The sequence below is a fragment of the Synchiropus splendidus genome, chromosome 6 (assembly GCF_027744825.2).
Source record: "Synchiropus splendidus isolate RoL2022-P1 chromosome 6, RoL_Sspl_1.0, whole genome shotgun sequence".
In the NCBI taxonomy this organism is placed as follows: Eukaryota; Metazoa; Chordata; class Actinopteri; order Syngnathiformes; family Callionymidae; genus Synchiropus; species Synchiropus splendidus.
Window position 1 is genome coordinate 17,439,129 of NC_071339.1, and position 140,626 is coordinate 17,579,754.

Genomic DNA, 140,626 nt, shown 5'->3' on the forward strand with positions numbered 1-140,626 from the left:
GACACATGGATGACCACAGAAAGAGAAACATTAAACAAGTCAATGGCTGCTAACAGTTGAAGCAAAGATATTTGAAGATGATCTCGTTCTGATGAATACGGTGGATGGTGGACAGTGTGCCCTCTCATTCTCTCGCTCGCTCGTGGTTCACAGAGTGTGATGGTGGTGAAGCTCATGTTCAAGCTCGTCCTCCACAAGGCTTGACTATAAGATGAAGGTTTGAACAGACTAGAATCACAATTTCATTTAGATCAGCGATGATGCATAATCATTGCTTTGCCTACTGAGGTGGGTTTTTTTTTTATGGGGCGAACGCAGTTATATGGGTTCAACAAGTTAGAATGACTTGCTTGATACTGATATTATTTGAGACTTTTTGGGGATGTATTTTTATTCTGTCGTTTGGACATCCATACACAACTTAAAAAAGTAGCAGCATCCTCATGAATAAGAATCTGATCTGATATTTACTATGCCAAAGCTTGATACAAAGTTTCCCAGGCAGTGAGTTTAACACAAAACTATTTTGTGAAGATTGTTTATGTCATGTCCCCTCCTGTTGTGCTTTTATTTTGTATGGACACTTCCCCGTTTCCTGTGTGTGCTTTGTCTTGACAGGTCGGGCACGAGTGGCAGCTGCACCTCATTTCCCCTAATTTTCCACAGCTTCTTAAGGAGTAGCTGGATGACAGTGCAGCGCCAGGTCGTGAAAGTTTTTCATGTGTGGTATGCTGGACTTTTCATTTTTCGGATCGCTACTTTTCCTCCTAGTATTTTTGTAAGTTTTATCCTGACTTTGACTTCTCATTTTTTAGTTCGTGTTCCTCCTCGTGCCCGATCCTCCTTGTGAACTCTTTGTTTGGACTTTGGACAATTCCTTACCTCAATCGTCATTTATTCTCCGTTGGAGACTCCTTTAGTTGTCGTTATGGACTTTGGGCTGCGTCCAGTTTGTGTTGGCTGACATTTTTGTTTATTAAATGCTGTGTTCTGTTAACTGCCTCGCCTCTCTTACTTCCTGCAATTGAGTCTCCTCTCATTTCTGGGCCTTGTGATAGTTTATGTATTTATGCAAATGATTCCAGGTATAAAATGACAGCTGATCACTCCGACAGTAAATTGTCACTCAGCACTCGACATTTTCTTTCGCTTTAACGGTTTCATGTTCAATATTGAGCTGTTAATGAGACCCATCCACTCCCTTCCTTTGCCTCACGCTGTCTCCTGTGAAATTCTTGTTTTGTAGTTTTTGGTAGCGTCTCCAAGTGTTTCAATTTAGCTGGCTGTTACGTCATTTCCCTCCGCCTGCAGTTCGTGGAGGCCGAAACCGAGGTGGCCTCTGGCTTATAAGACGTCACAGACTGGCTTTATGAAAAGGTCATTTGTAAAATATTATAAAAATATATTTACAAAAAATATTTACAATAAGTAGCTGAAGTGCGCACTTCGGTTGATCATATTTCTTTATGTCATGATCTTACATGTGTGTTTGAGGTTCTCTGCTTGCTTGAGAGATGAGGAAGAGTGTCGTTATTGGTCAGATAAAAAAATCAGTAAAAGTTTCATTGTGGCTGGTGCCTGGTGATGTCATGTTTAAACAATTGGATGACTGAATTTACTCCCATTCTAAACCTGGGTCACACTGAAGATTCTTCTGTTTCACAGTATGTCTTCATCTCTGTTACTGAACTATAGCCTTTTGAAATGGCAACATTGGTAGTGACACATGTATTTCATTAAAAGAAAACAAAAACTCTTCAGGGTTAAAAAGACGTTGTACCAGACTTCTCATCTACCATTTTGTTTTCAAAACATGAATATTCATTTATTCATGGAATAAGAGAAAAGTCAACCACGGAGTAGCCTCAAGTTTCTTTTGGGTAACAGAGAAAACGTATAGTAGCCCTTTGTGGGTGGATGGGTCAAGACTTTTTTCAATGAAATATTCCACTTAAATATCACTGTTTCAGACAGCTGTAGCTTGAAAACCTAGAGAGATGAAGACATACTGTAAAAGAAAAGAATATTCCGTATGACCCTAAGTTTGGGATGGAAGTAGATTCTAATTGGCGTGTCAGGATGCTACGTGGCCATAGCACATCTGTTTACAGATGTTTTGTCTGATCCCCTGAGACATTCTTCCACATCTCTGAAGCAACAATAACGGTGACGATGATGATGGCTGGGCATCATCACTGTGGTTAACAGCAGGACTGTGCACGACTATATTGAAAGTATTTTCTCCTGCGCTTTCTCCTGTGTCCACGGTTATATCCCAATTATTTTCTTTTTTCTCTCATTTATTTTACACTAGTGGACATGTGATGTGTAGCAGATGACGACAAATTCAATTGTTAAGTGTTTCATTTTTTGTTGCATGAAAGAAATGTGGTGAAAATTAAGGCAAGAAAAGTTTGTCTGGATGTGTAATTTAAACAACAATGTATTATTGAGTCAAAATTGAATATTAACCATAACGTCTGTGTCAGAAAGGTTATGGGGTTAATTGGGTGAGTGACATAGCTCTGTAGCATCAGTTAGCGACTGGGCTCCACTCAGCACGCAGCAGAGCAAAGGAAGACAGTGATGCTGGATCGAATGTACATTATACTACTAGTGTCACTGTAGTTCTACTGAGTGTGAGACACAGCTTGACCCTGTGCTCATTCGGTCTGTTCTCCACCAACGTTCAACAGATTTTCCCCCAAGAACCGAGTCAAATGGCAGCAGAGATGGATGGCACACACTTCAAGCTTTGTGTGGAGAGGAATACAAAGGTAAAACCGTCCCGTCTGAGCAGGTTTTGTGTTTATTCACTGACGCTACAGTGTGCTAGTTTTCTATGACCATTACATAATTTCTCAACAAATGTGTCAGACAAAAGATAGTGAAAGCCAATAACTTTGGTTCAATGAATTAAGAGCTAAAAGTTAATGTTTAGAGTCCATGTAACCTTTCATGTGACATGACCCATGCCAACTCTTTGCTGCTGCGCCTTTCTGTCTGTTAGGTAAAGTTTGCATCCCGCAGCTCATGCATGGGAAAATTCTCATAGTGAAACACATCAAAAGGCATCAACACTACACCATTAAAACACCCGTGCTTGGCGGAACATGGAGAGTTTCTCATAAAAGTAAGACCTCTGGTTAGCACTAAGTGACACTCACAGGTCCGAGCATGACATTCGCAACGCTGTGCAAATTGCCCTTGAAATAATGATCAATTTCAGAGACCTAGATGACCAGCCTTTCTCAAGTGCCATTTTAAAACAGAATCGACTGAATCCGCTGCTGTTTTGTGTCGGATGACGCGTTCTTTAGCCACCCGAATCTGAAACATTTCACGTCTGGAGTGGGAACATCATGAACGTGGAAGGGTGGAAGGTGGAAGACCTCTGCTACTGCTGAGTCATCTCCATCTCTCTCTGAACCCTGTAAGCAGCCTCACCCAACTGCGACGTCTCACATAGAATAAAGTTGTATTCCGCTGTCCGGACAGAAGAGTTGCTTCACTCTGCAGGGTTTTTCTATTTTTTACTTCCTTGAAGAGGTGTATAAAACATGTCTCAATGAAATGAACTCATGGTTCATTTTTTTCATGTCACGATCACAGAAGGTCTCAGCATTTTCTTTACAAACTCATTGTCAATACTATGTGATTGGTATCAGTGGTGATCGGCACTCTGGCCGATCGGTATTGGTGATTGTCAGCAAAAAGCCTGAGCATCCCTAAACTCAACACATACACATCCACAGTGCACGATGGAAAAAGTATGTGAACCCCAAGTCTAATGAGCTAAATGGAGCCAGGAGCCAACCAGTACATCCAGTCCAAACAGTGGGACTGGATGTACTGGTTACAGCTGCCCTGCCTCATATAAACCACACACCAGTTTTGGTGTTTCTTGCATGAAGGTGGAAAGGGTTACACAAGTATCTCTGAAAGCCCTCAGGGGTCCACGGTAAGACAGATTGTCTGCAAATGGAGGAAGTTCAGCACTGTTGCTACTCTGCTCCTCCGATAAAGATGACTGTGAGCACAGCGCAGAATGCTGAAAATGATTCCTTGAGTGCCAGCTTAAGACTAACAGAAATGTCAGGCACATGCCAGCACTATTGTTGACAAATGTACAAACAGGAAAACAACAAACAAGAATGGAGTTCGTGGTAGTACACCACAGAGGAAGCCGTTACAGTCCACAAAAAACATTGCTGCACATTTGAAGTTCGTGAAAGCGCATCTGGATGTTTCGCAGCACTACTGGCGCGTTGAGAAAAAAAGGCACAGCACACCAACCACAAAACCTCATCTCAACTGTGAAATGTTGTGGAGGGACCATCACGGCTTGGAGCTGCTTTGCTGCCTCACGGCATGGATGGCCTCAGGACCTGGGATCAGCAGTGTGAGTTCAATACAAAAAGGAAAACTTAAATGTTTTTTGTGTGGTACTAGTTGAAGCAGACTGTGTTTGTATAGTGATGTGAGTTAGATGATCAGAGCGTATTTTATAACAAACACTTTATTGCAACTGTAAATATCAGTAGTATGTGAAATTAGTTCTGCCGAAGAGATTTGATATTATATTGTGTCTTGCTAGCAATGTGAAAAAAAAAATATATATATATATATATATATATATATATATATATAGTATTTGTCAGTATAACACAAATAAATATTTGTAAATATTTGTGCATTCATAGATTTTATCAGTTACTTGTTCACCTTGGTTGTCTGCATCCCCTAATTAAAGTGGATACTTCACGGTAAACTTTCCTCACTGTGGGATTAGTAAATGACATCTAATCTAACCTAATCTCTCTTTTTGTATTATTTCCGACCGCTGTGGTCAGCACTTATGGCGCCCTAGGTTGAACTGCCCATTGGGACACAAGCTAGCTTGAAGATGAAGTGATTACTGGTGAAGTAATCGCCACTCAGTTGAACAGCCACCAAGTACCGATGTGGCCACCATCATGGATCCCTGGGGTCCATAGGCCACAATCTGACCGGCATGGCACCTTATTGTCTGTAGGATCTCATTCTCACCATAACTGTTAAAAGGTGAGCATCCTCCAACGCTCATAGAGGGTGTCAAACTGACCCGCAAAAGGGCCGCAGTGGGTGCAGGTTTTTGTTGGTTTTTGGTGAACCAATCAGGTATCAGCTGGAACAAACAGCACCAGACAACAATCAATCAACTGATGACAGTCTTCAGACACCTGATTGGTTGACACCTGTGTCATAGACCTTGTGTTTGATCATGGATTCCTGAAGCCTTTCAGATAATATCTTCAGTCTGGGACCAGGAGGGTCTGTGAACCATAAGTTTGAACTGAGACAGAATTGCACCATCAAGGTTTGCGTAATGGCTCCTGTGAAATTGAATGGGACAATAATGTTGAGCACATGAAGATGGAGGTGGAGAAGCAGCACCAATGTCCTCCACAGAGCACCCTCAGCTATATGGTGCTCTGACTGGAATTCGGTGAGCTCTTGCTGTGATTGACCACAAACTCCTAAACTGCATTTGTCTGTGTGACTCTCCCGCTGACATGGTGAGACTTGACCAGTTGTCGTAACTGTCTTGACCGATCCACAATCTGGCCGTTTGTGTTGGAGCAGAAAGCCACCTTTTTGTACCGGCTGTGGCCAGTGGCACGTGTCCACGGCTGTCCACAGGAGCTGCAGTTAAATACCTGCCTGGCCTTATTAGGGGTGGCAGAACTGACCTCCTGGGCTTTCTCCTGTAGAACTTTCCACCTCCACGTGATGTACGGGAGACTGCTTTGAACAGGTCTGGTGCTAGTGGACCCCTGCAGTCACAGCCAGGCCAGACTCATCCGTTGGCAGGTTGTGCTGCATAGGCTGGTCGGGCTGGATGGACTTTGGCAGCAGACATCGCCGTCTGGACCAGAAGGCGTCCAGCATCTCCTGGATGAGCCGCCGCGCCTCCCGCCGCGCCCCTCGTGTGACGCTGGCACTGACGAGCCAGCTCCTTGGCCGTGAGAGTCACGTGTCTTACCCCCTCCTGTGACTGCTTGGCCTGCTGCAGGCAAGCCACATCTTCACTGTTCCACGCAAAGAAACCGTACGACATGAACAGGCCGTAGAGCTGGTGGGCCTTTGTGATTACACCTCTGATGAAGACTCCTCAATAAATGCTCATCAAAGATTAAAGATAAAGATAAAAGGTCATTCTCTCTTTATTATAGGCAGAAAATTCTCCAATATACCCCAAGTAATCAGGACACGCCGGGCACTGGGTGCATTTGAGGGAATGGCTGCGACTGCTTAACCCCCATCTTACACAGAACACCCAGAATATTTGTTGGATTTCTCAATCCAAGCTGTGGTTTGCTCCTCCACCAGGGTGATGTGGAGGCGAGTCGCACTGTTGCCCAGTGTGCGCTCCTTTAAAGTGCCGATCAGTGTCTTGTCGCAGGCCAGTCGGAGGGGATAGCGTCAAGTGAAATTAAACGCTATACCAAAATCTCTTGACACGACTGAGCACTCACCTGGAGTGCAGGGGGCCTATTTGGCTCAGCAGCTGGGACTCACTCCAACTATCATCCAGTCACTGTAATTCTCACTTAGGTGTAATGTTTCTGCAAACCTGTTTGACTATAAAAGGCATCCATGTAGGTGCATCGTTGCGATGAAATAACAAAATCTTAAAAGTAAATACAAATTTAAAATTACACGAAGAATATAAATAAGAATATACACGAGAATATAAAACAGAGTTTTAGCACATGGGTGGGTGTTATTCACCTCAGTGAAATGTGTAACACACACCAATGGAAAGAAAAAAGTTTATTTCATTTATCAAAACACCACAATTACACCTATCCTAGCTGTAACGACAAAAACATTCGGCACCCCACTGCGTGTCCTTCCTCACGGTATCTTCTGTCGCTTTTCGGCCAGCCACAGCCTGGCGGATTTGCAGCCATGAAGCGCACAATAATGCTGTCCTCCATACTGACAGTGGCCATAATCTTTCTGCTTTGGCTGGCCGCATTGTTGGCAGATCCTCAGCTTATATGGTTTGCTCTTTTTACGCCGTGGAGCCTCTTTCTCATCACCATCACGCTCCTCCTCGGCTTCTTCCCTCTTGAGGCGCTGTGCAAGGTTCCACTCTGTAGTCCGAGGGGTGGTGTCCTCCGCTTGGCTCCCACGCTGCTTGCACAGCCACTGATCTATCGACTGTCCTTCATGCCCTTGCTTGACGGAGCAGAAGAACTCATCCTTGTACATTGCGTGCCCAGTGGAGACGTGTCTGGCTTGATGACACCATGGGCAGGGGTCCCCGGGTCGGCCAGTCTCGCTCCCCTGCGGCTCTTTAAGCACAGCCAAGTCCTTTCTGGAGGCCGAGCGCCTCCGGGACAAGGTGACCCTGGTGGGACCCTCCTTGGCGGTCCCATAGACGACTCTCTCGATGACCTCTGGTGAAACAGACACAAACAGTGAAATGTACGCTGGATTAGTTTTGTGATTCCGAACCTTCGATGGTGGAGTCCACATCCTCCACATCTTGACCGACAGCAGGAGTCCAGGAGGCCGCTCGAGCGACGACCTCTGTTGGTGTCAATAGAAGAGAGAAATGAAACAGTACATTAAATACAAACATGAATGGTGAATAAATTTGGTGCGTCCAAACCTTGAGTGGTGTTGTCCAAATCCTCCAGTTCCTGGTTGACAGCACGCTCCATGTCTCTCAGTTGAATGACTGGCTTCACAGCATGTATGTATAGTATAATGTGTATAGTGAGGTCGTCATACATGCCTTTTATCTCCATAACAAAGGAGAGGGTTCCTGTTGTGATGTGGCGAACGACTTCACAACTTAGTTGTAAAGTGAAGGAGGATGCTCAGAGCCATGTGCTCTATGGTGTAAGAGACGTACAGCAATATAGCAAACACTTTTATTTTCACACTTCAACTTTATAAACAAACAAGCTGTGATACGTATCACTTACAATAAAGTGACACTTGCAAACAAGTAAGACCATCCTACACAAACTACTAACATGTAGCCCTACGTTGACCACATCAACAGTTGAACACAAACTTCAACAGCTATTTACAAGCACCCAGGTGTGTTGTGAGTGCCCCTTGCACATGTTTAGGTGCCACTTGATGAAGGACGGTTCCGGGCAGAGGCCTCCTCCTCCTCACGCACCATGTCAGCGTGCCACTGTTCCACTGTTCGGCCATCAGACTGGGAGCAGAAAGACACCTTCTTGTGTCTGCTGTGGCCAGTAATACGTGTCCTTGGCTGGCCACAGTGGCTACAGTTGAACACACGCCTGACCTTCTCGGGGGTGGCAAAACTGTCCTTTTCCTGGGCCACTCGGGCTCTCTCCTGTTGCACTTTCCACCTCCACAGCGTCGTACGGGAGACTGTTCTGGCGGGGTGTGAGCTGGAGGAGGTGGAGGGGCCGGCGGCGGAGGACGAGGGGCTGGTGGTGGCGGGGGCGGCTGAGAGGGTGTCAACTGAGGAAGACGACGTCCCGACATGCTCAACGGAGGTCACTGCCAAACCAGATTCATCAGCAGACAGGTTGTGTTGCGTGGGCCGGTCCGGCTGTACGGCCTCAGGCAGCAGACTCTGGGCAGTGGGAAGGGACTTGGACATCTGTGGGGCACTGGGGGATATTACACTTGATTGCAGCGTCTCCCTCGCTGTGGCCTTGGAGCGTTCATTGTACCTGAGAGAAAGAGTCAAACAAACATGTCAACATTGGCTATGCTGATTCTAAAGCAGACTAACACGACAGCACTCACCAGGATGACACGGTCCGCTGGTTCACCTCATACAGGGCGATACGAGTGTTTGCCATCAAAGTGTGGCAGCTCACTACATTATCACAGATCAGTTTGTAATCTTTGACGACGGTGTGCCAACGATGAGTGCGGACCCCAGCAGTCATGGTGCTCTTGTCTTCTTGGGCCCGGCACAGCTCCAGCATGAGGGCCTCCATAAGCCTGCTGAGCTTGGGAGAGTGTGCCGATCTCGCATCCTGACCAGGGACGGTACTGCAGGCAGAAGCGCACACACAAGTGCAACAGTAGTTTACAAGACGTCGAGTCTGACGCTGACTTACCGCTTCATGCTCTCCATACTTGGAGCCGTGTCAGCGCGCCTGTGGCTTGTCCGCAAATGGCCCCGGACGAACCTGTCCTGATGACGCGGCGGGAAGGACACTGGCTGCTTGTCCCTTTCAGGCAAGCGCTGCCACAGGGCAATGATGTCGTTGGCCTGCCTCTGGGACACAAAGGGCCGGTGCCTGAGCTCAGCGAGGGCAAGAGCCAGTGCCACGACATGCTGGTAACCTGGGTGGCCGTCCGGACCGACTACGATCTGGTCAGTGGGAAAGAGAGGTGGGTCAGTGCACCAGGCGGATCGTGCCTCACATGGATGAGGACTCACCTCCTCCTCCTCCTGCTCTTCCTCCCCCTCCTCCTGCAGCTGCTGCTCCATCTCAGTGTTGGCCTTCTCACGCTCTTGGAGGAGGAGCGCGTGGTGGTATTTTAACAGGTGGACCTCCTCCAGCTGCTCCTCCTCATCGTCGTCATCCAGTCCCTCCTCACCGTCCTGCTCAAAACACTCAGAGGACTCCTCTTCGTCAGGGTCTCCTAGATCTTGCTGCAGCACGGCCCCTGTTTGTGAGTACAGGTACTCCACCCCGATGAGCTCTCCTGCAAGACAGGTACACTAATGATGAGGCGCTGCGCTGTAGTAGCTCCCCTCGACAACAAAGGACCTAGGTCTTACCTGTGTACTCCCTGGGCACGGTGTAGGTCTCGACCAGAGTCTTGCCCAAGAACATCTGGGTATCGTGGCTGAAACTGTCCACCAGCTCGGTGTTGTAGCACCGCAGAGCTGACTTGTTGGTTTTCTTGACAGAGGCTCTGCCCCTGTCCTCGTTCCATCGCGCCAGGCCCTCCAGAAGGTACACTTGGAAGTGCACGTCGCTGGCAGAGGTGCCTGTGGACACAAACGAGACAATGAGCTCGATGTGCCTCAGAGGCCTGCGAGATTCGTACTTACCTGGGATGAAGCGCCACAGGTGCAGATGAAACGATTCCAGGGATGTGGACCCCCTGGCGCACCTGTAGACAGGGAGCTTTACCCCACCTTTGGTGATCTCGCTCGTCTGAGTGTAGAGCGCTACTCCTGCGGGGTCCTGGATGCAGTCCAGGTGTCGGCGCTGCGTCCTCCAGATCTCCTCCATCCTGGCACGATCAATCAGGGCGACGCCCTGTGTGTCGGTCTTGGTCCAGAAGGTGTCCAGCACCTCCTGGATGAGCCGGCACGTCTCCATCACACCCCTTGTGTGACGCCGGCAGTGACGGGCCAGCTCCTTGGCCGTGAGCGTCACGCTGACATCCGCTCCCTCCTGGGACTGCTTGGCCTGCTCCAGGCGAGCCACATCTGTGGCATCCCACTCGAAGATGGCATACAACAGCCGTGCCATGAATAGGCCGTACAGCTGGTGAGTATTGGTGGTTACACCTCTGGTGAACCGCCGCATGAAGTGCCACACATCCAGCCGGACCGCCAGCTCAGACCACTCGTGGAACAGTTGCCCCACCCGTGACTGTCCCACACTAGTGCAGCAGTCCCGGTCCACGTACAGGACCTTAGGAGGGGCCTGCCCCGCGTCACGGTACCGCCGCACCAGTCCCGACGCCATGTCTGCCAGTCCATCCCCCTCTGCTGCAGTGAGGACGGACATGAGCACCTGCCCGTGCTCGTTGCCGACGTTCGTTGACCAGGCAGCGGACCCGGCAGCGGCACCTGCGAGCTTCTTGGTGACCTGAAAAATAGATAGATTATGAGCTCCAACGTGCCTAACAGTGGACTTCTTCACAACAACGATGCTCACCTTTTTGGTTGATACCATCTTCAAGATGGTGCCAAACACAGAGGTGATTCTGGCTTTGGTCTCTGGCAACCTGGAGATGGCGTCACGGACGTACACCCCAATTAGCCATGACACGCCGGGCACTGGGTGCATTTCGGGGAATGGCTGCGACTGCCGAACCTCCAGCTTTTGGAGCATGGACAGATACTTCTTTGTTCGATGTATCCAGGCCGTGGTGTGCTCCTCCACCAGGGTAGCATGGAGGCGCGTCGCGCTGTTGCCCAGCGTGCGCTCCTTTAATGCATTGATCAGTGTTTTGTCGCAGGCCAACCTAAGAGGGGACAACAGTAGTGACAGTGTCAAGCGTAATGAAACACTACACATAAATCACTTAACATAGCAGAGCACTCACCTGTATGTGAGGACAGCAGGGAAATCCATACGGTGCGACAGGTCTAGCTGCTCCAAGATGGCCTGTGACCAGCCCGCCACCTTCTTTCGACAGGTATAGCACTCCAGGTACTCTGTCCCCATGAAGTACCAGCTGTGCCTGTCTAACACCCTCCGCACCGTCTTGTACAGTCCGGCGGCCCGGAGGGAGGCCTTGCAGGTGGGGCACTTCAGGGGGTAGGCCCACATCTTGTAGGGCATCCACAAGAAGAACGGCTGCTGGAAGAAGGGGTGGGATGTTGTGGGAGGCTGTGAGTAGATGGGCCGGGGCCCAGGCGGATACCACCACAAGCGGAGGTCCTTCTTCAATACGGACTTCCCACTGTCCATCTGGCAGAACAGAGCCCGGCCCACCCAGTCTTGCTGCTCTTCGGGGAGCGTCGCCCTCCAGCCTCTGGGCAGCAGCTGAAACACAAGAGCATGAAGTGAGATGGAAAGTTATCCTGTTGACCTCCCACACTCTTAAGAGCTCACCTGTGCACCAGAGCCGGTCTGTGCTGACACCGTCCCGGCAGGTGCTCTGGCTGCTTGGGGACCAACAAGGGAGGTGGAGGACTGGACTGGCGCCGCCGGGTTGTCCCTGATGGTGGCTGAGATGATGAGTCACGAGAGAAACAATTAAAATGATGAGACCAAGTGGCAGCAGCTCTGTAAACATCACAGCATTTACACTCACAGTCTTGAGAGTCAACCTCAGCAGCTACTTCCATGGGCTCCGCATCAGACTCTGTCTTGGGGTCCACACTCGCATGAACTGTGATGCACACACGCGTAAACAAACACAATATCAATACTCAAGTTTAACTGAACATCATCTCAATAATGCTTTTTGTCTGTGTGGAATATTGACCTGATGGCTCCTTGTCACGTGCCAAGATGTACTGCTGAAGTCGATAGATTTGGCTTCCCTCCGGTATCTTTAATTTACGTACGTACTGCACGTAGCTGGAAACACAATGCCAGTATCAGTGAGCGTCCATGGACGCAACGGAAACAGAATCACAAACTTACTGTCGGGTCCTGACGTCCCTGGCACCATACAAGGACCTGAATGTTCGGTCGCCGTGCTCACCAAAACCCAGCGTCATGTTATGGATCCCGTCCGAGGGACGCCTGGCCTCCAATAATCTGCGCCGGTCGATGGCGGCGACCATCGGTGGAAAAAGCTTGGCGTAGGAGGCGAGGGCATGTTTGTTCTTCGTATCTGCCGACGGCCACACCTTTTCCGTTGCAGACAACTTCTCGTGGAACACTAAGACTCTACACGCATAGTGCACATCATTTTCGAGCAGCCAGCGGAAGGTCTGGCCCGCGTATGGTCCGAACTGAAGCTCGCTCTCAGCTAGTAGAAGGTCCTTGTCTGCAGGGTCCCCACCCTGCTCCAGCACACGAGCCTTCGCCTCCTGCCTCACCGTGTCCACGTTCTTGGCGTCCCAGCTGCTGACCTGCTGTTTGTACAGGTGGGTCAGCCTGACCGCATCCTCGGTGGGTCTTAGGGTGAGCTCGGAGGACGAGCCCTCAAAACGGAACTCTGGCGAGGCCATGTCACTGTAAGATACGAGCAGAAAACACCAGGGGATTAAAACGCACTCATTGTATAGCTTTTGAAAAGAAGTGAGGCCACAGCAAGATTGTATTTTGACAACCTATTTGAGAGCACTGTTATAATCCCCACTTCATGTTAATGTTAGGACCTCTACTGAGTATGAGTATGTATTTCAATACATTTGTGCACCACGTTAAAGTTTAGCTGTATATTTGGGGGCACTATGATGATCTCTATGGACCACCTTTTCATTCAGAACGACGGACGTCATTGCAGAAATTAGCGGTTTGCGTCGGGGGAAATGGGGTCACATCGCACTCAATGTGGAAAATTAAATACAGGAACCACCACAAAAGCATCCCAGAAGTCTGTTACTCATTGATAGAATCTCGTTGTTGTACTTGAAGCAACATTTCGGGTGAGCTAACGGTTAACATCGGGCTAAAAATGGTCAAAACAAACACATTCATGCGAGTCAAATACGGGCACCAACACGAAATGTCCGCCATGGACCAAAGATACTTTTTTGGGACGTCTCAAGGGGAAATAACCAAACATTTCGGCTCATCTCACAGCTTTAACCAATGCGAATAAAAAAAAAAAAAAAAGCTCAGAAAGGACGTTAAACTTACCGAATCTGCCTAATTGAATTCTCTGGTGTCAAAGGCGAAAAGTCCGATCAATTCAGTAGCCCACAGCAGTTCCCAAAGGCGATTGGCTGGGGGGCAGGACTCGGCAGGCGAATAGGTATGAGCAGCCACCAACCACAGAGAGAAACTACCCGAGGTTAGGGTTGAGGAAATGTGAAATTGTGAACCAAAGATCCATCTGCAGTAGCCGCACGGATGACACACAATTTCGTAAAGCGTTCCTTATTTTCATGAAGAAAAAGAAGAAGCCATTCCAATACATCTGGACTGAAAAGTGAAGTGACAAAGTGAGAATTCTGACTTTTATATCAGAATGATGCCTTTAAAGCGACTTTAAAGTGAGAATTCTGACTTTTATATCAGAATGATGCCTTTAAAGCGACTTTAAAGTGAGAATACTGTCTTTAATCTCAGACTTCTGACCATTTTTGAAATGGTTTCCTGCTTGGAGAGGTCGCAGGACATGGCCACTGTCATGACTCACGGGTGTGATGGCAATCACAGCTCTTATTTTGCTCCATTTGCCCTCCCAATTCCAAGTGTAACAGTTTGCTGTTTCGTCAACTGAAACTGGAAGGATACTGTATAAAAGGCTCCCACCATGAGTCTGTCACTTTAAGAGCCTTTGGCTTATTTGCATTTACGTCCCGTTCCTTTCCCATCGTTCCTTTTCCCTATGTGTGGAGTTAGTGTTCGGTCGTGGTTGCGTCGGGTCCTGGTTCAGCAGCACTCAAGCGTTCGAGTGACTGAGCGGAAGTAAGTTGAGCTTCACTCATGTTAAGCAGGGTGTTGTACGGATGCACATGTTTGGTCGTAGTTTATGTGTGTCCGGAACGTTCAACACAGAGTCCGAGTTGCGTGTAGTTCCTTGTTGGTCGCTAGGTGTCGCCGTTGGGCCGTTTATGGATCTGTGTTGCTTGTGTTGTGTGTGGACTTAGAGATGCCTGCATCTTTGTTCAATAGTGTTAGTAACCTGACGTGAGTTGTGATTTCCTTTATTACAGATTAATATTGATGCTGTACTGAGTGCTGCAAATAAATACCTCTGAATCAGGACCATCCTCCTCCTCTCTTCGACCTCCTCCGGTCTTCTAATCGATACCCCATCTTGAACTGCTGTAGCACCTAATTGAACCCGTGCAACCACTCCTGTTTATTTGGTCCTTCGAGCCGGATACAGCGTCCAAGATGGACTCAGATGGAGAGATCCACCCTGTCGTCAGACCTCGGCAACGAACACGTCCTCCTGTCAGACTTCTAGACTTTGAAGTGGAGTATGCAGGCACTTCATGCAGGTCAAGCTGTTAGCCGAGCTCCATCACGCATATGTCGGGAGCCAAGACCTGTCGTCGGTAGTTGTCAAACCTATAGTGCTATGGATGAAGACGAGGAAGAGAACTGGCCTGATCCTCCACCCTGGCCCTCAGCTGAGACAGACCTCTATGACAGTATTCACAACCTTCAGATTGATCATCGACAACATGCTGGTTCAATCTACTACGCTGACAACGCCGCTGCCTACCCTCCTCCCCCTCCATCGCTGCTGAAACCAGGCCAACCAGATCACTCCCAGGCTTCGGGACCCTTTCCCCGAAGACAACCAAGTTTCTCACAGCAACGGCTTATTCCCTCCTACCCAGGCCGCACACACCCCACGTCTACATCAGCCTATCAGCCTCCAGTAGTCTATGCAACGTCACCCAACCCGGGTCGTCATGTGCCATCCCAAAGTTCCTGCACCCTGACCCAAGTGAGTTTGCGAGGCTTCGCATAGCTTTGGAAAACCTCCTGCCAGTCGATGCTACTGAACTCTTTAAGTACCAAGTACTGGTTGATCATTTAAAGTTTGATGAAGCCAAGCTCATAGCGGATGCTTATTTAAACTCGCCAACCCCCTACACTCACACAATGATGGCCCTACATGACAAGTTTGGCCAACCTCATCACCTGGCTCTACGAAAAATAGCTCGCGTATTAGAGGCCCCTGAAGTTAGGCGTGGAGATGTCGCAGCATTCCAAAGGTTTTCACTTCAAATCCAGTCATTGGTAGGCCTGTTGCAGACCCTGGGACCTGAAAGTGAAATTGAACTGAACTGTGGCTCACATGTGGCTCGATTGCTGAGCAAACTACCTCCAGAACAGCGGGCTGACTTTCGTAGACACCAGGGCAAGCAACCAAGAGCTGGACATACATTGTATGAGCTAGCCGAGTGGCTCCGTTATGAGTCATGGTGTCAAGGATTCGATAATCAGCTCGGGGGGAGAGGAAGCCGAGATCGAAGCTATGCTAAGAGTGAGAGCTTCCCATTCCAGCTTTGAAGGGAGCCCAGCCCTCCCTTCTCATTGGCTCAGATCAGCCTCATCTTATCACCCCAGTGGAGCCTGTCCGGCTTGGACTGCCTGGGGGTCCAGCAGCTATCCACACAAGACTCGGGTGGACCCTCCAGGGTCCTGTGAGAAGCACAGGGCGGCTCACCGATGAAACCCAGTGTCTCTTCATATCTTCACCTGTCGATGAATTGTTCAAGCACATCAAAAGGCTTTGGGAGATAGATACAATCCCCTACCGAAACGAGAAAGAGGCTACTCGTTCAAAGCAAGATAAGCTGGCTGTTGCGGTGCTTGAGACCAAGACTGTCCGGACCAAGGTGGATGGAATTTCGAGGTATGCCACCCCATTGTTGCGCCATCCCAACATGCCACAGCTTAGCGCTCCAACTGATTCAGTCATGCCGCTGTTGCGTAGCACCGAGAGACGTCTCTGTAAGAACCCTATTCAAGCTAAAGCCTATAAGGTGGAGATGCAAAGGCTCATCGACTCTGGCACTGTGCAAGAAGTGGCTCCTGAAACCATTCCACCAAAAGAATGTTGGTATATTCCTCATCACCTTGTCAGCCATAATGGGAAAAATCACCTTGTGTTTAACTGTTCACACCAATACTTGGGACAGACCCTTAACCAGTACCTTCTTCCTGGACCTACTCTTGGCGCTTCCCTGCTCGGAATCCTGCTAAGGTTCCGTGAATATCCTCTGGCGGTTAGTGGAGACATCAAAGGAATGTTCCACCGGGTTCGACTCCTACCTGAAGATCGACCACTGTTGCGGTTCCTGTGGCGTGACCTAAAAGGGGATGAAGCTCCCAAGGTATATGAGTGGCAAGTCCTTCCATTTGGCACCACATGTAGCCCATGCTGTGCCACTTACACCCTGCAGAGTCACGTTGCAGCCAACAGCCAGCCAGGTGATAAGCTGAGACTTTCAGTTGAAAAGTTTCTATGTGGACAACTGCCTACCGAGTGTGCGCACTCCTGATGAAGCAAAACTTTTGATCAGCTCAGACAACTTCTGGCCCCCGCTGGTTTTGATCTGCGACAATGGGCCTGCAACAATTCAGATGTCCTGAGTCACCTACCTCATGAAGCCAGGTCAGAGAGCCTCGGCCTGTGGCTTGCGCAGGACAAGTCAAACCCCCACGAGTCAACGCTTGGCCTCAGTTGGAACTGGAGTACGGACACCCTGAGTTATAAACACCGGCCAGTGACCTATGAGATACCTACCTTAAGGAACATCTATCGAGTTTGTGCCTCTCAATATGACCTTTTAGGCCTCCTACTGCCCTTCTCTACTCGGGCCAAGCTGCAGCTGTGGGACAACCAGCGCAGCTGGGAAGATCCCAATTTACCCCCTGAGCTCCTACAGGCCTGGTCAAACTGGGAGCACGAACTGCAGTCCCTACCTCACCTATCCTTCCCACAACCATATATGCCCAAGGACGTCCAGCTAGAGGGTGCTACTCACGAGGTCCACATTTTTGCAGATGCCTCTGAGCAGGTCTACGGAGCAGTTGCCTACCTCAGGACACAAAGCACCTCTGTAGGGACCTGCTTATCATTCATCATGGCTCGATCAAGAGTGGCCCCCAAGCATATCCAATCCATTCCACACCTAGAACTCTGTGCAGCACTGCCGGGTGCCAAATTAGCCTACCTCATTGAGAAAGAACTCACCCTGAATCTGGACCGCATTGTATTGTGGTCAGACTCCACAACTGTTTTGACCTGCTTACAATCTCAGTCCTGCCGATACAAGGTCTTTGTAGGAGTGAGAGTAGCAGAGATACAGGAGTTAACTGAGAAGTGCACTTGGCACTATGTTGAGTCCGAGAATAACCCAGCCGATGACCTGACTAGGGGGAAGACCCTAGCATCTCTGGCAGAGCCAAATAGATGGGTTTGTGGACCTACCTTCCTCCTCCAAAGCCCTGACCATTGGCCTGAGCAACCCTCCCTGGCATCAGCTGAAGAGGAAACCGAGCTCCGAAAGGTCACTCACTGTGGACTAACAGCTACTTCACCACCTGTTACAGGTGACAAGGTGCACAACACATGGCAGGAGCTCATAGATGCCACTGTACAAGACATGTACCAGTCAGAGACATGTAGTCCTTCCCTGATCGCAGAGCATTACCACCAAGCGGAGAATCAGATCCTTAGACTAGCCCAGCAACAGTCCTTTCCTGAAGACTACAAGCTCCTATCAGCAGGCAAGCCCGTCTCAGCGGGGAGTCGCTTGCTCACAGTCTCCCCAGACATGGACATGTCATCAAACCTTATCAGGGTCGGTGGTCGGTTCAGACGTTTGGCCAGTCAAGACCACCCATCATTGCACCTTGTAGTCCTGGATGCCTCTCACCCAACAAAACACCTGCTTATCCAGAAGTGCGATAATGACCTACACCACCCTGGCTCAGAACGGGTCCTTGCAGAGCTGCGAAGATCATACTGGATCCTTCGAGGGCGGGAACTGATTTGAAGATACCAGCGTACGTGTCCTGACTGTCAACGCTGGCGAGCGCAGCCTTCTGTTCCTAGGATGGCAGATCTCCCTGTTGCCCGCCTCAGACTGCACAAACCAGTATTCTACTCCACAGGCGTGGATTGTTTCGGGCCTATGGTGGTGAAAGTTGGAAGACGACATGAGAAACGCTGGGGGCTCATATTTAAATGTATGACCACCAGAGCTGTGCACCTGGATCTCCTCAATAGCCTGGATGCTGATGCTTACCTGATGGCCTTGCGGAGATTCATTGCAAGAAGAGGGACCCCTGCAGAGGTGTGGTCAGACAGAGGGACCAACTTTAAAGCTGGAGAAAGAGAACTCCAGGAGGCCTATTGCAGCATGGTCCAAAGCTTGCAAAACCAACTAGCACAGCAACAGATCAAGTTCTCTTTCAATCCTCCAGCGGCCCCACACTTCGGAGGAGTGTGGGAAAGGGAAATTCGGTCGGTCAAAGCTGCCCTCTATGCCTGCCTAGGCTCCCAACCGGTCCAAGAAGAGGTCCTACTTACCGTTCTGTTGGAAGTCGAAGCCATCCTCAACTCAAAGCCATTAGGCTATGTGTCCGCGGATATTGCAGATCTCGACCCCATCACTCCAAACAGCCTACTCATGGGGCGGCCTGACGGATCCCTCCGCCAAGTAGTCTACCCAGAAACGGAGATTCTGAGCCGTAAACGATGGAGGTACTCCCAGGTTCTTGCGGATCAGTTTTGGTCCAGGTTCATCAGGGAATATCTACCCAGTCTGCAGGTCCGCCAGACATGTAATTCCTCCCCTCCTCAACTCCTGAACGAAGCAGTCGTCATGGTGGTGGAGCCTCAATTGCCACGCGCCCAATGGTCTGTAGGACGTATGGTGAAAGTTCATCGCAGTTCTGAGGGTGTATCCGGTCAGCTGATGTGAACATCAAGGGACATGTCTACACTCGACCAGTCGCCCGGCTCGTGGTGCTACCTGTTATTCCATCTGGAGGAGGAAGAACCTCCACCGTGTTCAGGGTCAATGGTCAGAAACAGTTAAGATTTATTGTTGCAAATGTGCCTTACACATTTGGGGGCGGCTGTACAAGAGGCTCCCGCCATGAGTCTGTCACTTTAAGAGCCTTTTGCTTATTTGCATTTACGTCACGTTCCTTTCCCATCGTTCCTTTTCCCTATGTGTGGAGTTAGTGTTCGGTCGTGGTTGCGTCGGGTCCTGGTTCAGCAGCACTCAAGCGTTCGAGTGACTGAGCGGAAGTAAGTTGAGCTTCACTCATGTTAAGCAGGGTGTTGTACGGATGCACATGTTTGGTCGTAGTTTATGTGTGTCCGGAACGTTCGTCACAGAGTCCGAGTTGGTGTAGTTCCATGTCGGTCGCTAGGTGTCGCCGTTGGGCCGTTTATGGATCTGTGTTGCTTGTGTTGTGTGTGGACTTAGAGATGCCTGCATCTTTGTTCAATAGTGTTAGTAACCTGACGTGAGTTGTGATTTCCTTTATTACAGATTAATATTGATGCTGTACTGAGTGCTGCAAATAAATACCTCTGAATCAGGACCATCCTCCTCCTCTCTTCGACCTTCTCCGGTATTCTAATCGATACCCCATCTTGAACTGCTGTAGCACCTAATTGAACCTGTGCAACCACTCCTGTTTAGGTACAGAGATGATACAGATGCCAGATGATAATTTTTGTCATGATTCTGCTTTTATTTTGTCACGTGAGTCCTGTTTTGGTTTCTTCCTGTTCCTGTGGCACACGGCTGGAGCCAATGAACGCCAGATCACCTGAGTACAAGAGCACCTGGACTCCAGCAATGTGGGCCAGATCGACTCCTCTAGTTCCTGCGATTTGAGTTGTCCTTCGTTTGTTCTCCCGTCATTTTGATTACTTTGTCTTAAACCCTGGTGTCTGAGTTAGTGTTTTGTTTCTTCCTGTTTCCGCATGTTTCCTGGTTTCTTTTGTCTGTGTTCATTGTGCTTTTGTCAATCTGTTTCCAGATTTGAGTTTGTTTGTTTCTCCCGGTTCGGTGATGCTTTCTGTTGTGATTTTCTTGTTAATGATTAAAATATTGATTTTGACTCGGTCTAGCCTCCTGTGACTTCCTCACCACTGCACTTGGGTCCCACTCCACGTCTTGACCCGTGACATTTCGTTCTAGCTTTCTCTGTTGTTCCTCAAACGTCGGAGCAAACTATTTCTGTTCCCGTCCAAGCCTCACAACCTGAGCTTCCCGTCCAAGCCCCAGAACCCGAGCTCACCATCCAAGCCTCTTCCCCCGAGTTTCCCGTCCAAGCTCCAGAACCCCAGCTTGCCATCCAAGCCTCTTCCCCCAAGATTCCAGTGCAAGCCTCAGAACCCGAAGACACCGGCACCGAGGAAAGGTCCTGGATCTCCAGCTCCCTCTTGGACCAGAGGCTCCTCAGTGACTTCCACTGTCTGAGTCCCAGCAGACCGGGTATGACACCTGGAGGTGTTCTTTAAGGGGGGGAGGTACTGTCATGATTCTGCTTTTATTTTGTCGCGTGAGTCCTGTTTTTGTTTCTTCCTGTTCCTGTGGCACACGGCTGGAGCCAATGAAAATTGGCTCTCCTCGTTTGTTCTCCCATTCTGTGCGCTAGCTAGCTCATTTTGATTACTTTGTCTTAAACCCTGGTGCCTGAGTTAGTGTTTTGTTTCTTCCTGTTTCCTGGATTCTTTTGTCACTATCTCTGTTCATTGTGCTTTTGTCAATCTGTTTCCAGATTTGAGTTTGTTTGTTTCTCCCGGTTCGGTGATGCTTTCTGTTGTGATTTTCTTGTTAATGATTAAAATATTGTTTTAGACTCAGTCCTGCCACCTGTGATTTTCACCACTGCCTTTGGGTCCCGCTCCACGTCTTGACTCGTAACAATTTTGTCTTCAATGGTAAAGTTGGAACTCTCTGTTTTGTATCTCTGTTCTCCACATACTTTCCCTTGTTCTCTCGCCCCTCGACTCAAAGTGTCCTGTAGCAGTTGCAGATCATTTCGGCCACCTTCGAGCGATTTTCGACTCCATCTGCTGGAGCTGACTCTGCTGTGTCTGCTCCAGGTACGGCTTCTGCAACTGCCTCAGTCCATCCTGTTCCCAGTGTCTGTGAACCGATCATCCCCGCGCCGGAGGTTTATACAGGTAAAGCTGGCTTGATTTCTGTCTTCAATGTTCACTCGTTTTTGATTCCCAGGCGGACCGAGCCAAGATCGCCTATTGTATAAACCTCCTTGGCGACAAGGCCAGTCAGTGGGCGGTCTCTCCTAGGGAATCAGACTCATCTATTTTGCACAGTTTCCTGATGTTCTGTGCTGAGATGTGTGTTTGACGCCTGACGGCCTGAGCGCTTCCAAGCGCTTCATATCTTAGTATCACTCAAGACTCTCCTAAGGAGTCAGTGTCTTGAGTTTTCTATTGGTTTCCGTACTCTAGCTGCTGAAGCTGGATGGAATTAACCTGCATTAATGCTGGCTATAAGAAAAGATAATAGTATAAGTGTTGTCTTAAACCCTGGAAAGACGGTCCACTCGTCATGTGGTGTCACCAGTCTCCTCACCAGCAGTTAGTTCCCAGTTAGAAGCTCCTACTTCCACTGACACTTTGGAGCCCATGCAGGTGGGGAGGACAAGACTGACTCCGGAGCAACGCCAGCTCTGTACATCGCGAGGACTGTGTCCGAACTGTGGCTAACCTGGTCACATCATTCGCTCCTGTCCGGCTCGTCCCAGAGGCCCTCGTCTTCCACTAGAGTGGGTAAAATTATTTTTTTCCGCTTTATTACATGAAGGGGAGACCAACGCTCCTGTCGAGGTCTTTACTGACTCCGGTGCTGATGATAATTTCATTGACGCCACTTTCGCTAAGTCTTTGTCCCTTCCTCTCATCAGGTTGGATTCTCCACGCGCGCTATCTGAAATTGATGGCAGTCCACTCCCTCAAGTCACCCACCGCACCTCCCTCCTGACTCTCACACTCTCTGGGAGTCACACTGAAGTGATTTCTTTTCTGGTTCTCCTGGCATCTTTTTCTCCTCTGCTCCTGGTTCTCCACCCATAACCCCTGGATTGATTGGACACACTCCAAAATTTCGTGTTGGAGCACCCTTTGCAATGCCCACTGCCTAAGATATGCCTTCAGTTGCTCTCGTAGCCCCGCACCCTGCTCCCCCTGACCTCTCACAGGTTCCTACCAGTTACCACGATTTGGGGGAGGTGTTCAACAAGGATCAGGTCCTCTCTCTTCCTCCTCACCGCCCTTAAGACTGTGCTATTGACTTGGTTCCCGGGGCTCCCTTCCCCACGTGCAGGCTTTATAATATTTCTCGGCCCGGGAGAGAAGCCATGGAAAAGTATATAAGTGACTCATTAGCTGCCAGTCTGAGTTGCCCCTCCTCCTCTCCCTAGGGTGCCTTTGTTGTTAATAAAAAGGTTAATTCCTCACACTCCTGCATCGATTATCGCAGTCTTGAGGTAAGTTCACACCGAACGCGACTTCCGCGAGTGAATTTTTGTATTTTTGACGAAGGATGTCAAGGGTTTCTGCAACCTACAACAGATCAAAAACATCTCATCGTCCTCGTGAAGGTCTCCCGCAGCCGTTGCGCAGCCGGCCTTGGTCCCACATGTCAACTTTGTCACCGGCCTACCTTCATCGGCAAGTATGACAATCGTTATGACTGTTGTGGACAGGTTTTCGAAAATGGCGCATTTCATTACCCTTAGCTTCCCTTCGCCCTGTAGACTGCTGACCTCCTGGTCCTCCACATGTTTCGCCTCCATAGCATCCCTATTGACGTGGTCTCAGACAGAGGACCCAAGTTCATCTCACAAGTCTGGCAAGCCTTCCTGAAAGCCCTGGGAGCCACCCCCAGTATGACATCAGATTATCACCCACAATCAAACGGGCAAACGGAGAGGGCCAACCCGAACCTGGAGTCCGCCCTCAGATGTGTTTCCACTAAGGATCCTTCCTCCTGGTCGTCTCATCTCCCGTGGGTGGAACACGCTCACAACACCCTCATCTCCTCCTCCACTGGTATGTCCCTGTGTATGGTTGCTTATGGTTATCAGCCTCCCTTGTTCCCCTCACAGGAAGCAGAAATAGCTGTCCCTTCTGTGAACCACCACTTACAACGGACATCTGGTCTCGAACCCGACCGCACTCTCCTGTAGCGCAGAGGAGATCAAGACATTCACCAATCGGAGCAGGATTTCTGCCCCTTTATAGCAGCCAGGTGATATGGTCTGGCTTTCTACACATGATCTTCAGCTTCCTGGTGAGTCCAGAAAACTCTACCCTACCTTCATTGGTCCATTCAAGGTGGACAGAGGCATCAACAACTCTGCTGACTCTCTAGGAATCCATTCCACATATCCCTACTCAAGCCTGTCACTACTTCTCCTCTCAGTCCAGCCTCTGAAGAACGTCCTCCCCCAATCCTCATTGACAGTCATCCTCCATATACAGTCAACAAAATAATTGACAGTAGACGACAAGGTTGAGGTTTACAATACCTTATAGATTGGGAGGGATACGATCCTGAGGAGCGGTCATGGGTTTCCCGTTCCCTCATCCTCGACCGTGCCAAGAGGCCCTCCTTGTAGGGGTGGGTGCTGTTAGGTTTTGCGTTTGTCTGCTTTCATTTCGTTACTTTCTCTGTTCCCGGTTCCTTGTTTCCTGTTTGCCTTCTCATTCCCTCCAGCTTAATGGCAGCACAGCTGGATCACACTCCACTGATCACACCGACCGAGATTTCTACCCAGGAGTCCACTCTGCGCTGCCATATGATCATTTTGTGGTTAATGGTAAAGTTCACTTTCGACATTCCGTTGACTCTGTTCTCTGCATACTATTCTTTGTTCGCTTGCCTGTCAACTTACTCTTCTAGCCGATTGTGTCTCAGTGACTTGTGTGTGAGTGTTTACTTGCCTTTTTTGTTATGCTGTGTGGTATGTATTTCCTCGGGTGTGCGTGTGTTTAACCGCTACCGAGCGTTTGCTGTTTATTCATAGCCTTGTGTTGTCTCTGTTCTCAGGCTTTGGATTCATTCGCCTGCTTTTCTGTTTCAAGTTTATCCCCTCCCTCTATGTTCGTCTTCCTCGCTCCACTTCCGCTGTCGACGCTTTGAGTTTCCAGGTTTGTTCATGCAGTATTTGTGTTATTTGTATTAAATTTCTTGTTAACTGCCAACGTTATTGTTTGAGTCTCCTGTTTATTGACAACCATCCTGCATTTAGACTGGCTCCTTCAGCAAACACGACAAAATGTTTATCTGGTTTATGTTCATCATGTTTATCATGGTATGACCTCCAGGCTCTGCTCGACCACTGGGCCAAAGCAATGTACGCACCACCCAGCAGGGGGAAGTGTACCTGTGACACATCCTCTGATTCCTCTCAGCTATGATGATGGCAGTCAGCAAGAAGGTACTGTTAGTTTTTTTCCTCTGCAAAGTAGGACGTATGCATTTTGTCCACCCGGACTTGATCGGCTGGGCTACATGCACGCTATTCAGAAGTGGTTTGGCGGCCTGCCGATTCATCTGACTCGAGACCAGAAGGCATTTGTGTGCCCACCCTGCTGGGGTGCGACACGTCTTGGGTGCAAGTCTTCACGGACGCCTCACTCACCAGCTGGGGTGGGCTGCAGAGCTTCAGGGAGGAGGCCACTCCCCTTCACATCATTCTATTAGCGCTTACGGCAATCTACAGAACTGTGCTCCACTTCACGCCCTCACTACGTCTAACCCATGTTCTCGTAAGACCCGCTGGCACCACACCTGTGGCCTACATCAACCGCCGGGGCACCGTCAGATCCACTCAGTTGTATGCCCTGACTGGGGAACCTTTCGAGCCACTGAGCCAGGCCTCCTTGCACGCTCTGTCATTTAAAACATCACTGCTAATGTCAGTAACTACGGTTAAGAGGGTCAGCGACCTATGTGTCCAATCTGTTATGATGATGTCAGTCACCCTCCATCACAATTCAGCCTTCCTACCCAAAGTTAGCTCTTCCTTATACATAGCCAGATGCATCACTAGGAGAGCCTTCATGCCACCTCCACATGAGAAAGCGTCACAGGCTCACCCGCACACTGTGTGTCCAGTGAGAGCGCTGGATTACCACTTAAAGGGTAAGAGATTCTATACGTTCAGAGAGTCTCCTAATCTGCTATGGTGGCTGCCAGCAGGGGGCAGCACTCTCTACCCAGCATCTGTCTTCCTTGCAAAGTCAGTCATCTGCCTGGCCTTCCAGGCAGCGGGACAGCCCACCCTGGCGGGCATTCAGGCACACTCTACCCGTAGTGTAGCTTCCTCCACAGCCCTGCCGCGAGGAGTGACCATGGAAGAAATCTGTTCCACAGCCTCATGATCTTCTGCCTCCACCTTTGCCAGAGCACATGTCGTGGATACATCAGCGAGCTCCATTGCCCATTCCATCCTCAGAGGTGTCCTGTCCAGGCACCTTGAGGACTGATCAGGTGCATACTCCTCAGGGAATGCGAGCTCCGAGGGAGGTGAATGCTGAAATCACAGATCCAATCTTACTCTAGCATCATATCCATCTTCCCCTTACTTCATGTTTTCTCGACAGCAAATGTTTTACAACACCTGGTCTGGGAAGATAAGACCAGAATTCCTCCTTTTGGACACCTACTTCCACTTATGCCATGAACACCTCTATTACAGTGTTGTGTGGGTAACAGGTTAATGGCTCAGCGACACCATGCCCGCCCTACTTGCAGGTGAACCAGGTTCACTGCCTGTCTGCCACCTTCTTTGTGGGACTCATGATGGACAGGACATGGTTAATTAATTATGCTTATTGGGGTTTGTCTCTTACAGGCCAAGGACACTGTTGAAGAATGAGATTTTGATGTTAACTTGAGCCTGCATTCGTTTCCAAGCTTTGGTTCACTGTCCTCTCCATTTCAAGCATCATTTGACCATAGAATTTGTTCCTCTGAATATTTTTTATTTTAATTTGTCATAAAGGGGGGAATTGTGATGGAAAAAGTAGCGTTACTGTTTGCATGAATGGAAAATTACTTGTGAAGGCTGCCTCATTGTTTTATGTTAAACCATTCTCTGAAGTGCAGACTGAGCGTCTCACAGATGCTGAAGGTGTTTGCTACATGCTTGCTTGTCATCTCCAACGTTACGGTTTGCCCCTTTTGTCCAGTGGTTAATGATGGGTAGTTCTTTTAACACTTCGTTCATTAGAACGAGTCTTCAAAATGAACTGAGAACTATGAGTCAACTCACAGAATGATTAGTTAACTTTTACGCATGCGCAGAGACCGTTCATGTTACCGTCATTTTTTAGTTTATTTTGTAAGGCACTACCGGTGGTCTTGCCATGACTCATAAACAGCACTTAATCGTCTACTGTAGCTCCAACAGAAGTGCTGGATCCCTCCACTTTGTTGTTGGATTAATAGTTCCCCAAGTATGAGCCCATGAATCATGATCAAGAGGATATTCCAGGTAACAGGCATTGTATTGTTTGCTTCTCCTACCTTTTCCGGTGTAGAGTTCCGTTCAGTTTTATCTCCCATTCCAAGAACTGCAAACTGCTCACAACTAGTTCTTTGAACAGGAAACAGTATTGAACGAAACAGGGAGCGAGTAATTCTTCGCTCAGATGTATTTGTGTCGCACCCAATTCACTGCACTCAATCCTACGTCTTTATTGTAAACATCATTAAAGCAGCTAGATTCAGGCAACTTGCTCGGTGGCTGAGTTTCAGCTCATTTAGTGAGCGATGTCACTGAAGTGGTCTGCCTGTAAGTGGCCCAGTGCTTCTCCAGTTTACAGCATGCTCAGTCGGTGTGAGCCACCTGTGGATGATGCACTTTCTGCAGGGAGACGTGTCGAGCAACTCCGGGTGTTGAGCTGTGGTTCTCCAACAATTGTGGTGGCTGAAGACTGTGACACATGGAACACTAAGTGTGTGTGTGTATATATATATATATATATATATATATATATATATATATATATATATATCAGCCTGTTCTTTCAGTCAGAGATGATCTGCCCAGTCTTGGAAAAGATTCTCACTGATGGTACAGATGTAGCCACGATGCACAACCTGGCCTTCATCACCTCAGGAAGCTGTTTATAAACTGGGGAACATCTCTTCCACCATGACAGTGGGTCCAACGTGCGAGGTAGATGACCCCTCATCTCCATTATGAGGTCTGATGTAGTTGATGTTGTTCCAGGCCTCCTGCATTCTCATTCTCTCATCAAAGTCCTTCCAAAACATTGCACTTGTGCTGACTGCAGCACCTGATGCCAACTCTATCTCTGCATCACTTTCTGTGGCAGCCATCGCTGCTGCAGCTGTTATAACCGTCTTTGCCGTCTCCTCTGCTGGTTGACAAAAGCTTGCTCTAGCATCCAGGAGAATTGCATCAGCAAGCTTGTCGGATGGATTCCATTCTGCCAAATCGTCAGGGAGTTGACCAGACTCTCTACACGTATGGTATCGGTTAGAGAGCTTTGTTTTCCTCTCATTAAAATTACCTCACTAGTGAACTCATTCAAAATTTTGAACTACTAACCTTTCAGCACCTGGATGCTCTCTTCCCCCTTCCAACCCTTTCATCTCACCAGTCCTCACACAAAAATACATGTGGGCAATACAGGGTGTATAATCCCATTGCAGACAGTTTTTCTACGCTGAAGCCATGTTGCTGGTACAGTGTGTGTGTGAGACCACTAACATTCTTGTCTCTCAGAGCCTGTTCCTGTGGGGTGCCAAGGAGGATGCTGCAGAACCTGTTCCATGTGCTAGAGAGAGTCATTTGTTTTACATTAATCTTATGTTGTTTAAAAAAAAATAAACTTTTTATAATCTTCCTCTGTTATATTATTTATCTTCTAACATTAGCCGGACTAGAGTGCCTGCATTCTTCCCTCAGTGGCGATAGTTTGCTGACATTTTTCTTGTTCATGTGGTGTCAGACACCAGGCCAACTTTTCAAGATGGTTTAGACAATGCCTCATGATTAATATTGTAGTTATGCATACATCTAACTAACTCAGGCATCAGAGCCTCTGAGGTTGGACATTTATACCATGCTATGGTAAAAACAGAAATTGCAAAATTTGGTCAAAATTGTTTAACAGCATCCCATGTTTGATACTTTGTTCTATATGTAATATGTTGGTAAAGTCCATTAAAATGACGCTTACATCCAACTGCAAAACCAATTCAATCGCAGTCTTGCATGTCACCACTAGGTGGCGAAACAAAGATCTGTAGAACTAAAAAAGATTAGATCTTTTTCCTGAACAAGAGATAATGAACTGAGTCACTAAAATGAACTGTTTTGCCCATCAGTAATATTTACATTGATCATATGGTGTCACAACATTTCACAAAGTTTTGGTGTATTTATGTGTAAGTAAGTACACTAAATATGGTTATTGTTTACACATTAGATCAAGAGTAATGACTCAGTTCTATTACTTCATGGGCCCCAGGTCCATTTGTTCAGGGAAAGGAGGGCTCCCAGATCATAGGTTAATAACTCCTGACTCCTCCTTTTAGAAAACTCAGTCACCCCAACGACAGCACTGTCTCAAAATGCCCAACAATGACGTGTTTTTCTAAACTAAAAAAAACAGCATAAAGTAACTTGTCTGGCGTCCTTGGACCATGTGAACGTCAAGACAAACAGCAAAATTGGCTTAAGTGCATTAGACAAATTTTTGTGAATTCTTGTAAAATTGGTCAAGATTCGACAAAACACCACTCAAAAAAAAAAGACTTGTAAACAAGTTGTCTGTCATACTTGGGCCATGTGAACAACAGGAGAAGTGACGACATGGTCTACAGTGCAAAAGTTGAATTTGAGTGACTATTTGAAATATTAGACGTGAACAACAACGACAACGTGTCAGCACCAATTATTTTAAAAAAGGATCACGGAAATGAATGTTTTATTCAAATATGTTTTTAAATTCCTTTACTTTGGTTGCTATTCTGATGGTCCAGGAATGCCAGAAAACTTGTTCTAAAATCTTTTATGGAGCTTTTCTGGCACCATCTTATGGCAGAATGTTGCAATGGCACACCCAGTGTCAGCGCCTGTTTCCAGAGCACTTTGATAATGTAAATGTAAACATGGAATTTTAGTTTTACATGTATTTTACAACATACAGCTGACCCCCACCAGAAAAAATGCAGCAACTTCAACACTAAAATGATTCTCTAATCACAAATAATTCTATCACTCATTTGTTTTCCTGATACACTGCTGTTATATTTCACTGTAGGAAGCAGCCAATCCTGGCCGGTTCCCATTCTTTGTTTGGTTGAGTCAAATGTGGAGCTCCGCCCCATCTCCAGGCTGCAGCCGGAGTAAACGGGGGAGGGGTGGCTTTGAACCAATCACGTGCACCAAGCTCTATGTGTATTTGCATATATCCCCCATGAACCTTTGCTCCGCGTTTTTAAAGTCACTGAAACTCTTTTGTTAAAAGCTAGATTGTACTTTTCATATAACTAACTACTATTCCCTGGTGGCTTTGGAGAGGTCACATAATCTGACCACTAGCAGCAAAATAGGGCGCACCATGACTCAGATGGGTGATGACAACCAGACCTACATAAGATCCTGGGAGCACATGCTCCGAGTGTAACAGTTCGCTGTTACATCAATTAAAATTGGAACGATACAGAGAAGATTAGCATGGCCCCTGCGCAAGGATGACACGCAAATTCGTGAAGCGTTCCTTATTTTAGTTACAAACCAGGACACGTCAACACAGCTTGGCTGAAATTTGCAGTGACAAAAGTGAGACTTTGTGAAGAATTCTGACTTTAATCTAGTATGACCAACTGCCTTTGATGTCATTTCTGATAAAATATCTTTACTCTCAGAAATCTTTTACTTTGAAGTAAGAATTCTAGCTCTGATCTCAAATCATTATTGTGAGAATTGGGACAAGTGAGAATTCTAATTCTTCATGAAAGTTCAGCCTAAATCAGAATTCAAACTTGCAAGGGAGAATTCTGCAGTGGCCCTAATTCCAAATGACCATACTCCTAGAATAGTCTCACCTTCTCAGTATGAGCACTGTGAACTGAATGATAGTTGTCTGAGCGCAGCAAACCCTGTTGATATTTTGGGGGAGGGGCCTATTTGTCTCAGCAGCTGGGTTTCACTCCAACAATCATCCAGCCTCTGTAATTTCACTTAACTTCATATTTCTACTAAGCTGTTCAACGAAATGACATCCATGTAGGTGCTCAATGTGTCAAAACCAATTGACAAATGGTTTCCTGCTTGGAGAGGCGGCAGAACATGGCCACTGGACCTCAAATTAGCAGCGAGTGCTGCACCATGACTCAAGGGGATGACTCCAACCACACCTATATTAAGCCTTCAGAGAGCATCTGCAAAATGTAACAGTTCGCTGTTACGTCAACTAAAATTGGAACGATACAGAGAAGATTAGCATGGCCCCTGCGCAAGGATGACACGCAAATTCGTGAAGCGTTCCTTATTTTGGTTACAAACCAGGACACCTCAACACAGCTTGGCTGAAATTTGCAGTGACAAAAGTGAGACTTTGTGAAGAATTCTGACTTTAATCTAGTATGTCCGACTGCCTTAGATGTCATTTCTGATAAATCAACTTTACTCTCAGAAATCTTTTACTTTGAAGTGAGAATTCTGCCTTTGATCTTAAATCATTATTGTGAGAATTGAGACTTACAAGTGAGAATTCTAATTCTTCATGAAAATTCAGCCTAAATCAGAATTCAGACTTGCAAGGGAGAATTCTGCAGTGGCCCTAATTCCAAATGACCATGCTCCTAGAATAGTCTCACCTTCTCAGTATGAGCACTGTGAACTGAATGATAGTTGTCTGAGCACAGCAAACCCTGTTGATAATTTCGAGGGAGGGGCCTATTTGTCTCAGCAGCTGGGTTTCACTCCAACAATCATCCAGCCTCTGTAATTTCACTTAACTTCATATTTCTACTAAGCTGTTCAACGAAATGACATCCATGTAGGTGCTCAATGTGTCAAAACCAATTAGGAAATGGTTTCCTGCTTGGAGAAGTGGCAGAACATGGCCACTGGACCTCAAATCAGCAGTGAGTGCTGCACCATGACTCAAGGGGATGACTCCAACCACACCTATATTAAGCCTTCAAAGAGCATCTGGTAAATGTAACAGTTCGCTGTTACATCAACTAAAATTGGAACGATACAGAGAAGATTAGCATGGCCCCTGCGCAAGGATGACACGCAAATTCGTGAAGCGTTCCTTATTTTGGTTACAAACCAGGACACGTCAACACAGCTTGGCTGAAATTTGCAGTGACAAAAGTGAGAATTTGTGAAGAATTCTGACTTTAATCTAGTATGTCCGACTGCCTTTGATGTCATTTCTGATAAATCAACTTTACTCTCAGAAATCTTTTACTTTGAAGTGAGAATTCTGCCTTTGATCTTAAATCCTTATTGTGAGAATTGAGACAAGTGAGAATTCAAATTCTCCATGAAAGTTCAGCCTAAATCAGAATTCAGACTTCAATTCCTTTACTATTGTTGCTATACTGATGGTCCAGGAATGCCAGAAAACTTGTTTTAAAATCTTTTATGGAGCTTTTCTGGCACCATCTTATGGCAGAATGTTGCAATGGCACACCCAGTGTCAGCGCCTGTTTCCAGAGCAATTTGATAATGTAAATGTAAACATGGATTTTTAGTTTTACATGTATTTTACAACATACAGCTGACCCCCACCAGAAAAAATGCAGCAACTTCAACACTAAAATGATTCTCTAATCACAAATAATTCTATCACTCATTTGTTTTCCTGATACACTGCTGTTATATTTCACTGTAGGAAGTCGCCAATCCTGGCCAGTTCCCATTCTTTGTTTGGTTGAGTCAAATGTGGAGCTCCGCCCCATCTCCAGGCTGCAGCCGGAGTAAACGGGGGAGGGGTGGCTTTTAACCAATCACGTGCACCAAGATCTATGTGTATTTGCATATATCCCCCATGAACCTTTGCTCCGCGTTTTTAAAGTCACTGAAACTCTTTTGTTAAAAGCTAGATTGTACTTTTCATATAACTAACTACTATTCCCTGGTGGCTTTGGAGAGGTCACATAATCTGACCACTAGCAGCAAAATAGGGCGCACCATGACTCAGATGGATGATGACAACCAGACCTACATAAGATCCTGGGAGCACATGCTCTGAGTGTAACAGTTCGCTGTTACATCAATTAAAATTGGAACGATACAGAGAAGATTAGCATGGCCCCTGCGCAAGGATGACACGCAAATTCGTGAAGCGTTCCTTATTTTAGTTACAAACCAAGACACGTCAACACAGCTTGGCTGAAATTTGCAGTGACAAAAGTGAGAATTTGTGAAGAATTCTGACTTTAATCTAGTATGTCCGACTGCCTTTGATGTCATTTCTGATAAATCAACTTTACTCTCAGAAATCTTTTACTTTGAAGTGAGAATTCTGCCTTTGATCTTAAATCCTTATTGTGAGAATTGAGACAAGTGAGAATTCAAATTCTCCATGAAAGTTCAGCCTAAATCAGAATTCAGACTTCAATTCCTTTACTATTGTTGCTATACTGATGGTCCAGGAATGCCAGAAAACTTGTTTTAAAATCTTTTATGGAGCTTTTCTGGCACCATCTTATGGCAGAATGTTGCAATGGCACACCCAGTGTCAGCGCCTGTTTCCAGAGCAATTTGATAATGTAAATGTAAACATGGATTTTTAGTTTTACATGTATTTTACAACATACAGCTGACCCCCACCAGAAAAAATGCAGCAACTTCAACACTAAAATGATTCTCTAATCACAAATAATTCTATCACTCATTTGTTTTCCTGATACACTGCTGTTATATTTCACTGTAGGAAGTCGCCAATCCTGGCCAGTTCCCATTCTTTGTTTGGTTGAGTCAAATGTGGAGCTCCGCCCCATCTCCAGGCTGCAGCCGGAGTAAACGGGGGAGGGGTGGCTTTTAACCAATCACGTGCACCAAGATCTATGTGTATTTGCATATATCCCCCATGAACCTTTGCTCCGCGTTTTTAAAGTCACTGAAACTCTTTTGTTAAAAGCTAGATTGTACTTTTCATATAACTAACTACTATTCCCTGGTGGCTTTGGAGAGGTCACATAATCTGACCACTAGCAGCAAAATAGGGCGCACCATGACTCAGATGGATGATGACAACCAGACCTACATAAGATCCTGGGAGCACATGCTCTGAGTGTAACAGTTCGCTGTTACATCAATTAAAATTGGAACGATACAGAGAAGATTAGCATGGCCCCTGCGCAAGGATGACACGCAAATTCGTGAAGCGTTCCTTATTTTGGTTACAAACCAAGACACGTCAACACAGCTTGGCTGAAATTTGCAGTGACAAAAGTGAGACTTTGTGAAGAATTCTGACTTTAATCTAGTATGACCAACTGCCTTTGATGTCATTTCAGATAAAATATCTTTACTCTCAGAAATCTTTTACTTTGAAGTGAGAATTCTGGCTCTGATCTCAAATCATTATTGTGAAAATTAAGACTTACAAGTGAGAATTCTAATTCTTCATGAGAATTCAGCCTAAATCAGAATTCAGACTTGCAAGGGAGAATTCTGCAGTGGCCTTCACCTTCACCTTCACCTTCTTCTGCCGCTTATCCGGGGTCGGGTCGCGGAGGCAGCATTCGGAGCAAGGAAGCCCAAACTTCCCGGTCCGCACAAACCTCCTCCAGCTCCTCCCGGGGGATCCCGAGGCGTTCCCAGGCCAGACCGGAGACATAATCTCTCCAGCGAGTCCTGGGTCTTCCCCGGGGTCTCCTCCCGGTAGGACATGCCCGGAACACCTCCCCAGGGAGGCGTCCAGGGGGCATCCGGATCAGATGCCCGAGCCACCTCAGCTGGTTCCTCTCGATGTGGAGGAGCAGCGGCTCCACCCCGAGCTCCTCCCGGATGACCGAGCTCCTCACCCTATCTCTAAGGGTGCGCCCAGCCACCCTGCGGAGGAAACTCATCTCAGCCGCTTGTATCCGCGATCTCATCCTTTCGGTCACTACCCAAAGCTCGTGACCATAGGTGAGGGTGGGAACGTAGATCGATCGGTAAATCGAGAGCTTCGTCTTGTGACTCAGCTCTCTCTTCACCACGACGGTCCGATACAGCGACCGCATCACTGCCGCCGCTGCACCAACCCGTCTATCAATCTCACGCTCCCTTTTTCCCTCACTCGAGAACAAGACCCCGAGATACTTAAACTCCGCCACTTGAGGCAAGACCTCTCCACCAACCTGGAGAGAGCAAACCACCGTGTTCCGGTCGAGAACCATGGCCTCAGACTTGGAGGTGCTGATCCTCATCCCGGCCGCTTCACACTCGGCTGCAAACCGACCCAGCGCATGCTGAAGGTCCCGGTCCGATGAGGCCAGCAGAACAACATCGTCCGCAAATAGCAGAGATGAAATTCTGTGGTTCCCGAACCGGATCCCCTCCGCCCCCTGGCTACGCCTAGAAATTCTGTCCATAAAAGTGATGAACAGAACCGGTGACAAAGGGCAGCCCTGGCGGAGACCAACATGCACCGGGAACAGGTCTGATTTCCTGCCGGCAATGCGAACCATGCTCCTGCTCCGGTCATACAAGGAGCGGACAGCCCCTAGCAGAGGGTCCCGCACCCCATATTCCCGGAGCACCCCCCACAGGACATCGCGAGGGACACGGTCGAACGCCTTCTCCAAATCCACAAAGCACATGTGGACTGGTTGGGCGAACTCCCATGAACCCTCGAGCACCCGGTGGAGGGTATAGAGCTGGTCCAGTGTTCCACGACCGGGACGAAAACCACACTGTTCCTCCTGGATCAGAGGTTCGACTATTGGCCGAAGTCTCCTCTCTAGTACCCTGGAATAGACTTTTCCAGGGAGGCTGAGGAGTGTGATCCCCCTATAGTTGGAACACACCCTCCGGTCCCCTTTCTTAAACAGGGGGACCACCACCCCGGTCTGCCAATCCAGAGGCACTGTCCTCGACTGCCACGCGATGTTGCAGAGACGTGTCAGCCACGACAGCCCTACAACATCCAGGGATTTCAGATACTCCGGACGGATCTCATCCACTCCCGGGGCCCTACCACCGAGGAGCTTACGAACAACCTCGGTGACTTCGGCCCGGGTGATGAGAGAGCCATCCGAGTCCTCAGTCCCCGCTTCCTGAGTGGAAGACGTGACGACGGGATTGAGGAGACCCTCGAAGTATTCTTTCCACCGCCCGACAACATCACCAGTCGAGGTCAGCAGTCTCCCACCCTCGCTGTAAACAGCACTGGTGAGGCACTGCTTCCCCCTTCTGAGTCGACGGACGGTTTGCCAGAACTTCTTCGAGGCCGACCAATAGTCCTCCTCCATGGCCTCTCCGAACTCCTCCCAGACCCGAGTTTTTGCCTCCAAGACTGCACGGGAAGCGGCACGCCTGGCCTGCCGGTACACGTCAGCTGCCTCAGGAGTCCCACAGGCCATCAAGACCCGATAGGACTCCTTCTTCAGCCTGACGGCATCCCTTACTTTCGGTGTCCACCACCGGGTTCGGGGATTGCCGCCGCGACAGGCACCGGAGACCTTGCGACCACAACTGCGTGCAGCCGCACTGACAATGGAGGAGGAGAACATGGACCACTCAGACTCCATGTCACCTACCTCCCTCGGGATCTGGGAGAAACTCTCCCGAAGGTGGGAGTTAAAGACCCCACTGACAGTGGGTTCCGCCAGGCGTTCCCAGCAGACCCTCACAATACGTTTGGGCCTGCCCGGTCTGACCGGCTTCCTCCCCTGCCAGCGGATCGCACTCACCACCAGGTGGTGATCGGTTGACAGCTCTGCCCCTCTCTTCACCCGAGTGTCCGAGACACGTGGCCGAAGGTCAGATGACACGATCACAAAGTCTATCATAGACCTCCGGCCAAGGGTGTCCTGGTGCCATGAGCACTTATGGACACCCTTGTGCTCAAACATGGTGTTCGTTATGGACAAACTGTGGGTGGCACAGAAGTCCAGTAATAGAACACCGCTCGGGTTCAGATCGGGTAGGCCGTTCTTCCCAATCACGCCCCTCCAGGTCTTGCTGTCATTGCCCACGTGGGCGTTGAAGTCTCCCAGTAGAACAATGGAGTCCCCGGTTGGGGCACTGTCGAGTACCCCTCCCAGTGACTCCAAGAAAGCCGGGTAGTCTACACTGCTGTTCGGCCCGTAAGCCGCAACCGCTGTGAGACACCTGTCCCCAACCCGTAGGCGTAGGGACGCGACCCTCTCGTTCACCGGGGTAAACCCCAACACGAAGCTGCAGAGCTGCGGGGCTATGAGCAAGCCTACGCCAGCCCGCCGCCTCTCCCCGCGGACAACTCCAGAAAAGTAGAGGGTCCAGCCTTTCTCAAGGAGTTGGGTTCCAGAGCCCAGGCTGTGCGTGGAGGAGAGCCCGACTATATCTAGCCGGTACCTCTCAACCTCCTGCACAAGCTCAGGCTCTTTCCCCCCCAGCGAAGTGACATTCCATGTCCCAAGAGCCAGAGAATGTCCACACGAACCAGGTCGTCGGGCCCCCCGGCCCCGACTGCCACCTAGTTCTCTATGCACCCGACCCCTATGACTCCCTCTGTGGGTGGTGGGTCCGCAGGAGGGACGGCCCATGTCGTTCGTTCGGGCTTGGCCCGGCCGGGCCCCATGGGCAGAGGCCCGGCCACCAGGCGCTCGCATTCGAGCCCCAACCCCAGGCCTGGCTCCAGGGTGGGGCCCCGGCTGCGCCATGCCGGGCGACGTCACGGTCCTTGATGTTTTTGGTTTTGTCATCGGGGCTTCTGAACTGCTCTTAGTCTGACCCGTCACCTAGGACCTGTTTGCCATGGGAGACCCTACCAGGAGCATAACGCCCCCGACAACATAGCTCCTAGGATCATTCAAGGTACACAAACTCCCCCACCACGATAAGGTTGCAGTTCCAGGAGTGGCCCTAATTCCAAATGACCATGCTCCTAGAATAGTCTCACCTTCTCAGTATGAGCACTGTGAACTGAATGATAGTTGTCTGAGCGCAGCAAACCCTGTTGATATTTTGGGGGAGGGGCCTATTTGTCTCAGCAGCTGGGTTACACTCCAGTAATCATCCAGCCTCTGTAGTTTCCACTTAACTTCATATTTCCACTGAGCTGTTCAACAAAATGACAACCATGTAGGTGCTCAATGTGTCAAAACCAATTGAGAAATGATTTCCTGCTTGGAGAGGCGGCAGAACATGGCCACTGGACCTCAAATCAGCAGTGAGTGCTGCACCATGACTCAAGGGGATGACTCCAGCCACACCTATATTAAGCCTTCAGAGAGCATCTGCTAAATGTAACAGTTCGCTGTTACATCAACTAAAATTGGAACGATACAGAGAAGATTAGCATGGCCCCTGCGCAAGGATGACACGCAAATTCGTGAAGCGTTCCTTATTTTGGTTACAAACCAGGACACGTCAACACAGCTTGGCTGAAATTTGCAGTGACAAAAGTGAGAATTTGTGAAGAATTCTGACTTTAATCTAGTATGACCGACTGCCTTTGATGTCATTTCTGATAAAATATCTTTACTCTCAGAAATCTTTTACTTTGAAGCAAGAATTCTGGCTCTGATCTCAAATCATTATTGTGAGAATTGGGACAAGTGAGAATTCTAATTCTTCATGAAAATTCAGCCTAAATCAGAATTCAGACTTGCAAGGGAGAATTCTGCAGTGGCCCTAATTCCAAATGACCATGCTCCTAGAATAGTCTCACCTTCTCGGTGTGAGCACTGTGAACTGAATGATAGTTGTCTGAGCACAGCAAACCCTGTTGATAATTTCGAGGGAGGGGCCTATTTGTCTCAGCAGCTGGGTTTTACTCCAACAATCATCCAGCCTCTGTAATTTCACTTAACTTCATATTTCTACTAAGCTGTTCAACGAAATGACATCCATGTAGGTGCTCAATGTGTCAAAACCAATTAGGAAATGGTTTCCTGCTTGGAGAGGCGGCAGAACATGGCCACTGGACCTCAAATCAGCAGTGAGTGCTGCACCATGACTCAAGGGGATGACTCCAACCACACCTATATTAAGCCTTCAGAGAGCATATTCTGAACGTAACAGTTCGCTGTTACGTCAACTAAAATTGGAACGATACAGAGAAGATTAGCATGGCCCCTGCGCAAGGATGACACGCAAATTCGTGAAGCGTTCCTTATTTTGGTTACAAACCAGGACACGTCAACACAGCTTGGCTGAAATTTGCAGTGACAAAAGTGAGAATTTGTGAAGAATTCTGACTTTAATCTAGTATGTCCGACTGCCTTTGATGTCATTTCTGATAAATCAACTTTACTCTCAGAAATCTTTTACTTTGAAGTGAGAATTCTGCCTTTGATCTTAAATCCTTATTGTGAGAATTGAGACAAGTGAGAATTCAAATTCTCCATGAAAGTTCAGCCTAAATCAGAATTCAGACTTCAATTCCTTTACTATTGTTGCTATACTGATGGTCCAGGAATGCCAGAAAACTTGTTTTAAAATCTTTTATGGAGCTTTTCTGGCACCATCTTATGGCAGAATGTTGCAATGGCACACCCAGTGTCAGCGCCTGTTTCCAGAGCAATTTGATAATGTAAATGTAAACATGGATTTTTAGTTTTACATGTATTTTACAACATACAGCTGACCCCCACCAGAAAAAATGCAGCAACTTCAACACTAAAATGATTCTCTAATCACAAATAATTCTATCACTCATTTGTTTTCCTGATACACTGCTGTTATATTTCACTGTAGGAAGTCGCCAATCCTGGCCAGTTCCCATTCTTTGTTTGGTTGAGTCAAATGTGGAGCTCCGCCCCATCTCCAGGCTGCAGCCGGAGTAAACGGGGGAGGGGTGGCTTTTAACCAATCACGTGCACCAAGATCTATGTGTATTTGCATATATCCCCCATGAACCTTTGCTCCGCGTTTTTAAAGTCACTGAAACTCTTTTGTTAAAAGCTAGATTGTACTTTTCATATAACTAACTACTATTCCCTGGTGGCTTTGGAGAGGTCACATAATCTGACCACTAGCAGCAAAATAGGGCGCACCATGACTCAGATGGATGATGACAACCAGACCTACATAAGATCCTGGGAGCACATGCTCTGAGTGTAACAGTTCGCTGTTACATCAATTAAAATTGGAACGATACAGAGAAGATTAGCATGGCCCCTGCGCAAGGATGACACGCAAATTCGTGAAGCGTTCCTTATTTTAGTTACAAACCAAGACACGTCAACACAGCTTGGCTGAAATTTGCAGTGACAAAAGTGAGAATTTGTGAAGAATTCTGACTTTAATCTAGTATGTCCGACTGCCTTTGATGTCATTTCTGATAAATCAACTTTACTCTCAGAAATCTTTTACTTTGAAGTGAGAATTCTGCCTTTGATCTTAAATCCTTATTGTGAGAATTGAGACAAGTGAGAATTCAAATTCTCCATGAAAGTTCAGCCTAAATCAGAATTCAGACTTCAATTCCTTTACTATTGTTGCTATACTGATGGTCCAGGAATGCCAGAAAACTTGTTTTAAAATCTTTTATGGAGCTTTTCTGGCACCATCTTATGGCAGAATGTTGCAATGGCACACCCAGTGTCAGCGCCTGTTTCCAGAGCAATTTGATAATGTAAATGTAAACATGGATTTTTAGTTTTACATGTATTTTACAACATACAGCTGACCCCCACCAGAAAAAATGCAGCAACTTCAACACTAAAATGATTCTCTAATCACAAATAATTCTATCACTCATTTGTTTTCCTGATACACTGCTGTTATATTTCACTGTAGGAAGTCGCCAATCCTGGCCAGTTCCCATTCTTTGTTTGGTTGAGTCAAATGTGGAGCTCCGCCCCATCTCCAGGCTGCAGCCGGAGTAAACGGGGGAGGGGTGGCTTTTAACCAATCACGTGCACCAAGATCTATGTGTATTTGCATATATCCCCCATGAACCTTTGCTCCGCGTTTTTAAAGTCACTGAAACTCTTTTGTTAAAAGCTAGATTGTACTTTTCATATAACTAACTACTATTCCCTGGTGGCTTTGGAGAGGTCACATAATCTGACCACTAGCAGCAAAATAGGGCGCACCATGACTCAGATGGATGATGACAACCAGACCTACATAAGATCCTGGGAGCACATGCTCTGAGTGTAACAGTTCGCTGTTACATCAATTAAAATTGGAACGATACAGAGAAGATTAGCATGGCCCCTGCGCAAGGATGACACGCAAATTCGTGAAGCGTTCCTTATTTTGGTTACAAACCAAGACACGTCAACACAGCTTGGCTGAAATTTGCAGTGACAAAAGTGAGACTTTGTGAAGAATTCTGACTTTAATCTAGTATGACCAACTGCCTTTGATGTCATTTCAGATAAAATATCTTTACTCTCAGAAATCTTTTACTTTGAAGTGAGAATTCTGGCTCTGATCTCAAATCATTATTGTGAAAATTAAGACTTACAAGTGAGAATTCTAATTCTTCATGAGAATTCAGCCTAAATCAGAATTCAGACTTGCAAGGGAGAATTCTGCAGTGGCCTTCACCTTCACCTTCACCTTCTTCTGCCGCTTATCCGGGGTCGGGTCGCGGAGGCAGCATTCGGAGCAAGGAAGCCCAAACTTCCCGGTCCGCACAAACCTCCTCCAGCTCCTCCCGGGGGATCCCGAGGCGTTCCCAGGCCAGACCGGAGACATAATCTCTCCAGCGAGTCCTGGGTCTTCCCCGGGGTCTCCTCCCGGTAGGACATGCCCGGAACACCTCCCCAGGGAGGCGTCCAGGGGGCATCCGGATCAGATGCCCGAGCCACCTCAGCTGGTTCCTCTCGATGTGGAGGAGCAGCGGCTCCACCCCGAGCTCCTCCCGGATGACCGAGCTCCTCACCCTATCTCTAAGGGTGCGCCCAGCCACCCTGCGGAGGAAACTCATCTCAGCCGCTTGTATCCGCGATCTCATCCTTTCGGTCACTACCCAAAGCTCGTGACCATAGGTGAGGGTGGGAACGTAGATCGATCGGTAAATCGAGAGCTTCGTCTTGTGACTCAGCTCTCTCTTCACCACGACGGTCCGATACAGCGACCGCATCACTGCCGCCGCTGCACCAACCCGTCTATCAATCTCACGCTCCCTTTTTCCCTCACTCGAGAACAAGACCCCGAGATACTTAAACTCCGCCACTTGAGGCAAGACCTCTCCACCAACCTGGAGAGAGCAAACCACCGTGTTCCGGTCGAGAACCATGGCCTCAGACTTGGAGGTGCTGATCCTCATCCCGGCCGCTTCACACTCGGCTGCAAACCGACCCAGCGCATGCTGAAGGTCCCGGTCCGATGAGGCCAGCAGAACAACATCGTCCGCAAATAGCAGAGATGAAATTCTGTGGTTCCCGAACCGGATCCCCTCCGCCCCCTGGCTACGCCTAGAAATTCTGTCCATAAAAGTGATGAACAGAACCGGTGACAAAGGGCAGCCCTGGCGGAGACCAACATGCACCGGGAACAGGTCTGATTTCCTGCCGGCAATGCGAACCATGCTCCTGCTCCGGTCATACAAGGAGCGGACAGCCCCTAGCAGAGGGTCCCGCACCCCATATTCCCGGAGCACCCCCCACAGGACATCGCGAGGGACACGGTCGAACGCCTTCTCCAAATCCACAAAGCACATGTGGACTGGTTGGGCGAACTCCCATGAACCCTCGAGCACCCGGTGGAGGGTATAGAGCTGGTCCAGTGTTCCACGACCGGGACGAAAACCACACTGTTCCTCCTGGATCAGAGGTTCGACTATTGGCCGAAGTCTCCTCTCTAGTACCCTGGAATAGACTTTTCCAGGGAGGCTGAGGAGTGTGATCCCCCTATAGTTGGAACACACCCTCCGGTCCCCTTTCTTAAACAGGGGGACCACCACCCCGGTCTGCCAATCCAGAGGCACTGTCCTCGACTGCCACGCGATGTTGCAGAGACGTGTCAGCCACGACAGCCCTACAACATCCAGGGATTTCAGATACTCCGGACGGATCTCATCCACTCCCGGGGCCCTACCACCGAGGAGCTTACGAACAACCTCGGTGACTTCGGCCCGGGTGATGAGAGAGCCATCCGAGTCCTCAGTCCCCGCTTCCTGAGTGGAAGACGTGACGACGGGATTGAGGAGACCCTCGAAGTATTCTTTCCACCGCCCGACAACATCACCAGTCGAGGTCAGCAGTCTCCCACCCTCGCTGTAAACAGCACTGGTGAGGCACTGCTTCCCCCTTCTGAGTCGACGGACGGTTTGCCAGAACTTCTTCGAGGCCGACCAATAGTCCTCCTCCATGGCCTCTCCGAACTCCTCCCAGACCCGAGTTTTTGCCTCCAAGACTGCACGGGAAGCGGCACGCCTGGCCTGCCGGTACACGTCAGCTGCCTCAGGAGTCCCACAGGCCATCAAGACCCGATAGGACTCCTTCTTCAGCCTGACGGCATCCCTTACTTTCGGTGTCCACCACCGGGTTCGGGGATTGCCGCCGCGACAGGCACCGGAGACCTTGCGACCACAACTGCGTGCAGCCGCACTGACAATGGAGGAGGAGAACATGGACCACTCAGACTCCATGTCACCTACCTCCCTCGGGATCTGGGAGAAACTCTCCCGAAGGTGGGAGTTAAAGACCCCCCTGACAGTGGGTTCCGCCAGGCGTTCCCAGCAGACCCTCACAATACGTTTGGGCCTGCCCGGTCTGACCGGCTTCCTCCCCTGCCAGCGGATCGCACTCACCACCAGGTGGTGATCGGTTGACAGCTCTGCCCCTCTCTTCACCCGAGTGTCCGAGACACGTGGCCGAAGGTCAGATGACACGATCACAAAGTCTATCATAGACCTCCGGCCAAGGGTGTCCTGGTGCCATGAGCACTTATGGACACCCTTGTGCTCAAACATGGTGTTCGTTATGGACAAACTGTGGGTGGCACAGAAGTCCAGTAATAGAACACCGCTCGGGTTCAGATCGGGTAGGCCGTTCTTCCCAATCACGCCCCTCCAGGTCTTGCTGTCATTGCCCACGTGGGCGTTGAAGTCTCCCAGTAGAACAATGGAGTCCCCGGTTGGGGCACTGTCGAGTACCCCTCCCAGTGACTCCAAGAAAGCCGGGTAGTCTACACTGCTGTTCGGCCCGTAAGCCGCAACCGCTGTGAGACACCTGTCCCCAACCCGTAGGCGTAGGGACGCGACCCTCTCGTTCACCGGGGTAAACCCCAACACGAAGCTGCAGAGCTGCGGGGCTATGAGCAAGCCTACGCCAGCCCGCCGCCTCTCCCCGCGGACAACTCCAGAAAAGTAGAGGGTCCAGCCTTTCTCAAGGAGTTGGGTTCCAGAGCCCAGGCTGTGCGTGGAGGAGAGCCCGACTATATCTAGCCGGTACCTCTCAACCTCCTGCACAAGCTCAGGCTCTTTCCCCCCCAGCGAAGTGACATTCCATGTCCCAAGAGCCAGAGAATGTCCACACGAACCAGGTCGTCGGGCCCCCCGGCCCCGACTGCCACCTAGTTCTCTATGCACCCGACCCCTATGACTCCCTCTGTGGGTGGTGGGTCCGCAGGAGGGACGGCCCATGTCGTTCGTTCGGGCTTGGCCCGGCCGGGCCCCATGGGCAGAGGCCCGGCCACCAGGCGCTCGCATTCGAGCCCCAACCCCAGGCCTGGCTCCAGGGTGGGGCCCCGGCTGCGCCATGCCGGGCGACGTCACGGTCCTTGATGTTTTTGGTTTTGTCATCGGGGCTTCTGAACTGCTCTTAGTCTGACCCGTCACCTAGGACCTGTTTGCCATGGGAGACCCTACCAGGAGCATAACGCCCCCGACAACATAGCTCCTAGGATCATTCAAGGTACACAAACTCCCCCACCACGATAAGGTTGCAGTTCCAGGAGTGGCCCTAATTCCAAATGACCATGCTCCTAGAATAGTCTCACCTTCTCAGTATGAGCACTGTGAACTGAATGATAGTTGTCTGAGCGCAGCAAACCCTGTTGATATTTTGGGGGAGGGGCCTATTTGTCTCAGCAGCTGGGTTACACTCCAGTAATCATCCAGCCTCTGTAGTTTCCACTTAACTTCATATTTCCACTGAGCTGTTCAACAAAATGACAACCATGTAGGTGCTCAATGTGTCAAAACCAATTGAGAAATGATTTCCTGCTTGGAGAGGCGGCAGAACATGGCCACTGGACCTCAAATCAGCAGTGAGTGCTGCACCATGACTCAAGGGGATGACTCCAGCCACACCTATATTAAGCCTTCAGAGAGCATCTGCTAAATGTAACAGTTCGCTGTTACATCAACTAAAATTGGAACGATACAGAGAAGATTAGCATGGCCCCTGCGCAAGGATGACACGCAAATTCGTGAAGCGTTCCTTATTTTGGTTACAAACCAGGACACGTCAACACAGCTTGGCTGAAATTTGCAGTGACAAAAGTGAGAATTTGTGAAGAATTCTGACTTTAATCTAGTATGACCGACTGCCTTTGATGTCATTTCTGATAAAATATCTTTACTCTCAGAAATCTTTTACTTTGAAGCAAGAATTCTGGCTCTGATCTCAAATCATTATTGTGAGAATTGGGACAAGTGAGAATTCTAATTCTTCATGAAAATTCAGCCTAAATCAGAATTCAGACTTGCAAGGGAGAATTCTGCAGTGGCCCTAATTCCAAATGACCATGCTCCTAGAATAGTCTCACCTTCTCGGTGTGAGCACTGTGAACTGAATGATAGTTGTCTGAGCACAGCAAACCCTGTTGATAATTTCGAGGGAGGGGCCTATTTGTCTCAGCAGCTGGGTTTTACTCCAACAATCATCCAGCCTCTGTAATTTCACTTAACTTCATATTTCTACTAAGCTGTTCAACGAAATGACATCCATGTAGGTGCTCAATGTGTCAAAACCAATTAGGAAATGGTTTCCTGCTTGGAGAGGCGGCAGAACATGGCCACTGGACCTCAAATCAGCAGTGAGTGCTGCACCATGACTCAAGGGGATGACTCCAACCACACCTATATTAAGCCTTCAGAGAGCATCTGCAAAATGTAACAGTTCGCTGTTACGTCAACTAAAATTGGAACGATACAGAGAAGATTAGCATGGCCCCTGCGCAAGGATGACACGCAAATTCGTGAAGCGTTCCTTATTTTGGTTACAAACCAGGACACGTCAACACAGCTTGGCTGAAATTTGCAGTGACAAAAGTGAGAATTTGTGAAGAATTCTGACTTTAATCTAGTATGACCAACTGCCTTTGATGTCATTTCAGATAAAATATCTTTACTCTCAGAAATCTTTTACTTTGAAGTGAGAATTCTGGCTCTGATCTCAAATCATTATTGTGAGAATTAAGACTTACAAGTGAGAATTCTAATTCTTCATGAAAATTCAGCCTAAATCAGAATTCAGACTTTCAAGGGAGAATTCTGCAGTGGCCCTAATTCCAAATGACCATGCTCCTAGAATAGTCTCACCTTCTCAGTATGAGCACTGTGACCTGAATGATAGTTGTCTGAGCACAGCAAACCCTGTTGATATTTTGGGGGAGGGGCCTATTTGTCTCAGCAGCTGGGTTTCACTCCAACAATCATCCAACCTCTGTAATTTCACTTACCTTCATATTTCTACTAAGCTGTTCAACAAAATGACATCCATGTAGGTGCTCAATGTGTCATAACCAATTGAGAAATGGTTTCCTGCTTGGAGAAGTGGCAGAACATGGCCACTGGACCTCAAATTAGCAGCGAGTGCTGCACCATGACTCAAGGGGATGACTCCAACCACACCTATATTAAGCCTTCAGAGAGCATATTCTGAACGTAACAGTTCGCTGTTACGTCAACTAAAATTGGAACGATACAGAGAAGATTAGCATGGCCCCTGCGCAAGGATGACACGCAAATTCGTGAAGCGTTCCTTATTTTGGTTAACAACCCGGACACGTCAACACATCTTGACTGAAATTTGCTGTGACAAAAGTGACTTTGTGAAGAATGCTGCCTTTAATCTGCTAGGTTGCCATGCTAATCTTTCCTGTATCATTCGAATTTTGGTATATGAAATTTAATGAAAAGCACAGTGGCTGGATGATCGTTGGAGTGAGTCCCAGCTGCTCAGCCAAATAAATCGCAAATTTGCATTCCTCATTTACATAAGAAATCTGGACACTGCATCATGACTGAAAATTGAAATGAGACAGTGCGTAATCTGATATCTTATATCAGATTAATTCTCAGATTTCAGTGTCAGAATTCTGACTCATTTCAACATCCAAACTGCCATCTTTTTCTGCAATGGCCTCATCCTCTTCCATATGAACACGCTCCTAGAATAGTGAGTTCATCATTTGGGCCAGTGTGTTATGAACTCCATTGAACTCCATTAAATGAATAATGGTATTTATCAGCTGAAACTCACTCTGTCATCCAGCCATTGCAGTCAGAATCAGAATCACTATTTATCCAGATGGACATTACTTTCCATTACAACCACAACTCAAACAAAAATTGCATAGCAGGGAATGGTACTCAACAAACATGATAAACAAAAATGAGTCATGCAGTTTGATGGCCACAGGTAAGTATTTCCTGTGGCGCCAAGTTGTGCATCGTGGTGTCATCAGTCTGGTGCTGCAAGAACACTGCTGCTTGATCATGATATTGCGGAGTGAGTTAGACACGGTCCAGAATGTCCTTCACTTTACAAAACATTCTCCTTGACACCTCAGACACTGAGGCTAGTAGTCCATTGAGCCATTGGGCCGCAGGCTTTTCAGTACAAGCATGAGGCAAGTTGTCCTCCACAACACAGGACCCGTCTGCAAGCTCAAACTTGCTGTGTAGACATACTGGAGGAACTCCATACAGATGGGTGGCAGAGACTTTTAACACCCTTGAGCTGACATGAAGTTTCCCAGATTTTCTTCTGACCGCCTTGGCTTTGAGGTGTTTCAGAGGAATGGACCCTAGTGCAGGAAGTGCTGGCCAACAGAGGGCATGGGAGACAAGATTATCTTAATAACATTCATTCAAAGAACAACAATAAGTAGAGAGACATAACTATCGCTTAAGGCGCCAGAACCACTACGCAGACCGGGAACAACGCGTAGGGACTGAGGAAGAATCTGAAAACACAGAGGCTAAATAAAATTCAAAACCTATGACTGAGAGAACACAGAACACGTGGTGGCAATAAACAAAAAACACTTGGTGGAGGGGTAATACATACACGAGGAATATGCTACGTCGGAGATAAAAGGTGACTATAGAACAGCTCACACACGGACTGAATGGCGCTAAGGAGAAACGAAAGCGGAGCAAGAAAGAACAAGGAACTCAGGATACGGCTGAATAGGGATTTAAGCGTGCAGAAAAGTCTAGATAGGTAGGGAGGAAAATAAGAGCAGGACATCTTGTAGGAGTTCACCGTAACGGAACAAAAAGCAACCATCTGGCAACTGGAGCTGGTAGATATCCATGGGAGGATTGACGATGGACTGAATGCCAGCTGCCCGTGAAGCCGGCGAGAGAGCAGGAACAGGAAATGAAGACAACTAGGAATGACAAAATAAAAGCACAAGACAGAAACACAGGGAAAATACAAAAATGAACAGAAAATTTCTGTGCGGACGTGACAATAACCCCCCTGAAGAAGGGCCTCTTGGCACTTTGCTGGGTTGATTGAGGCATTTAACATCGAAGTCAGAGATCAAGGAGGAATCTAAAATGAGCGACCGGGGGATCCATGAACATTCCTCCAGACCGTAGCCTTCCCAGTTGACGAGGTATTGGACCCCTAGGCCACATTGTCTGCTGATTAGGATCTTGTTCACCATGTAAGCTGGATGTTCATCAACGGTGATGGTGGGTGGAGAAGCTTCAGAGGCTGCATGGAGTGTGGATGAGGCGATATGCTTGAGGAGAGACACATGGAAAGTAGGATGAACGTGTAGGGAATCCAGGAGTTTCAGTCAGACAACCAAGTTATTGATGATCGTCTGGACTTTATAAGGACCAATGTCTCTTGGTGAGAGCTCGCGGGACTCACCCAGTCGTTGTAGGTCGGGGTTGAAAGCCACACCTTGTCGTAGGGACTGGTAGGTTGGGGCAGGAATTCGACTGCAGTCAGCAAGTCTCTTTACTATACTCGACAGTGTAGAAGAGAGCCATCCAAGCACGGGACCACGTCCCTCAGTGCTCGACAGAGTAGAAGAGAGCTGTCCAAGCACAGGACCATGTCTCTCAGCAGCGGGACAGTGTAGAAGAGAGCCATCCAAGCACGGGACCACGTCCCTCAGTGCTCGACAAATAGAAGAGAGCCGTCCAAGCACAGGACCATGTCTCTCAGCAGCGGGCGGAGGTGCTGGATGACTCAAGGGGCTGCAGTTTCAGCCTCCTGGGATGGAAACAGGGGAGGTTGTACCCATATGCCATCATGTATGGAGACATACACGTAGCGGGGGAGGTCAAGCTGTTGTGGGCGTACTCCACCCATGGAAGATGAGATGACCAAGCGGAGGGACCTTGATTGGAGACACATCAGAGGGCAGACTCAAGATCCTGATTAGCTCTTACGGTTTGACCAGTTGTCTGTGGATGGTATCCAGAGGACAGAATCGGAGATGCGCCCAGTGCCCTAAGGAAGGCACGCCAGACTTGAGAAGAAAACTATGGGCCCCTGTCGGAGACCACATCACATGGAAATCTGTGGAGACAGAAGATGTGGAGCACCAGTTCAGCGGTTTCAAGGGTAGAAGGAAGTTTCAACAAAGGAATGAAGTGAGCCATTTTCGAAAAATGGTCCACCACCATCATGATTATAGTTTTCCCAGCGGACGGAGAAAGACCTGTGACAAAGTCCATAGCGATGTGTGACCGGGGAGCCGGTGTGTGACCGGGGAGCCGGGAAGTGGTAGAAGTTGCAGGAGCCTGGCAGGACGGTGGGATGACTTGGTTTGGTTGCAGGTGTTGCCAGTCTTACATAGAGTCTTGACATCACGCGTCAAACCTGATCACTGCAACGCCTGTTTACTAAGAGAGAGGGTGCGGAGCATACCAGGGTAACAGGCGAGCTTGGATGAGTGACCACACTGGTGAACCTGTGGTCTTGTTGTTCCTGGGACGAATAGGCGATTTAGAGGACCAGGACTGGGAGCTGGGTGGAGCTTTCAGTCCTCAGGACACTCTTCTCGATGTCCCAGCTGGCGGCACGGATGACACAGGAAGCGGGGATGATGGTCTCGAACGTCGAAGGAGGTGGCACGTTTGTGGAGTCGAGCGAGGACATCAGGCTTAACATTGAGACTTCCTGGGCGATATGTGATGGAGAAGTTAAATCAGCCGAGAAACAGGGCCCAGTGAGCTTCACAGGAATTGAGGCGTCTGACGGTCTGCAAATATGTCAGGTTCTTCTAGGCATTTAGCTCCATGAAGGGTGTTTCAGTGCCCTCCAGCTAATGCCGCCATTCCCGCAGCGCAGCCACCACTGCCAACAGCTCCCAGCTTCCAACATCATAGATAAATTCCACTGGAGCCAGCCTACAGGAAAAGTAGGCACATAGGTCTACCTTTTGATCATCAGCGTCTCTCTGGGAAAGGACTGCTCCCAATCCAGAGTCGGAGGCAACCACCTCGACGACGATTAGTGTTGTGGGTCGGGGTGTTGTAAGACCGGAGCAGAGGAGAACAGAGTCCGGACCATGAAGAAAGCTTGTTCGGCTGAACTGTTTCTTTGAAGGAAGTGAAAGCAGTTAGAGGAGCGGCAACATTACTTTAGTTGCGAATGAAGCGTCTGAAGAAACCAAGAAATTGTTGGAGCTGTTTGCAGCTGGTGGGAGTCTTCCAGTTCACGACCAGCTCTATTTTGACAGGATCAGGGATGAGACGTCCCTCAGCCAGGATGAAACCCTGGAAGCTAACCTATTTCATGTGAAGCTCGCATTTCTCAGCCTTATAGAGCAGTTTGATCTCCAGCAGCCTCAGAATAACTTAACAGAGGTGTTCTTGATGTTCCTCCTGCCCCTTTGGAAAGATTAACATATCATCAAGATAGATATAAACATAGTGAGTGATCATGTCACTAAACACATCGTAGACCAGGGCTTGGAAAATCACTGGAGCGTTGGTTACCCCAATGGCATGACCCGGTACTCAAAGTGTCCCAGGGGTGTTTTACCACAGTCTTTAAGGCCTACATAGACACACTATTGTTTTCACACAATGAAGCTGAAAAGCTGTTACAACCAATTCTGTAGGAATTAGACTGCAAACCTTTTGGTGGAGACGGGTGGAGGTCACAGAGGAGGTTTCGGCAATAAGCCACCTTGGATCCGCCCGTTGTAAATGAAGACGGCTGAAAATCAAGAACTGGGAAAAAAAAAGGTGATTACAGAACCCTGTTTTGCCAGCATGAACCTCCAGGGGGTTGGAGGTTGTTGTGGGGATGGTCGGATCACGTCTGCTGATAACAGGGTGTGCTGGTTTGACTGCAGAGTTAGCTGCTGAGACTGACGTGGGAGTACCGGAATCAGCGGACAGATAGTTTACTCTGCATTTGATCCATAACGCTCTGACCAGCTCTTTCAGGAGTTCCGATTCTCGAGCCCTGGACGCCTAATGTCTTCCGCATACCAGCAACAACTGCTGGGTCCAAAACATGGCCAGATGGTGCTGGCATTATTTCAGAGGAATGGACCAAAGTGCACGAAGTGCTGGCCAATAAAAGGCACGGGGGACGAGAGTAAATTAAAAAGATCTAATCAATGACTAGACAATAAGTAGACAGACAAATGACGACAACTTAAGGCGCCGGAACCAGAACACGGACTGGGAACAAGAATCTGAAAACATAAGAAAAGCAAATAAGAATTCAAAGCCTAAACCTGGAAGAACACAAACCACAGTCGAAGTCAAGCTCACAAGGTGGCAATTAACAGTGAGCGCTCAGTGGTGGAGAAACACACAAACACAGGGAATAACCCACATGTTATTAATGAAAGAGATATAAATGAAAAGTAAGACTGTAAACAGCTCACACGCGGACTGAATGGCGTAAAGGAGAAACGAAAGCGGAGCGAGACAGAACGAGGAACTCAGGATACGGCTGAATAGAAATTCAAGCGCACAGAAAAATCTAGAAAAGGTCAGAGAGGAAATCTAGCGCATGAAAGTCTTGTACTTTACCATAGCGGTGCGAGAGGCAACCATCAGGCAACTGGAGCTGCCGTTGATGGGTAGATATCCATGTAAGGACTGTTGAGGGAATGAATGCCAGCTGTATTGCCCTTGAAACTAGAGAGAGAGTAGGAACAGGAAACGAGAACAACCGCAGATAACAAACTAAAAGCACAAGACAGACACATGGAGGAAAATACAAAAAGGAATGGACAATTCATGTACGGACATGACATGATGTTCATTGTAGAACTGGGGTGGAGGTGATGGCAGGGTTGGTGGTTACTGAATAGCCAATGCCATGAGGAGTAGGTGTAAGGAGATGAAAGGATGTGAGGAGTGGGAGGGGATGGACGAGGTGGCGATAGATAACAGGTAACGGAAGTGTTATTGAAGATGTTAGCAGGCTGTGGTAAAGTTTGAATCAGTTAAAGAACTAACCTAGTATGTTTGCCTGCGCCACACTGCCCCCAGCTCCTCTGCCGTCGGATGGCCCAAGACCAGTGATGGTCCTCGTCCCTCTCCAAACTTCTTCGATGTTGTTTTGTCCCCTTCCTGCTTTTCCTTGTACTCTTCCTTGACCTCTCTAATTTTCGGCATCAGGTGATGTTGGATCCTTCTCATTGCCTCTTTGTAGACATCCCTAAAAGTCGCTGTGTTCACATTCTGTATAGACTTTATGTCTTATGTTCCCCACAGCTTATTGCTTGGGTAGCATTGGCCGGTCGCAGCTGGGACAATGGAGTCCACACAAAAGTTCAAGTAACCAGTGATGCAGTCTGCGAGTCCTTCCAGGAGACGACTCATATGCATCTTTCACATTAATGTACAATAGATCCAGAATCCTCTCCTCTCTGATCACATATTGCATGAAGTTTAATAAAATCTTGTCCATGGTGGTGTGACTGAAGTCACCCCAGATAGCAATAAGAGCATTCAGATTTCTAGTCTGTAGTTGGGCTATCACAGTGAGAAGGGCTTCACTCACTGTGGTCAGATTGGTCGGGTTGGCAGAGAGAGAAATATAAACAGTGACAATGGCCACATTGTCATCAGTAATATCCTGGTGCAGCCATGTTGCAGTTATACACATTAAACTACACTCCCAGTACTCCACCTGATTCCTGACTAATGTTGTCAACTCCATTTTGCCAGCAAACAACCTCACATTGCCCATGGTAACTGAGGGGAGAAACAGCTTGAACCTCTACTTTGTAAGCCTCTGTTGTCTCATCCACGTTTCCCATCTCTGCTGGTTCTGTTGGCTCTTCTTTCCTCAGCAACCTTGATGTGTCCTTCTCCAAATCTCCTCCAGAATATAAAAATGTCTGGTCATTATAGAAGTGTTCGTCCACAGTTCAATCAGCTGAGCCAGAGTGTAAACAACGCAGCCATGGGTCCGCTGTCCCTGACACAGGAGAACAGTGATTTTCTCCACCAGCATGTTGGACAGGCCACAACTTCACGAACATCCCACCCCCTCTTCCAGCCACATTTCTTCCTGTGGATGGCTTACAGGCCATGGGACTACCCCCATAAGAGCCACCTCTGGGCTGCCAGATAGTACAAGACAGTGCGGAGGCTGTTCATCAGGAACAGCTGATACTTCAAGGGAACAAAGTACCTGAAGTGCCATAGTTGTAAGAAGCTGGTTGCAGGCCATGTTGGATAAGCTGGATGTATCACATAGACATAGAAGTTTCTTTCTGTCCCCACTTACAAGTAAGAGAGTGCTCAACCATATTAACTGTTTACTAGATAACATTTCATTTCATTGTCGCTATCGCTACCACCTCTCCGGTCAGTCTACGACTGCCTGTTGATCGAGTAGTTTAAGGAGCGAACGCTTAGAAACAGCAACACTGGCTTCCATGCTACCCTGGTGCAGCTGCACACTGCAGCATGGATTACTAAATCTGACAAATGTCTTAGTGTGTTGGGTTAGCTGGGGAACTCTCCTGAGGTCCTCACTACTCTCCTTTATTTTCTCTATATTTGGGTGGATATAGTAGTCCTTGCACCTTGTGCCAGTTACACAGGGAGGTGTTGCAGATGGGTTGCTGGGGATAATTGAGCAACATTCTGACGTATGCATTCCCGGTCTCCGGATGGGAGTGAGCTGAGTGGATGGCGTCATCAGTGGAGCAGTTGAGCCGATATATGAACTGGAAGGGATCCAGGGCAGACTTGATGTGCTGCACAAGCAGTCGCTCAAAGCACTTCGTGAGAATGGGGTGAGTGCCGCCAGGTGTTAATCATAGCTGCAGGATGTTGACAACTTTGAGACAGGAATGATGGTTGTGGCTTTGAAGCACGTTGGCACAACTACCTGGCTCAGTTAAGTGTTTGAGATGTCTGTGACGACATCTCTGAGATCTGCAGCACAATCTCTTAGGACAAGGCCAGGAATGTTGTCTGGTCCAGCGGCTTTCCGTGCGTTTGTCCTGCTGCACACTATCCAGGGATAATATTGAGACTGGATCACCAGGAGGAGGCGGGATCTTCTGGACCAGGGTGTTATCAGCTTCAAGGCAGGCGAAGAAGTCATTCAGCTTGTTCAACTAAGGGGTCACAAGTCTGAGTAGGAAGCTTGTAGTCTGTGATCGTATGAATCCCCCATCACAGGTTCCCCGTGGACCGTCACCTTATCGTGGTGGAGGGGTTTGAGTACCTCAATGATTCAGGGAGCTGTGTTGTTGGGAGCCTTGTGCTCCTGGTACGATCATCCTTCGATCATCCTTGACAAACAGGTCCCTGATAAGAGGTCAGACTAAGTGCAGTCCATACGACGTTATGGAGAAGGAAAAATGGAAAAGGAGTACCCGGCCCGGAGGGATACCGGGGCCCACACCTGGAGCCCGGCCTGGGTGTTGGGCCTGTCGGTGAGCGCCTGGTGGCCGGGCTACCCACGTAACCGGGCCGGGCACAGCCTGAAAGAGCTTCAGTTGCGAGTTGTGGCCTGAAGGCCATCGGTGCCTCAAGGGGCGGCAACCCAAGGACATCTTGGTGGATACCAGAGATCAGGGAAGCCATCCGACTGAAGAAGGAGTCATATCGGGACCTATTGTCTTGTGCGACTCCTGCGGCAGTTGCAAGGTACCGTCTGGCTCGAAGAGCTGCGGCTTCGGCTGTTGCTGAGGCCAAGCAGCGGGTGTGGGAGAAGTTTGGAGAGTCCATGGAGGAAGGCTTTCGATCAACAGCAAGGCGCTTCTGGAAAACCGTCAAGCACCTCAGGAGGGGGAGGCCGCGGAACATTCAAGCTGTTTACAGCAAGGACGGTTTACTGCTGACTTCAAGAGAGGATGTAATTGGACGTTGGAAAGAGTACTTTGAGGAAGTCCTGAATACGGACATTCCACCCTCTGTAAGGGAGACAGAGCTGGAGGCTGATGGGCAGTCTACGTCAATTTCTCGAGCTGAAGTTACTGTGGTAGTCAAAAAACTGCACGGTGGCAAGGCTGCTGGAGTTGACGAGGTTCGTCCTGAAATGCTGAAAGCTCTGGGTGTTGATGGGTTGTCTTGGCTGACACGCCTCTTCAACATTGCGTGGAGATCTGGGTCGGTACCGGATGAGTGGCAGACGGGGGTGGTGGTCCCTCTATTTAAAAAGGGGGACCAGAGGGTGTGTGCAAATTACAGAGGCATCACACTCCTCAGCCTCCCTGGTATGGTCTACTCTAAGGTGCTGGAAAGGAGGGTCCGATCGATAATTGAACCTCGGATTCAGGAGGAATAATGCGGAGTCTGTCCTGGCCGTGGAACGACGAACCAACTCTTTACTCTTGCGACTGTTCTCGAGGGTTCCTGGGAGTATGGCCAACGCGTCCATGTGCTTTGTAGACTTGGAGAAGGGGTATGACCGGGTGCCCAGAGATCGGTTGTGGGAGGTGCTTCGGGAGCATGGGGTGAGTGGTTCTCTACGGAGGGCTGTTCAGTCTCTGTATTCCCAGGGCGGGTGTTGTGTGCGTATACTTGGATGCAAGTCCGATGTATTCCAATGTAGTCCGATGTATTCAGGGTTGTGCTTTGTCTCCAGTCCTGTTCTTGGTCTACATGGACAGGATTTCGAGGCGCAGCTCTGGTGAGGAGGGTTTGCGGTTTGGTGGCCCAATGATCCTGGTGGATGTCGCTCAGGAGAAGGGCGTTTGGCGTGACCTCTTGAAGCTGCTGCCCCCGCGACCCGGCAACAGATAAGCAGATGACTATGGATGGATGGAGGTTCCTACATTCTCTGCTGTCAGAGAATCTGTCAGTGGTTCCCTTGATGTGCTGTCTCTTGGCCAGTCTAATGCCACGTGACAGATTGTCTCTGATGGCAGTGTTACCGGCCTGCAGGAGCCTGTACACCTCCCCTGTGAGCCACTGTTTCCGATCTTCCCAGATGCAGATGGTTCTGGTGACCAACATCATTCATGCACTCTCATGTACGCAGTGACAGTCTCTTAGTACTCCTGAAAATCTGTAGTGCTGTTGAAGATGGCTGCTTGTCTGAGTACATTCCAATCGGTGGTGGCAAAAAGTCTTAGAATACTTCAGAGGACCCTTTAGGCTACGCTCAAACTTGCTTCTCTGGCTGGTTTGATGGCTTAAACCAGAGACCTGTATGTTTGCATTAGCATAACAGTAGTGTGATATACAAGACTGTCACAGAAAATTAGAATATTGTGATAAAGTTCATTATTTGCTTTAATGCAATTTAATTGGCCAGTGCAGGTTGAAGTACCTTTACTGGTCACGCAGTGAGGATATTTAACTATCAACAATCATCTTTAAATGGGGGATGTGGAAAACTAAGGAGAATAAAGGCGTGATAGAACTGAAAAAATCGGCGTGTGTACAAAAATTTACAACACATGAAAAAATGGACAGAACTATGAGACCTACATAAAACGGCGATGGCAGGGAAATTTGGCACCTTTCAACACATAAGACAGGGGCATTATGACACTTATCCACAAGTCTGTCCTCATCGACATTACGTAAGTGATTTCAGATAAGGCACAAAAACAAAATTAACCACAACCGGTCACCAACTAAATTCACTGCATACTTGAGTAACTTGCCTCCTTAGAGATAACAAAGTTGTGGTCCACTGGTCAACATTATACATCATCATCATATATATTTCATTTTGGGAGTAAGATAGACTATAATTGAGAATGTCATACATAGGCCAGACTTCACATAGTGCTGATATTTACAGTTGTAATAAAAGGCATGTGAGCCCTTTGGGATTACTTGGTTTTCTGCATACTGGTCATAAAATATGTTCAGATCATCTAAACCGCACCACTATACAGTCTGCTTAAACTAATACCACATAATAATGTAGACGTTTTCATGTGCTTATTGAACGCATGTGCACATTCACAATGCAGAGTGGATGAAGTATGTAAAACCATTTGATTTAATAACTGGTTGACCCTCCTCCTTTGGCATCAATAACCACAACCAAACAATCCCTGTAGTTGCAGATCAGACCTGCACAAGTGAATTTCAGATCATTCCTATGCACAAAACTTGAGTTCAGCAATGTTCTTGGGATGTCTAGTCCGACTTGCCCTCTTGAGGTCATGCCACAGCATCTCAATCAGGTTGAGGTCAGGACTCAAGACTGGGCTATTCCAGAAGGCACATTTACTTCAGTTGAAACCACTAAGTTGTTGACTTTATTTATGCTCCAGATCATTGTCCTGTTGCATCAGCCATCCTCTGTTGAGCTTCAGTTGGTTGACAGATGGTCTTACTTTTCCTGCACAATGTCCTGATGAACTTGGGAATTCGTTTTCCGTTGATGATCACAGGCCCTGAGGCCATCCAGGCCCAAACCATGGTCCCTCCACCATATTTCACAGTTGAGATGAGGTTCTAAGGTCAGGGTGCTATGCTTGTTTTTCTCCACACTCAGCGGTGTGTGTTCTTTCCAAACAACTCTGTTTTGATTTAATCTGTCCACAGAATATTTACCAGTACAGAGCTGTGGAACATTCAGATGCTTCAAACTTCAAATGTGTAGCAATGTTTTTCTTTTTTGGACTGCAACTGCGTCCTCTGAGATGTCAACTCATGAACTCCATTCTTGTTTAGAAACAACCAAGACGCTTCCCGGCATGTGTCCTCCATGGCCACTTCTTTAAACAGTGCAGTCAATGAGGAAACTGCTCTTGTTGAGTGGGCCACGAGGCCTGAAGGAGGTTCTGTTCCCTTTTCACAATATGCTTTGATAATGGCCTCACAAAGCCTGTGAGCGAGCCCATGACTAACGAATAAAACTGTCCCAACAACAGCTCTACATAACAAGCCAGCGCCCGAATGGCGCACAGCCTGTGTGACTGAACAGCCTCGTAGTCTTTGTGCTGGGGTGGGAAAAAGGACAGAAGGGACAGCACCTGAGACCTGAAGGAGGAGGTGATCACCTAGGGACAAAGCGCCAGGTTCGGCTGTAGAGTGACTGAGTCCCTGACTAGGGCAAACTTGTGGTTCACAGGTGCCATTCCTCACGCCACTTCACAAATGCAGCCCATCTTGACGTATAACCCTTATTAGTGGAATGTGCCCTGGAACTCTGGATGATACCCTCAGTCTCACCCTTTCAATCACCAAAACTAGGGAGGACGGCCCAGCACAGGGTAGGAGTCTGGGATCGGCCACAGGGTCCCTAGCGACAGTGTCGCCAGATTCGGAAACCATCTGGTGCCTGGACTCTCTGGCAGCACCACCAACACAGAGAGACCCTGCATCCTCACGCGATCCAGCAGTAGCATCAACAGCAGCGGCGGAAATGCGTACAACAGCACCCACTCTGCACTGGTCCATGGCCCCCACCAACCTATCAGAGCCGCGCCTATGAACACGTGTACATTGCGCGGGATGCATCCAAGAGTCACTCCCGTCAGACGGTCCGCCGAGTCTCAGATCCTGGCTGACTTGTGCAGACAGTTACTGTTAGTAACCTGCGCTTGGCCCGCACAGAATGCAGTCGTAGCTGGCAAAACCATCTCTGCGAACGTCTCATATCCAGGAGCCCCAGTCGCACAACCGGATACGCTACCGCCATCAGACCCGGCAGCGACATTACATCATGCGCTCGCACCTCAAGACTGCTTTTTACCTTGCAAAGCTAGGTGAGAAATGATATGGTCATCACATATGAGAGTCGAGCTGTCATCGTCAACGAGTCTAGCCAGATTCCCAAGTATTGCAGTTGGGTGCAGGTTGTCTGCGCTCTTCTGCATATTCACCGCAAACTCCAGACACTTGATGTGGCAGAACAGCAGTGGTGTGGGCTTCCACTTCCTCCCTGGATGAGGCTGGAATCAGTCCTGACATGTGAGAATCCTGATCCCGCGGCTCCAGCGCCACCTCCATGACCCGAGTTAAGGTTTGAGGCGTCAATGAGTATCCAAAGGGGGCATGTCTCCCCCATTGCGGAAATGTTGCCTGTGACGGGGTGGAATGGGAACGTGGAAATAAGCATCCGTCAGATCGAACAACGTCATCCAGTCTCCGTGCTTGATGCACTCCAGCAGCTGGCCTGCCAACAGCATCCTGAACGTTCGTCTGGCAATGTACTGGTTCAGACCCCACAGGTCTAGAATTGGTTTCAGACCACGGACTTCTTCAGAATGAGGAAGCACAAACCCGATTCCCGATCTTCATGATGGCCCGTGACATCCACAGGAGGTCTGCCACCGACGCCGCCTGAACTTCATGTACGTCTTCGGCATGGAAAGCGTCCTTGAACAAGGCCAAACGGTCCCGCCAGTATAGCCATGATGTTAGCGAGAGCTCTGACCTGGATGCTGCAGGTGAAGGCCCAGTCCAACCGAACAACTGTCAGTCGGAAGAGTCCAAACAGGCCCACCAAGACTCGCCAAGGTTGAGGACCCCGGCTCTTCAGTCAACCCAGTCAACTTCCCAATACGCTGCAAAGGCTGCAGCTAGAGTCTTAAATTTGAGGGAGCTTTTCATGTCCAAGTCAGTCATAGATGGAGCAGGAAGAATCAGCCAATTTCTCGTCGTCCGAGGAAGGCGGCATAACTACTCTTGAGCCTCACGACAGCCTTCTTCGATAGCCCGCGCATGTCGTCCAGGGGAAACATACGGTCGACAGGGCTGGCCGGACCCCGGATCCTCTTGTTCAAACTCTCTCCTCTCATCCGACTCCTTGTACTCATCCCAAGGTTTGGAGGACTTCTTGGATCTCTTGGTTTAGTTGTCAGACATCTTGGATCGCTTAGCCGTCGAGAGAGACAACGCTGAGGCCTCCGCGGGGGGAGGGGAACTGGACTGGGCTACCTCCAGAATGGCCGCTCACTTCTCTCGCTCGTCAGCTGGCAGAGCCACACGAGCCAGACAACAGGTCAAATAACGCAGATGAATATGCCAACGCACTTGACACACGCGGCGTGGTCGTCGAATTCAGGCATCCATGCCTTACGCACATTGCAGTGAGTCAAAGACTCCATACTTCCAAGCATCCAATGATGATGACAACACACTCTCAGGCTGTGTGAGAAAGAAGCATAAAGGCGAACAGGGGGTGTTATAAGGAGATGTGGAGCCTTCCTGGGTGGAAAGCCAATCAATCGCTCTCAGGCGCAAGGCGGGGCCTCGGGGTGGAGGTAACCAATAGCTAAGTCCATTAGAGGGCAGAGCACGTGTGACACAGAACCAGCGGTCTTCCACCTTTTGACGTTCCCACTCCAGACGGTTAAAGTTTCAGATTCAGGAGGCTAAAGAACACTACATCCAACACAAAACAGTAGCGTAATTCATCAATTCTATTTCAAAAAGACCCAAGAAAAGCTGGTCATCTAGCTCAGTGAAATTAATGATTATTTCTTGGCAATGAGCTTAGCATTGTGAATATCATTCTTGGACCTGCAAATGTTGGTAAGTGTTCAATGCGCAAACAGCGTGCTGCAAACGAACCAGCGCTGCCTGGAAATGCCTCGGCATTTCAAAATAGGTTTGAATAATGTGCAGCTCACTCACTGCAATGGACCAGCACACATGAACATGACAAAACAGCGAAGGTGCACTGTGCTCTCTGGCTCCGCTGCGATAGTTGTGGAGAGTGTGGTGGACTTTGGTACATGATTGTACTTTAAACTTATTTTTAATACAAAGAAACTTTGATGATGACACTGAAGACAAGAAGTTAGGAGACAAGTTGAGAGCCATTCAGAAGCAAGGATGATGCTCGTCATGTACAAGGATGAAACATCTGGACTTCTAGTTTGTGGTGGAAGAATTCAATCCTACAGTGAGGAGCATAATTCAGTATCAGTCTTGCCGTATAATTCCAGGATTTCCACACTGATAACTCAGGAGGCGCATGGAGTCAATCATGAGGAAGTTGCAAGGACACTTCAACGAACGAGGAAGAAAGCCTGGATCATTAAAGGCTGAAGTTGTGTGACCTGCAGAAAAATAAGGGCCAAAAGATGCCAACAAATCATGAGCGACCTCCCCATAGAACGTACAAACGCTGCTGGACCCTTTGAATTTACCACACTTGATTTGTTTGGCCCATATCAGGTGATGGATGAAGTAAAGGAAAGAGTAAAACTCAAAAGTGTGGGGAATAGTCTTCTGCTGCATGGCATCAAGAGCTGTACATACAGATATTGTCAGTGACCAGTCATCTAAAGGGTTCCTTTTGGCCTATCATCGTTTCACTGCATTGAGAGGGCAGACTTTATTGGCGCTAAACCTGCACTGAAGGATCTTCATCAGTTTATCAACAACATGGCCAGAGCAAATCTGGAGGCAGAATCAACAAAGCATGGAACCAAATGGTGTTGGAAAATTCATCCAGCAGACGCCCCCCCATCGAAACGGTGCTGCAGAATCAGCGGTAGTAGAAAGGGCTCTGCATAATATTGGAGGGGATGGAGTTTTCACTTGGGGAGAATTCCCAAACATTCCTTTACATGGCTGCCAACTTAGTCAATGAAAGACCAATAGATGCCAGAATCCAGAGCCGAGAAGACTGCATTGACTATGTCACCCCGAACTCCCTCCTTCTAGGTCGCACCGGTTAAAGTGGCGATCCTGCTACCTTTGAGTTCGACGAATATCCTTACAGAAGGTTGTAGCGTACCCAGACTGAAGTGAACAAATTTTGGCTGAAGTGGAGCCAACTGGCCGGGCCCAACTTGTTTGTCAAAAGTAAATGGCACACGAGGGAAAGGTATGTGTCTGTTGGAGACGTTGTGTGGCTTGCAGATCAAAATGCCCTAAGAGGCCAGTACATGCTTGCTAGAGTGGTTGTCAAAATGGATGAAAGGGGCATCATCCGAGACGTGATTGTTCAGACCTGTCTTGGCCAACCAGCAACAATCATGAAACAGACATTCAGCGTAGATGGAATACCCGGCGCAAAGTTATCCAACCCCACAACAACCCTTCACAGAGATGTTCGGCATTTAGTGGTCCTTCTACCCATGGAAGAGCAACATATCCCAGAGACCAGACCAATACCACCAACATGAGTCTGATGACCTCCTTAGGCTCAAGGACCAGTTGGTCAAGTGGTAGGTGTTGAGTCCATTAGAAAAAAAAAAAGTAAGTGAGGAAACAGTAAATGACTCACAAGACTCACTGTGGCAGGCTGCAGCAATCAGCTGCAGCACAAGGAGCACATATTCGCGCAACACTGTGTGAAAGAACTTCAGTTTGTGCTTGGCCTGAAGACACCACCGGTATGAAACTATAAGAATTTTGAAGAAGAGTTTTATTTAGAATTTAATGTTTATTTGTTAACAAAATTGATTTGTTTATTTGGTTTGTTTATTCTGGATGGTTTTCAACCTCTTCACTCAAAAATGATAAATAATAAAAGTCAAGACAAGCCGTGTCAAGCAAGCCTTTTCAAGTTAGGGCAAAAACTGGAGTTTGCTAAAATAACTTGACAACTACTATATTTAAACTTAAACAATAATGATGTTGGAGACGAAGTCCACAAATTAATTTCATCATTGAACAGTTTCAAGAGAGACTGTAGAGTCCAACACATGAAATAGAATGAAAATGGATTTGTCATAATAATTATCATTATCGTATTAACTGTTTTTGTCCATATGGCCATTCCCTAATCGGCAATGACAGGCAGTTATCAGCATTCACTGATCACGGTGAGGTCGCGCGATATGATTGGTGGCCGATCGATCGGAGCACCCTACTTGTGTTGTAATTAAAACATGAAAACTTTTTTTTATGCAGAATTAGTTTAAGCAGACTGTTATCAGAACACACTTTATGAGTAATTTATGCAGAAATCCAAGTAATTCTAAAAAGTTGACATACTTTCACTTGCAGCTGTAAGTCATGTCACATGATAGGTACACATTTGGACGCAATCACCGGGATGAACGAAAGCTGGTCTCCTAAGCTTCCGTTCTGAACGTAACCTTTTAGATCTTATTCATTGAACCAAAGTTATTGGCTCTCACTATCTTTTGTCTGACACATTTGTTGAGAAATCATGTAATGGTCATAGAAAACTAGCACACTGTAGCGTCAGTGAATAAACACAAAACCTGCTCAGACGGGACGGTTTTACCTTTGTATTCCTCTCCACACAAGGCTTGAAGTGTGTGCCATCCATCTCTGCTGCCATTTGACACGGTTCTTGGGGGAAAATCTGTTGAACATTGGTGGAGAACAGACCGAATGAGCACAGGGTCAAGCTGTGTCTCACACTCAGTAGAACTGCAGTGACACTAGTAGTATAATGTACAATCGATCCAGCATCACTGTCTTCCTTTGCTCTGCTGCGTGCTGAGTGGAGCCCAGTCGCTAACTGATGCTACAGAGCTATGTTACTCACCCAATTAACCCCATAACCTTTCTGACACAAAGGTTATGGTTAATATTCAATTTTGACTCAATAATACATTGTTGTTTAAATTACACATCCAAGTTTGAGTAGGAGAAACTTATCTTGCCTTGATCTTCACCACATTTCATGCCACTAAAAATGAAACATTTAACAATTATCACTATCTGCTACACATCGCATGCCCACTAGTCGACTAGTCATAGAGGAAGTTGGTGACTACTCAACTGTCAAAACAGTTGCTAATTTCAGCCCTAGTGCAGTGACAGCGTGTCCGTATGCTGAGAGTCCAATGCGCATAATGGAGCTTAACAGTGTAAAATTAATGAGAGAAATAAGAAAATAATTGGGATATAACAGTGGACACAGGAGAAAACGCAGGAGAAAATACTTTGAGAATAGTCGTGGAGGCTGCACAGTCCTGCTGTTAACGACGGTGATGATGCCCAGCCATCATCATTCAGAGATGTGGAAGAATGTCTCAGTGGATCAGACAAAACATCTGTAGAAGATATGTGCTACAGCCACCGCCAGGCAGAATTTTAATATGCCAATTAGAATCCACTTCCATCTCAAACTTAGGGTCATACTGAATATTCTTTTCTTTTACAGTATGTCTTCATCTCTCTAGGTTTTCAAGCTACAGCCGTCTAAAACAGTGATATTTAAGTGGAATATTTCATTGAAAAAAGTCTTGACCCATCCACCCACAAAGGGCTTTTACCCAACTGAAACTTTAGGCTACTTTGAGGTTGACCACCAGATGGCGCCACATCCCTGCTAAAATCAGACCGTTTCCTCCAGAGTAACAAGCTTCAAAGATACCAGTTGATTTTGAGAAATGTAACTGTACGTACAGACCAAACGCGACTTCCGCGAGCGACACGACTGATTTGCATAGAAAGTCAATGGGGTTGGGCGACTGACGGCGACCAGCGGTGACCAACATGGCAGCGACACGACTGGGGTGTGCAACGCTACAAGATTTGAGCTACATACGGCGACTCCGGCTACTCAAGACGACACAACTGCGGTACAGCGACAGTCACAGAAGTTCACCACCTGCGGAGCGTTGACCAATCAGAGACCAGATCCGCAAGTGACGTGTCCCGGCGGAGGAGAAGCAAATCGCTGCGGTTGTTTACAAGCAGACTTTCCGCCGTCCTGAGAGTGGCTCAAATTGTGCATTTTTTAATTTCCACCGGAACATAAATAGGAAGAATCTTGTCCGGAGGGAAAGTTCGCCACAACGGTGGCGTTCCTGGTGAGTTGAGACCTTTATTTACGCAAGTTTACTAAAGTTATGTTCGCCTAAACGCAATGTCCACAGAGTTTACGAGGCGAATGCACCGCTGCAACGGTAGAAACTACGTATGTATGGTGACGAGATAAATAAGTACTGTTTCTGATTTAACTAAATTCAGATGAGACGTCCTGAAGGGTCCGTTTATATGAGGGGAGGACGGTGACCGAGGAGCGGAGTGGTCAGCAGCATCTACTGTAGTGCCGTGAAGTGTGCGTTCTTCTCCGTCCTCTCTCTTCTGGAGCCCTTCATCTCCAAGAGAGACCTCGGCCAACATGACTGGAGATGCAGCAGCAGCAAGGTAGTAGGTAGGTTTGCACGATCATTTAGTGGGGACATTCTGAATACTAGATTAATATATAAATATAAAAATGTATGTAGCTTTCTGTATAGCTTTTTTCTGTATAGCTTGTACAATAATGTAATCACGCTATGCTGTCATTAAGGAGAGGAGGAGGATGGATCCACTCATGATGTTGGTGATGATGAGGAGGAGGAGGATGGACCTTCCTCCTGCCTGTATGTATGTATGTAGAAATAGCATTTTCTAGCATTATTCTATTTTTTTAATTAAATGTTATTGTTCTACATCATTCAAGCACTGTCATAGTGACATGACTTGCTTTAGGTTAACTATTGCTGTCCTATACAGATTTTATTTATTCGTACTCATCACTATGGCATGTAATTGGACTCAACTTTCATTATGTGCAGGACACCGATGGAAGAGACCTACAGAGGAAGGGGTCCCCCGATGCTGAAGCTCAGCTCAAACATCTACTCATGTACTCCCTCCACAAACCCAGCTCAGAAGAAGGGACAGTTTTCAAGGTCCTCGTTCCTTCCAGGTTCCACATAAATTTAAAATGTACATGTTACTTTACCAAGCAAAACAACAGCTGACTGAAACCATTTGGACCCTTCATTTATTTTCTTTGTAGCCACAGTTTCATTAAAGAACCGGATGCTGCCCCACTTCCTCCGCCTCTCTTGACCCTCGTCCCTCTGAGGAAGATCCTTCAAAACACACCTACGTAGTTCACTTCAAGTTTGACTGTGATTCTGTGTGTATTGAATGAGTATAAATGAATGGGGTTACTTTATTTTTGCAAATTAAGTGTTTGACAATGAACATTTCTTTTTGTGAAAAATGGATTCACAGAAAAAAATAAAATCAAAAGCACTTTGCAAAATATCAACAAATTGAGTTGAACACAGCTTTGTTTTATTGCAGAGATGAAATATATATGCAAGAACCTATGCTTTGTTAAAATAGGTGGCTGACTCTTGAATGAGCAATTGTGTTGCACTGATAACTGTTTTTTTCCAAAAAGGAGAAGCCTCATCTTCAACAAAAACATATGTGGTCGGTGGCCGTGGTCCTCTGGTCAGCTCCTGGAAGTAGACCGTCACACCAACACAGAAGCAGTTGGTGATGAGTCTCCTGTTACCGAAGATCTGCAAAATATAAACCATACATGGATATGTAAACATATATATGTTGGTGATAATTTAACAAAGTATATATCAACCATACAACAGTGCATCTAGGATAAATTGTTTCATCACAATGCATTTAACTGTTGCATTCATTGATTACCACAAAGTGGCGCTCACTGAAAAGACTTTAGTGTACAAATTATTGACGATGACAGATTATATATCTCCGAAAATTACTTCAAGCATACAGCAGATACGACCGCGGAGTTCATGAACTGATGACAGTTCAGAAAGACTTGGACACAAGTCGCCGTACATAACTACACATCGAGTTGCTTACCGAAGTCAGACGTTCGCCAGAGGACAGACCGCGGCACTTGGTGTCCTGTATTCGGCCACTGATCCGGACCAACAGGTCGTCCAACTCGCGGCGGTTCCGCCTGAAGTACCGCACGAAGCGGCCGTATCCCGGTGACGCTGCTGGAGCAGGAAGTTAAATTCACCAGTGTGAGCGGCTCTGGCGAATGCTACGAAACGAGAGACGTCTCTTTTTCCATGTTTTCAATTAATAAGTAGCGATAGTTTGAGCACCGGCTCCGCCATCTTCAATCCACCGTCCACAACAACTTGAGACCACGCCCTCCGGCGACTGACCTACTTTCGATCCGGACAGGTGGCGACTAATGACGACTTGAGCAAGCTACCTGCTGCTGACGACTGGCGCTACAGCGACAGAAATGTCGCGTTCGGTGTGTACATACCTTAAGTCGTCCGTCGTTATTTTGTCAGAAGAATACTCTCCTTCTATGATTTTCTCTTAAATAAATCCATGAATAAATGAATATTCATGTTTTGAAAACAAAATGGTTAATGAGAACTTGGGTACAAGCTTCTTTTTAACCCTGAAGAGTTTTTATTTATTTATTTTATGAAATACACGTGTCACTACCAATGTTGCCATTTCAAAAGGCCATAGTTCAAATAACAGAGATGAAGGCATGCAGTGAAACGGAAGACTCTTCAGTGTGACCCCAGGTTTAGAATGGGAGTTGTAAGCGTGATTCCGTCGAGTTCTTTCTCTGGATGAGCGTGTAGCTGACGCATGTCTTCCGAGATGCGAAAATATCCACAGTCACTACCCTTGATACGATTTATTAAATCCCTCACTTGGTGACAACAAAAACAACTGCAGTATTCCAAACAAAAATAACAGTAGCAAGGACAAAAACTAGTATGCTCCTCACGCTTCCGTTGCACTTTCCAACGTCCGCACGCACACACGTCACGTCACGTCGTATACGAGAAGTCACACCACTCATCCACCGTGCACACACACACACACGTCACGTCACGTCGCATACGAGAAGTCACACCACTCATCCACCATGCACACACACACAGAATGACTCTAACAGGAGTAATTGCAGTCATCTAATTATTTAAACATGACATCACCAGGCACCAGCCACAATGAAACTTTTACAGATTTTTACCTGACCAATAGTGACACTCTTCCTCATCTCTCAAGCAAGCAGAGAACCTCGAACTTACGATCATAAGATCATGACATAAAGAAATATATTTTTTTTTACATTTACTGAATAGATCCATGACTGTGGTGTGCTGACTTGGGTGGTACGACATTGGGATTATGAACTTGTTAGGGATGGGCAATAACTTATCGTGCACGATATCTCGCCAAACACAATCTGCACGATGACAATTCTGCAACTCACGATAAACTTGCTTAACACGCGGCTCACTGGCTGCATTGGACCAGCATACATGAACAGCTCCGCGGCGTGTGACAGTTGTCCACCTGAGAGTGTGGTGGACTTTGGTTGACCATCGTAGTTTGAAACAGATTTTTAATCCTGGGAACCTTTGATAATGACACTGGTCGACTCTGTTTAGGACCATCAACAGTTAGGGACCATCAACAAATTCTAAGGCGTCAAAAGTATTAGTGAAATATTCAATAAGGAAAATGAAAACAAACATTTTAGGAGAGAGAATTGTGAAAAGGTTTTTTATCACACAAAACAAAGGACTGAGACAGTTTGTATCATGATTTGGAGAATATGACTAAATAAATGATCATTGTAAATGATCATGCTATTAAATTTGTTATCTCTACACATAACTATTAAATTGAAACAAACAAATAACGATGTGTGAGACAAGCTCCACTAATAAGTTTCATCATAAAACAGTTTCAAGAGCGACTGTAGTGTCCAACACATGGAAGAGAATTAAACTGCATTATTATAATGATGCAATTACAACATTTATCGTCATAATTTCTTTTGGCCATATCGCCCATCCCTAGAATGTGTTGACAATCTTCCAAGTGAGGAGATTATACAGACAATCTCTGTCACATTCTACAAATTAGGACTCGGTAACTCACAGAAGAGCAGTCACGGCCAGTCAAAAGCCCAACTTTGAGTTGTTATCAGTTGACAATGATCCTCACTTCCAAGGAATGAGGAATGACTCAAATCAGACACACTTTCAAGGTCTCCGTACTCTGATATGACACTAACCCGCTGCAACCCAGGTTATATAGTAACGATACAGTTGATACAAGTTGATCAAGTAAATAAAAACAAAGTTTATAAGTGGAAACATAAAACCTAAAAGCACAGACTTACCTGGTGGGGAGTACAGGGCGAGTGCTCCTTGTTTCTGGCCTTCAGTGAACAACACTCTTTTATCTGTTGGGTCAAGTAAGTGACTCATCAGTGACTTTGTTCATCTTTGGTGTGCTGAGTCGGTCACTTCTAGCTGTGTCACTAAGACACTCCACAGACTAGCAGTGGATTCTCACAGACTGCAGCAATTCACGACATCATCACATTCAATAAATCAATCATGAGAAACAAATTCTGCTGCAAGACGTCCTGAGATGTAGAGAAAAGTTCCAAGAACAACCGCAACATCCGAAGTGCGCACTTCAGCTACTGAATGTAAACAAATTACCTTTTACATAAAGCCAGTCTGTGACGTCTTAAAAGCCAGAAGCCACCGCTGTTTCGGTCTCCACGAACTGCAGGCGGAGGGAAATGACGTAACAGCCAGCTAAATTGAAACACTTGTAGACACCACCTAAAACTGTAAAGAATTACAGGAGACAGCGTGAGGCAAAGGATGGGAGTGGATGGGTCTCATTAACAGCTCAATATTGAACATTAAACCGTTAAAGCGAAAGAAAATGTCGAGTGCCGAAATGCACTGCTGCGAACTTCCACTGCGCTCGTTACACACGGTATTACTACATTATTATGCTACTACTACTGAGTTTACACGTATGATATACTATACAGACAATATATTATCCACGTTTATCAAAGAACATGGTAAAACAATTCACCTCAAACTCCGGACTGACGCAGCGATTTCCCTCGCCTCACGGACGGACGGTGCAACTGAGCCTCGGAACGGATCATGGAGAGGAGAGAGAGAGAGAGAGAGAGAGAGAGAGAGAGAAGAGGAACGTGATTGGTCGAAAGTAAGTCACGCGAAAGGAGCGTGATCTGCTCGTGTTCACGAAGTGATCGGGCTCGTGAAGCATCGCTAGTTTTCGGACGTTGTTCGTGTCGGTGTTTTTTTAATTTGTTAAACGAAACTTCAAGACGGACATTTTGAAAACAATATTTGTCACCCACACTGTTCTCTCTTATATGATAACAAATGTGAAATACCTTTTCCACCATAGGTTTATTCACATGTAATTCTGTTTCTACACCAGAATAAAATGACTAGTATAACGTTTTATCGTGAAATAAAGTAACATTAAGTGTATTGGTCCTATATTCGATTTAAAAAGTTATACATTGAATGTACAACATTGAGTGACAATTTACTGTCGGAGTGTGATCAGCTGTCATTTTATACTTGGGAGTCATTTGCATATATGTATATCTTCACAAAACAGTTTTGTGTTTGTGAAACTTAGTATCAAGCTTTGGCATAGTAAATATCAGATCTACCACAAAAATGCTGACAGAAACAGCACAAATTCTAATATGATTTCCTGTAAAAAAGAAAAGAAAAGAAAAGAAGAAACCCGTACCCCGGGCTTAGTAAAGAGTACGTAAACAAGTCCAATTCAAACTCTCACAAAATAAAATGAAGTACTTGTACTAGAGAAAATGAATCTACAATTCACAACATTTTTAAACCATTAAAGTTGACGTTAATATCCATGTAATTCAAGTGCAGAAAGTTTAGTTCCCTCAGTCTGTGTGAAAAGAAAAGTAGCAAATCAAAGCGAGCTTCATGAAGAAACCTCACCTCATTTGATGGACTGCATTTGGTGTGTCAAAATGGAGAATCTTGCCTTCATGGAAACACCTCAGTTTGGCAGCGTCGGCAAAGCCACGGTGCATGTTGCAGCTGGCCATCACTTTTCCCACGGCATCCAACTCGGAGTGGTTTGATTTTGAATTACTTCGGGAGGACTACATGGTGTCACTTATAGTTGAGCTCTGAACTGTTGTGCATTGTCATGAGTCCTGGAGTGTTTTGCAGACTACAGATTTTGAATGACGTTTGGCTCAATAAGTGAGGATTTGAAAGACCTAATTCCACAAGTGGGCGCGCGCACACACACACACACACACACACACACACACACACAAGTTCTCATATTTCTTCAGTTTGAGACAGACAGCTTGAAGTTTAAGAAATCACGTCATTTCACACTCGAGCAGCCACAGATTTGTCAGATGTACAAATGAATACAAGTGGCTCAAAAGTGTCGACCACACCAGGATGACACCAAAAGATCTTCACAACACACCCATTAGTGGTACATTTTACCTACACCTGAGTTCATTCATTGAGACTTTAAAACTCTTGACTTCAGTGGTTCTCTATCAGGATGAGCCATTAGTTTGTTAGCCTTGGTCGATGGTTCATTCATGCAACAACCAACACTTGTCTGACTCTCCTTCAACTTGTTGCCTCGTCCCCTGTTCCTCCCACATTTCATGCTGTGATTGGCTATAATAATCATTCCAAACCTTTTTAATTTTAAAAGGATGCAACAGCGACGACAAAAAAAAATTCAATACAACAACGCAAATAACAACGCAAATGAACCTGAAATTGACCAGTCGCTCACAGGTCGGTTAAAATGATGACGATATAATACACACAAGAAAATAGAACACAAATCAGTTTTCATCTTTCACTTTTTATTTTTGCAAGTAAAAAAATAACTTTCTGGATGTTAAAAAGCATTTCTATGTAAAGTGAAGGTTTCCACTTCCGCTCATCCTCTGTGACATGGGTTGTCGATCAGAGGAAGATGATCAACAACCACAACGATCAACGACAAGCATAAGATGATAAAGAATGAGGGAACATTACAAGTGAAAGCACATCTCAAGGTTCCTGACTGAGGTCTTAAAACCAGACAGCCAGTTTACCATGAGCACTGTGAAGAAGTTCAGAGTTCATGTTCAGGTGGGTCAGTGGCAGTAATGTGGTCCGTGGTGGCCGGGTTCTAACTACATGGGGCAGTGGGGAAACAATGCTGGGGACCATGCACCAAGTGAGTGACACAAAACACAGTCAGGTCTCGTGGAGGATTTTGGGGTGATTTTTTTCAGGACTACATCACATGACTCGTGTGTTTATGACTGTGGATTTATGACAGTGAGCAGAAGAGAGGCAGCTCAAGACCAATGACAGGATTTCATCAGAGAAAGTGACACCACCAACTTGGATGACATCAGATTTACCTGAGAGTAAGACTTTTCAGAGGTGGTCTTCTGAACACTCACCAAGTCCTGGTCTGACGTGAATTTGAGGTGTCACGGCGTAGTGAAGACGTAGTTGTGATCTCCACCTGAGCTGTGATGTCTGGACTCCTGTCCGACTGGACATCTGTGGGTGAAGGTGATGTGAAGTGGTTGGTCCAGGATGGCGTCTGACAAATTAGCTGTGTCCCATTCCTCCCCCTAACACTAGCATTTAACACAAGTACTTGGTTCTGAGTGCCCTCCACTACGAAGCGACCTCCGACCATGAAGTGAAGTGACTGACTTCCCTAAGAATTAGGACAACACTTCAGGATGTCACGCGTAAAGATCATGCCATTAGCTGCCGTGCTGTGTTTTGTTTCCTAGATGTCCAGTGTTGGAGACGTTTTGGAAATGACAGCTCAAATGTTTTTGTAACCTCTTGCATCGGTGCAGATCACCTCACTTGGTTTGGTGAACCAATGGAGAAGAAATGGGCGGAGCCTATGCTGGGGTGATAGATCTGTTAGAGGTGTGAGGATGCTAACGTTAGCCTGGATGCTAGTCCACTGCTGTTCAGAAGAAATAAAAACATACTGTTGTACATACATGTTGTATTGTTCATGTTGTGGGACACGGTCGAGCATTTAGCTCACTAATGTGTGATACCAAAGAAAGTCAACAAACGGAAGAGTAGTCCTGGCTACTAAAATGTCCCTGTTGTCCTGTCCAACATTGTTTTGAAATAAAGTACTTTTGACTGAGCAGGCTATGGCGTGAGTCGTGTTTTTCCTCGGCTCCTCCACTTTGCATATTTAGATAAAATACATATCTCCAACATTTAATACAATACAAAAAAGAGGCAGACAAGATGGTCAAAGGCAAGAAAAAGTTGCCCGCTGAGTCGGACGTGCACTTGAGAGATGAAGAGGAGCGCCACTCTGACGAGCTAGCCAGCGTTAGCTCACAGGGCTCGCCGGCTCATGAGGCCACGTCGCAAAATACTTCGTCATCTATACTGGAAGCAATTAGACAGATGGACAAGAAGATGGACAACAGATTCGATGGATTGATGTTGTCACTCAATGCCGTAAAAGCAGCATTATCTGAAAACTCAGCCCGAATAACTGGACTGGAGGGCGCTCGGGACGACCACGAGACACGCATTGCTGACTTGGAGGGAACTTGTGAACGGCTGACATCGCTTAACCGGAGCTTGAACACGAAACTCTGTGATTTAGAGGCGCGATCGAGGAGACAGAACATAAAAATAATGGGAATCCCGGAAAAGGCAGAAAACGGCTCCCCGACGGCGTTTGTCACAGAACTATTACTGAAGATCCTGGGAACGGACAACTTTCCTCACGGGATTAAGATTGACCGAGCGCATCGCGTGGGCCGACTGTCCAGCAAACCTCGCATCATTATCGCGAAACTACACCACGACCCAGTGAAAGAGCGAGTGCTGCAAATGGCTCGGTCCAAAACGCCGCTGAGTTACGAGGGACATCGGATCAGCATCTTCCCGGACCTGCCTGCAGAAGTGATCAAAGACCGAAAGGAATTCGATGGAATCCGACGAGTCTTGAGACAAGCTGGACTAAGACACGGATTTCTTTTTCCGGCTCGTTTAATTCTCACGCACCACGGTGACACCAAGATATTTAACTCCAGCACTGAGGCCGAGGAGTATGTCGATAAGCACATTCAGCCACGACAGACATCGACGGAGAACACTTCTGCGACATGTCAGCAATGAAGAGCGGTAGAATATAAAGTGGACAGTTTAAGTTGGTAATACTGGCGTGAGTATCTCTTCGCATACGTGTGTGTCACGAAATTACTATTTGACGAGTTATAATAATCGTGATATTGCCTGTTCTGAGTTTTATAATGCTGTTTCGTTGGGTCGGTTCCAGATACATTGTTCTATCCTTGTTTATAACCAGTAATGCCACGTTGCTGCATTTATGCTGCCTTTTCTTTATTTTATTTTTTTTTTTTTCTTTGGCCTCTCGTTCTTTATTTATTAATTTTTTTTAACTTCATGTACCATCTAAAGAACTTGATAATTCATGAAAATAATATGAATATTGGAGACTATGCTAATAGATATTTAATAGAAGTGGAGAGGCTTGAGTTCTGTATTTGTTAGTTGTTACTCTTGACTTTAGAGAGCTGCAGTCAGGCTGAATCCAATGTGTCTTCTAAAATGGGTGTTTGATATGTTCTGGGGAGGGAGAAGTTGGGGAATTCTGTGTGTTTTTTTCTTTTTTTTTTTCATTGAGATGTTGCACTAATAGGATGTCTTTATTGATCAAGATCAACATTTTGACACGGAAACTTTTGTGTTGACATGACGAGACCAGATGTAGTTTCAGCCACAAAGAACAATATAAATATATGCTCCTGGAATGTCAAAGGTTTAAACAACCCAACAAAAAGAGCCAAAGTATTTTCCCACATACAATCCTTACGCAGTGACATCGTTTTTCTCCAAATAACCCATATAGTACACAAAGATTTCTTGAAGTTACAACATAGATGGAACGGTCATATTTTCCAATCCACATTCTCGGCCAAATCCCGCGGTGTAGCAATACTAATTGGTAAGGATATTCCCTTTCAGCATATTTCAACACAAAATGACCCAAATGGCCGCTACCTAATCATAACCGGAAGGATTCTAGCATTACATGTAACTCTACTCAACATTTATGCCCCAAATTTTGATAATCCAGGATTTTTCCGAGGTGTGTTCAATAATATTTTAGATATATCATCAACTAATCTGATAGTTGGTGGGGATTTCAACTGTGTACTTGACACTAACATGGACAGATCCTCAACTCGTCAGAGCAAACCATCGGACTCCACCATTGTATTAAATAATATAATGAAAACATATAACCTAGCTGATATATGGAGGGCACATCACCCGGATGGGTGAGACTACTCATTCTTCTCTCCTGTCCATAAAACATATACAAGAATTGACTTCTTCCTCATTGATGGCAAATTGATGACTGAAGTTGCCTCATCCAAATATGGAAACATATTAATCTCAGACCATAGTCCAGTAATCATCAATATAGATGTGGGCTGGAAACGGGCACCTTACACTTGGCGCTTTAACCCCAATCTGCTTAATGATGAAACATTTGTGGAGAGATGTTCAGGCAGTATTCGTGATTATTTAGAATTTAATAACACAGGCAGCGTCTCAGACTCAGTAATATGGGAGGCCTTCAAGGCAGTGACGAGAGGTGTCATAATAGCATACGAAGCCATGCAAAAGAAAGTGAAAACAGCTCGACTCACGGAAATAGACCGGGAACTAAAACAAGCTGAAAAGCAGTACAGAGAGACAGTATCATGTGAAAATTTAAAAAGGGTTGCTAGATTAAAACAAGAATATAACAGTATTCTTTCCAAACACGTTAGCACTCTCTTGCTGAAAATAAAACACAAGCAATTTGAACTAGGCGACAAGCCTAGCTCACTACTGGCTCGACAGCTTAGAGGTGCACAGGCCAGCCGAGCAATCCATAAAATCAAATGTTCTGCAGGATACCTGATCACTGATCATCATAAGATTAATGAATGTTTTAAAAAGTATTATGCACAGTTATATTCCTCCCAACATGATAGGACTGATCAAGACATTCTTAGTTTTTTGCAGTCCCAATTTCTTCCAAAATTAGATGCTCACAGACAATGTCAACTAAATGCTGAACTAACCCTACAAGAGGTTCTTACAGCTATAAAGCAATTCCCAAATGGTAAGGCAGCAGGTCCAGATGGCTTTGGTATAGAATTTTATAAAACATTTGCAGATGATTTAGCACCCCTTCTTCTTAGAATGTACAAGGAGTCAATTAAGAATAAAAAACTACCAGAATCACTCTATAGGGCCAATATTTCACTCGTACTAAAAAAAGATAAAGACAACACTGACATGTCATCGCATCGACCAATATCATTGCTGAACTGCGACTTCAAAATATTCACAAAGATATTAGCCAATAGATTAAATGAGCACATCTCCACGCTTATACATCCAGATCAAGTGGGGTTTATCCCTGGACGGTTCTCATTTTTTAATCTGCGCAGACTGATGAATATAGTATATCACAAATGGGATAAGCAGTCAAAAGCTGCAGTTCTTGCTCTCGATGCCCAAAAAGCGTTCGACCAGATAGAGTGGAGGTTTATGCGGATGGTGATCAAGGAGTTTGGCCTGGGTAGCAACTTTGCCTCATGGGTAGAAATGCTCTATCTTTGCCCGGTAGCATCAATCATCACTAACTCACAGAAATCTCCCCCTTTTATCCTTGAGCGTGGAGTAAGACAAGGGTGCCCCCTCAGCCCTCTTCTGTTCGCTTTATGTATAGAACCTTTAGCTGCCAGCATCAGAAACACACCGGAAATTGTTCCGATACACCTCGGCAATATAAATCATAATATCTCCCTGTATGCTGATGATGTTGTTTTGTTCCTTTCTCGGGCAGAGCAAGCAATGCCAGTCCTGTTAAATCTCATAAAAAACTTTGGGAAGTTTTCAGGATATACCATCAACTGGCAGAAATCTGAATTTATGCCTTTGGGAAGTGGATTAAACAAAGAGTTTATAAAAAATCTTCCATTTAAAATATCAACGCAAATACAATATCTTGGCACCTCAATTACCAAAGATCCAAATCTTTTATTCAATAATAATTATGTTAATTTAGTGGATAAACTGAAAAATGATATTGAATACTGGCGGACACTTCCAGTATCAATGATCGGAAGAATTGCAGCAATAAAAATGATTTCACTGCCAAGATTTCTATACATATTTCAAAATATACCTATATTTTTACCTAAAACATTCTTTAAAAAAATTGACTCAATAATTCTTCCCTTCATTTGGGGCTATAAAACCCACAGAATTGGGAAAAAACATCTATGCAAAGCAAGGCATTTGGGAGGCCTCGCACTCCCAATATTTCAGCATTACTACTGGGCCGCAATATGTCGTGCGCTGACTTACTGGCAGAAAGCATTTCCTGAAGCTCCAACGCATTTAACCCCATCGTGGCTGGCCATTGAACAAAACATTAAAGGAACTTCCCTCCCAGCTTTACTGTATGCTCCAAAGGGGAATACAGGCTGTTCCAAAAAATATGGTTTCATTATCGAAAACTCTTTGAAGGTATGGCAGCAAATAAAGAAAACCCTGGATGTAAAGCAATTCAACCGAGCCGCCCCCATTTGTTATAATCATGCATTCCCTTCCTCACTCTCAGATCCTGTGTTTCTGATTTGGAAAAGTAAAGGACTGGTTAACATTCGGGACTTATATGTTGATAATATATTCTCATCATTCACCCAGCTCCAAGATAGATTCTCACTTCCGGCATCGCACTTCTTCAGATATTTACAAATTAGAAATTATGTTAAAACTCACAATTTTGAAACCGATGATCCCCCTCACTGCATAGAGTCACTGATGATGAGCAAGCCGGATGCAAAACGCCTGGTCTCTCGCTTCGTCAATGCATTTTCAGAACAGCCAGATACGTCGACACAACATCAAAGAACATCATGGGCAACTGAAATAGGCGTAGAGATATCAGATGAGACCTGGCTGAAGTGTCTGCAGGCTATACACACATGCTCAATAAATTCCAGACATCAATTAATCCAATTTAAAGTTATTCATAGATTGCATTACTCTCGGGTTAGATTACATTCGTTTTACCCAGATTCCTCCCCAAGATGTATTAAGTGTCATCAGAGTGATGGTACACTGACCCACATGTTTTGGTCCTGCACAAAACTGAGGAATTTTTGGACCCGTATTTTTCAAATTCATTCTGAGATTTTCAGATGCAATATAGAACCTGATCCCAAAGCTGCAATCTTAGGCTGGTCAGAACAACTTGCAGACCTAGGCCGTCTTAAGACCCGTGCATTTTGGTACGGAAGTATTATTGCGAAGAAAAATATATTGATGATGTGGAACAAGGAAGCAGCACCATCAGTTGACTTATGGCTAATTGACATGGCTAATCTGTTGCATATAGAAGAAATAAGATTTGAAAGACTTGGGAAAATTAGGACGTTTAAGAAAGTGTGGCAACCTTTTTTTGATTACCTTTCATCCCAGTAAAAACATCTGTGTAACTCGTCTAGATGTCTGTCATGGATGATCGTCAAAGAATAAATAGATCACTTAATCTAAAGTGCAGCAACTTTTTTTATTTTTTATTTTTTTTTGGGTGGTTGTTTTTGTCTTTGTTTTTTGTTTTTCATGTTTTCATTGTTGTCCTGTGGTATATATATACAGATGTGTATTATAATTTGTGGTTTGTCAGTTATATAAACGTATACTAGAGACCACACTCGAGTGAATTATATACTGCAATGTGATTTGTGTTTTCTATTATGTAAAATGTAAAATAAAATATTACAAAAAAAAAAAAAAAAGAAATAAAGTACTTTGGTATCCTGGAACTCTATCCACATTTCATATTCCCACTTGCTTTCAAGTCAGCTCCGGAGCTCGGTTTGAAGAGATCATTTCAAGTGGTGAACGGCGAGTGCTCTCGCTCTGAGGATTGGGTCACACTACAATGACACGTGATGCGAAGAGCCCAGGGTTAGGCAGAGAAATGGGACACAGCCTAAGTTCACCTTGATGACACACCAGCGCGTGAGAGTCCTGCAGGTCTGGTCACCTCTTCTGAGATGGCACAATTGTACCACAAGTCGTTCAGGAGGGACGAGTATAGATGTCTCCAGCTGATCCCCTTTCTGGTTAAATAGGATTTGTCCTTCATGATGTCGGTCCCTGAAGACACACAAGGACAAAACGTCAGCCTCTGCTTTAGCTAAGCTTGACCACATGGGTCACAGTTTTCTGCTCATCCGTCCCACTTTGTCTATGCCGCCAGACAACTGAGTCAGAACTGAACAATCCTTTGGGATTGCAGGGGAAACATTTTAAGAAGTAGTTTTAGATAGATTAAGATGTAAACTAGTGAGGTGCTTGCTGCGTTTACCCTTTGGTGCATGTACCGAGTAATATGTATATGAAGTATATGAACAACATCTCTCTAGGCAGCAAACTCTGGGAAGGATTTGATCCAAATGCCAATCAAACATGCTCCAGCTGCACGGCAGACTCCATTGTGGAGGTGAAAATGTACCTCATTCATTGTCATGATGATCCCGTCCTCTATTGGGGGAAAAACAAAACATGTACTTGTACATCTTAGCAAAAAGGCACCTCTGTACACCCACCTCATCTGTCCCATGTGAGACGGTTTTCTCAAAGGCGGGGTAAATTCTGTTGAAGAAAAAAAACAGCCTCAGTCCAAAAAAGTTGAAAAAATCTGTTTTTTAAATTTGTTGTCTTATCCATGTCTCCCAAACACCATTACAGCATTTACGGCCATCTATGTCTTATACTGTTGACGACATAAGTGCAATCCGACTGAAAGCTTTGGGCAACATAACATCACGCATGCAGGACTTTATATTTATTGTCCACCTGGTGGTGCCAGAGCGCAAAGAACCTTCTTGGAGCGTCAAACCAATTCCTCTTAATTCCTCAAATTCAAGCATCTTCACATCATTCCTTGCCATCCACAGATAACCAGGGGAGAGCGAGTACGCAGCATTTACCGCGATCTATGTCATATATTGACGTCATCGCGCAAGCCTGCTGCAAGCTATTCGCCTGGCAACAAAACTTCATGCTTGCTTTTTATTTAATGTCCACTAGGTGGGGCCAAATGGAACCTTGTAAAAGGGAGCCATTTCCTCATAATGTCTGTTTTCAAAGCAGCAGCTCATCATCATTACTATTCACAAAGAATGAGGGGAGAGCGCGTACGCAGTCCCCCACTACCAGAAATTATGCAGTCGAGATTCCCGCATTTGGGGAATTCGCAGGAGTACAGCAAGCCGGAGTGCAATGGCAAAGCCTCATCCTGGGCAAACCACCTTTCTGATCATGGTGTCACCCCTGCCAGGTAAGTATGACTTGGACAAGGACCCGCTGCTGACCACTGCCACACACACATCAGACAAACTAATGGGGATTACATCATTAAAAATAAAACCAACTATAACACTTGATCTGGATGGTTGAGCGGGAAACGTTCCCTCCAATGCTGAGTTTGACTGAAGTCTGACACACTGAATCAGACTAAACTACGAATGTGCGCTCTACCCAGAATGCACTGCTGTGCACTCATTGGCGTTTGACTGAAACTGTGCAATTCAAAGATTAAGGGCACTGGTTAAACTATTAACTATTATATCAACACATTGTTTTTACACTGCGGGTCAAATGTTGTCTGCATTAAAACGTTCAACGTTAAAACCAAAGAAAATTACCCCCTCACCCGGAAGTCCTCCCCCCCTTTAAAAGAATTGCAGTGTCAGGCGTGTGTTCACAGAAACACCAACAATGCCGCCTGCTGGTGGAATGACCGAACTGCAAATGAAAGTACACAATCAAGTCTGAGCCCAAAGCATTTCAAATAATGAATAATGGACTGGCTTATTCTAGAAAACACCGTGAAGCCCATCAGTTATGACAGCACTTTAATGCACCAGCTTGTTTGCTCTCTGAAAGTGAAGGGCAAAAGATGCAAAGATATAATCATTATATTTATTGTAATAATAATCATAACTCCTGTTACAAGCAACAATCCTGTTACAACAGCCTTTCCCCCTCAGTAGTTAGACTGATCAATTTGTGAACAGTCATAGTTGTTCGTTGTGTATTTATTCATTCATTATTGTTTATTTTTTATTCATTTTTCAAATGTGTATTTTGTCCATAATTGTACCACGTACTGAATCACTCCTAGTTGGTGGGATTCTCACTGACGTTCACATTTAAGATGGTTCTGATATAAAGAGTCGCCTGAATATAACACCTGACCTCGCATCAGAATATTGAGCACAAGACATTGTGCCATGGTTCGTGGTTATTTTAAACACTAGAGGGGGGTGCACCGTTCCTGGAGGTACTGCAATACCAGGTCGATGCGCGGAGTGGACGGAGCAAGCCCCTATTCCATCTCCCTGTTCCAAAAATCAATTTAATATATGGTCCCCGGATAGGGGACGTATCAGATATTAAACTGATAAGAACAGATACTACACTTGATCTTAGCCAAAAGGCCGAGAAGCGATACCCACAATGGGTTCGGAGCAGGGGAGCCATTCTACTGAGCCACAAACATAGTGACGGTTACGAAAAACTCCACTGTAAACGTTGGACCCAAAAACACGCACGTCATTCGAGAATGTTTGCTCGAGATGTGAACGTGGATCAATGGGCTACACTGAATTTACACGCGGAAAATTAAGAATGTAACGTCCGCCAACTCCCGTCACGTGACGTCAGCTTGACCAATGGCGGCTCGTATGCACGTCGAATAAAATAAGGAATCTAAACTACCGAATAAAAACAGCTGCCGGGGGTAAACACTAAAGATACGATGAACCACAACAACGCGATGGATTTCTAAGTAAACAAAACCAGTCTTCAGTTCCAATGATGTCCCGTGCTTCGGTATCGTCAATGGAGCAATGCTTCCATCTGCTCGAGAAACCGGGAATGACTAGCGAACCTGGTAATGTTACGTACTTCACTGCTTTATTAATATCATGCAAATACCTTCACATTGTTGGAAGGCACATAAAAAGCAAAAAAAAAAGCCCTTGAAACAAAATGGCAGTGGATAAAATGATTGTCTGTTACTTCGAGATTCTCAACTACGGTGCACTTTCAACTTTCCAACAGCTAAAACCCAAAAATATAACTCGGTAAGCGTGTTATTCCATTAGTTATTGACACATAAACAAATATTTTTACGTCAATGATCCGGAATTAAAAGCGCAACGTTTTCACGGAGGTACTATTTGGCTAGCCGCTAGCTTACTGACAAACGCAACACTCTGAATTCTACAGTCAAAAACAGAGAAATAAGACGGAGGTTGTGAAAAAGCGACTTACAAGGGATTGTGTCATTCAGGAGCGACGGCTAGTTCCTGAAGTTTGCTGTCACTTCCATGACCCACCTCCGAGGCAGAGCTGGCTCCTCACCTCAAGCCCACACAGACGGAACTGAGGCGGGAGAGTCCTGCGAAGTGAATCTAACACGGCGCTGGGCGCGAGACCTCTGTATGTACAGTATAGACGCGACATCTATACTGAACATACAGAATACTAACAATAAATGAGAAATGAGAAATGAAACGGCTCCATCCTAATCTCCAAAAAGAAAAAAAATGTTTGAATTATGCTGAATAAAACAAAATGTTCCCACTATTCAATGTTTGTAATCTCAGAAAACTTTAACACGTGTTTTTCAAAAAGTAAACTTTTTTTTTAGCGGGACAGAGGTTCAGTTTGGAAATTTGGTTAGCCAGGTCCTTCAGAAGTAAACATTGAAACACAACAACTCTCTGTGCCAGTACTGTACTGCCACATATTCAACTTGCTTTAGGTATTTTGGTCAAACACAGCTTCTACTGAAGCCTCATTGTGTTAGAGGCTACAATTTTTACTGATGAAGCTACAACAGTGGCAGCTTCTACAGCTGGTGGCCTGTGACACTGAGCTTAAGACACAGATTGTCAATATTTCCATCAGAACAAACAACAACATTGTGAAGAACACAATTATATACTGAACAGTACCTGCTTGGAATTCATGCCACTCTGAAGATTCCACAGGAAACTCTGGGAGCGATTTGATCAAAATGCCAGTCAAACACGCTTCAGCTGCACGGCAGACTCCATTGTGGAGGTGGAAATGTACCTTGCCGAGCCAAATATTCACCATCATGATGATTCCCTTCGCTTTTGGGGGGAAAAAATGGAACATGTACTTGTACATCTTAGCAAAAACTTGAACAGTCCACTCATGAGTCGAACCAATTCCTCAAAATGCCTCAGACTGTTGAATTCATGATCAGCCTTTGTTATTTTATTTTATTATTACTATTATTATGTTTTTGACTGCACATTTTCCAAAGCACTTTCCTCGTTGGTGGGATCCCCACTGACCACGGCAATAAATCTGATGGCTGCTCGAAGCGAAGAAGAGGTTGTTCAGGGAGGGGGGGTGAGTTTTGCTGAGTACCAAGGTTCGTCATTTGCGTGACTCACCTTGGTGCATGTTGAAACTATGCACTCTTCACAGTAGCTGATCCATGAAGTCTGAAGTCAGTGTCTATATACTCGTCCAGAACACTGGTAGCAGCCCTGAACACCTTCCAGTCTACAGCACCACTCGTCCAGAGCTTCATGCTCCTCACAACAGGCTTTGCCGGCTTCGGTTTCTGCTTGTGTGTGGGAACCAGATGAACCATCAAGTGGTCAGAGAGTCCCAGTGCAGGTCGAGGGAGGGTGGTATAAGTGTTGTGCAGCGATGAGTGATCCAGCACGCTCTGCTCTCTGGTGGGGCATTTTACCACCTGCTTGTACCTAGGAAGATCCTCGCTCACGTTCGCTTTGTTGAAGTCACCAAGCACAATAACAGGAGAGTCCGGGAAAGTTCGCTCCACTTGCAGGACCTGGCCTGCGAGCACACGCTGAGCTCATGAACGTCAACCTAACGGCTTCTCCAAAATATCATTATAAATATGTACACATACATTTTCAAGATGCATCATTTTCAAAGCGCCTTTATTTTGAAATGACACATGAGATTGACTTCAAACTTCCATGGTGACTTTTAAAGATGCTCTAGTTCATGTCTAGACTGGTGGCATAGTGGTCAACCTAAGGGATTTTTCACAACATTGTTATAAATGTATAGACATCCACATTCAATGTGCATCATTTTCAAAGGGCCTTTACTTTGAAATGACACATGAGATTGACTTTAAGCGTCCTGGGGGGCTTCCAGAGATGCTCTAGTTCGAGTCTAGACCAGTGGAATAGTGGTCAACCTAAGAAATTCTCCAAAATATCATTATAGATATGTACACATCCACATTCAATAAGCAGGATTTTGAAAGGGCTTTTACTTTGAAATGACACTTGAAATGGAGTTCTAACTTCCTGGGTGTCTTTCACGGGACCAATGAGTTGGATTTTCGAAAACAATAAGGTATATTCCAGTGCCTTTTACTTTCAAATCATTTTGGTATTACCGTAATACTCGCATTACACGAGCACTATGGAGTTGCGAAGTTTCGTTTTGGTGCGGGCTGGTCGGTCGCGTTTCGACCCCATTTAGCCCGACGCGAACTGCTAATTTCGGTGAAAACGTCCGTCGTGTTGAATGAAAAGGTAAACATAAACATAAAACACGCTGTATAGAGTGAGGCACTGCGTTCTGCGAGTGTTATTCCGGTGGTTCTTGACTGAAACAACAGTCAAAAATGTCGTATTTGGCTCGTCAGTGGTGTGTACAGATGTCCCACTACTGTTTAAAAAGTTGTGCAAACGTTCAGACAAGTGGACAAGAGACCCCGCAGTGGTGCTTTTTGATTTTAAATAAGTAAACGATCTGTGCATTCAGCTGCTTCAAATGCTGTATGAAGCACAAGCATCATTGAATTAACATTGCAGGTTAAGCTTTGGTTTACTGTCATGCCAGTCTGGTCACTGTAAAGATCATGATGAAGCAACAGCACAAACAGATATTTCATTAGGTGGAGGTGGTAACTGCATGTTCAAGTGTTATAATACAATGTTGCGCACAAGTGCATCAAAGCAAGTACTTAATCAGGTGGAGATCATAACAGTGCTGTCAAATGGACGGCTAAACTCTAACATTGCGCACAGATGTATCAATATACTTACCGAGGTGGAGATCATAACTCGCTGATACAACAAAATATAGTGTATCAAATGATGTACTCAGTCAGGTGGAGATTATAACAGTGCTCTCTAATCGGTTGACAGAATACAATCTTGTGGCCGTCAATAATTGTTGTGGTCTCACTTCTTTTCAGAAGTTATACAATGATTGTGCTATCATTCCCTGGTGTCTTCTGCTCATGTCTTACAGGTAAATGGCTTCGCCAGATTTCCGTTTTGAGCACTCGTCCTCCGAGCTCACCCTAACACCCACGGAGGATGCGGTCAAGCTGACCCACCAGTACAAACAGCATTTCAACACCTGGAGGGCCAAGAGCGCTGACATGGTGAGGGAGGAGGCAAAGGCTCGTCTGATGGAGCAGGGTGGGGACCCTGCAGACAAGGACCTTCTACTAGCTCAGAGCGAGCTTCAGTTTGGACAGTACGTGGGCCAGACCTTCCGCTGGCTGCTCGGAAATGATGTGAGCTACGCGTGCAGCATCATAGTGTCCTATGAGAAGGAGAGAGCAAAGGGAAAGCTGTGGACGACGTCACTAATGGAGAACAAAGATGCCCTCGCCTCCTACGCCAGGCTGTTTCCACCGATGGTCGCCGCCATCGCCCGGCGCAGAATGGTGGGGGGCAGGCGTCCCTCGGAGGGGCTCCATTACGAGACGTTGGGTTTTGGTGAGCACGGCGACCGAACATTCAGGTCCTTGTATGGTGCCAGGGATGCCGAGTCGGTAGCTGCCGAGGTTGACTCTCAAGACTGTGAGTGTAAATGCTGTGATGTTTACAGAGCTGCTGTCACTTGGTCTCATCATTTTAATTGTTTCTCTCATGACTCATCAACTCAGCCACCATCAGGGACGACCTGGCGGCACCAGTTCAGTCCACCTCCTCCCTTGTTGGTCCCCAAGCAGCCAGAGCACCTGCCACGACAGAGGCTGTGTCATCGCTGTCGTCAGCACAGTCCGACTCTGGTGCACAGGTGAGCTCTTAAGAGTGTGGGAGGTCAACAGGATAACTTTTCTTCTCACTTTGTGAAGATGCGCTCTTGTGTTTCAGCTGCTGCCTAGAGGCTGGAGGGCGACGCTCCCTGAAGAGCAGCAAGACTGGGTGGGCCGGGCTCTGTTCTGCCAGACGGCTTGTGGCCAGTCCGTACTGAAGAAGGACCTCCGCTTGTGGTGGTATCCACCTGGGCCCCGGCCCATCTACTCACAGCCTCCCACAACATCCCACCCCTTCTTCCAGCAGCCGTTCTTCTTGTGGATGCCCCACAAGATGTGGGCCTACCACCTGAAGTGCCCCACCTGCAAGGCCTCCCTCCGGGCCGCCGGACTGTACAAGACGGTGCGGAGGGTGTTAGACAGGCACAGCTGGTACTTCATGGGGACAGAGTACCTGGAGTGCTGTGCCTGTCAGAAGAAAGTGGCGGGCTGGTCACAGGCCATCTTGGAGCAGCTAGACCTGGTGCACCGTATGGATTTCCCTGCTGTACTCACATACAGGTGAGTGCTCTGCTATGTTATGTGATTTATGTGTAGTGTGTCGTTGCGCTTGACACTGTCACTACTGTTGTCCCTTCTTAGGTTGGCCTGCGACAAAACACTGATCAACGCATTAAAGGAGCGCATGCTGGGCAACAGTGCGACGCGCCTCCACGCCACCCTGGTGGAGGAGCACACCACGGCCTGGATACATCGAACAAAGAAGTATCTGGGTGTGCTCCGTAAGCTGGAAGTTCAGCAATCGCAGGCGTTCCCCGAAATGCACCCAGTGCCCGGCGTGTCATGGCTAATTGGGGTGTACGTCCGTGACGCCTTCTCCAGGTTGCCAGAGACCAAGGCCAGAATTACCTCTGTGTTCGGCACCATCTTGAAGATGGAATCGACCAAGAAGGTGAGCGTTGTCGTTGCGATGCAGTTCACTGTCAAGCATGCTGTGGTCATAATCCGTTTGTGTCTTTCAGGTCACCAAGAAGTTTACAGGCGCCGCCGCCGAGTCAACGACCGTCTGCAATGAGCACGGGCAGGTGCTCATGTCCGTCCTCACAGCGGCGGAGGGGACTGGACTGGCAGACATGGCGTCGGGACTGGTGCAGCGGTACCGTGACGCGGGGCAGGCCCCTCCAAAGGTCCTGTACGTGGACCGAGACTGCTGCACCAGCGTGGGACAGTCACGGGTGGGGCAACTGTTCCACGAGTGGCCTGAGCTTGTGGTCCGGCTGGATGTGTGGCACCTCATGCGGCGGTTCGCTGGAGGTGTAACCACCGACGCTCACCTGCTTTACGGCCTGTTCATGGCGCGGCTGTTTTACGCCATCTTTGAGTGGGATGCCACAGATGTGGCCCGCCTGGAGCAGGCCAAGCAGTCCCAGGAGGGAGCGGACGTCTGCGTGACGCTCACGGCCAAGGAGCTGGCCCATCACTGCCGGCGTCGCACAAGGGGTGCGGAGGAGACGTGCCGGCTCATTCAGGAGGTGCTGGACACCTTCTGGACCAAGACCGACACACAGGGCGTTCCCCTGATTGATCGTGCCAGGATGGAGGAGATCTGGAGGACGCAGCGCCAACATCTGGACTGCATCCAGGACCCCGCGGGAGTGGCACTCTACACTCAGACGGGCGAGATCACCAAAGGTGGGGTGAAGCTCCCTGTCTACCGGTGCGCCAGGGGGTCCACATCCCTGCAATCGTTTCACCTGCACCTGTGGCGCTTTATCCCAGGTAAGTACGAATCTCGCGGGTCTCTGAGGAGGAGCCATGTCGAGCTCATTGTCTCTTTGTGTCGACAGGCACCTCTGCCAGCGACGTGCACTTCCAAGTGTACCTTCTGGAGGGCCTGGCGCGATGGAACGAGGACAGGGGCAGAGCCTCCGTCAAGGAAGCCAACATGTCAGCTGTGCGGTGCTCCAACGCCCAGCTGGTGGACAGTTTCAGCCACGATACCCAGATGTTCTTGGGCAAGACTCTGGTCGAGACCTACACCGTGCCCAGGGAGTACACAGGTAAGACCTAGGTCCTTCGAGGGAAGCAGCTGTGCAGCGCCTCATCGTCAGTGTACCTGTCTTGCAGGAGAGCTCATCGGGGTGGAGTACCTGTACTCACAAACAGGGGCCGTGCTGCAGCAAGATCTAGGAGACCCTGACGAAGAGGAGTCCTCTGAGGGTTTCGAGCAGGACGGTGAGGAGGGACTGGACGACAACGATGAGGAGGAGCAGCCGGAGGAGATCCGCCTGTTAAAATACCACCACGCGTTCCTCCTCCAAGAGCGTGAGAAGGCCAACACTGAGATGGAGCAGCAGCTGCAGGAGGAGGGGGAGGAGCAGGAGGAGGAGGAGGTGAGTCCTCATCCATGTGAGGCACGATCCGCCTGGTGCACTGACCCACCTCTCTTTCCCACTGACCAGATCGTAGTCGGTCCGGACGGCCTCCCAGGTTACCATCACGTCGTGGCGCTGGCTCTTGCCCTCGCCGAGCTCAGGCACCGGCCCTTTGTGTCCCAGAGGCAGGCCAACGACATCATTGCCCTGTGGCAGCGCTTGCCTGACAGGGACAAGCAGACGGTGTCCTTCCTGCCGCGTCATCGGGACAGGTTCGTCCAGGGCCATTTTCAGACAAGCCACATGCGCGCTGACACGGCTTTGGCCGTGGATAGCGTGAAGTGGTAAGTCAACGTCGGACTCAACAGTTCGTAAGCTAATGCTGTACTCGTGTGTGCGCTTCTGCCTGCAGTACCGTCCCTGGTAAGGGGGCGGGAGCGGCGCAGTCTCCCAAGGTGAGCAGGTTAGTGGAGGCCCTCTTGCTGCAGCTGTGCCGGGCCCGAGAAGATGAGGGCACAACGATCGCTGGGGTCCGCGTTCATCGTTGGGGCGGCGTTATTAGGGATTACAAAATGATCCGTGAAAATGTAGTGACCTGTCACACCTTGATGGCAAACACTCATATCGCCCTGTATGAGGTGAACCAGCGGACCGTGTCATCCTGGTGAGTGCTCCCGTGTCAGTCTCCTGAAGAATTGGCATAGCCAATGTTGACATGTTTGTTTGACTCTTTCTCTCAGGTACAATGAACGCTCCAAGGCCGCAGCGAGGGAGACGCTGCAATCAAGTGTAACATCCCCCAGTGCCCCAAAGACATCCGAGTCCCTTCCCACTGCCCAGAATCTGCTGCCTGAGGCCGTACAGCCGGACCGGCCCATGCAACACAACCTGTCCGCTGACGAGTCTGGTCTGGCAGTGACCTCCGTCGAGCGTGCCGGAACGTCGTTTTCCTCAGTTGACACCCTCTCAGCCGCCCCCGCCACCACCAGCCCCTCGTCCTCCGCCGCCGGTCCCTCCACCTCCTCCAGCTCGCACCCCGCCAGAACAGTCTCCCGTACGACGCTGTGGAGGTGGAAAGTACAACAGGAGAGAGCCCGAGTGGCCCAGGAAAAGGACAGTTCCGCGACCCCCAAGAAGGTCAGGCGTGTGTTCAACTGTAGCTACTGTGGCCAGCCAAAGACACGTATGACTGGCCACAGCAGATACAAGAAGGTGTCTTTCTGCTCCCAGTCTGATGGCCGAACAGTGGAACAGTGGCACGCTGACATGGTGCGTGAGGAGGAGGAGGCCTCTGCCCAGAACCGTCCTTCTACAAGTGGCACCTAAACATGTGCAAGAGGCACTCACAACACACCTGGGTGCTTGTAAATAGCTGTTGAAGTTTGTGTTCAACTGTTGATGTGGTCAACATATGACCACTTGTTAATTATTTGTGTAGGTTGTGTATGGTTTTGCTTGTTTGCATGTGTCACGTTATTGTAAGCGAAACACATTCATACAGCGTTTGTTAATAAAATTGAAGTGTGAATATACAAGTGTACGTCTGGCGTCTCTGTCATGACATGGTGTCACAATGAAGGGTGAATGCTACAGGACCCCTGGGGAGTTCACAACGTAGAGCACCCGGCTCTGAGCATCCTCCTTACCATTACAACTTGTGAAGCCGTCCACCAAAACAGGAGCTCCCTCCTTTGTTATGGAGATCAATACAAGGCATATATGGCGAGGCCAGTCAACTGAGAGACATGGAGGATTTAGCCGACACCATTGAAGGTTTGGACTCACCAAATTTGTATTTGATTTTTCGTTACATTTCCTCTCAGAGGTCATCAGAGAGGTCATCGTTCGAGTGGCCTCCTGGACTCCTGCCGTCGGCCAAGATGTGGAGGATGTGGACAACACCACAGGTCATTGCGAGAGTTGTCTATCCACCCATGAGGGTCACCTTGTACCAGAAGTGCTCGGCCTCCAAGAGGGACTCGACTGTACATAAAGAGTGCCATGGGAGCCAGACTGAAGTGAAGCGTTTTTAGTTTCAAATATTTTTTATTGATTTTAGAAAACATAGACACATTGAAGTAAATGAAAACATATATATATATATATATATATATATATATATACCCATTCATATAGACACATGTACATATACATACAAGTCAAGTGTGTCAAAAAAAATAGAAATAAAAAGCAACAACAAAAATAAAAATAAACATCAAAACCATATCCCTTACCTCCCTTTACCTACGTCAGTTGAGAGTTTAGTTTCCCATCTTTAGACGTCACACAGCACAAATAGTTTAAGGACACAAAAGTTAATCATTAAACAAAGCTGGATGTCGGGTTCATACCTTTATAAAAATATAAACACACCTTGAGTAATGTGATGTTCAATACAGATTGGACAAATAATGACGTTCAATGGTACAGATTATAGTGTCTTGAGGTTCTCAAAATACAGAATAAAAGGTCTGTAAATGAGATTTGTTTAACCGAGGTCGTTTGCCTTTCCATATATACGAGGATATGATGGAGTCTACTGAGTCAAAAAAGGATTTGGGGATGAAAGTAGGTATGGTTTGAAAGAGATACAGAAATTTGGGAAGTACGTTCATTTTAATAGAGTTTACTCGGCCAATGAGAGTGGTAGATAGAGGCGACCAGTGAGTGAGGCTCTTCTTTACTTGATATAGCAACTTAAGGAAGTTCACTTCAAAAAGCTCTTTGTGTTTTCTTGTTACTGTAGTGCCAAGATACGTAAACTGGTTTTTGACAATCTTGAATGGAAGATTTAAATGATTTATTACTTCATCACCGTTAATTGGAAGAAGCTCACTTTTGTTTATGTTTAACTTGTAACCAGAAAATTGACTAAATTTTTGGAGTAGTAACATAAAGGGCTGAATAGAACAATCTCAGTCAGAAATGTAGACCAGTAGGTCATCCGCATATAATGAGACCTTGTGTTCAACACCATTCCTCCATATCCCTGATATGTCTTTGCAGCTACGTAGGGCGATGGCTAATGGTTCAAGAGCTAGATCAAATAATAATGGGCTGAGTGGGCAACCCTGTCGTGTTCCCCGCTGTAATTGAAAGGGTTCCGACTGTTGGCCATTAGTTAAGATAGATGCAGTTGGGCACAAGTAAAGTATTTTAATCCAAGAAATAAAGTTTCCTCCAAAACCAAATTTCTCTAATATTACAAAAAGGTATTTCCATTCAACACGATCGAACGCTTTCTCTGCATCTAAGGAGAGCACGCACTCTGACGCATGTACAGCAGGAGAATACAGGATGTTAAAAAGACGTCTGGTATTAAAATAGGAATAGCGGTTTTTAATGAAGCCTGTTTGATCCTCACGAACAATTGTGGGTAGGACTTTTTCCAACCTACGGACCAGAAAGTGAAGCGTTTTTGAAGAGTATGTCACTAGTATGACTTCAACACTTTACTACAACCTAGAGAGGGAGGTCAGAGAATCAGACCAGTTGATTCTCAAAAACATTGATCCTGAGATATTAGCAAACACTGGCCATTTATCCTCCAGTTCTGTCTCCCTTACATCAGGTGAAATGTGTAGGTTTAAGACTTCCTCAATGCGTACTTTCCAACGACAACATCAGTTGAAGTCAGCAGAGTTTGATCCTTACTGCCTCCCCCTTCTGAGATACCTGACAATTTTCCAGAAGTGCCTTTTACTGATCGAAAGCCTTCTCCAAACTCCTCCGACTCCCTATGTTTAGATATAGCAACAGCCAAATCAGAGCAATGGGGTCATATATATTTGTCAAAATGCCAAAAATCGACACTTTTTCAAAACTCAAAAAATTACTTAAAACAACTTCTGTCAACGTCTGGCGTCCCAGGACCTTGTGAACATCAAGGAAAGCAAAGAAAGCGATTAAAGTCAACAAAAACCTTTCACCTTAGTACTGATGCAGAAATAAGAGTTAATCTCTGGCTGTTGACTGTTGACCTCAAAAGCCTGTGACGTCATTTCGATTTCAAAGTGAAGTTATGAATGAAAATACATGACTGAAGCTGTCAACTCTCTTTATATTCGCTGCATTAACATCTTCAATATTGATCTGGATTTACTCACTGTGATTCAAAACAAAAATAGCTGATTCCATTACGGAAGGAATGTATTTAAAAACAAACTCAAACATTTATTCACAAATTATTATGGATATTGCCGTTACAAAATATAACTTTGTAGAATAAGACGCAAAGTCTCTGATTTCTTGTGATCGCTGTACCTCTAAGCATATTTGCTGAGTTATGTTGTTGTAATTCTGATAGTTCAGTAAAAAACTTATTTAATAACACTGAAGCTGGGACCACTTCAGACAGCTCATGCACCTGTCATCTTTGTCGTCACAGCTTGTGTCCACTGGGTGGGGTTCTCTCTCTGCTGAGCGTCGTGCATGGGCCAGGATTTTAGGTCGAACATCACCACATGACGACTTTATGGGGTGACTTTCTGTCGCTCCTGCACGTCTTTCAATTCAAAAACCTGAACCGAACTTTAGACTAGTGCTGTGGGGAGTGATAACTAACGTAAACTCAATTCAATTTTATGATTCTGTTGTGATTCCCGGAAACCACCTGTCACATCATCATTTAAAGTCTTAAAGGTTACTGCTAACATGGTATTGAGTTCTCAAGAGTTGCACAGTCCTTGACTTTCATGTTCGGGGGCGACTCACTCTGGACTCTGTGAAACTGCCAATAGTGGGTGGCCGTCCACCCAGGAATGTAACTTACATTTTGCTACTTCATTGTTATAGCATTTCTTTGATGGCGGCGCCTTGTCAGGCAGCGGCTACTGAGGCTCCCGGTAACAAAGCCAAATGTATGTATAATACAATGAAAATGAAACAATCAACGAACGAACGAACAAACAGTGGAAACGGCGCAATGCGTTTATTAGGATATGACCGGCAAACGATTATTAATCTGAGGGATTTCAACGGCTTTTATCCCGTTAGCGCGGAGACACGGACGACGCTACACGACCTCGGTCTGTTCCACCGGTCGGATCCAAGGATCTACAGCATAGCGAAGCCCCGCCAGTCAGATTCAGAGACCTACAGCACAGCGAAGCCCCTCCCCAGCAGCAGGGATCATCATCACGGGGGACATCGGAGGCGGTGCGAGAGGAAGCAGAAGCGCGGTTGCCGCGGCGGAATTAAGGCTAAGCTAAATGCTAACCCGTTCCGCTCGCCGCTCCCGTCGGTCCTGCTCTCTAACGTGCGCTCGCTAGAAAACAAACTGGACTATTTGAAACTGGACTTGAACACCCGAAGGGAGACACGGAACTGTTGCGTGCTGATCCTCACGGAGACGTGGCTCAACTCTTCTGTCCCGGACACCGCTATTAGCCTGGAAGGGCTAACAGCGTTCAGGGCGGACAGGAACCACGTGCTCACAGGTAAAACCCGGGGAGGGGGTGTCTGCATCTACATCAACAACAACTGGTGTATCAACACAACTCTGGTCTCCAGTCACTGCTGTGTGGACATAGAGTTTCTGATTGTGAAATGCAGACCCTTCTACTTGCCACGTGAGTTCACCAGCGTCACAGTGGTGGCCCTGTACATCCCTCCAAGCGCTGACTGCAAACAGGCCCTGAGTGTCCTCCATCAAGCCATCAGCGACGTGCAGTCCACACACCCGGAGAGTGTCTTCATTGTGGCAGGGGACTTTAACCAGGCCAATATGAAGACTGTGCTTCCAGCCTTTCACCAGCATGTGGACTTCGCTACTCGTGGGGAGAACACCCTGGACCTGGTCTACACCAACATCAAGAAGGCGTACAGAGCTGTCCCTCGTCCTCACCTCGGCTCCTCAGATCATCTCTCTGTGTTGCTGGTCCCTGCATACCAGCCCCTGCTCATCAGAGAGAAACCAGCAGTGAGGACAGTGAGAGTGTGGCCAGAGGGAGCCATGTCAGCCCTTCAGGACTGTTTTGAACGTACTGACTGGAGCATGTTCAAGGATGCTGCTACGGACTGTAGTCAGCAAACAGACGTGGAGGAGTATGCGTCAGTGGTGACTGGCTACATCCACTGGTGCATGGAGAGGGTCACAGTCAACAAGACCATCGTCACTCGGGCCAATCAGAAGCCTTGGATGACGAAAGAGGTGCGTGATAGACTGAGGGAGCGAAATGCTGCGTTCAAATCTGGAGATGGAGCGGCACTCAGATCAGCGAGGGCGAATCTGAACCGTGAAATCCGGGCAGCGAAGCGCGCCCACAGTCGGAAGGTCCAAGGCTTCTTTCAGAATGCCAGCAACACCAGGCAACTGTGGCAGGGCATCCAGACGGTCACAGGCTATAAAGCCTCTCCCCCTCCCTGCCGTGACGACATCAGCTTCCTCAATGAGCTGAATAACTTCTTTGGAAGGTTTGAAGCTCTCAATACCAACCCTGCGAGGAAAGCTGCCCCCCACTCTGACGAACAGACGCTCAGACTGGACACCGCTACGGTGCAGAGAACTCTGAGGAAGGTGAACGCAAGTAAGGCTGCAGGCCCTGACAACATTCCTGGACGACTGATTAAGGAATGTGCTGACCAGCTGTCCCAAGTGCTCACGGACATCTTCAACACCTCTCTGACCCAGGCGGTCGTCCCTCCATGTTTCAAGTCGGCCATAATTATTCCTGTGCCCAAGAAACCGACCACCACGTGTCTGAACGACTTTCGCCCCGTTGCACTAACATCCACCATCATGAAGTGCTTCGAGAGGGTGGTGAAGGACCACATCGTCTCCATACTCCCCGCCTCATTCGACCCGTTCCAGTTTGCGTACCAGCCGAACCGCTCCACTGAGGACGCCATCTCCACTGCTCTCCACCTGAGCCTGGAGCACCTAGAGAAGAAGAACGCTCTGGTTCGGATGCTGTTCCTGGACTTCAGCTCAGCTTTTAATACCATCATCCCACAGGACCTGGTACATAAATTGGAGCAACTAGGAGTGGAGACCTCCATGTGCAACTGGCTGCTGGACTTTCTCACCAACAGAACCCAGTCTGTCCGAGTAGGAAGTAACACGTCAAGTGTTATCTCCCAGAACATCGGCTCCCCTCAGGGATGTGTCCTCAGCCCACTGCTGTTCACTCTGCTGACCCACGACTGTCGCCCCAAGTATAGCAGCAACCACATCCTGAAGTACGCGGACGACACAATGGTTGTGGGTCTCATCCAGGACAATGATGAACTGGCCTACAGGGAGGAGGTGCAACATCTGGTGGACTGGTGTGAGACAAACAATCTGGCCCTGAATCTCGACAAGACAAAGGAGATTGTCGTGGACTTCGGGAGATCAAGACACAGCCATGCCCCTCTTTACATCAACGACAGGGCTGTGGAAGTGGTGAGTACAACCAAATACCTGGGTGTGCACATCACAGACGATCTTAGCTGGTCACTCCACACCTCCTCCCTGGCAAAGAAGGCACAGCAGCGTCTGCACTTCCTGAGGCGGATGAGAAGAGCTTCCCTGCCCCCCCCCATCCTGACCACCTTCTACAGAGGGACAATCGAGAGCCTGCTGACCAGCTGCATCTCCGTCTGGTCTGGGAGCTGCAGTGCATCAGACTGGAAGTCTCTGCAGAGGGTGGTGAGGACAGCGGAGAAAATCACCGGGACCCCGCTCCCTGCCATCAAGGATATAGCAGATATTCGCTGCTTATCCAGGGCACAAAGGATCATCGCGGACTCTACTCATCCAAACTATGCACTGTTCTCCCTCCTGCCATCTGGCAGACGGTTCCGTAGCATCCGATGCAGAACCACCAGATTCAGGAACAGTTTTGTTCCTGGTGCTGTCAGGTTGCTGAACATGGGACAATAGCTGCAATACTGTTTATTTGTTCAATTGTACATCCTCTGGACTGGCACTTATCTGTTATTATTTTATTATTATTTATCTATCTATTTATTTTTGGACATTTCGTTTGTTTTTGGAAACTGGAGGCCTCAGACCGAAATTTCGTTGCCATCATATAGAAATATGTTTTGTGCAATGACAATAAAGAAAGTCTAAGTCTAAGTCTAAGTCTATAAGACAGTGTAACCATGACATTATCTGCATGAAATGTTTTCAATGTATTTTTGTCTTTATTTTTGACAGGCAAAAATAGCAATGGAAGAATTCAATTCAAAATGGGAAATAAAGCGTAAACTATAAAAGCACCCAGAGAGCGCAAACTCCCACCAACCAGTGTAAGTCCACCCCCAATGACAAAATATCCTTAAAAAAACGTTCCTGGATCCGAATACCAATCTGGTATACGACAAAATTTAAACAAACACGCAAGTGTTAGTAATGCTCACTTTGGAAATCCCCCACTAAAATCCGGATCAGTCTTTGATATCTTGTAGAACCTGCTGGAAAATTGTCCTCATTTCGGACCTATTAGCTGACCAGATTGGTCAGTTCCAGAGGTGAGTGAAGGGGGCTGAAGTGTGGTGGGGGAGAACTTGAAGATCAGAGGACCTGCTGAGGTCGGATGGTGCAAGCTGCCCAGAGTGAGGTGCAGACCTTGCACTGCCTACTGGGTCAGAAGGGGTGGGTCAGTGGTCAAATGACAAGCGCTAGTAGGTTTGCGCTCGGGTGACCATTGAGTTGTCAGAGGATTGAAGATCTGTGGACAAGATCTTTTAATCACTGGACTCATGCACATTTGCCTCAGATGTTGAAAAACTGATTTGTAGAGTCGTCGTGTGGTGACCTCAACACTGAACCTCTTTGCTGAGCAAGTTTCTGCCTTTGTTCCATCCACTGACTTCCGTTACATCAGCCACTTTGAAGTCCCTTGAGGCAGTAGAGATAAGTGTTGGTCGGACGCCCTTCACACGTCCAAAGGTGTCCGCTCAGACAACACTACCTTGTCTTGGCTCAGTATGGGAACAGTTTAAAAGCAAAGTTGGGCTGTTTTGGCCTGAAGAGGTGAAGAACAATCTGATCCAGTTCAGCGACGACACCTGTGAACAGGACAGCTGACCAGTCCAGAACTTCAGACCACATTTCTGTCGTCACTGTTTACATGTGTGAGTTTCACTCGAGGGTTAAACATGTTTACTGCGGACAGTGACGACAGTCGCGGCAGAAAAACAGGTTGTGTTGTCAGCATTCATCAAAGCGCTTCAAAACTCAGGTTATCAGCGGCGGTTAAAGTCTAACATGAGGAAACAGTCGCTCACACATGTTCCAGGACTGTTTTCAATAAACATCACGGAGGGGAAGTGTTGCACAAGCACAATACATAGGCCGCACATGTGCCTGGTCACTTGAGTATGTTACCACCAAAGTCACACTCTAGCTAGTTCCCTGTTGGCGTAACATCAGGCCTCTCATTCACATATCAGTCTCCATGATAACATGTTTCTTGATCCAAGATGAGCAAGCTTCTTTCCTCATCCAACGTCTTCATGACAGTGAGAGTCAGTCGTGTCCACACACTGACCTGACGTGACGTCAGGCCTGATAGCGTTATCGGCTTTTCTTCGCGATCCTCGATAAGCCATTCAGTCGATCTCGTCGCACTTAAGCGTGTAAACAGAATGTAAGGCAACACGGTTTTCTGCTGAACCATCAACAAGTTCAGGTCTTCGGGTCAGCTCTATGAATGACGGATGATAAATGTTGATGCAACAGAGCAGATGAGGGTGTTATGTCACGTTCGTGTTCATCCTTTGTTAGAGCTGTGAGAGGGTGGAAGTGAGCGCACAAGTTCATGTGTCTTCACTCTGAACTGGGCTCATGAGTCAAATGGATTCAGGTGCTCAAGTCACCTTGCTTCCACTGGCTCCACCTGCATGAGAAAGGTTTGCGACGGCTGCAAATTGGATTAGCTGCTCGCGGACAGATGTTCAATTCTAGAATCAAAGCTGAGTTCCACATCTGTGCCGTCATGTTAAGAAAAGGAGGCTTGTAGCGGCTATTAGCCAGCTGTCATCAGTCTCACGCCAACCCTCCCATTGGTCAAGCATTTAAAGCCAAGTCACTTTATATATTCTCTACAGGTGTCCTCAAAACACAGCTGTTTTGATTGACACCGGATGCGCCGCTTGTCTTGGTGGGCAGTCAGATAAGTAAGCAGCCCATTGGTTCATTCTCAAACTTGACCGTGGGGTGGTCCAATTACAGCAACAACATATAAAGCTTACTGCCCCCAAGTGACTGTGTGCCAATTGTGTCTGAAACTCAGATATTCCCAGTCTCGTCCCCTGGTGATGTCATCTGCTGTAGGATTTCCAAGTCATTTCCACCTGAGTATGCCATGCAAGATGGCTTCCCCAAACGTAGACAAGAAGTAGAGGTTTTGAATCAATGAAATATGGAAAAGAAGCAAACACTGTCTACAAATGTGTCTTTCCTCTTGATCCAGCGGGGTTCGCAATTGCAAACAGACCGTGTATTTCTCTAGAAGTTGCTCATATCCAAACAAGCCAGAGTGAGAGTAGCTTTTGTGGACGTCAGTATCTTGTTTTTTCCGACTCTGACTGGAAGGTGATGAACTTGGCCGTGATGCACTTCGCAGCTCTGACTTCCCACTGAGCTAAATGGACCGTGGCATGTCTACTGTAGTTGCTGTATGTGGGACCCCCAGCCCGTGTGGATTGCAGATCTGGTCATTTATATCAACGTTGTTTGAAAAGTGTCCGATTGTGGGGTGTTTTCATGGTGTGGTTCAATGACGCCATAATCAAATGCTGCTGGATCCTTGTGTCTGAGTGAAGTCCAGGGGTCATCAGTCTTGTTGCAATTGTGGGTACGACATTGGTGACCCCTGGCGTAGTCTGTCTTGGTCACACAAAAGAGACTCAGAGGACTGATCATGGAAGACTAAGATGCGAGGTTTGGTCAAAACTCTGTTGAGGCAACCTTTATTGTACCAAGCAGGGTGAGAAACAGATACTCAGAGTAGAGCTTTTCTCTTCCAATGAGGATCACGGGGGCCCATGATCTCGGAAGGGAAACAGGGTGAAGACTGTGGTGCGAGTCAAGGATCAGAGGATGTGTCCTGGATCCGTGCTGATGAAGACCAGCACGGCGTATGTGAAGATGACAGCTATGATGGCGCTGACCACGTAGAGACACGTGACTGAACAGCCTTCTTGTGTTGCTTTCTCAGACTTGGACCTTTGATGCAGTTCCATTATTCCCAGACTGTAGTGGACCTCAGGAAAACTTGGATCCACAAGCTTACGCAGTGACTGAGACAATTGGGAGAACTTGCTTCACCAACCCTCTATTTGTGCATGAGACTTTAAAGCCAGTGATGAGCTCATGGCACCAGTACTTTCTTCAGCCCATCGTCCTTTTAAGGCCTTCAAAGTCTCTGCCATTGTTCAGCCTTTAAACACTCACACATTCTCAAGGTTGACCTTTGACTTCAGGCAGGGACGAGCCCCTGTCACTCAGCCAATAGGAGGGGGACAGCCACAGCTCTGCCCTTGTCATAAACTGGCACGTTGGATGGTCGGAACATGAGCATGGTTTGGTTAGGTCAAAGTTCAGCTGCTGTCTAAGTTTTCAGAAGAGAAAGGCCTTGAACGGAGGAAGAATGAAAAAAAATATGTAACAAAAAAATGAGACAAACAAGGGATTAAAAGAGGTTGGGGAAAATAGTAAACTTGGTAACACTTGGTACTTTAAGCACTTATCTGTCATGCATTGTTCGTACATTCATAGTTCATTCATAAGGCTTTATAGAAGATATTCCTGTATGAATGTTTCTCATCATGTATGACAACTTATGACAAGGATCAATAGAATAAGTCTAGTTCTGACATTTTTCACCTTATAAAATGGTGAAAATTAAAATATAAGAAGTATAGAACAAAGTGTTTCTCAATTGCACTTGGCCTGCCCTGTTGGTTTGAGGAGGTGTGTCAGGTAGATGAGACGGGGAAGTCAGACCCATGGCTGAGACAGGGAGGTGAGACGGGAAGGCAACCTCCGCCAGCTGGAGCGAACTGGCCACGACGTAACAGCAGATCAATGATTGACTGTTGGCAGTAGCTCTATGTGATTTCCAAACCTCGAGGACGCAAGGGGCTGATGTAAACACTCCACAGGCCAAGCCTCCCCCTCTTCCCCTACTCTGCCCATGTCCTCCCCCGCCTTCCCCAGGACGTCCCGCTGTATAAAGAGAAGCAGGTTTCTGCGCTGAAGTTAGAAGAGCTGATGAGTGACAGCTGAAGAGACCCGCACAAACGACTGAGGTAACTATTCATCTGAGGTGATGGACGCTGCCATGGGGGTCAGAGAGGAGGAGGAGGGTTGCATCATTCAAACTCCAGCAGACCTGGAGTTGGTAATTTGTTTTCTGGAGACTTAAGTTAAATTTATAATCAGAAAACCATCAGGAGATTTCTGACAAAACTAGATTGTGAAACTAAAATGTCTTGTATTTTTGGGCTCATGTTGAAGTGGCTTTTGGTAAATGTGTGAGCATCAACTTCTGTGTGACATTTTTCAGGATTTTTCGCTTTTGCATTTCGATCAAGAAATAACTTACTTTGTCTTTTAGTTGATCGTTCCTAACTCATATCAAATATGAACTTTTAGTCTCATCTTCAGCATTCAAAATCACAAACTTCCCATTTGAAGTTAAAACTGTGATTACAAGAGACATGGTTCATGTATTACATTTTCACTTCTCACTTTACTGCTAAGTTTGAATCATTTGATTTATTTCAACAAAGAAAATTCAAAAGAACTGAAGGAAATAAATTATGTCAAAATGTTTTTATGCCAAAACATTTCTTGCATTTTTTATGAACCATTGTTTGACTAAATATTTGAAAAGTGTAACTGTGAATGTGGATGGAACGCCAAATGTTTTTTTTAGAATAATATACTTGTTGTTTCTGCATGTTACGCTGTTATCTCATGTCATGTTGCTACATGCTGTGGTGTCACAGCTGGTTTGGTCCTGCTCACTCTTCTAAAGTGTCTCCTCTCTTCTTTCCTCAGACTCCCAGACATCCTTGTTACCTACCCTCGATCACATCGCACTCTCTCCGTACCCTGTCATGCCACCTCAGCTGCAGTCCCAGAACCAGAGCGGCCCGCGGGTCCTCCAGGGCGACTTGAGCTCCCTCAGTCCGGCCCTTAGGGAGTTCGTGGAGGCCAACGTCACTTTGTGCCAGCCTGACTCCTTGCACATCTGTGATGGCTCTGACGAGGAGAACCGAGCCATCCTGACCCAGCTGGAGGAGCAGGGGATGATCAAGAAGCTCGCCAAATACGAGAACTGGTGAGGAAATGTTTTTGCTCTCAGCTGCACCTGACAGATTCCATATGCACATTCCCAAACATCGGCACGCCTGTTACTGCGTCAGAGCCACGTCTGCGGCTCCGGAGGAAAAGGTCAAAATCTCAGAGAGACCAGTCAACCCGGTCGGTTCAGCTTGATGTTTGCAGCAGCTGAGGTGTGAAATTGAATCCAACCTGTCAGCCAGCAACCCTTTAGTGTGAACGTCTTCCTGATCAAAATCTGTCAGCTGCTGTCGTGCAGTAAAGCATCACTAATTCATCCTCATTCACTTCAGTATGCTTTAAGTCTGGCTGGATTATTGTGACCATCAAACAATAGTAAGAAAATCCTCTCAAGCATCAGTCTTCTTCCAACAGCTGGTTGGCCAGGACCGACCCGAGGGACGTGGCCCGTGTGGAAAGCAAGACAGTGATTGTCACCAGAGAACAGAGGGACACAGTGCCGACACCCCAGGACGGCGGTGTGAGCCAACTGGGCCGCTGGATGTCCCTCGAGGAGTTTGATAAAGCCATGAACCTGCGCTTTCCAGGCTGCATGAAAGGTCCAGCGCCGCACCTGAGATCTCCTCCTCGTGTTACCTTCGGTGGGACTAACGTTGCCGTTGTTTCCACAGGTCGCACCATGTATGTGATCCCCTTCAGCATGGGTCCAGTGGGTTCCCCCTTGTCCAAGATCGGCGTTGAGCTGACTGACTCTCCCTACGTAGTGGCCAGTATGAGAGTGATGACTCGGATGGGGAAGGCCGTCTTGTCCGCTCTGGGGAACGGCGAGTTCGTCAGATGCCTGCACTCAGTCGGATGTCCACTGCCAGTCAAAAGTAGGTGACATTGTTTTCCTTATGAGTGTGAGTATATCCAGTATTAATGTGGTAATACGATGGTGCTCTGATGCACACAGCGTCGAGAAATGATCCGACTCCAGACAGTACTTACGGGGGGGTTTCTTTCAGAGCCTCTGGTGAACAACTGGCCCTGCAACCCAGAGCAGACGCTGATCGCCCATATTCCAGACCGCCGACAGATTGTCTCATTCGGCAGCGGTTACGGGGGAAACTCCCTCTTAGGAAAAAAGTGCTTCGCCCTGCGCATTGCGTCCCGCATCGCCAAAGAGGAAGGCTGGCTCGCTGAGCACATGCTGGTCAGACACAAGTTCATTTTCTCTTTCGGAATCGTTCTTGAGAATCTGCAGTTGATAGTGCGATTCTGTTTTGTCCCGCTCAGATTCTCGGCATCACAAACCCTGCGGGGGTGAAGAAGTACATGGCAGCGGCGTTCCCGAGTGCTTGCGGAAAGACAAACCTGGCCATGCTCTGTCCCACGCTTCCGGGTTGGAAAGTTGAATGTGTTGGGGACGACATTGCCTGGATGAAGTTTGATGATCAAGGTGAGGGACGTTTTATTGATCCCACCTCATTTGGAGTCCTTTTTGTTATCATGGCAGACTTCCAAGACACAGATTGTCAGGACAACACCTTGTTCCTCTGGGATTGTTCAGATTTAATTCTAGGCTCTCGACCCCAGGTCAAGTGACAGGTCTCCAGTGCTCATCTCTGTGTAATTTCTCAGGACGTCTCCGTGCCATCAACCCTGAGAACGGCTTTTTTGGAGTCGCTCCTGGCACCTCTGGCAAAACCAACCCCAATGCCATGGCAACCATCATCAAGAACACCATCTTCACCAACGTTGCAGAGACCAGCGACGGCGGAGTGTACTGGGAGGGCATGGACGAAACTCTGCCGGAGGGAGTCACTGTCACTTCCTGGAAGAACCGACCCTGGAGCACCAAGGATGGTAAGAGATAGTAACAGAAAAAAACCCTCTCAATAAACCGAACTACCTGAAGTGGATTTTCTTCACTGTGTGCTGCGTCCACTGAACACCTCACTTGTGTTGCCAGATGAACCCTGCGCTCACCCCAATTCTCGCTTCTGCACTCCGGCTGACCAGTGCCCCATCATCGACCCTCTCTGGGAATCCCCCGAGGGCGTCCCCATCGAGGCCATCATCTTTGGGGGTCGCAGGCCTGAGGGTGAGCAGTACTCAAGTCGGACAGCTAAAAACACCAAGAGTCAGATGTTGCTAATCTCACCATCACCGTCTCATTCGTTCAGGTGTGCCTCTAGTGTACGAGGCGTTCAGCTGGCAACACGGCGTGTTTGTTGGTGCTGCGATGAGGTCAGAGGCCACGGCTGCAGCTGAGCACAAAGGTCAGTGTGGGACTTGAACTTCTTTAAATACACTCTTGGAGTGGAGCTAATTTGGTCTTGCTGACGAACTTCCTGGTTGACACATTATGGCTCTCTAGAATAGATCTTAGAGACAGATCATAAAAAAAAGTGAGTTTTAGATTCGATTCTATAACTAGATTGGAGGTGAATGGCAACTGACTTGCACTTCTGGGTCTCCAGGAAAAGTCATTATGCACGACCCCTTCGCCATGCGTCCCTTCTTCGGCTACAACTTTGGTCAGTACCTGTCACACTGGCTCAGCATGGCCAAGCGTCCCGGGGCCAAACTTCCTAAGATCTTCCATGTCAACTGGTTCCGCAAGAGCCCGACCACTGGCTTCCTGTGGCCCGGCTTTGGCGACAACATCCGTGTTCTGGATTGGATGTTCAGACGGGTGACTGGCGAGGCTGAGGCCAAGTCCTCGCCTGTCGGCCTCCTGCCTTGCAGAGACTCTCTGAATCTGGATGGGTTGAAGGAAGATGTGGACCTGGATCAGCTCTTCTTGCTGGATCAGGAGTTCTGGCGAAAGGAGGTGAAGGAGGTGGGCAGCTACTTCCAATCGCAGGTGAACCATGACCTGCCGGTAGAAGTGTCTCAGCAGTTAGAACTGCTGTCCATCAGAGTCGAGAAGATGTGAAAAGTCTTGGGTCTTAGTTTGTAGACTGGAATCCATCTGTAATTCTAGTCCATAATTTCTCAGATCTTCTGTGAACGATCGAATGTTTTTCACTAATGAATCTTTGGGGGATGTAATTCAGTGGCCTATCAGGGCAGCCATGAAGGCGGGAGGAGCGCCTCCATCCTCCCACACTTGTCACTGCTGCTGCGGTGGTCTATTTAATAAGTTATTAATAATGAAGCATCATTATCAGTGATGGATTCGCTGTTTTAATATTATTTTTGTATGTATTTGTTTGTTTGTTGTTTTCTGAACTGGTGAAAAAGAAATAAAATGATTTTCTTTTACTCTGGATTTTTGTTCTCCTTCCAGTTAAGTCGCCATGACGACACACTGCTTCTTATACCTATTGATAGCGAAATCTTCATACCGAATATAAACAACACACGCACACAGATAAAAATAAAAGATACAATATAATAATTCTGCATGCAGCCATTAGCACAACAAATCTATAGTTACATTGTTATTCATGACGACCCAGCTCGCTTCTTTTTGCAGTGGTTCAATCATCCAGCTGTGTGGGCTTCACGCTACAAACCAAAATGCTCGCAAAATGTAACCAATCAAAAGAGGTCAAGAGATGCCAAAGTCGAAGTCATAAACATAAGAAACATAAGAAGAAACCCTAGACCTAGAAAAAAATTGAAAATGCAAAAGACACTGTAGTAGAACAAGCAGTCAGGAAACTTGCCAAGTGAAAATGGATGCTTTGTACAAACAACAATAAAAAGGTGATTTATAACAAAATAAAATGTCATAAAAAGAGGATGACCATTAAACAAAACTGCAAGAAGAATAAGAATTGTGAGAGAGGGACAAAGTCGGAACAATCTGGAATGAAAAAGAAAGTTGAGAACCAGAAGAAGAAACTTTGGAGTTAGTTGGATGTTTTTGTGTTACCCATAATGCTCTGCGGCCATTGCATAACACCTGAAGACCCGTTTGGACAGTTAATCATCGCTGACTTGTGTTGTTGTGTCACCCCACGCATACACGTCCTAAGGCAACTCCATCTCTGAACATTAAACCACTCAAAAACAGGTTTGGACTTGACCATCACAACCTTGAGCAGACCGGTCCTTCTCTTGCCCAGTATCACAGCAGCTTCATGAAAGCTTCTCCAGCTCTCCTGTGTTCCCTGACCTCCTCCTGTCTGGACTGGCACCTGAACCCAGAGCCTTCTCAGCCGCGTTGCTCCACTGTTTCTTGGAAGTCGTCCATTCCTCAACTGAAAGGAATTGACGAACTACAGTTAATAATGGAGCTTCAGGACAAGAACACATCACAGTCTCCCCTTCTGTAAGGATCCGAGCTTGGTCCAATAATGGTCAGGCTTCAGTAACTGACAACCAGCAGTTGTACTGTTGGAGAATGAATGAATATATCTCATAACAGTTAAGTTAAAGTATCATCTGTTTCCTTTAACACCAATGGAATGATGAACCGTTCAAAAGTCAACATAAAAGAAGTCAAAGCACTGACACATTAATACTTTTCAAGGTGCCCCATGTTTAGGGTCGATGCACGAAGAACAGCAGTTGTTGTTTAAGGAACCTGTGATGATCCCTTCAATTATTAACTAATGCTATGTTGCAAGAATGATCTCCTACAGTGACTTGTTAACTTTCACTATATGTAACTGAAATGAGCTTACTCTGCTACAAAATTTTGTAGCGGTTCTGATGTGATCACAGGTGATCTGGACCTTAAGTTTTGTCAGCAAAATAACTAAAAAATGGAAGACCGTGTTTCCATGAAATGTTGAGGATTTTAGCCATTGCATGGTCACTCTCGTCTTGCCCACCATGAGCTCAAGCGACGAATCGTAATGTTGAGTCAATGGGACAATAACATTGGCACAAAACTATTCTTTTCTCACTTCCACCAAAGAAAAAAAACTTGGTTGTCGTAGCAGACGTGGAAATCTTTAACCCTTTGAGTGCCAGAGTGGCTCACATCATGTGAACATCTGTGGTGGAAACCGTTCCACTGTTGTTGGACAGACAAAAACCGTCATCTACCTGCGTGTCTTCTTTGTCAGCCACACAAAAAACAACATTTATTTGTGACGTGTGATGATGATTCCAGCTCACACAAGATCCTACTACCGCTGCTCTACAGGAAGTAGAAATGACTAGTCCTGTCCAGCTCAAACTCACGAAAACTACCAGACGATCCACTCCTTCATCACTACACACTTGATATCAGGACCTCACAGACGTAACGGTTGTGACGTAGGTGAGAGTCAGTAAACGGAGCGGCAGTACAGAGCTGGTGGACCTGACCCAGTCAAACCTTGACCCTCCTCACTTTACATCGACAGATAACGGCGGTGTTTCGTCAACGCCGCTGATAAGTTCTGGAACGTCAGCGAGCGGATATCAGTGGCGTTTTTAAAAGACTGCTGCTGTGGAACCTCTCTCAGCAGAGAGTGGAGAACCGAACTGCTGTTCCTGGCCAAGTGGCTCGCGGGTTACCTGCGGCCACGTTAGAGCTCCACACAGCAGATCGTGTGGAAATGTTGACTGTCTTTGTCTAGTGGTTTGGTTTTCGCTTGGGTGGACACAGAAATGTTGAATCTCTGGGCTTCCTAAACTGAAATATTTTGTCTCGAGTCAGCTTCACTGTACTGTTTTGAACAAAGGCTAATCAGTCGATCAGTGACATCATCAGAACCACAAGAGGTCAGCAACCTCTGATATACCCTGGCTGTGACTGGACAACACTGAGCACGAGGTTCTCCAGGTTTGATTCTGGATATGGCCAATCCTGGTGTCGACGTCGGTGGGATCAGTTCCAGGAGGTCAGATGTGGACGGGGATATTAATGCAGTCTGCAACACTGGAGTTCAATCCAGCAGCAGTGTTTCAGGAAGAGAGGAGTCAACAGTGGCACAACAGCGGTCCATTTAAGTCCTTATGCCAAGTATCCAGCACTGAACATGAACAATTAAAGAAATACATAAGTCCAAAATGACTGCTCAGTCGTCTGTCAGAGATTCAGACTAGATCCTCAGGCCACAACTATAACAAGGAACTAAATGTCATGGGGGGGAAATGGGCTGCCATTTTTACTCTTGGATGAGTAAAAACAGTCATATACACTATTCAAAACCAATGGAGAGTCACCCAACATGGCAAGGAACAAGAACACGAAGAGTGTATTTAAGGCTGGTATTGGAAGCAAGATGTTCCCAGAGACCATTCTCTGAAAAGGAAGAGAAAATTACCATGAACAAGCTAGAGGTACTGACCAAATTATGCAGGACAGGGTGAGAATAAAAATGGACGCATAAACAGAAAAGGTTATGGAAACATGCCATAATTTCTGGACTATAGAGCGCACCAGAATATTAGCCACACTAAATTTAAAAAAGAAAATAGATGTTGTTCATACATAAGCTGCAACAGTCTATAAGCAGTGGTGCTGTCTGCACCGTAGAAAGGTCAGTGGTGCACCCGGCTTAAAAATGCTTGAGGATCACTTCTGAACTAGTTTGGAAAATGGGGTCCAACGTCGAGTCTGACTCATGAAACAAACTGGGCAGAGTTCTGAACTTGAAAATGCAGTCTTCACCTGCGTGTTCCAACACCACAGCCGGCCTCAGCAGCTGTTGTCATCTCCCGTCCTCCAGGAGATCGGCTCTGTGGGCGGAGCTGCATACACGTACGCGGAAACAGCACATTTTGAGCACTTTAAGGTCAATAAAACAACTGTCATTTCATCAGTTTGATGTGACGAGAATCAATATTTTGACAGCATGATGCTCTTTAGCCTGTAAAAATGCCGTATTAGCTGCGTTGTTGCATAAACCACAGTGTCCAGACCTCCAGAAAAAAGTAGTAGCTTATAGTCTGGAAATTACAGTTTCATCAAAATGAGCATCAATACAAACATTTATATGTATATTAGGAAATAAGGAAATAAATGCACAGAAATGTCAGTATAGATAAGGAAATATCCTATTTATTTTTTCCACAACTCTTTGTATTTGTTCCTTGTAAATCCTTATAAATCATTAATATTTCTGCTCTTTTAAAGAGACATCAAATTATTTTCTGTTTACCTTTCCATTCTTATTTCCACCTTAGTCACTAAAATAATTACAGCACTGCTGACATTCCATTCACCAGGACACACCACCAGGACATTGTTATTATTTTAATAATATATAAAATAATACATTGCAGCAAAGACTGGTGAGAATCACTGTCCGACTATACGCTAAATTTCTCCACGTGTCTTTGGTAGACAGAGGGTTCCAATGCAACATCTTAAATGTTGACATAATAACTGAGTCCATATGAACAACTCAAAGTCAAGAGTGAGTGGACCCATGACAATTCACAAAAACAACTGAACCATTAGGACAGGTGCCAGTGAGGAACTTAATCATGAACAATGTAAGAAAAACAAAACAAAGGAACAGAACAGTTTGGAACAAAAGCAAAAACATGGCATCACAAAAAGAGACTTCTAAAAACGTCGCTCAACTCTGCCTCCCTCCTCTGCATGACATCACCAGATAAACACTTTGACTTGCAGCCAGGTGGACAACAGAGCGGCAGACCAGGTAACCAGGTCACTGGACCGACCGATCCGAGTCAGTCGGGCACTGGACCGACACCTCTTCCTCTGACCTCATGTTGCGTCACACTGGGAACTTGGCTCTGGAACGGAGACTCTCTGGCGGATTCATCAGAATGTGATCGATCGTGATGATCGGGGAACCTGTGACATCACCGAGCCAATGGGTTTCATAAGAGAAGTTCATAGTCTCCTTTTTCAGGGAACCACGACCTGATCATATGACCCTAGCGTCCTTAAAACGATTTGAAGTTGAAATAGCCAATGAAATAGCCAAACCAATGAATAACAATAGTCAGTGCCAGCTGTCAAGTCAGGTCAGGCTCCTGTCAGGGTGGTCATAATGTTTGGCCAACCTTGCAAACGTCTCACTATCATCTGGCGCCATCAGGTGGAAGATGTGTGCACATGACGCCGGTACACCTGCGTTCGGTTTTCCTCCATGAAGACTTCAAGAGCGCCCTCTAGGGTTGATCCATTGTCGGCACGTGGGTGAGAACGGGCACTTTCAGTAAAGCTTTTGTTTCTGGCCCAGAAGGAGTTGCAGCTTCGATTCAGTACCAGAGGTGGTCCGTCGACTGGTTCTGGAGTCAGTGCTGCGTATGGCCTAATGCCCAGACCAAAGTTAGCATGCAGTATACTTGAATTAAAAAAATAATTAAGTAAAAATTAAGTTCAATAATAGTGAGGTAGTATAAATAGTGCTTTTGTGTTTAATATTCTTCCTCATATGCACCAAGATCTGAAACATGTTGTTGTGTTTGTCAAAGTCAAAACACAGTCGACGCCATCAAGCAGAACCCAAACCTTGTCTGCTTCACTAAATGTCTTACAGTTTGCCTGCCATGTCGATTTAATACTGTATCCAATGATCTGTTATTTAGAAAATAAAACACTCCCATCTATTGATAATAAATGGTACTGCACTTTATTGCTCAAGCTTCTGTTCTGTTTCTTCAGTATTTCCTTTTCAGGATATTCTAATCCTCATCCAAATTGGACTTCAACTCACACATGTCTCCCCTCTGCTTTCTAAAGGCTGCTTTTGTTTGTTTATGTGCATTGTGTTGAGCTTGCTTTTCAAAGAAGACGGTATTGCTGATGTAATTCCAGCTCAAGTCAACAGTTATTTACTGTAGAATGTGTTTTAATCGCTATAAAAAAGCAATTCCACGGTCAGCTATTTAGGATTTTTATTCTTTTGCTATTGTCTTCTTCATGCATAATTCACTGCATTGTGAGCAAATAAACCACAGAATGCATCAAAAAGCTTAATTTGATCTCGAAGTGTCAGATCGCCCGAGGAAATAATATAAGAAGTAATAATATGAGGTAAATGGATGTTGCATGGTTACATGATGGCTTTGGAAGACCAAATTGTGATGACAATGATCTGCAGATGTCTAGGAAGAAGGCAGGTCTCATGCAGGACTCTACCACATTAAGGCAGGGTGTTCTGAATGTTTTGTTGTTTGCTAATCTAGTTATCAATCATTCTTGTAATACAAGAAAACAGAGTCTGAATTATTATTTTATTATTATTATTATTATTATTATTATTATTATTATTATTATTATTATTATTATTATTATTATTATTATTATTATTATATTCAGAAGCTAGTTAGTTTAATCCAGACATCTGCCGTCGGAAGCGTGTTTACAATAGTGATGGCTCCGCGATGGCGACAGTGGTCAACCGTCACTATGAAGCGACTCTGAAGGAAACCAATTGATGGATCAACAGGATCACCGTGTACCATGTACAATATAACAGTCTTCGCTAGCTGTCAGCTTTGCCTGTTCTTCTTCTATGGACAGCTGAACCACAATGGGAATTCTGCATTTATTCTTCTTCTTCTTTTCCTTTCAGCTTCTCCCTTCAGCGGTGGCCACAGCAGATCATCCTCCTCCATCTCTCCCTGTCCTCTGCTTCCTCTTCTCTCAAACCTACAAACCTCATGTCCTCCTTCACCACCTCCATAAATCTCCTCTTCGGCCTTCCTCTCCACCTTCTGCCTGGCAGTTCCAACCTCAACATCTTCCTACCAATGTACTGGCTCTCTCTCCTCTGTACATGTCCAAACCATCTCTGTCTAGCCTCTCTGACTTTGTCTCCTAAACACCTGACCTCACATGCTGTCCCTTCTGATATATTGGTTCCTGATCCTATCCATCCTGCTCACTCCCAGAGAGAACCTCAGCATCTTCATCTCTGCTACCTCCAGCTCTGCCTCCTGTCTTTTCCTCAGTGCCACTATTTCCAAACCATACAACATTGCTGGCCTGACCAAGGTGTACACCTTCCCTTTCATCCTTGCTGACACCATTTTGTCACACATACACCCGACACTCCAATTATTCCATCCAGCCTGCACCCACTTCTTCACCTCTTTGTCTCACTCTCAATCGCCCTGAAGAGTTGAGCTTAAGTACTTAAAATCCTCTGTCTTTTTTTTATCTCTACATCCTGTAACTTCACCTGTCCACTTAGGTCCCTCTCATTCACACACATGTATTCTGTCTTACTGCGGCTCTAGCTCCACCTCTCGAGCTTATCTTCCACTTGCTCCCTGCTCTCACCACAGATCACAATGTCATCTGCAAACATCATCATCCAAGGGGCTTCTTGTCTAACCTCATCTGTCAACCTTTCTGCATTTATTATACAATAGTAATATTGTTGGAATAGCTTGTGCTACTAATAAATAAGTTTATAAAAATAAGAAAAGAGATAAATAAGAAAGAGAGAAGTTACAGTTGGAGCACAATGGCAGGAGTGAAGTGGAGGCTGGAGCAGACATTGTAAGTTGTTGGCGGGTTCAAGGTCAGACAGAAGAGGCTGGAAAGTACCATCTTATCCAGGGCCTGATGGAGCTGGTCCTGATAAGAGCCACCTGGGTCCGAAGGAGGGGAGTGTGTCTTGTGATCATTGCCCTCGTTACGGGGGAGTCAGCGACCGGCACTGGCGTCAACGGCTGAGGACAAATCAGACAAGGACAGATCCCATGTGGAGAACTTTTGTGTATAAAGAGTTCAAGACCTCAGATAGTTTTTTCTACCGGACTACTGCTGAGGCTAAGTCAGACCCACAATTCTGTGTATGTATTAGACTCTTCTGTCAGGGAATACATTTCTTGGATGTTGGATGTTGTTGGTTTCTTGGTAGTCATTGAACGGGCGCGCGGAGATACACAGGAGGTGTATTTCCAACAACCAGAAGGACTGAGGAGCTCCCAGCGCCACCCCTCACCATGGAGCTGCATTACTCAGTAGTTCGACTTAGCCTCCACTGCATGCAAACTGGGAGAACATGGCACAGTCGAGCTTTGCCTCAGTCGGGCTATGCTCTGCATCTACTCAGTGTTAGCACACAACACCAACAAGCCTTGATCAATAACTGAGGAACAAACATTTGCTAACCCTGATGACCTGTTGCATCACTGCACTTTTATTCAATCAGAAAATGGGTTCAGGAAAAACAAAGGTTAGTGTACAAGTTACTTCTTTGACTCAGAATGTAGTCGATGAGCCGTGATGCAGACAAGAGGAGCTTGCGCTGAGGCTGTCCAGAATGTAATGAACGCAACATACAGAACCCTACAGACCCACTTTCTCTTTTCCTTTCAGTATTACACAACTGTCAAACCGTCAGTAGGTCTTTCTAAAATGTGGTGAAATGCATCCACCTCACAGACCAAGGCCTGTGTTATCACAGCATCCATTTTCGATTGTGTTGTTTTTGTGTCAAAAGACTTTTGACAAATTTCGGTCTCTCACTTGGAGCACTGAGTTCTTTCATTTTGCAGGATCAGCTGATTCTTCGATAAGCAAATAATCTTATCTAACTCTAACATGCTAGACTGCAACAAGTATCCAGCTAGTTCTTGTGAATACCTGTTCACTTTGATGTTTTGCACTGAGGAGCTTTTGTCCACTGTGCAGTTGGGATTTAACATTTAAATGGCACAAAGCAGCTGCATTTGGACATTGTTTAATTTTTACACATAATAAACAAATAGTCATCAAACCTGCAATGGGAAAAATCGATTCAGATTTTGAACAAATCACTTCTTGAACGGCCTACTGGAACGGATTGTTGTCGAGAACCGAGGTACCACTATACAGCCAAAAATTCAAAGTTAAAAAGACAAAAAGTTATGAAGTTAAACTATTCAGTATGTGGAGGCACATATTTAACTTCATGCAGGAAAGCATGGTAAGTTGAAGCCAATTCATGAGTACATTTGTCACTTTTCCAAATGGAACAGCACCTGGAAACAGATCCAATGATGCCTCACATCCATTCATTTCTTTTGAGCATTTTCTAGAATTTGGGGGAATCCCAGGACAGACCCAGGACCAAAGAGTCGTGATCCACGCTGGAAGAGACAGTTGATAAAGACAGGTGAAGACAGAACCGTCTGCAGCTTTGAACCTGAGTTTACCAGTCGAAACTAAGCCGGCTGGTGGTCCTGCTCCTGTTCTGCTGGACAAACTTCTGTCTTCGGATCAGTTTGTGATATTTGTTCAGCGTTTAAAGCTCCAAGAATGTTTACACATCCTGTTTATTTTTATCAGGCTTATCTGATACAACAATTGTCTAAATGTTCATTCACACAATGACAGCGATGAGGGCGACAGAAGCAAACAGCAGTAAACAAACATGAGCAACAGGATACAGAAGAGTCGATACCTTCTGCCTCCTCTGGTCTCATTCAGATCAGCAGTATTATATTTAAGTAGTGTATTTTATTTTATTGTAGGTTTGAAACTTGTAATCTGTTGCTTGGTGAGTCCATGACAGGACTTCACTATATTCTGCCTACAGCCAAGACTGAATGTCACTCACTCAATTAGTTTCTGGAAATGTTCAATATTTAACATTCAATATTTACCTACTCCATTTCATAAGATGTGCTTGGTAATTCAGAATAATACTTTGTGTTTTTCCACCATGTCTATCTCTGTGCTGGCGTTTTTTACTCACCAGTCAGTCACTAATCTTCTGAATTTGGGCATTCACTCGATCTTCCTTCTCGACTGGCACACAAACACTTATTTTCCAATTTCTCCACCGCCGCTCACTTTTTGTTGGCTCACTGCAGGTGAACCCCTTCACTCATCATCGTTTCATTTTTCAGTTAGGATTACTCACAAATTCATTATGATTTCATATTCATTCTGGCTCACCTGCTCACACCTCACTCCACTTCATCTCTGTCAAACAGTCATTTAACTCACTCATTCATTGAACCACGATGACCCAGAGTTTCACTCTCACTTCATAAACTTGTTGATTTTTATTTCACTCACAATATTCCTGACACAGTTCACTCACCTCACTCACACTCTCACTCATTCATTCTTGGAAACTCACTCACTTGTTTTCCAACAGGTGACACTCGCTGGCACCAACACAATGGGCAAGGGCAGAGAATTAAACTACTCTATGATGAAAACTGCATGGAGAGAGCCGACTGCTTCCGACTTGAACTGAGAAGTGAAACGGAATGTAGCCAGTTAAGAAGCGAGCAAAGTGAGAGGCAAGGACGCAAAGAGGAATTTTTGATATTCATTACAATGATCACATGAATAAAATGTCACTCCCATCTGCCTCCACCTCCAGCTTTTACTTTCGTTCCGTGAGCAGTGATTGTGTTCTTGTCATTAAATTATTCTGATTTTATTTTGGGATTTTTCTGTAAAAAAAAAAAATGTCCAAAACTTCCAAATCTTCTACCACCAATTTTTCCCCCAGGTTTTGTGATGTTTCTTCTTCATTTTATTATTTATTATTCATGACTTTCTTCATCTTCCTACGTGGGGTTGCCGATAGATTTAAAAAAAAAAAAAAATCTAAGGTGTAGAAAATCTTTGTTCGTACCCCTCTTGAGATATTGAAGACTTGTGTCAGTGAAGTTAGTTTAGTTAGTTTCACGTGTCAAAGTTGTTTCCAAACCTTGTGGTGGCCATTTATATGAACCCATTAGCTTTTGTCAAACACAAACAAGCAAACGTTTTCAGTTGAGGTGAATACAAAAACCAATTGTTGGGAATCTGGACAGTGAATGTTGAAACAAAAGTCCAGATCTGCTCATACAGAGAGAGTGTGTTGGTTGGATTAGCTGAAGCAATTACTGTGCCGGAGAAAACATCAGATAAGCAGGAGAAGCCTAAAGACAAATGTGACATTGTTCGTGTGGCCTCGGGGTGTTTGCAATGATGATATGACATGAGCATTGACTCTCCCACATTTGAATGAAACCTGAACACAGCTCTTGTTCTACAAAAAAAAAAAAGTATGAGTAAATTTTGATGGGACCATATTTAGGCTTGAGACTAAGAGAGATGAATGAATGAGAGAAGAAGTGAAGGCGTGTGTAAAAGCAAATGGAGCTCAAGAGAAGAAATCACAAATTGGCAAAATCTAAGTGCACTGAATCACTGAGCAAAATTCAATAATATATATATATTTCGATCCACATACAGTATACGACATCTCAGTGACAGAACAACAAGGAAAACATGCTGGTTAAACTTCCTTATTTCTCTACAGTGCCGGGGACAAATCCAGGCATGCAGGGTGGACAGGAACACCACGACAGTTGAGTAGTTCAAACATCTACTTGAAATGGTCATTTGTATTGTTTTGTCTGACCTCATGAGGAGTTCTTTGAAAACCAGAGAATAGAAAACACGCTATAGAGGTGAAGGGTGAAAATGAAGGAACCAAGAATAATTATGTTTTGAACAAAAGGACACTTGTAGGTTCATATTGACTTTCTTCAACTTTCTGTTGCCATTTTCCTGGTGTAACTGTAATTATAAATCAATCACCTTATTTCTGCTATTTTTTTAAATCAAATACATAATCTATATTCTATATTCTTTCCATGAGTGAATGAAATCAGAATTTCACTTCCAGCGCGGGGATGTAAAGTGGATGTAAAGGTGAATCGCCCTGGTCATTGTTGACCTTATCTGGACCAGACTTGTTGTCTCAGCAAACGTCAATCAACAGCTCAACCGGGCTGTTTTTCGTCTTACAGCCAATCATGTTTGTTTACCGCGGGGCGGGCACTTGTCTGGCCCAATAGAAGCCCAGAAATCGAGTTCCCGGTCACGTCCCACTCGTGGAGCGAGCGCCGTTGTGTTGGAGCATAAAAAGCCCGCCGTCATGTGGTCGGTCTTCCTCTCCGCCTCTTCTCGGCCATCTGGCAGCAGCGCTCACTCGGCCCTCGCCCTCCTCCAAACACCTGAAAATGACTGAGAAACTCCCCTACAAAGTTGGTCAGTATTGGTGCTTTATACTTCTACCATTCCTAAAGACGCGTTGTCAGTTAGCATAGCTTTGCAGTGCTATCGAACATGCTGGAGAATATTTGCAAACAGTCGCTTTTAACAGGTGCTGCGCAGAGCGATACTGGTATCGCGTTATGGTGAATGACTTCCCTTATAATTCATACATATCAGGCATTTTCTGCTTTTTCTTTCAACCATGTGCTTCTCGCACTCTATTGTCTATATAATCCCTTTATTTGTCAAACGTTGTTGTTTAAACGCAGTGCACGCGACTACTTGTTTACTAATGGAACAACTTTAATAAAGCATAAGCAGTGTTTTAATGTGCAGCTCTTACATGTCGACGTGCACGCGTCACTTGCGGAACATAGTTCACGTCTGGGAGTTGTAGTTCATCAGCAGGTCATCGCGGCGCACTGCTGAGCTACAGTCGCCATTTATAACTACAACTCCCATGGTGCACGGCGCGGCGCCGGCTGCTTGTACTTGACAGACAGGAGCAGTTTGCATGCTGCTAACTAGTGAACGAGTGACCAGCACACGTGGTTTTCCCCGCTACTCGAGCGTGTTGAGTAACGTGTCTGTTGAAGCCATTTCAACTAGGAAGAATTACTCAGGAAAACCGATAGATCTTATCTCTGTTTTGCATTAAAGGACGTAAGGCTTTTCCTTGGCTGTTTTCTCCAGGTCAACACGCGGCTTGTTTGTTTCTTTTCTTATGTGAAGTGACCGAGGTTACTCAATGGCTAGTAAACTGATAACCCGGGGAGGGGGGTAAAGTACACGTTTATCTAGGTCCCCGTAATCCTGTGTCAATAGATTGATCTTCTGAATGTTTGAATTATGTCTGTTGCGACACTAGTGAATTAATATATACGCATTGGTTTGTCTTTTCACAACTGTTACCCAGACATGACCTGAGACAACCGGGGTCCTGGCCCGGGTCACACTTTTGGTACAAGATGCTCAATGTAGGAATGAATTTATATGATTATCTATCTCGACAGTTAATTTGCAAATGACATGTGCAGGCTGACAAACAGAAAAGTCTGATATTGCATTCTGTATCATGTGATATTGTACTCTAAATGGTAATTACAAAACGAATCAAGTGTAATAGAGGTCTTGTTCAGTGTTACAGGTTTCTTTTAATTGCACAGGGTGTGGGTTAAACAGTATATTTAGGCAAATGCTGCTTCCCACTGTAGTCTTTTGTGGAATGTTCTCATCCTTTCTGCCTTTACGGTTGTTATGATCCTGTATCCTCAGCCGTATCGCCTCTTACTGTACTCTTACTATTAGCGCTAGCGGCTATTTTAATAGTCGATTCCTGTAAAATAATGTCGACTTGTGGTTGTAGCCCGAATTCATTTTGAACCTTGGTGTGATCCCACACAGTGTTCTGGAGAGAGTGAGTTGAGTCAATCCAAATCCAAATGACTTTTGTAAGTGTTAAATGCGTAACTGTTAAACTGATGCAGGATCACCTGGATATTTGAATAAGAACCAGTGCTGTGTTGCACTTCTGTGTTCTGAAGTTTGAAGGGGATGATCGATACGGCCTTGAGCTTAGGTTCCTCAACAAAGAAGTTTGCCGAAGAGTGACTCCTAAAGTTGTAGTTTTTGTGACCTGGGGCTCTCATATAGTTTTCTCCTTGTTATGATAACAAGCACATGTAGGAGCCTCACTGTCAGCTACACATTCTCTCAAAGCAACACTTAAGGTGACAAGTTGCTGACCTGCTTCCTCTTTGACGGTGCATCCACAGTCATTTGAGGTGTCTGTGTTTTGTATGTTTCATCTGGAACTTCCTAAGCATGTTGTTGCATCACAATCTAGAAAAGCACAAACCTTAAAGATAATATAAAGGATGAAGCATATCTTTTAACAGCTATAACTTCATTCCCTGGCCCTTGGGCGCAGTGGTAACCCTGAGACCATCAGGGAAAAACAAGTGTATTTACACGCATACATGAACATGACGTGTCGCATGAAGCGATGGCTAAAAATGATCACTCCCAAAGGTTGTTTCTTGTGCAATTTCACACATTTCTAAAAACTGTCATCCACATCTGTCCAGAAGTTTTACTTTGAACACAAACAAACCAACAATGTCAAACTTGGACCTCCTTGGTGGAGGTAATCGGACACTTTGCTTCTGGATACTGCTTATCCTGTTCACCCCAGAGGTAATCCAGGTCCAGGCTCTTGTTTGACTTGGGTTGTACTTTAACCTCTGAACTTGGGAACCTTACCGGGCGGTAGTTCAGTCCAGATCAGATCAGTTTTTACAGGACATGTTTGTTTCACTTGTTCATTTCCCAGTGTTGCACTTTTGGGAACTCACGGAAGAGTTGTCAAAACTGCTGGGCGGCCTGACTCTGTACATAAATGTGTCATTGGTTCTGGCATGTGAAGAAAGACAGTCACTGTGTACTAAAAGTGTGACAATTGCCTGTCTGACTCTTAAAAGAATTATGCTGCCTGGTAGGCTTTGTTGATTTTAATCTTGTTTTTATCAAAGTCAATTAAAAAAGGTAACGCCTCTCTCCACACTAGTGGAGGTGAGGCCAAAGTGTTGTTTTGAGGCTTTTATGCCCCATCAGTTTAATAACAATGTGAGGGTTGAGAACTTGCCCCTCGAGGCGTTGCAGCTCAACTGTCAGTGTTGCAGCTGTGTCATGAGGTGGCAGAGAGAGAACGCTGGTCGTCTGCACTGGACCTCGACGACATCAGGAGGTTTTAGAGTCGCACTGACCAGGAACATACTCCCAATTGTGGGAAGAATAAAGGCAATCTAATCGAACACGTTTAGCCTGCCAGCTGGCTGTTAAAAACCTGTCCCGCTTTGGGGGCTGCGCTGGTGCAATGGCACCCTGAAAATGAAACGCTCTGAACTTCATTCTTGTGACTAGCTTGTTGAAGCATAAACAAATCCTCTTTTCCAGCTGACATCGGCCTGGCTGACTGGGGACGCAAAGCCATCGCCATCGCCGAGAATGAGATGCCTGGCCTGATGAAGATGAGGGAGCTGTATGGCCAGAGCAAGCCTCTGAAGGGTGCACGCATCGCAGGCTGCCTCCATATGACCCTGCAGACTGCCGTGCTCATTGAGACCCTCACCGAACTGGGAGCTGAGGTGAGTTTTGCCCGCAGGCCTCTGTGCTGCAGATGATATCTGAGCTGGTGGAGGAAATTCAATATTGACTAAAATCACAGGCCGCATAATGTAATTTGTCATGTTGCTGGACTGTCTAATGTTTGGTCTGTCATTTGGTTTCTTGTGTGCCCAACATGAGCACATGCAGAAACTCATTTGTCCTCTCCAGGGGTATCAGGTCGCTCATGTATTTATTCTCTCAAAAGCTTTTTTCAGAGCGGTGTCTGGAGTTGTGTAACGTTTGTAAGTGACTTTACTCTAGTCAGTCCAAATGCAATCCGTTTCTGTCCTATTCTTTATATAGCCGCTGCCTTAGATCAGATGTGAAATGGTGTTAGGGCCGGTCAATTAATCGATAGATTAAAAAAAATGTATAAATCAGGATTACGATTTATAAATAATCCTCCGATTATGACAACATGAAACGATTATTTTGCCGGACACCCATCTCCCCAACTCATTCTGTCCCGATGCACCCAAACGCTGCACCATGCCTCTTCCGGAAGTCACAGTGAGCCCGCTACACAGAGTAGCGTGAGGCTCTGCCTGTTAGCGAGAGAGCTTGAGCCTCTGTTTACACGGCGTGTTGGACGCTAATATTACCCACTGTTAGCTCTCGTAGATTGGAGTTTCTAGAGAGAAACATTTGACCTACATGGTAAAGGTTAAATATACCTGTTAAATTGTTTACATTTTACGCATTGTTTTATTGTAGGTCATTGTTCAATAAAGTTTGAAAGTTCAATGCCTGCAAAACATAAAATCGTTGAATAATCGAGATTATGATATGAATCAGAATCGTTGTCCAGCCCCAAGTGGTGCCACATCCTTCCTTATGTTGTGGCTCAGGTCGGATTACTGTCACTAGTGCTGGGTGAAGAAATTTATTTTGTAAAAAAATTACTATCAGTTGCGCTGGACATCAATTTTATCTGTATATCATCATTTTCAGAGTTTTAAAAATTAAAATGATTGTATTCAATTGTCAACCGCTGTCTGAACAGCAATTTTGTTTAACTTTTAGGATAAAAAGTAACTTTCAATTAAAATTGGATTAAATACAGTACCATTCTCACTTGTGTGAATAAAAGACTTGTGGCTGGACCATAATGGTCCAAACAAGCTGCAGTGCTCTTGTATTTCAAACCCTTATGCAACATAAAGGTGACTTTCAATAAGTATAGAACTATCCATATATTAGTGAAGACATGAGATTTGCTTTCGTTAACAGTCAATTTAACAGGATGTAAGTCTATCAAAACACTAAATGGCTGTTTTGTCAAGACGAAGGCACCAACTTTATATTTTGTACAAGAAAAAGATCAATCTATCGTGTGCTTATTGAACCTGCTTATTAAAGCTCCTGCAGCTTTTGACCGTATTTCTATGTTCTCTTCCACAAAGTGGTCATGACAGATTCCTGTCACATGTTGTTAGCAAGGAAAAGTATTTTGCCAACTTCACCGGGCTTCTACTGTGTTCAGGCTGCCATACAGTTCCAAGCTAATCTTCATTGACATTTTTTTTGTCTAGTTTTGGGGAATTTACAGCAATCTTTAACATTTGTTCAATTATTGCTTCATAACGGTAATAACTCTTGAATGTTTTGACTTTGTGGGGCATTTGTTGTGCATTTAGTTAAGCATGCTCTTGTTGTGTCAAAGGTTTGAGGTTAGCCGTATGCTTCATTAGCTCTGCCATGCAGACAGTCTTTCTGAGGTGGTTAAGAGACACTCCATTTAAAAATCAACTATATTGGCATTTTTGCCTGATGGTGAGCGTATGTGAGAACGACATACTCTTCTTGACAGTCGTCACAAGTGGCGTCATGCCGAAAACTTTCTGTCTTTAATGGTAGTAGGGTATACCAATTTCGGTACGTGTCCTCAGGACTTCGGTTTGCTAAAAGCCTGTCCCACATGACTTCAGCGGGGAAAATGCAGTCCTGATACATTTGACATGCTGTTTCCAGGAGTAAGTCTTTGGAAGGAGGTCTAGAGAGCCGAGTCATATTTGTTTGGCTATGGTGTAATTTCAGTGGTAAATTCAACAGATTAGGTGCAGGAGGAAAGTGTTCTAGGACTTGTCAACGACTAAAGCTCCAACCAAAAGTCAAACTATGTTGAGCTGGAATGTAAATGGTGCCCAAACAAGTTCAGGCCATACGTTTTCTGTCACTTGGTTTAGAACGCATCTGACCAATGAAGGAACGCTGCACTTTTGCGACTGAGGATTCAAAGCAGTGGCCGTGTTTCAGAAGACTGTCGTTCTGACCTGCAAGAGATCCAGGATTCTGGATTTTTGTGTTTTTCCCTTCTTGATGCGATTGGATGATGCGAGTCTCTCTGATCTGAGTTTCTAACTTCCTGCCTCTAGGTCCAGTGGTCCAGCTGCAACATCTTCTCCACACAAGATCACGCTGCCTCTGCCATCGCCAAAGCTGGAATCCCAGGTGAGCTTGATAGATGCCGCCCTGTAGATAAGGTGGGGACTTCCATCTGAGTGTCTCTGCCTCTTTTTTTTATTAATTTTATTTTTTTTTTACGGAACTGTTTTTCATTACAAGTGATTATTGATGAAAAAGTAAAATCTCTAACACAACTTTATCAACCAATAAATGACTCTGCTCAGCACAATGCTGTGGCACTCTGGTTTGTCAACAGTTGTGTAGTGGTGTCGCCTGAAGAAGTGAGGTGTCAGTTTAGGTCTCTGAAGTGGTCGCCCCTCGAGGCGTTGCAGCTCAACTGTCAGTGTTGCAGCTGTGTCATGAGGTGGCAGAGAGAGAACGCTGGTCGTCTGCACTGAACCTCGACAACGTCAGGAGGTTTTGGAGTCGCACTGACCAGCGACACATAGACTCAATATGATAGCGTGATGGGGACATCAGGGATGTGAACTAAACCAGTCGCTGGTGTTCTCTAAAGTGTACGCATGGAAGGGCGAGACAGACGAGGAGTACATGTGGTGCATCGAGCAGACCCTGTACTTCAAGGACAATCAGCCCCTCAACATGATCCTGGATGACGGCGGAGACCTCACCAACCTGGTGCACCAGAAGTACCCCAAGCTGCTGGCAGGTAAGGGGCATGGATGCCATGTCTTTATTCATTTTTTCGCCCTGAATTCTTTGGAACATTCCACTGCCAACACAGTATTCCTAAAAAACGCCTTCTCATCTCACAATTGGAGCGCTGAAGTCTGATTTTCACTCTTGAGCCGTTCCTAACTTCTTATGTCCTGGTATATGTGCAGATTCCATTTTTTTCTTTCATTGCCATATTGCTTTGTGGTTTTTTTTTTTTTAAACTACTTCACGGACCACTGTTAAATACCGATCCGACAGCCGATACTGGCATTTAAACTGTTTAGTGCTCGCAGCTATGTTATCATTTTGATAATATGGCCACGCGTGTGACGTCTCCACTCAGCCATGCAAGGATGGCTGGATCGTGAGATACTTGATGCATTGAGACCAAAGAGAGCAGTAATCGAGGACGAGGAGGAGATTGCTCAGTTAACCCATCTATTTGGGTTCACCATACAATCATGATCACCATAAATGAATAGATGGATGTACGCTGCACAGGTGTGTTGAGAGAAGTGCTTCATTAAGCCATCGACTGTGAATTGTAAAATGCACAACATAAGTTTCAGTTAATATAGTCATGAAAAACGCCAAACTATCAAATTTGATCATGTGTCACTGCACTATCCAACTCAGATCCACGGATTATCAAATAAAGGAGATGGAGCGGCTCATAAATCAGCTGGTCAATAATCTGCAGTCTCGATGGACATACATGGAACCTACTAATAAAATCTGCATTGACAGTTTCTTGTGTCAAAAGTACAGTCAAAACCACAGACATCCAATATCGAATGGTCAGGTCTCTGTAGTCATGTCAGTATTCTCGGTCGGAAAAAAATGGTATCCGCTAGTGATAAATGAAACATCTTAAAGCGTTTCGACAAATGACACACTGTGCTGATGCTGTGTTGATACTGTCACTGAATACTGACACCTGCTGGACATAAACAATCGTTGCAGGCAACCTACTTGACAGACTGAATTGACACACATTTGATGGACTACTGTATATAATATTTAAGTCTTTGTATTCATTTATTATTCCATATCTTTAATGTGAACATTTATCCTATGTTTTTCCAATGTTCTTGACCCATCATTAGTATCCGCACATCGCCGCTTTCATCGAAGTTTCAAAGGCAGTCTGTTGTACTCTCCCATGTAAAGATGCTGATACTCCGCCATCTAGTGGTGGGAAACTTCCCATGCGCATGTAACGAGTAAGGTGGCCAGTCTGTCTGAAGCTGTGAAAATTGACCCACTTTTATTCGAAATTTTAATAGTACTACACCCTCCAGAGAAGAAGCTTCTACATTAAACGTACACATTTGTTTTGTAACATTTGTGTAAACCTCTTGGAGAGGAATCCTCCGAGTTAATGGTTCAGAGTTCACAAGTTCTGTTGGCGCTTATTCTCATGAATCATCTGGATGTTTGGTTCTTATTGTCATGAAGCATCTGGATGTTTGTTTTTTCTGATCATGCAGCAGCTCCTGCTGGAGCTGCAAATTCTGAAATATGATAATGAAACTCCTTCATTATGAGGAGTTCCAGCATGATTTGTAGTGAGTCACATTTTACACACACGCTGATAATTAAAGTTTGAACCACAACCAAAACTGGTGGAAGAGAAACATCACAAGTTCAACAGCTGGATCATCTTGCGCTTTATTTTTAGATTTATTATAATCTAATGTGAACACTTATTACATGGAGCATGACATATTTATTACTTTATTTTTGTCTTCAAATCCCTTTTGGAACCCAAAGAAACGTGTTTGGCCGACTCTTGAGTTTTGTTACCTCATGCGTGTGTTATGCAAAGTTGTCGGTGAGCTGTGTTGACATCTGAGTGCTGTGCGTGTCAGGAATCAAAGGACTGTCTGAGGAGACGACGACCGGCGTCCACAACCTTTACAAGATGATGAAGAGTGGGGAACTCAAGGTTCCCGCCATCAACGTCAACGACTCCGTCACCAAGGTGCGCCAGGGGTGTGGGTGAGCAGGCGGGCAGGATTATTGTCAGCTCCCACTGATGTCCGCAGCCAAGTGATAGTCATGTTGGGGACTTTTTCCCATCCCTGTTAGTCATTTTTCAGACTCTAGTTTAATGCCCCTCGAGGCGTTGCAGCTCAACCGTCAGTGTTGCAGCTGTGTCATGAGGTGGCAGAGAGGGAACAGCCGGTCGTCTGCACTGAACCTCGACAATGCCAGGAGGTTTTGGAGTCGCACTGACCGCCAACATGATGACTTGCTGAGTGTTCCAGAGCTGGGCAGTGGGGTCAAGACTAATGTACCCGGCATTACAGTGTTGAAAAGGGGTCATGAAAAGGTCGTTGGCTTCATGTTGTTGAATTTCCCCACTGTGGGACTAAGGGGCCATGTAGTCTAATAGCTGAACTGTGTAGCAGGAGAGTTAAAACAAGTGTCGCGTCATCCGCCAGGACACGATGACATGTTGACCTGAGCCAGATATATGATGTAATGCGGCGCTCCCTCCAAGTTACGAGTGTCTCCACCCTCAGAGCAAGTTCGACAACCTGTACGGCTGCAGGGAGAGCCTGATCGATGGCATCAAGCGCGCCACCGACGTCATGATCGCCGGCAAGGTTGCTGTGGTGGCTGGGTACGGAGACGTCGGCAAAGGCTGTGTCCAGGCTCTGCGCGGCTTCGGTGCTCGCGTCATCGTCACAGAGATCGACCCCATCAACGCTCTGCAGGCTGCCATGGAGGGTGAGGACGGCGGCACCCACACGTGCCGAGGGTTGGCAACTCTGCCCACTGCCGGAGGGTTAACCTGACTGTCCTAACCTGTCTCCTGATTCTCCAGGTTACGAGGTCACCACCATGGATGAAGCCTGCAAGGAAGGAAACATCTTCGTCACCACCACCGGCTGTGAGGACATCATCATGGGCCAGTGAGTTTGTTTGCCTCCCCTTTAATTCAGCCGGGCCTGTTCGCTAACTGCCGCTAGACCGACATTTAAAGTCAATTTTATTTTAGTTGAGAGAAATCGCTCATGGGTCGCTTCCTTCCCTCCAGCCACTTTGAGAGCATGAAGGACGACGCCATCGTCTGCAACATTGGACACTTCGACTGTGAAATCGACATGGCCTGGCTCAACAAGAACGCTGCAGAGAGGATCAACATCAAACCTCAGGTACACACACGCGCAGGGCTTGTCTGTCTTAGTGAGGACCGTCATTGCCATAAACCTCTCCCCATAAACCTAACCGTCCAAAACAAATGGCTAACCTTAACCAGGACTCTGAGCCAGCTATTGTGTAGTTTTAGCCCTCAACATGAGGCTTCACAAAGAGGACCAGCCAAAATGTCCTTAATTTAAAAACTCATACAGGTTCTCGCAAAGAGAAGTACAAGAACACATACACAGTGTAAATGCCCCTCGAGGCGTTGCAGCGCAACCGTCAGTGTTGCAGCTGTGTCATGAGGTGGCAGAGAGCGAACGCTGGTCGTCTGCACTGAACCTCGACAACTCCAGGAGGTTTTGGAGTCGCACTGACCAGCGACACATGGTCGACAATTGGATCACTTGAACCTGCTACAGTCACTGGTGCTACCAGAGTGGAGTTTGTCTTTCATATGAAACGGATCACAGAAGGATGTTATCAACTTGTGTCAAGCTGCTCTGTTAACCCTCCCCAGGTCGACCGCTATCGCATGAAGAGCGGCCGCCACATCATCGTCCTGGCCGAGGGGCGTCTGGTCAACCTGGGCTGTGCCATGGGACACCCGTCCTTTGTCATGAGCAACTCCTTCACCAACCAGGTAGCAGAGGGTTCTGCCTGGTGAAAGTTGTGGTTCCCTTGGAAGGTGACCTGGTGTAACTGTTGTGCTCCCCCTCCAGGTGCTCGCTCAGATCGAGCTGTGGACAAACACAGACAAATATCCCGTCGGAGTTTACTTTTTACCCAAGAAGGTGAGTGGGCTCTTTCGGAACCCTGCATCACATGGATCGAACAAAACTGGAGCCTGAAGATTAGGCTCTAGTAGAGAGCAGTGCGCGTGAGTTTGACAGGATGACGTTGTGGCACGTGATTTTTAAAACCCCGCCCGGGGGAGCCTTGCGCCACACGTGTTTGGACAAGTTTAGGTGTCAAGATTTCATCTGTTGCACAAGCTGTTGGGACCTGAACCCAAATGACCATCTGCTGAGTATTGCGTTACATTGATGCTTTGACATGACAGTCCTGCACAGAAGTTCCTCAGGGTTTGCTGTGTTGATCCTGAAGCTGCTGTCCATGTGGATTTAGTGATGGTGAAACAGGAATGTGTCATTCATATGTGCTGCAGTCGGCAGGTCTGTCTTTGGGATCCAGTGTTTGATTTGAGGTTTTAGTTATGGCAAGTAAACAACGTTTGGTTAAGTTGAGGCTCTAAGAAGGATCAGATCAAGAAGAAACTGGACTTTTTTTTCCCCCTTGTGAGTTATTGAGGGGGAAAAGAAAATTGAAACTGATGTTTGGGGGTATACTAAAGAAAAAAAAAAAATGTAAAATTTGAAAACTGTGAGAAATAACTGTGGCTCCCTCTTCAGCACTGACACTCTCATTTCTGCTCCACAGCTGGACGAGCAGGTGGCTGCGGCTCACCTGGACAAACTGGGGGTGAAACTGACCAAGCTGTCGACCAAACAGGCCAAGTACCTGGGTCTGCCCGTGGAGGGGCCCTTCAAACCTGACCACTACCGCTACTAAAGCCCGGCCGAGGAGCCGCGACAGCAGGAACACGCGAGTCCAGACGACGACGGCTCACAGTGAGCTCGACGGCGCCGACGATCACTGGACCTCAAACACCCGCGTCTCGCTTCATCTACTCTCCTCACTCCTGAGAGACTTCCTCTTATGTCATTCCCTCGATCGAGCCTGAATCAGAACCAAAGATCTGCTGGACTCACTCAGCACTCGACAGCCTCACCCGTGTCAGAGGGAGCCAGCAGAGTGTCTGATTTAAAACAAACCAAGGTCTTATATTTTAGCTTTTGATTTAATTTAATTGCCCCTTTACGGCCACAAGAGCAGGGACTGCCCCCTACAGGTCGGTGGTGACGGTTACAGTCCAGAGTTGAAAAGTGAAAATAAACGTCGACTCTGAAAACACTTCCTTGTGTCATGTCTGAATCATGTTTATTTCAGGTCATGTGACATGTTGAAGTCAGCTGATCCATTCATCTGGACTGTGTTTTACCTTCAGCCCTGCTAGCGCTCGTCTTCCTGACCTTCTTGACTCGAGTCACGCTTGCATGATGTTGTCTTGACTCATGTCCAGATGTTTCCGTCGTCTGCAACAGCCACTCTTGATTCGTCAGGCCGTTGCTCTGAATCCTGGTTGTGGCGTTCTACAAGTCGCTGTTCTTGACCAAGTTTCAGCTAAGCTTCTAACATTGTCTGGAGAAGCGGATCAGCTGAGCTCTTTAAGTCCTGTGGCAGCAGCCAGTACTTCTGCTTTGTGTCCAGAGATCAAGTTGGAAGAACTGAACCCAACCCAGATGTCTGAGCTGAAGTTCTCATGTGAGCGTCTGATCGTGTCCTGTCAGTAACGTTGGGAGTGTTTCTCTTTGCTGTTGCCACCAACCCTTGAGCAACACGTTTAACTCCAACGCAGAAAGTTGTTTTAATTGTAATCTGAACCTACAAGTTTTCTGAGACTCTTCAGTGCACGGGAACAACACCATTCATTGACACTTCTGGAGGTGAATGGAAGTGGGTGATGTGCTATAGGTTCATTGCAATGATATTTCAAATGTAACGAAATATAGAAATATGAATGTAGATTATGTGGGGGAAAAAACGAAGTCCATTGTGGCTGGAAGTGACGCACTCTTGTTGAGATGATTGAAAGGGGCTTCTTCCGTTGTGCTTCAGTGTGTCCTGTCATCCAGCTACTTGGCGAGAGGTGGGGACTCACTGGACGAGTCTCCAGTCCATCACCTATATAAACGTATCACCTCGTGACCATTTACTCGATAAACTTGTTAGATTTTCACAATTGTTTGGAGGTCAATCTGGCAACCAGCTAAATTCCTCATGTTTGTGAGCTTCAGAAGGCAGCAGAGACTATTCTTTTTTTAAATAACTGTGTGAGGAGACCAAGGTTCAGAAGCTTGGTGTCATGACTCAGCCTCGCCAGCAGAGGACGCCAGAAGGTCTGCGATCACCTGACCCGGCTTCGTCTGACTTTGAGTGATTTGCTTCTCCATCAGCTGCAGAGCCTTGGGGAGTATTTCAACTCCACCTGAAGAACCACGTGACTGAGCCCAGAACTGACTCGGACCTGAACTCGAACATTCACCTGAGAAATGTTTTCCGAGTTTGTGACTTGAGAAACAGTGGTCAGGGAGGAGGGAGCTGAGGCTGAAACAGGTGCGCTTCCTGTCGTGGCACTGAGTTGGTGACGGCGGGGGAGTTGAACCGGCGACTCCTGCGGCTCTGCTGGGACCTGTTGAAGCCGAACGGTAAACAAGTGTAAAACTGAATTCAGATCCTGAGACGCGCCTCGAAATCCAATGGTTCTTGTGACCCTTTGACCCATTTCCAGGGCCAGGGTCTTTTCTTTAGGCCCCATGGAACCGTCCTCACATCTCTGAGTGAAAGAAAGCCCACCCGGAGGGAATGTGGAAGATCGCTGTTTTACTCCCAATAATGACAAAAGCAGTGACAGAGACTCTGTGTAGTGTTGGATTTATTCGATGCTGATGAGCAACACTCACACACACAGACCACTGCAGACACTCTCAGATGTAGCGAATCTATTGTGTGCGATTCGAAACATAAATAAACGTGTTGTGGCTCCGTGGTAAATCAGAATAATGGTAGATTACATTCTTTTTTCCAGAGTTGGAACAACGTCAGACACATGGAGCTCGGGTGTCTATTGAATGAATGATGCAGGATACAAATAAATATTCATATTCATTCAGTCTGTAATAATAAATTAAATAATAAAACACAGAAGGGAATGCAGCCAATCATGAAATGAGAGAGAAACAATGAAGCGGAGGGGAAAATTTACTTTGACATTTACTGAATTGGTGACGATATCTGCAGCCTTGTCCGCAAATAATACGTCGAAAACCGCCACGTTCGTGTCCAACTCCGTGATGTGGTTTGTGTTATCTGTTTGTTTCAATGTTTCCAGTTTGTTTAAATAAATCTGATCACGTGATACTTCAACTTAAATTTTTTTTTTTTTCCGATGGCGTGGCAGCTCTCATTTAAACCATGAGATGTGCCACGCTTGTTTACATTACCCTGCTCACAACCCAAATTTCCCCATGGGGCAAGAATAAAGGCAGTCTAATCCGATCCGATCCGATCCGACTTTTCAGTTGTTACTGACATCTGCTCCGGTCTTTCCTCAACCTCCGCTCTGCACTGAACCCAACTCTAGTTCATGAACTTGAATTTACAGCAGAATTCTGATTGGTGACACAACAAATCACTTTTTTTGAGGTTCTTACCAATTTTATTTCTTCGAGGCTGCAGCCCCAGTCCAAACTGCACCAGTGAAAGCGTGAGCATGTTCTTCTGCCTAAAAGATGAAGGTCTTCATCAGTGCAATGCAATGTCCACAGTTTTCGGACAAAAATAAACTGCAGACAAGTGTCCAACCTGCCTGCAAAATAAAAGTCCCTTTTTTCAGAACAGGAAACAAATTATCAATATTTTTGCGCTATTTCTTTAACCTAAAATCCAAGTGTGCTATATATTTTTAAAGATTATATATATTGGTGTTCAGTGTTGACCGATGCTGACCTGTGATATTTAATGCCGGGACCCTCCGCCCTATGACCAGCGCGGGTCATTGCTTCCAGAACCATGTGGTTCAAATAAACAGAGCTGCACCCTGCTCTTTCTTCTTCTTCAAAAACTGGGGACACATCTTTTCTGATATTGCTGCACTTGAAAGTTGGTTCCTCTGACGACATCCTCAAATGGCGCCGGCGTTTACGACCACAGAGCATCGCACCTGTCCAATGTGTATGGACGCTGAATGTTATAAACAATTTTGTGTGTACAGAATGATTATATTTGAGTTCTCTTTTTACGTTTTGTAGGAGATGTGGCAGAGACTGAGTCTAGCTAACAGCAACAGTCAGCTAACGTACGCCTGGGAGGTTCCGTCCCGACCGACCCTCGATCGCTGGACTCATCTGGTGCCGTGACTGGAGCCGTTGGGTCGGAGCAAAACACCGCTGAGCACATCTGCGTCAGATCAGAACTGTAGATGAGTTTTCAGACCGATGCATTCCGTTTCACCTAATGAGCTTCGGGATGAAACTTCCCTCCGGACAAACCCACCGCTTGTCACTTCAAACGTCCGAATCAGCTAATAAACTTGAGACTAAAGACTCGGGATCACTGGAACATCTGATTCACATATCGCTAATCCAGATTTACAAGTTTGGAGAACTGACATCAACCTTTATGAATTGGTCTGAAACCCACTTGCAATAACAAAAGCTGGAACCTGTTAGCTTTGACATCAGAACGTAAAAGTATGATTGCGGCTTGTTACATGGGAATGCTGTTCGGCTGGAGCTCACCAACTCGGACAAATGCGAAGTTTACGGCCGCTAGGCGGTGTTTCTAATTCGAGCCAATTGTGTTTATGAGGTTGCTGTTCTCGGTCCAGGCCACTTCCAGTAGGTGCTCTGTCCACCAACGACCTGACCTCTGACCTTTGCAGACTCCACAGCGATGATGCATGACGACCAACTTGACCATCTTCATCTTGGACCTGGTCACCCCAGAATCACTTCTGCGAAATCACACAGCCCACATACTGTAGGACGCAAACCAGCGACCATGTCCGGAGTCTGGAGACGCTACCAGTCGAGCGTCCGGTGCATCAGCAGACGTGGAGGAGGCCTTAGCTGGGCAACAACCCAGCAGCAGGAGGCAGAGGAGCCCTGCCAGAGACCTAGAAACTGACCTCCAGCAGGCCACAGATGTGCATGTGTCTGCTCCAGCGGGCAGAAACAGACTCCACGAGGATGGTGTGAGTGCCTGACATCCATTTTTCCAGGAACCGGTTCGGCAGTGGGTCAGTACGGTAGCGGAAGCTAGATTTAAGTCCCTGAGATTCTAACATCTCACTGTCCATAATGTGGCAGCATGGGTAGAGTTCAGCTTCTTGATGGCCTGGTGAATGAAGGTGTCCTTCAGTCGGCTGGTTCCCCCAGTCTTTGGACAGCACAGCCCTCCATGAGATCCTCAGACCCCTTGAGAGACCATATGCTGGAGCAGTTGACCCTGATATCCTCCTAATACAACACAATGGTAGACCTCAGGTGGCTGGAGTGTCTTAGCAGTTCCTGCAAGCTGACGGCATAGATGCTAAGGACTGACCCGCCTCCTCCCTAGACCTGAATCCAACTGAGCACATCTGGGACATCATGTCTGGCTCCATCCACAGACACACTAGGAGTCGGTCCAGGTCTGGGAGGAGTTCCCTCACAAGACCATCTGCCGACACATCAGGAGCATGCACAGGCGTAGTACGGCGGAATGGTCGACTTGTTTTTAAGGACAGACCTCCTTGGGTTAATACGTTTGATTTCCAGTGATAGTTTTTGTATGATTCTGTCGCCAGCACGTTCAATTTTTTTTCAATTCATTCAAATTGATTCAGATCTAGAATGTGGCATTTCAGCATTACCTTTATTTTTTCATTTCTCGCGACTCACTGTGGTGGTGTTGGGAGGTTGGAGTTGTGAGGCTCGTTCATGGATGAAAAAAATGAAATATATATCTAGTTAAAACCGTATCTGTAGATGGATTCTGCTCTTGCTGTCAAGACAGGCTTCGCAGAGATGTGTATTGGATGGTCAGGTGACAAGTTTATTTTTAAACAATGGCAGTCAGTTGGTCAATTTCCATGTTGAACATTGCACTTTTTCACATTGTAATACCACTTCACTGGAGCGAGGGGCATGGTTCAGACAGGAAAATCAGTCTGTGAAAAATGACGTGGATCTGGAACTGTTCAAATATTAATATACGATACTCTATGGTCATTTACCTGCCAACAAGCCACATAAACATGACGTCATAACTGGGAAAACTGAGAAAGTATGGGCGGCCATGGCGTGCTTCATGCGACAGTCCACACCAAAACATGGCAGCATGAAGAAGACTTCAGCACATGGTTGTGGTTTTGTCCTCAGTTTAATAAAACAAATTGTCAATACTGATATCAGTAGTTTCTGAGTTTCCTGGAGCTTCAGCAGTGTAGGGGCCACATATGCTGGGACGTTTACACTGGGAAAATAGTTTGGAGTGGCTTTCTTTTTTTGCCAAGATCACAGTTGCTGTGAATTTTTAAAATTACAACTGTGTGGAATTCCAGAGTTAAAATTGTGTCTTTTGCTTTGGAAACCTGCTGCACCTATGTGACTGCTAGCATGACTGAACTTTAGATACGTCATGGAGAAGAGGGGGAAGCGAGAGCTCTAAATGAACCATTCATGTCATCAGTAATAAGCTTTATTTCCTGGGTGCGTGTTTTTGTGTTTGAGAACATTTGAGTTCTGCAGCGTTTTATCACAGTTTAAATGAAAACATTTCAGCTCCTTACCGTTCCAAGACTGGAGTCATGGCGCCTCAGCACTCATAAATCACAAGGAGGAAAATGAGTCTTGCAGCAGTTCGTTTTTCATATAGTTTTAGTGGAAGAAACTCATGCTTCTGTACTTGACTTGGTGTCTCCTCCTCAGAGTCTTGGTCTTGACTCGATCTTGGAGTTGGTGGTCTGCCATTTGGTGGAATTGGCTGCAACACGGACGATTCTTGAGTCGCTCTGGTGGTGTCGAGGTCAGCTAAGTTTGAGCCTCGTGGTTCTGGTTTAATGCAGCTCTGTACATCACACTGTTTTCTATCTTCAGTTTGTTTCTCCAACCAGATCAGTTCTGTGAGGAGCTCAACTGTGGGAGAAAGCTGAATGCAAAAAAACAACTACCACGCGTCCTGTGATACCTAGACCCCAGTGTCGGAGACCTCTAAGGATGATCCAGACATTGTCGACTTTGTCCTTCATGACATCATGACAGCCAGAGACTGAAGAACATGTTCGGTCTAAAGTGCAGCACAAGACAATGCCAAAAGCGCGACCTGAAAATGTAAAACTTGTGGAACCTCATCTACGTTGGAGCAGCCATGTCAGGCAGAGACACGATCTCTCCTCTTTCTCACGTCCACCGACGTGCTGCTGTCAGGTTTTTAACGTGAGCCACCTGACCCACGCTCAATTGTTGTTTCAGTGGCGCAGCTAAACGGCTGTTAGCGCATGTTTGAGTTGTCCTGAAAATGCGATAATCAGCCTGTAATGACTCCGGGAAACAGCCGTTCACATTAGCAATTACCTCAGAAGCGTGTTTGGGTCGGAGACCACTCCTGGCCTGGAGGCAGCATCATTAGCCGTCTGTTCAACCTCGGCTCGCCACAGGTTCCCGCTATTATCCTTCATTGAAAGAGCCTAGTGGGAGCCAGATGTGGGTCCCACAGCAATTGGGACAAATTGCAGCTTTGTAGCATCTCGACATAAAAGGAGTCCAAGCTCTCCAGGGACTGTTCGCAAACTGCTCTGCAGCTAAATAGTCTTGCTTGGTTCTGCTGCGAGTTACTGCTCCGCTTAATGGCGGTAATGAAGTCTTTGTGCTTGTCAAGTTCATGACGGATGGAAGAACTTCAGCAGAGACACCACCTCAGGACCACAATCCGACTGGTGGATGACGTTCTTCTGGTGAGTCACACTCGTTTCTGCTGGGGGTCGGGGTGGGTGGTGTTGGCTCACCTTTCTTCTGTGTTTTTATACATGCAACGTTTACGCTGCTGAGTCGTGTCGAGAGCACCTCACCTGACACTGAGTTGGGTCTGAGACTAGAGCATACAGGTCCGAGACTTTTGAGAGCTTGAGTTTTGAACAAGACCAGGTCTGACACCAAAATGAATACAGTTTGTTCCAATGGAAGCATTTAGCCTTTCAAGTCATCACCTCGCTCGAGAAGTTGTGCTAGGTCTGGTCAACACGCATCATATGCTGTCTCGCCTCAGACAACATGAACTCGGGACATGTTTGTTCCAATGACAGCATTTCAGGTCTTAATTTTTTATTACAAAAATAATCCAGTTTCTTTTGCAGTAAGAAATAAATGTGTCTCCATGACTTATCATGTACTGATAGCAACTACTGCTACTACTACTTTACTTTTAGTTTCCACTTTTTTTCTTAATTCCAGTCTTTGAGCTATTCCTTTTTTTTCTGTTGTTTTCATCCACTCATTCATTTCTTTTCTTACATTTTACTGTTATTTGAATGATGCAACTCTTCAGTCTGGGGAGATGAAAAAGAGTCTGGCGACCTCACCATTGAAGCGCACCTCAACAACTTCTCGCAGATGTTCAGTGGTGATGTCTGGACGACAGCTCTCATGTTCTGGTTGTGTGACATGAATACATTTCGGAGTCCTACTCCGTCTTTAGAGGCTTACGTTCCATTTCTGGATGACCACATCAACGTCTATCTTTTGTTGAACAAGCAGCAATGCGATCGTGGTTCGAGTCAACCTTCCACACCATCATGCATTTCTCATTTGCTCCATGTGGTTTGAATTTAAATGGCAAATCTCACAGCACGCTCTGTAGAAGAGTCAGAACGTAGCTCAGATTATCTCTGAGGATCCTGCAGCTCCTGTTAGAAGCTCAAACATGGAGGAGGTAAAGATTGCTAGAACTCTTGTAACGAATGTAAATCTGGAGAAAAAAAAATGGCTGTCAATGAAAATAAATAAAGAAAAAGGAGACAGATTTTGCACGTCAGAACGAAAAGACGAGAACAAGAGGCTTGTGAAAGTGAAAGTAAAAGTAAAAGTTTTGCCTATCAACAAACTGACCACTTACATGAGTCGACAAATGTCAGCCATCTAGAACTCTGGCCTCATAAGACTCCTGAAAGACTCCTTTGCCCTCACTGGTGGTCACTTCAGCACTCCCGAGTCACCAAAACTAAATAGAAAGTTCCGGCCGGCCGGAAAGTTCTCAGCGGCCAGAGAACTGATCCACAGGTGGCGCTGGCGTTTGACTGTGTCCTGATGCAGTGCCATCAAACCTAGATGCCGTTTTCACCACGAGGCTGTAGAGACGAACCCCTGACCAAGACAGGCCACTGTTGGACAGAAGAGTTGCTGATACCACATTTTTTGCCAAAGAGGTCCGGAGTCTCCACCTGCACCTGTGGACGAATCAGCTGCTAAAGCCTTGAACTAGTGATGGAGATGGAACCTCTACATCCCAAGGTCTGTCTCCACATCCAAAACTGGCTTTATAGGGCACCGTCTCCCCGGCTCTGAGCCGGCGCTGGCTCACAAACAAGCTTTCACCACGCTACATTAGGAACAATGATGCGTGAGATCACAGCGCTGGCCAACTCACGGCGCTTTATCCTGCAAACACAACACGTGCTGGTCGTCGGCCGGCGGTCCTTTTGAGCCTGCCAGGTGGCCGGACAGGCGGATCAGGAACAAATGAACAGACTTATTAGGGAACAAACCTGCTCAGAATGGTTTCAAGATGGCCATGTGAGATGACTCTGTTTTGAAGGCAAATGATGAGTCAACGATATTCGCCGACCCGCTGACTGCTGTTTATTGGCAGTTTCAGTTGTTATGTTTCTCTCGTCTTTCCTCATCTGCTCTGAATGGATCCAGCGACTTGTTCTGAAATCGTAACACAGACGTACTTTTTGTCCGAAATCATGAAGCGAACTCAAAGTGTGGTTTCTGTGGGCACAAGTGAGAAACCACAGAGGACAAAAACCCACCAGATGAAAACCGACCGACGTGATAAAATGTACGATGGAGGAGAGACTCGGCCAGCATTGCCACACTGAGGAGGCCACACGTGTTGTGCTTGTGCGTGACATCACAAACTCAAGACAAGTGGCCGACACGATGAGCAGTGAACGTCTGCCGTGCTTGTGTGCCTTAGCTCACTGGTATTCTGTCGGGCCACTTGAGTTCTGCTGCTGAAGACACTCAGGTGATGCCAACCGCAGCGTTGTTCCGTTAACTGCAACCATGTGACCGCGACCTGGGCCCACACATATCCCCGAAAACCACCCATCCAGATTAAACATGTACAGCATGAAACTGTTTCCCAGAGTGTGTGTTTCATCTGCTCAGCTGGTCCAGTGTTGCTACTGACTTGCCGTTTGACGTTTCCCATGGGACCAAGTCCAGAGCTGGCTGCTCATACTGGCCACTCCGGCAGAAACAGGATCCACCCTGGCGCTGGACTCTCTTGGTATCCAGTTCTTCTTCAGCAGAAATACTGCTGCGTCTTGACAACACTCAACCCGAACTGACGCCAAGGGCTCAACTGTTAAAAGAAGTGAATCACACGAGAAAGATCCTGTCAGATGTTGCCGTCGTGATACAGACTTCTCGTTTTACAAACCAATAATTTTTCACATGTCAAAAATGCTGCTCCATTCCTCAACACAACTCACTCAGACTCTCACTGATGTGGTCAGAAGGCTCCACAGTATCTCAGGGTCTTGGTCACAAGTGATGGACAGACTGATCGGTGCAGCATCTTCGGTCTGAGCCAAACGATTTTACAATGACTGGTGGATTTCTTCTTTCACCTGTGGTCAAAGAACATGTTTTTCTGTCTGAACTCTCTGAAAGTCATCCAGTCATCCAGCAGAGACTCAGAGGAGAGCCATGTCATTGCCCTGACACTCATTTGAAGCTGTCCGAACAGGAACCACCAGGACACAGCAGACATCTATCAGTCCTTGTTACAGAAATGACATGTGATCCAGTCCCACCACCATGTGCCAGAATAGACGCTCACTCACTCAGCGATTGCATCGCATTGTGGCTCGCAGACCAGTGTCACTGTGTTGCCACGATGGAGGATGGAAGCTGCCGTCGCTGCCAGATCACTGTCAGCGCTGGAGGTGGCAGGAAAGATGCTGTTGCGAGTCTGTGGCCAAATAATAAGCATGCTGCCAGCGAGCCAAGCAGATGTGATGTCCATAAATAAGCTGAGTCTTAATCTGCATCTGAGTTCTGAGAATTTTTACCGAGTCTGTGCTCCAAAAACACGCTGCGCGCCAGCGTCTACGTTACATTTGAAGAGGTTCAGAAGTGGAGCCAGATTGTTGTCAGGTGCCGTCACACTACAATCTTGCGCTCAGCACATGTGAGGTCTTTATGATTTCCTAAATCATATCTCTGGAATCCATGCATGGTTCCTCCTGGAGAATGTTTGCGTGGGAACCTAACAGATTCCTGTCTAACTTGGAGCAGAAGTCATGGGCGAGTGCACACTCGGGGGCAGATGGACTCGAGGGCTGAAAGAGAAAAGGGCTGGACTTGAAGTTGACTTGAGTCTGAGCGGAGCAGTCGCTGATGTGGGTCATCAGCGTGTAACTGAGTGAATCGATCACACCGTGTCAGAGTGGAGCTGCTGGAAAACACTGGCGCCTTATTTTGACTTCATCTCCAATGCATGGTGTGACCGTCAGGTTTCTACCAGGTTCATAGCTAGAACTTAGGATTGGCCATGCAACTAAAGTGCTGCGCTGGTGATGATTCTTGAGTGCGAACTCGTCTTCTGTCCACTAAAAAAAAGATCAGAGCTAAGTCGTATTGTTTGCCCACAAATCAGACTCAAAGAACCAGAGATTTGGCAAAAATCTAAAAATAAATAAATAAATAAATAAATTACTGCAGCACTTTTGAATTCTGCGTGACAGTCGCGGAAGCGCGGCAATCGCGGATCCGACCCCGATTCAACTCGCTATCCTGGCCAAACTGTAGACTGCAGACATGAAATTCGGCTCAGTTAGAGACGATAGAGCCTCAAGATTCCCTCGGTGGGCCCAGGTTTTTTGCTATCTGCGGAGGGTTCCGAGATACAGGGAGTAACTAACTGGGACGTGGCAACGGAGCTGCAGGGATTGCAGCCGCAGACACCGCTAGGGAGCTAGAGACATCGTTCAAAGCTTAAAACATAGCTGCAGACCTCCACTGTCGCGTGCAGAGTCACAGTGGCGCATGGTGCATTGATGATTCTGTTTTAGGTGGGAAGTGTAAACTTGTTGGTTCAAGAGACTCACCTGAGAGAGCATGGACAAACTTGGAAAGAAAAGCTCTGTGCTTGCAGTGAGGGAAGAAAAGAGATGGACAGAGGGATCACATACTGTGTCATCTACAGACAGTCATGAGGACTCTGAGGACAAGTGGATTTCTCCTTCCACCTGTCTATGTAGTGGTCCAAAAAACAAGAGTTTTCTCTGCAGGGTGTCACTGAGGAGCCACTGCTCATCCAAGGGAAGGCCTCTCATGAGTATGGACTCATGAGATGTTCATCCAGGCAGAGGTCCTGGGATAGGCCCAGGACCCACTGCAGTGATGTTGTCTCACACCTGAGAACTGGTTTCTCTGGGCAGTTACCTCAGCTGTGGCATCATGAGAGCAAAAAAAATCCACCTGTCAAATGTCATTGTGTGTCATCAGCTGGGAAGGTAATTCCCGCATTTCCATTCAAGCCCCTTCTTTTTTGTGGCGCTGGATGGGAAAACCATGTCACGTTAACATCAAGCGTGTCGTTCAGGCCTGAGGTCAGTCCATGAAGAAGAATCCCCCAACCGCAGGCTCCGATTTCAAATTCTTGCATGCATTAATGGAAAACCACTTTGTGACACAGATTTTTTTTTTTATTTATGTGTTCATTCCCCCCCGAGCCTGTTGCCCGATTCGACCCTGCCTCGGATGGCAACATGAAGTGCTGGTGCCAGAGGATCAAATGGAGGAGAACTGGGTCAAAGCAGACATCAGACTGAGAGTTGCCTGCTCACAGGACCCGAAACACCCGAGTTGACACGTCCCAGCTTCCCTCGAGATGTTTCTCACGCTTCTGTCTGACCGACTGCGGTAGACGCGTCTTCTTGTCCAAACAAATGCCTGATCCGGGGACGTTGTCTGCGAGTGTGTATGATCTAGACCAGAACACGGGTCTTATAGGGTGACAGCAATGGGAACCATGCTGGTGGAGCTGTGGCCTCATGAGGAGAATCGCTGCAGGACACATCAAGAAGAGAGTCAAACATGGATGACAAAGTCCAGGCCGTGCTTTAGCTCATCTCCAGTGGACGTCATGACGGAGTTGTCAGTTGAAGTTTGGCCCAGAGACAAAGTGGAGAACCTCTGAACTGATGTCAAGTTCTGTCCACCTCACGTCACACTGAGATGAGGCAGATTCTGGGGCTCCACCAGAAGAAAACCACACCGTGACCTCTGACCTTCCACCTCACCTGTGAAACCTGCAGACACAGGAAACCTAAGTGGGTTCTGTGGTGTGTTTCACACCCCCGGGAGACTCCTGTAACCTCTGACCGCAACTCCGATATGCCTTAAAGCCTCACACTCATTATTCCACTTCACATTGGCAACTTCCAGCATTCCTGAGCCGGAATAACCTGTAAGCACCTCATGAACCACTAAAGACCCTGGATCTGCCCTGGTAAGCAGCTTCACTTCTGATCTCCAAGCATCCGCAGCAGCTCAGGGAGATGAGTTATTAAATTCACCTTCAACACGTTCTGCCCGGCCCCCGTGCCCCCGCCATGACCTCTGAAGGACCCGGCAGGTTAGGACCTTAACTCCCCATTAACTGCTTCTCCCCATCTGCTGCTGCTGGCCTCATGGTCACCGACAGACCTTCGCCAGCTCTCTGACATGCGGATGGTGCACAGCCTTGTTGTGTCACTGTCAGGAAGAGATGGGGCGAGTGGCATTGACTTATTTGCTTTTTTGTGTTCAAAATGACTCATCTATTGTTTGATATTTTTCCCTAATTCCCATAAGCTTGTCATTGAAAACAGTTGACAAAAACCAAAATATATCCTTGACCACATGGGAAAAAGTATAAACATGAAAAAGTAAGTCCTGCTGCCGTGTCCTTGAGCGAGAACGCTCAGCCTGTGAGTGTGAGGGCTCATGGACGTGTGCCACTGTGATTATAAACCAGCTAAAGCCGGACAAATATTTTATTCCAGGATATGCGGTGGAACGTTTTTGGTAC

The 140,626-nt window shown here is 46.5% G+C and overlaps 6 protein-coding genes, 2 long non-coding RNA genes and 18 other non-coding genes across 40 annotated transcripts; 20 read left to right on the plus strand and 6 right to left on the minus strand.

Annotated features, from left to right (window-relative positions):
- Positions 1-6,816: 6,816 nt before the first annotated feature.
- Positions 6,817-7,757, minus strand: LOC128761052 (uncharacterized). The gene is made up of 3 exons (XM_053868934.1): positions 7,664-7,757; positions 7,507-7,581; positions 6,817-7,448 (listed from the first exon to the last, which is right to left on the minus strand). The coding sequence occupies exons 1-3, from the start codon at positions 7,713-7,715 to the stop codon at positions 6,901-6,903; spliced, it is 675 nt and encodes a 224-aa protein (XP_053724909.1). The 5' UTR covers positions 7,716-7,757; the 3' UTR covers positions 6,817-6,900.
- A 165-nt stretch (positions 7,758-7,922) lies between these two features.
- Positions 7,923-13,791, minus strand: LOC128760806 (uncharacterized). 2 transcript variants are annotated; one of them, XM_053868479.1, is made up of 13 exons: positions 13,503-13,791; positions 12,336-12,872; positions 12,175-12,269; positions 12,001-12,078; positions 11,799-11,914; positions 11,287-11,729; positions 10,896-11,205; positions 10,058-10,826; positions 9,782-9,994; positions 9,437-9,705; positions 9,111-9,367; positions 8,791-9,042; positions 7,923-8,714 (listed from the first exon to the last, which is right to left on the minus strand). In XM_053868479.1, the coding sequence occupies exons 2-13, from the start codon at positions 12,866-12,868 to the stop codon at positions 8,129-8,131; spliced, it is 3,921 nt and encodes a 1,306-aa protein (XP_053724454.1). In that variant the 5' UTR covers positions 12,869-12,872; positions 13,503-13,791; the 3' UTR covers positions 7,923-8,128. The 2 variants fall into 2 exon arrangements, with proteins under 2 accessions (XP_053724454.1, XP_053724455.1); XM_053868480.1 differs by lacking the exon at positions 7,923-8,714 and having other exon boundaries at positions 8,795-9,042; positions 9,130-9,367.
- A 214-nt stretch (positions 13,792-14,005) lies between these two features.
- On the plus strand, positions 14,006-18,923 carry LOC128760897 (uncharacterized). The gene is made up of 2 exons (XM_053868624.1): positions 14,006-14,276; positions 14,525-18,923. The coding sequence occupies exon 2, from the start codon at positions 17,285-17,287 to the stop codon at positions 18,332-18,334; it is 1,050 nt and encodes a 349-aa protein (XP_053724599.1). The 5' UTR covers positions 14,006-14,276; positions 14,525-17,284; the 3' UTR covers positions 18,335-18,923.
- An 11,079-nt stretch (positions 18,924-30,002) lies between these two features.
- Positions 30,003-30,108, plus strand: LOC128761331 (U6 spliceosomal RNA). Its single transcript, XR_008414990.1, has one exon. It is a non-coding gene; the product is annotated as a U6 spliceosomal RNA (small nuclear RNA).
- A 664-nt stretch (positions 30,109-30,772) lies between these two features.
- On the plus strand, positions 30,773-30,878 carry LOC128761341 (U6 spliceosomal RNA). The gene has a single exon (XR_008414999.1). It is a non-coding gene; the product is annotated as a U6 spliceosomal RNA (small nuclear RNA).
- A 669-nt stretch (positions 30,879-31,547) lies between these two features.
- Positions 31,548-31,653, plus strand: LOC128761336 (U6 spliceosomal RNA). Its single transcript, XR_008414995.1, has one exon. It is a non-coding gene; the product is annotated as a U6 spliceosomal RNA (small nuclear RNA).
- Positions 31,654-32,591: 938 nt separating this feature from the next.
- LOC128761332 (U6 spliceosomal RNA) lies at positions 32,592-32,697 on the plus strand. The gene has a single exon (XR_008414991.1). It is a non-coding gene; the product is annotated as a U6 spliceosomal RNA (small nuclear RNA).
- Positions 32,698-33,635: 938 nt separating this feature from the next.
- Positions 33,636-33,741, plus strand: LOC128761334 (U6 spliceosomal RNA). The gene has a single exon (XR_008414993.1). It is a non-coding gene; the product is annotated as a U6 spliceosomal RNA (small nuclear RNA).
- Positions 33,742-37,777: 4,036 nt separating this feature from the next.
- Positions 37,778-37,883, plus strand: LOC128761339 (U6 spliceosomal RNA). Its single transcript, XR_008414997.1, has one exon. It is a non-coding gene; the product is annotated as a U6 spliceosomal RNA (small nuclear RNA).
- A 665-nt stretch (positions 37,884-38,548) lies between these two features.
- Positions 38,549-38,654, plus strand: LOC128761342 (U6 spliceosomal RNA). The gene has a single exon (XR_008415000.1). It is a non-coding gene; the product is annotated as a U6 spliceosomal RNA (small nuclear RNA).
- Positions 38,655-39,592: 938 nt separating this feature from the next.
- LOC128761333 (U6 spliceosomal RNA) lies at positions 39,593-39,698 on the plus strand. The gene has a single exon (XR_008414992.1). It is a non-coding gene; the product is annotated as a U6 spliceosomal RNA (small nuclear RNA).
- A 938-nt stretch (positions 39,699-40,636) lies between these two features.
- Positions 40,637-40,742, plus strand: LOC128761335 (U6 spliceosomal RNA). Its single transcript, XR_008414994.1, has one exon. It is a non-coding gene; the product is annotated as a U6 spliceosomal RNA (small nuclear RNA).
- A 3,343-nt stretch (positions 40,743-44,085) lies between these two features.
- LOC128760233 (uncharacterized) lies at positions 44,086-69,708 on the minus strand. 12 transcript variants are annotated; one of them, XR_008414813.1, is made up of 5 exons: positions 69,637-69,708; positions 69,246-69,377; positions 68,918-68,980; positions 63,245-63,325; positions 44,086-56,274 (listed from the first exon to the last, which is right to left on the minus strand). It is a non-coding gene; the product is annotated as an uncharacterized LOC128760233 (long non-coding RNA). The 12 variants fall into 12 exon arrangements; XR_008414803.1 differs by adding an exon at positions 66,604-66,743 and having other exon boundaries at positions 44,086-66,281; XR_008414806.1 differs by having other exon boundaries at positions 44,086-63,325.
- On the plus strand, positions 44,779-44,884 carry LOC128761340 (U6 spliceosomal RNA). Its single transcript, XR_008414998.1, has one exon. It is a non-coding gene; the product is annotated as a U6 spliceosomal RNA (small nuclear RNA).
- On the plus strand, positions 45,550-45,655 carry LOC128761343 (U6 spliceosomal RNA). Its single transcript, XR_008415001.1, has one exon. It is a non-coding gene; the product is annotated as a U6 spliceosomal RNA (small nuclear RNA).
- Positions 46,324-46,429, plus strand: LOC128761344 (U6 spliceosomal RNA). The gene has a single exon (XR_008415002.1). It is a non-coding gene; the product is annotated as a U6 spliceosomal RNA (small nuclear RNA).
- Positions 69,709-71,617: 1,909 nt separating the features above from the next.
- LOC128760817 (uncharacterized) lies at positions 71,618-82,160 on the minus strand. Of its 2 annotated transcripts, none has more exons than XR_008414870.1 (4): positions 82,038-82,160; positions 79,304-79,349; positions 78,708-78,851; positions 71,618-72,158 (listed from the first exon to the last, which is right to left on the minus strand). It is a non-coding gene; the product is annotated as an uncharacterized LOC128760817 (long non-coding RNA). The 2 variants fall into 2 exon arrangements; XR_008414869.1 differs by having other exon boundaries at positions 78,695-78,851.
- LOC128761603 (U1 spliceosomal RNA) lies at positions 79,882-80,045 on the minus strand. Its single transcript, XR_008415255.1, has one exon. It is a non-coding gene; the product is annotated as a U1 spliceosomal RNA (small nuclear RNA).
- LOC128761606 (U2 spliceosomal RNA) lies at positions 81,021-81,211 on the minus strand. Its single transcript, XR_008415258.1, has one exon. It is a non-coding gene; the product is annotated as a U2 spliceosomal RNA (small nuclear RNA).
- A 5,153-nt stretch (positions 82,161-87,313) lies between the features above and the next one.
- Positions 87,314-89,547, plus strand: LOC128761063 (uncharacterized). Its single transcript, XM_053868953.1, has 6 exons — positions 87,314-87,564; positions 87,633-87,845; positions 87,913-88,178; positions 88,248-88,432; positions 88,573-88,824; positions 88,901-89,547. The coding sequence occupies exons 1-6, from the start codon at positions 87,381-87,383 to the stop codon at positions 89,484-89,486; spliced, it is 1,686 nt and encodes a 561-aa protein (XP_053724928.1). The 5' UTR covers positions 87,314-87,380; the 3' UTR covers positions 89,487-89,547.
- A 7,502-nt stretch (positions 89,548-97,049) lies between these two features.
- pck1 (phosphoenolpyruvate carboxykinase 1 (soluble)) lies at positions 97,050-104,655 on the plus strand. 2 transcript variants are annotated; one of them, XM_053867982.1, is made up of 10 exons: positions 97,050-97,223; positions 101,158-101,440; positions 101,818-102,002; positions 102,075-102,278; positions 102,411-102,598; positions 102,682-102,844; positions 103,027-103,251; positions 103,358-103,489; positions 103,572-103,667; positions 103,869-104,655. In XM_053867982.1, exons 1-10 carry the CDS (start codon positions 97,220-97,222, stop codon positions 104,324-104,326), a joined length of 1,938 nt encoding a protein of 645 aa, XP_053723957.1. In that variant the 5' UTR covers positions 97,050-97,219; the 3' UTR covers positions 104,327-104,655. The 2 variants fall into 2 exon arrangements, with proteins under 2 accessions (XP_053723957.1, XP_053723958.1); XM_053867983.1 differs by lacking the exon at positions 97,050-97,223 and adding an exon at positions 99,602-100,403.
- Positions 104,656-116,090: 11,435 nt separating this feature from the next.
- On the plus strand, positions 116,091-127,633 carry ahcy (adenosylhomocysteinase). Its single transcript, XM_053869109.1, has 11 exons — positions 116,091-116,251; positions 119,213-119,403; positions 121,801-121,876; positions 122,349-122,501; positions 124,381-124,493; positions 125,038-125,245; positions 125,343-125,430; positions 125,556-125,673; positions 126,180-126,302; positions 126,382-126,453; positions 127,100-127,633. Exons 1-11 carry the CDS (start codon positions 116,224-116,226, stop codon positions 127,229-127,231), a joined length of 1,302 nt encoding a protein of 433 aa, XP_053725084.1. The 5' UTR covers positions 116,091-116,223; the 3' UTR covers positions 127,232-127,633.
- On the plus strand, positions 118,897-118,998 carry LOC128761347 (small nucleolar RNA SNORA17). The gene has a single exon (XR_008415005.1). It is a non-coding gene; the product is annotated as a small nucleolar RNA SNORA17 (small nucleolar RNA).
- On the plus strand, positions 122,142-122,266 carry LOC128761350 (small nucleolar RNA SNORA17). The gene has a single exon (XR_008415008.1). It is a non-coding gene; the product is annotated as a small nucleolar RNA SNORA17 (small nucleolar RNA).
- On the plus strand, positions 124,622-124,747 carry LOC128761346 (small nucleolar RNA SNORA17). Its single transcript, XR_008415004.1, has one exon. It is a non-coding gene; the product is annotated as a small nucleolar RNA SNORA17 (small nucleolar RNA).
- On the plus strand, positions 125,912-126,010 carry LOC128761348 (small nucleolar RNA SNORA17). The gene has a single exon (XR_008415006.1). It is a non-coding gene; the product is annotated as a small nucleolar RNA SNORA17 (small nucleolar RNA).
- Positions 127,634-140,626: the final 12,993 nt, after the last annotated feature.

Coding starts and splice junctions, on each gene's coding strand:
- LOC128761052 (XM_053868934.1), bottom strand. CDS start 7,715: ATGGAGCGTGCTGTCAACCAGGAACTGGAGGATTTGGACAACACCACT. Junction 7,582..7,663: donor TTTGGACAACACCACTCAAG/GTTTGGACGCAC, acceptor TGACACCAACAG/AGGTCGTCGCTCGAGCGGCC. Junction 7,449..7,506: donor TGTGGACTCCACCATCGAAG/GTTCGGAATCAC, acceptor CTGTTTCACCAG/AGGTCATCGAGAGAGTCGTC.
- LOC128760806 (XM_053868479.1), bottom strand. CDS start 12,868: ATGGCCTCGCCAGAGTTCCGTTTTGAGGGCTCGTCCTCCGAGCTCACC. Junction 11,206..11,286: donor CCTGCTGTCCTCACATACAG/GTGAGTGCTCTG, acceptor GTCCCCTCTTAG/GTTGGCCTGCGACAAAACAC. Junction 10,827..10,895: donor AGATGGTATCAACCAAAAAG/GTGAGCATCGTT, acceptor TCTATTTTTCAG/GTCACCAAGAAGCTCGCAGG.
- LOC128760897 (XM_053868624.1), top strand. CDS start 17,285: ATGCCCAAGGACGTCCAGCTAGAGGGTGCTACTCACGAGGTCCACATT.
- LOC128761063 (XM_053868953.1), top strand. CDS start 87,381: ATGGAGGAGATCTGGAGGACGCAGCGCCAACATCTGGACTGCATCCAG. Junction 87,565..87,632: donor CCTGTGGCGCTTTATCCCAG/GTAAGTACGAAT, acceptor TTGTGTCGACAG/GCACCTCTGCCAGCGACGTG. Junction 88,433..88,572: donor CTGCCGCGTCATCGGGACAG/GTTCGTCCAGGG, acceptor TTCTGCCTGCAG/TACCGTCCCTGGTAAGGGGG.
- pck1 (XM_053867982.1), top strand. Junction 102,279..102,410: donor ATGTCCACTGCCAGTCAAAA/GTAGGTGACATT, acceptor GGTTTCTTTCAG/AGCCTCTGGTGAACAACTGG. Junction 103,490..103,571: donor TGGGGGTCGCAGGCCTGAGG/GTGAGCAGTACT, acceptor TCATTCGTTCAG/GTGTGCCTCTAGTGTACGAG.
- ahcy (XM_053869109.1), top strand. CDS start 116,224: ATGACTGAGAAACTCCCCTACAAAGTTG. Junction 121,877..122,348: donor CGCCAAAGCTGGAATCCCAG/GTGAGCTTGATA, acceptor TGTTCTCTAAAG/TGTACGCATGGAAGGGCGAG. Junction 125,674..126,179: donor GGATCAACATCAAACCTCAG/GTACACACACGC, acceptor AACCCTCCCCAG/GTCGACCGCTATCGCATGAA.